Consider the following 144,179-nt stretch of genomic DNA (forward strand, 5'->3'; position numbering starts at 1 on the left):
ACAAACAGCGTGTGTGCGTGTGTGAGTGAGAGAACCACTTTGCCAGGGGGTGTTCTAGGATTTCAAGACGCAGGGCTTGCCACCCCACCCCCCCAACCCCCAGCAAAATACATAATTTTGGTGCATTTTTAGGACAGAGATTGAAATATTAGACCGTTGAAAGATTACAAAATATTTAGTTTGACATTTTTTCCCACCACTAGGGTAACAATGCAAATTAATATATTCAGTTATTTTATTTTCAGTAAACTATTTTTTAAAGACAAAAATAGAATATAGTATATGTAGGTAACTTGCTTTTCAACCTGCTACACCACCAGGGCTGATTACAGTAGCTGGGTCTTAGTCTTGATCATTTAAGACAGTGGTTCCGAACTCTGGTCCTCCAGTACCTCAACAGTCCACATTTTCATTGTATCCCTGGACAAGCAAAGCTGATTGTCAAACAACTCTCAACAAATTATCAGGCTCTCATTGACTTGAATTGGGTGTGCTTGTCCTGGGCTACAACAAAAATGTGTGCTTTTGAGGAACACAAGGACCGAACTTGGGAACCACTGACATACAGTACCAGTCAAAGGTTTGGACACACCTACTGATTCAAGGGTATTTCTTTATTTTCACAATTTGCCACATCATAGAATAATAGTGAAGACATCAAAACTATAAAACCATTTATACAATTAAAATAAACAGAAATGGAATTTCCTTTTGCATAAAAATGTGGTGCACAACTACCTTGGCCATTACATAAAATTGCTAGAGGCCCTCAGGAGAAAGATAATTGATACCCATGAGTCTGGGAGGGGTTACAAGAACATTTCCAACAATTATTTTATTTATTTAAATTTTATTTAACCTTTATTGAACCAGGTAAGCCGATTGAGAATACATTTTAATTTACAACGGCGACCTGGCCAAGCTAAAGCATAAAACGTGCTGGACAACATAATTAGATTAGATACATAAAATATAAACATACAAAATACAATAAAGAGTCTACATACAAAACAGATCGAATAAAGAGTCAATATACAGTTTGTGCAAGGTGCAAGTGACAATATACAAATACAGTAGAGAGTCTATATAAAATTAAAAATACATTCTTTCAATGTGTGATGGATCATCTACAAATGGAGTAAGTTCCAGACCGCTGGCAATGTACAGGGATCATACGGGCCAGAGGTCATACAGGACAAGGGTCAAACAGGACAGGGGTCAAACAGGATAGGGGTCAAACAGGACAGGGGTCAAACAGGACAGGGGTCAAACAGGACGGGGGTCAAACAGGACAGGGGTCAAACAGGACAGGGGTCAAATTCAGCACAACTGCAATCTGAAAGATCCTCATAGAAGTGTTTAAGAACCCCAGGGTAACATCAATGGATCTATAGGCCTCTTTTTGTGTTGAGTCAACTGTCAGAAAGAGACTACTCATACAGTACTTGGCCTACATCAGATGTCAGGAAGGTAGAAGCCTCTGCTCTTAAAAAGAATATCAAGAAACAGCTGACTGTTGCCAGACAACACCTGAGTGAAGACCAGCCTCTATGACCACTGACGTCGTTGCCCTGCGCTCTGGCCGTGATGCCCCGAAAATCAGTGTATGCCCTACGGCCACCATGGCCTTTGTGGCCCTGCTCCTGTCAAAATCTCATGGTCAGCAGTTGGTTTGTAAGTATGTTTGTAGTTTGCAACTGAGAACAATCACAAGAACACATGCAGGTAAGCAAGCTAGCTAGTTATAGATAAATAGATAGCTGACTTACTTAGTGCTTAACTGAATCGCATCTCTGTTTTGAAAGGTGCGTTCATGAGCAACGGGGAAAGTTCTGACCTCAGAGTGGGAGAATATACCTCAATGCTTTTTGAGAGCTCCGAGAAGTAACATTTGTGGAGAAAGAAAACAAAAATGACTCAAATAAGTCACTATATTTAGGTCCTACTCATTAGTGCTGGTGATTGTGATGTTAAAAGATACTTTGCGGTTTACTTTTGGGTAACTGAGGTAATGTTAGCCTTCTGGCTAGCTAGACTTAACATAACTTAACTGTCAATATATTTCTAGTATTAAAACATGATCATTTAACTTTTTATCTGGAAAAACCGAATCAGATATAATTAGCTATTATTCAAAGTGTGATATTAAAAAGGTGAATAATGTATGCTTTATTCTTTTCAGCAATTCAAGTTGTATTTTTGTAAGCTCCAAATTCCCTTATTTCACTCAATGGCCTTTTGGCTCTGGCATGTGGCCTTTGTGCCCTTAAAATTTTTGTGACACCGAAGGCCAAATGGCCTTAGAATTACGAAATTCCAAGCCTGGTAAAGACCACAACGTGCTCTGGACATATGAGTCAAAGTTTTCTGGCCACAATGCCAGACGCCATGTTTGCTGAAAATTCCACACTGCCTGAACAAAACAACCTCATTTGACCCATAAAGGAAGACTTGGCATCAAGGTTTGGGGCTTTACCGAACTGCTTCAACATAACACAGTTGACTGGAGCCCCATAAAACACGCACCACTGCAACCTCTACGCATCAGTTGGCTGGCCCTCATTACATATTCAGCGCTTAACTCACTGGTACCAACTCATTTAGAAGTCCTTGCTAGGTAAAGCCCCTCTATACCTAAGCTACGATTTACAAAAATAACTCAAACTTGAAACTCTTGTTCCCCTCACTGCCTTCAAAGCACGTCTGTCTGAGCTCTTGCCCGATTACTTTATGTGTTTACTCTCTTCTATCATTCACGTACTGTTTTGCACACCTTTACTCTATTTTCTCTGTTATTCCCCCCATTGCATAGTGGCACACATTTTACCTGCAATGCTGTCATATTTGTTTTATGCTATTTCGCACTATTCCATTTACTCAGGTATGCTTAAATACTCAAGTGTTATTCCCCCTACAATAACTGCTATGCAATCTTTGCATACTTGATTAATTTACCTTGCACAAACTGTATAGACTCTTTACTACATTCAGTTTTTCTATATAGACTCTATTGTATTTGTATTTTGTCATTGCCATACCACTTAGATATCATCTTGCACTAACAGTATTTTGACTCTTTATTCGATCTTTTTTATATGGAGACTCTTTATTGTATTTTGTATGTTTATATTTGATGTATCTAATGTAATTATGTTGTCCAGCACGTTTTATGCTTTATCTTGGCCAGTTCGCTGTTGCAAATTAGAATATATTCTCAATCAGCTTACCTGGTTAAATAAAGGTTTAATAAAAATTTAAAAAAGCATTAATGTAAATAATAGTGGGGGAAAAATCCTCCCCATTCATGTAAGAGACTGTTAGACAGTTAGAAGAAATGGCTACATGAATTAATTTCAGGTAAAGGGGCAACGCTAGCTGTTGACGCTACAGCTGTACTCATTTTTACTGCACTATGAAATTGCATTTCTCTAGATTTTTCTATGAATAAATGATTGCAAAGTATCATCTTTCAGGGTTAAATGAAATCAGTTGACATTTACCTGTCAGCAGTGGGGAAGGTTACATTAGCAGGGGAAGCCTGTGGACACATCAGATGTTGCTGGATCGTTTCTAAATGGCAGTTAACTAGCATCTTGCAAAGTGTTAGCAGCATCGCTATTTGTCTCTTTATAGCCACCGTCCGCTGGTCCGCTGGGCCTGAATTGGGGAAGTTCATTTCAGGTCTCCCCTGTCAGGTTCTCAGATGGGTCTCCCCTGTCAGGTTCTCGGACGGGTCTCTCCTGGTCTCCCCTGTCAGGTTCTCAGACGGGTCTCTCCTGGTCTCCCCTGTCAGGTTCTCAGACGGGTCTCTCCTGGTCTCCCCTGTCAGGTTCTCGGACGGGTCTCTCCTGGTCTCCCCTGTCAGGTTCTCAGACGGGTCTCTCCTGGTCTCCCCTGTCAGGTTCTCGGACGGGTCTCTCCTGGTCTCCCCTGTCAGGTTCTCGGACGGGTCTCTCCTGGTCTCCCCTGTCAGGTTCTCAGACGGGTCTCTCCTGGTCTCCCCTGTCAGGTTCTCAGACGGGTCTCTCCTGGTCTCCCCTGTCAGGTTCTCGGACGGGTCTCTCCTGGTCTCCCCTGTCAGGTTCTCAGACGGGTCTCTCCTGGTCTCCCCTGTCAGGTTCTCAGACGGGTCTCTCCTGGTCTCCCCTGTCAGGTTCTCAGACGGGTCTCTCCTGGTCTCCCCTGTCAGGTTCTCGGACGGGTCTCTCCTGGTCTCCCCTGTCAGGTTCTCAGACGGGTCTCTCCTGGTCTCCCCTGTCAGGTTCTCGGACGGGTCTCTCCTGGTCTCCCCTGTCAGGTTCTCAGATGGGTCTCTCCTGGTCTCCCCTGTCAGGTTCTTGGATGGGTTTCCCCTGGTCTCCCCTGTCAGGTTCTCGGACGGTTACATGAGAGGGCTGAGTTACCTCTAGTTGGCGATGCCCCAACAGTAAAAACATCCCTCACTGTATATAAAGGAGAAAGTCATGCACGCAATTTTGCAATGTCAACATAAAATAACAATTAAAACTGGACCATCAAAAGTACTGGAGCTGAAGCCCCTGAAGCCCGGGCCTCATGACGAGGGGTGAGACAGGGATGCAGCTTCTCTCAGGGCCGGGGGGTGAGACAGGGATGCAGCTTCTCTCAGGGCCGGGGGGTGAGACAGGGATGCAGCTTCTCTCAGGGCCGGGGGGTGAGACAGGGATGCAGCTTCTCTCAGGGCCGGGGGGTGAGACAGGGATGCAGCTTCTCTCAGGGCCGGGGGGTGAGACAGGGATGCAGCTTCTCTCAGGGCCGGGGGGTGAGACAGGGATGCAGCTTCTCTCAGGGCCGGGGGGTGAGACAGGGATGCAGCTTCCCTCAGGGCCGGGGGGTGAGACAGGGATGCAGCTTCTCTCCATTTAGTTTAAAATAATGAGTTGTAGAACTAGATATTTTTTGTTTTGGATCAAGTCTAGTTGCCTGCAGAGTGTAAAGCCTAAATATTTCAATTTCATTGAATGTATGTTTTTTTTAGGTTGACCCAAATGAGATTTGGTAACAAAATCTCAAAAAAAACAATAAAAAAAACTTTGCTGCAAGAAGTATGTTTTTATATCTTCTGTTCTCCATGCACACATTGATTGCATAATTAATACATGTCATTTTCCTAACCCAACCCAACATTTTATCGGTTGGATTTATCGCACCCTTTACAGAGATGCTTGTTTTAGTTGCTGTAGTTTCTTAAGCAGTTCACTACTCATTCAGTGTGTTGAGGGTGATAACGTGACATTAGTTGGCCACTCTCTGAGCTGGAGTCCAGTTGGCAATATTTAGAACCCAACTGCTCTAGCCTTTTGGGCCTCCTCTCCCCTATTAGTTGGGGTTTTTCCTAGTAGTGGACCACTTTTGCCTAGAACCAGGCCTTTTAGAACCGCATGTTCACTGTGAGTACCATGTATTTACATTATGTGAACAGTGTGAAGTAATTAATCACAAACTAGGTGAAAGCTACAGGATTGTTAATAGGTGAGTGCAACAACTATGTCTCTGTCAATAACAAACACACTCATGTGTGGTTGTCACTCACCTACATGTATAAATGCATGTTGGGATATATGCAAATTAAACCTTAAGGAATCAACACTAATAAATACACTTAAAAAGCTACAGGTTAAACCCAATTGATTGATTAACATTTGGGTTTACTGGTAAAATATAAGTGTGAATCATTACCTTCTTTTTTTTAGGTTTGATTATTATTTTCAGTGTAAATCAACACCTAACAAACTGCTAAGCTGTTTTCAAGTAATAAATGGTTCATCCACCTTGACAAACATCAGCTGTTATGTTCTTAAAACACCTACTGCCCCTGCCCACACCCACACGCAAAACTATCATGGACAGTGCTGAACAGCGATCCGCAGTAGGGACTGGGACGCACAACCCAGGACAAATATTAGCCTGTGAATCGCTGGTCAGCAAGACTTAAGGGGAGCAGATGTCTGAACGAATAAGGCTGCACCTTAGTTCCCTCTGCCATCACAAGCCTTATTAATACATGGCATTATATTTGTTGTCTTCTTTATTAATTACACTGAAATTGTGTGCCGGAGTAAGTGTTTATGTGGTCAGATGCATGGCCGTGCCTCCCTCAGGTTGTCCCAGGTCCAATGGGGTTCTGGTGGGTAACGTTCTCTCTTATGTAGGCCCCACAGCCTCCGTCCTCCATGGTGACACCAAGCAGGTGGATGAGAGAAATCATCTAAACAGTCATTCAGTCAGGCTTCACTGACATGTAGATGAACCAGGAGTGGGGAGAAAGATGGGAAGTCCCCAATGAGGAAATCCCCCCCACCGAATCACAAAAAGGCCTCATTATTTCTCAGTTAGTGGAGCGGTTCTTTGCAGACTAGGGCTAACGCAGAACCCACTTGTCCATGAGAGCATGCCTAAAGGGATTACATTTTATACCACAAAGAAAATGTGTGTTAACCTATTAGACAGGGAAGAGCTAATGAGTACTGCTCATTTCTGAATGTTTATTTGACTTTGACAATATAAACCTGTGTTTTCCATGTCAATGGAGGCCCTTTGAAATGATCTGCAAGACAGAGGGTCTATTCCCACCTAGCCTGGAAGGAAGCTGGTTTCGTGAGTCCTGTTAATGCTTCCTTCCTTCCTCCCATGAGCTTCATATGAGGTTTGTCTTCAGTCCCGGGTCAGGGTTGTTCTCCCTCTTTCTGTCTGAAAGGCACCTTGCGACAACGCTGGGTCATGGCAGTGGTCCAATAACGACTCTGGTTTCTCTTCTAGAACCCTGTGTGTAGCTAAAACACGCCACTGCACACTTTCTCGCTCCTACCATTTTGACACACACACCATGACACGCATTCTTCCGAACACATTTCACCACTTCCAGGCTGCATTATTTAACTCTTTACATAGGCTCTCACGAGATCTACTACAAGTGACTTGGTGGCAGCACGCGCAGACACGCCCACTCAGACACGCCCACTCAGACACGCCCACTCAGACACGCCCACTCAGACACGCCCACTCAGACACGCCCACTCAGACACGCCCACTCAGACACGCCCACTCAGACACGCCCACTCAGACACGCCCACTCAGACACGCGTTCAACTGTCTCCAGCTGAAGCATGTGGTGATGGAGGTGACGGTGTGGCTGATAATTCTTCCCCTGGGACCGGTAGAATTGGTGCCTTTTTTGTTTAGTTAACAAGTCAATCGTCTCCCTAGTTGGGGAGGTGTACTTACATTTCTGGAACACATTTCATTAATAAAAAATCTGGTTTACCAAATATGGAAACAAGGAGGAGTAGAATAATTCATATTAATTATTTTTTTATCTCACACAGACATCGTTGTACTTTTCTGTCTCCAAATATATTGACAAAGTTAAAAGACAAAGTGACAGCAGAATCAAACACCTCCTGTTTGTTTATAAGTAATAATAAGACATCCTCCTACTGTGATTGTAGGTCATTTGGGGCCTCCTACAAGTATGTGTAGGTGAAGTTTTCCTTGGGACATCAACTCACTCCGTATCCCTAATTTCCAACGCATTCGCAATAGCAGCTGGATTTTCGTGGACAGCAGAAAAATTCCCATCTGCTTTCAAATACAAAAAACAGAGTTGAACTTAAGGTGAAGCAATAATCATCCTCCACACGTGACCACAGACCAGCATGAACCCATTGAAATGTGGTATCATTCTCCGTCGGCGTGGCTGTGGGCTGGGTGTGGCTGTGGGCGTGGCTGTGGGCTGGGCATGGCTGTGGGCTCTGCATGGCTGTGGGCTGGGCGTGGCTGATTCAGGAACGATCCACATCCTCTTACGGATGCTCAGTCCTGTCACCCTGCCAATCACTGTGCGGCTCTAGATGTCAGCCAATGACACTGGGTCTATGGTCAGCCAATGACAGGGCGGTGACGGCGGATGACAGGCTGTCCCGCGGCAGCCACTAGATCAAAGAGACAGGCGGCTGTCTGAAAGAGTGAGTGTGAGAGAAACAACCAGCATAGGAATGTGTGTGAGTGTGTGTATACACTCACATATTTTAAGAGTGTGTGTTCAAATCTGCTTCTAGCAAAATGTGAAAACCACCTTTCACATTCCAGTCAAAAGCATCAATACAAAAATATATATATATATATATACATATATATATATGTATACAGTACATTCTCTTTTATAAATACAGAATAACAGTATATCAAAGTTAAACCTCTGGTCAGACCACAGTATTACATAGATAACACATGTAAACATAAAAATACAAAAAACGAAGAACCAACAAGAGTAGCAAAATCAGTAACACAGAAAATAACAAATATGATATAAAGTTTAAATGTTTAAATACCACAAGTAAAAGTTTGCTCTTAAATATCCCAGCAACCCCTGGGACAGACACCCCCTCCTCCACCATAGAACAAGGAGGCTTTACTGTTGACCAGAGATCGAGGAGCCACAAACACTGATCTCAGCATTGTACTGCGGAGGAATCTGCTAACACAACATTCAAACTAAAAGGAGCCTTAAAAATAACATTTTACATTTTAGTATTTCAGCAGACACTACCGTCCAGAAGGACTTACAGTGTAAACTGTCTCTCTCAGGGACAGAGCAACATATTTTTTAGATTGTTGGCTCAGGGATTCAGTCATCTTTTGATTAGTGGACAGATGTAGAAACCAGAAGGCTAGCAGACGCAATAAACACAAACTAATAGCCTGAACACATTTACCTGGGTACACGTCAATAGTATTAACTGTTGTCTTCTCTGAATAAGACCAGAACATTTTGCTTTCCCTGATCATGTTTTTTCAGATGGGAAAACGGAGGGTAAGGCCAACAGGCCCCTAAAGGCTGGACAGATGCTAGCCTGGTGCCATTAAGGGGTGTTGGCTCTTCATTCAGCAGTCTAACTCAGACTACGATTGAACAATTCTGGGCATCTCAATTTATTTTTAGAACCCCTGGTTTCAGAATTCAGGGAATCAGAAAATTCCTCCAACCAGGATTTTCAGAAAACCTGGGAATTTATAAAAAGATTCCAGATTTCTGCAAGTCTAGTTGGGAATAAAGCAGAGCAACCCTACCTGGGGCTAAAACAGAACAGGCCTACCTGGGGCTAAAGCAGAACAGGCCTAGCTGGGGCTAAAGCAGAACAACCCTACCTGGGGCTAAAGCAGAACAACCCTACCTGGGGCTAAAGCAGAACAGGCCTAGCTGGGGCTAAAGCAGAGCAACCCTACCTGGGGCTAAAGCAGAACAGGCCTAGCTGGCATGAAAGCAGAGCAACCTTAGCCTGGACTAAAGCAGAGCAAGCCTAGCTTGGACCAAAGCAGAGCAAATCTAGCTGGGATTAAAGCAGAGCAAGCCTAGCTTGGACTAAAACAGAGCAAGTCTAACTGGGACTAAAGCAGAGCAAATCTAGCTGGGACTAAAGCAGAGCAAATCTATCTGGGACTAAAGCACAACAAATTTAGCTGGGACTAAAGCAGAACAAGCCTAGCTGGGAATAAAGCAGAACAAGCCTAGCTGGGAATAAAGCAGAACAAGCCTAGCTGGGAATAAAGCAGAACAAGCCTAGCTGGGACTAAAGCAGAACAAGCCTTGTACCCAGGCTAATGTGTAGCATCAGGATGAAGGCTGTTCAAAGCTCCAGAGCTTCACTTGTTTTCGATGCAGTGTAAGTCAGATGTATGTGTGTTGGAGGATATTAAATAGTAAAGGATGTGGATTAATAATGGATCCTGACAGCTCATCTCCGGCATCTGCTTGGCTGGCTCAGTGTCCCCCCCACCCCCCACCCCCCCAGCTCACAGAAAGCCCCTTCATCGCTCCTTTTCTCCCTCCGTATCTATATAAATCTATTCATTTTTTATTATTTTTGTCTCTACGTCTCTCTCTCTCTCTCCTTCCATCCCTCTCAGTGCCTCTCTCTCCCTCTGTCTGTCTTTTTCTTAGGGTCCCCTGTCTTTCAGGGTCATGTCCGGGGAGAAGAAGAGGACATTGGTGTCATCGTCGTCATCGTCACTGATGAGGTCAGCCTGTGTGTATCGCACCGCCCCAGGACGGTACTCCCCGATACGCGTCCTGTCACACAGCCGAGACCGCAGCGCCAACTGGAATCACACACACAGAAACACACAGAGTTACACACACACACACACACACACACACACTTGGCAGAGCATAGCTGTGTGCTGACTGTAGTGCCAAAGGCAGTTGAGACGCGTGGTTAGAAAACAGATCAATATCACAGACAGTGCGAGACGGGGAGACGGGGACAGGAGGGGGAGGAGGGGGAGGCTTAAAGGGAGGGAAAGCAAAAAAGTATGAAATACGAAGGGGGAAAGAGAGACAGTAAGGTGAGAGAGAGAGAGCACGGTGAGAGCGAGACAGTAGGATGAGAGAGAGCGACAGCAGGGTGAAAGAGAGAGACAGTAGGGTGAGAGAGAGAGAGTAGGATGACAGAGAGCGACAGTAGGGTGGGAGTAAGACAGTAGGGTGGGAGTAAGACAGTAGGGTGAGAGAGAGCGACAGTATGGTAAGAGAGTGAGACAGTAGGTGGGAGTCAAACAGTAGGGTGAGAGAGTGAGACAGGAGGGTGAGAGAGTGAGACAGGAGGGTGAGGGAGTGAGACAATAGGGTGGGAGTGAGACAGTAGGGTGGGAGTGAGACAGTATGGTAAGAGAGTGAGACAGTAGGGTGGGAGTGAGACAGTATGGTGAGAGAGTGAGACAGTAGGGTGAGAGACAGTATGGTGAGAGAGTGAGACAGTAAGGTGAGAGACAGTATGGTGAGAGAGTGAGACAGGAGGGTGGGAGTGAGACAGTAGGGTGGGAGTGAAACAGTAGGGTGAGAGAGTGTGACAGTAGGGTGAGAGACAGTATGGTGAGAGAGTGAGACAGGAGGGTGGGAGTGAGACAGTAGGGTGGGAGACAGTATGGTGAGAGAGTGAGACAGGAGGGTGGGAGTGAGACAGTAGGGTGGGAGCGAGACAGGAGGGTGAGAGCGAGACAGGAGGTTGAGAGCGAGACAGGAGGGTGAGAGCGAGACAGTAGGGTGGGAGAGGGAAATTGTGGTTGAGGATGTTTCTATGTTGTCACGGATTCACCGGCCTCCACCCAATCTCACCTAATGTGTGTGGGAGTCGCATGTCATGATGAATAACAACCTCCTGTTAGTCATGAAAAACACACACACACAAACACACACACACACACAACTCCCTGTTACTCAAACACAGAACACATGTCTCTCTCACTCACAAATACTGACACACTCACACACTCCGCAGAAGACCACAACTCTGCTGACATTTAGGTTAAAGGTCACATCCTCCCACTCCCCCTACGTCTTCAGCAGAAGCCCTGTGCTTGTTAACCCCCCCATCTTGTGATCTAATCATATAAGCCTTGTGTGTGTGACCCTGGTGTTACATTGTATATGGGGTCCAGTAGTTCCCACTATTTTTTTTCCCAAACCTAACATTCTTCCACACAAGGTTGTTTTATGTGGTACACGCCGATAGATGCAGACCGGTATGTAGAGGGAGACCGGTATGTAGAGGGAGACCGGTATGTAGAGGGGGACCGGTAAGTAGAGGGGGACCGGTAAGTAGAGGGAGACAGGTATGTAGAGGGGGACCGGTAAGTAGAGGGGGACCGGTAAGTAGAGGGAGACAGGTATGTAGAGGGAGACAGGTATGTAGAGGGGGACCGGTAAGTAGAGGGAGACCGGTATGTAGAGGGAGACCGGTATGTAGAGGGAGAAAGGTATGTAGAGGGAGACCGGTATGTAGAGGGAGAAAGGTATGTAGAGGGAGACCGGTATGTAGAGGGAGAAAGGTATGTAGAGGGAGACCGGTATGTAGAGGGAGAAAGGTATGTAGAGGGGGACCGGTATGTAGAGGGGGACCGGTAAGTAGAGGGGGACCGGCAAGTAGAGGGAGACCGGTATGTAGAGGGAGAACAGTATGTAGAGGGAGACCGGTATGTAGAGGGAGAACAGTATGTAGAGGGAGACCGGCAGGCAGAGGGAGACCGGCAGGCAGAGGGAGACCGGCAGGTAGAGGGAGACCGGTAAGTAGAGGGAGACCGGGAGGCAGAAGGAGACCGGGAGGCAGAGGGAGACCGGGAGGCAGAGAGAGACCGGGAGGCAGAGGGAGACCGGGAGGCAGAGGGAGACCGGGAGGCAGAGGGAGACTGATAGGTTTATGTACATATTTGTTAAATGTCATCTAAATTAAAATGTTGTCCCGAAAACTCCTGTTAGTGTAAATAGGCCTTTACTGCTCTCATTCATTTCACAAACAGACGTTTTCCTCCACTTCACTTACACTTTAACGTCTGTAAAAACATGATATACTGACGTGAAAATGGGAGATCAGACTTTATAAGCACCTTGAAAGAGGACAGCATGATTATTTTACAACACACACAAACACACAGTGTGTAAATGGAAGGGAGAGGAGAAGAGGGAGAGCCTGGATGTGGGGGAATGAAAGGGAGAGAGTTCATTCTTATACCTGTATGCCAGTAGGACTCAGCTGGCTCCACGTTTCTCTGTCCAGCCCGAAGACGAAAGCATTGGCCAGGCCATGAAGAGGGGCGGAGAGGACGTGAAGCAGGGTGAGGGAGAAGAGAGGATCCTGGGGGTAGAATGCATTATGGAGCCTAGAGAGAAATAGGAGGAACAGAGGAGGGAGAGAGAGGAGGAACAGAGGAGAGAGGAGGAACAGAGGAGGGAGATAGAGGAGGAACAGAGGAGAGAGAGGAGGAACAGATTTACACACTGTAGACAATGCACAGAGGTCAGCGGTACAATATCCAAACAAACCACATAGAACATACACATCACCCCTCTGAGCCTGGGTCCTCTCTAGGTTTCTTCCTAAATTTTGCCATTCTTAGGGAGTTTTTACTAGCCACTGAAACACACACATCCCCTCCATCACGGACTCATAGAACACACACATCCCCTCCATCATGGACTCATAGAACACACACATCCCCTCCATCACGGACTCATAGAACACACACATCCCCTCCATCACGGACACATAGAACACACACATCCCCTCCATCACGGACACATAGAACACACACATCCCCTCCATCACGGACTCATAGAACACACACATCCCCTCCATCATGGACTCATAGAACACACGCATCACCTGCATCACTGACTCATAGAACACACACATCCCCTGTATCACGGACACATAGAACACACACATCCCCTGCATCACGGACTCATGGAACACACACATCCCCTGCATCACGGACTCATAGAACACACACATCACCTCCATCATGGACTCATAGAACACACACATCCCCTCCATCATGGACTCATAGAACACACGCATCACCTGCATCACGGACTCATAGAACACACACATCCCCTGTATCACGGACACATAGAACACACACATCCCCTCCATCACGGACTCATAGAAAACACACATCCCCTCCATCACGGACACATAGAACACACACATCCCCTCCATCACGGACTCATAGAACACACACATCCCCTCGATCACGGACTCATAGAACACACACATCCCCTCCATCACGGACTCATAGAACACACACATCCCCTCCATCACGGACTCATAGAACACACACATCCCCTCGATCACGGACTCATAGAACACACACATCCCCTGCATCACGGACTCATGGAACACACACATCCCCTGCATCACGGACTCATGGAACACACACATCCCCTGCATCACGGACTCATAGAACACACACATCACCTCCATCATGGACTCAGAACACACACATCCCCTCCATCATGGACTCCTGGCACAGAGGAATCATGTAACCACCTTATCTGCTTAATGGTAGCTAGCAAGATGGAGTTCACAGAGCTTATTTTAATTTGACATTTAAAGGTGGCTATTTTGCATCCCTTCTAGTTTTACCCTGAACACTTTGGTTAAAAATTGGGAAATTGTGTCACGTTTGCCTTGTGATTTGTTGGGAGCGTCTGCCTGAATAAGACCCACCCTGGATATCAGAACGTTTCTTATCAACGTTGCCAAATGATTCTGTCACTGACATCGTACCTAGTCACTGTTGCTAAGGGTGGAGTTTTTGAGAATACATGCAGAATGCTGACAACAACGTTACATATAGATCACAGTAAAAGAGACAGACAGAAGTTCAGGGGGGAGGAGGGGGGAGGAGGAGAGAGTAGTTCAGGGTAGAGGAGTTTACGGGGGGAGAGGAGTTCACGGGGGGAGAGGAGTTCACGGGGGGAGAGGAGTTCACGGGGGGAGAGGAGTTCAGGGGGGAGAGGAGTTCAGGGAGGAGAGGAGTTCAGGGGGGAGAGGAGTTCAGGGGGGAGAGGAGTTCAGGGGGGAGAGGAGTTCCCCGTGGCAGAATACCTGACTACTGTAATGGACCCAAAATGAAGACAGACCTTGGCTGTGTACAGACTCAGTGACCATGACCTGGCTGCGTACAGACTCAGTGACCATGACCTGGCTGTGTACAGACTCAGTGACCATGACCTGGCTGTGTACAGACTCAGTGACCATGACCTGGCTGTGTACAGACTCAGTGACCATGACCTGGCTGCGTACAGACTCAGTGACCATGACCTGGCTGTGTACAGACTCAGTGACCATGACCTGGCTGTGTACAGACTCAGTGACCATGACCTGGCTGTGTACAGACTCAGTGACCATGACCTGGCTGCGTACAGACTCAGTGACCATGACCTGGCTGCGTACAGACTCAGTGACCATGACCTGGCTGCATACAGACTCAGTGACCATGACCTGGCTGCGTACAGACTCAGTGACCATGACCTGGCTGCGTACAGACTCAGTGACCATGACCTGGCTGCGTACAGACTCAGTGACCATGACCTGGCTGTGTACAGACTCAGTGACCATGACCTGGCTGTGTACAGACTCAGTGACCATGACCTGGCTGTGTACAGACTCAGTGACCATGACCTGGCTGTGTACAGACTCAGTGACCATGACCTGGCTGAACGAGAAGACACACTGCCCACAAAATGAGGTGGAAACAGAGTTGGACTTCCTGACCTCCTGCCAAATATCCAATCACATCACAGACACACATTGTTCTCTGATCAGACAGACCCACAAATATTTCTAAATTAAATCAATCATTGAGAAACTCCCCATGGCTGTGTTTCATTAAACACAGCAATGTCCAATCACAGCAGCACGATTTGTGACCTGTTGCCATGAGGAAATGACAACCAGTGGAACACAACTAACATTGTGAACATCAATATTAGTGTCTAAATACATTTTTAATTGTCCTTCGTAATTATTTTCACATAAATGTACATATGATATATTACAGCCTATGATATAACATTCAAAATACCATCATCCTTTTTAAAACACATGTAATGTGTACTTCAACTGCAGATTTGTTCATTTTATTTTTGTGTTCACTTTTGTTAATTATTATAGCTTTTTAATTTTCCACTTGTTTTGGCAAATGCTTCCAATGCCAATAAACCCTCAAGAAGAAATGTAAGTGAGGCAGAAGGAGAACAATGGAGAGAGAATGCGAAGCATGACAGAGAGATAGAGCAACGCTAAGAAAACGGGATGACAGATAGAGCCACACAGAGAAAGCAGGGGATGACAGAGAGATAGAGCAACGCTAAGAAAACGGGATGACAGATAGAGCCACACAGAGAAAGCAGGGGATGACAGAGAGATAGAGCCACACAGAGAAAGCAGGGGATGACAGAAAGATAGAGCCACACAGAGAAAGCAGGGGATGATAGAGTCAGAGCCACACAGAGAAAGCAGGGGGTGGGTGATGGCAGTCTCACAGCAGGGGGACACCCTCCCTCTCTACACTTCCTGATTCAAAAGGGGCTTTATTGGCATTGCAAAATACGTTCACATCGCCAAAACTAAAGATTTCCAAATAGAGACACACGTTTTGTCCAGATGTGATAGAAAAGGAATGCTTGCATTATCGCGACTGTCACCAGACACACTTGGCGGAGACAGTTGTGATAATACAAGCAAGTCCTGTTTTGACTGCACAGCTCTCATCCATTTCTCCGCTCATATTTTCTTACTAAAAGTGTGCATCGACGTAGGCAATTTCAGTTTAGTATTATTTGAGAACGCTATGTAACTAGTTGGGCGAGGAACCCTCTGAATAATCTACCGCGGTATAATCCAATGAAAGATTAAGCGATCAAAAATATATGTAGCTTGTGATCACTTTGATTAAAAAAGATTATCATGTTCACTTGCAAATACTGTGTTGAAATAACACAACAACAACGCCAATGACCTATTACTTGACAAACAAACATCGGTAGAAATAACTGTAATCAACACCGGGCAGAGGATAACACAAGAGATTTGCCAGGTCATAGAGAAAGATATGATGCCAATAAATTGTTATTTGCGGTTAATGAATTAGGTGGAACTGGGATGTAGCATTCCATTACGAGGTACAGTCACCGGGAGCATAGAAAGGTGCTACTGGGATAAGTAACTTTCTGTGGAATATTCTACCACCGCTGGATGGAAACCCACCAGACTGATGTAAGGTCGCCTAAATGAAGATTCCCCGGCAATACATTTGCATCGCTGCGACCTCAGAACCATCCAAGCAGGTGTTTTTAGCTGCTGCACTAAACGTACCACAAATGCGCACGCGACTCGCCCCTGAACATTTTTGAAAATAAAAATCAGATCAGCTTGCCGTAGTTCAGTAATCCAAAGACACTTAATTTGAAATTGTTGTTTTTCCTGGACCGTTTGTTTATATTTGATATGGTTGTACAAACTATTCATGGTAGGCCAGTGGCGGAGCTTAGCTGTCTCTCCCATTGGTGCAAACCTTTGCCGCGGAGGCCCCCCCTACCACCACCACCACCATCACAAAAATCTTGCTACCTGATTTCCCAACTAAAAGATAGGCAGATAATACAAATATTTAATAATATTCTCCCAAAAATGTACGCACGTTTCACGTGCCATAATAGAAGTTTGTTATTAGACAACAACAAAACCTACCTGCAGTTAGAAAGCCTCACTGCTTGCTGCTTTTGCACCTGGATCATAACTGTAATCACTTTTTGCTATAAGCTGCGATGCTGCTCCTGTCATTGTAACGTCAGTCCTATCAATTTTCTCTTGCATCAGCTGCTCAAAAACTTTACTAAAAACGTTTCTCAAGGGCACATATCATTATATAAAATGTTCAGACATATCTACGTTCCATTTATAAGTTTTGTTACTTAATTTTCCACTGTTCAGATCCTTAGCAAAAATGTCCACGCTGATACACTAGCTTTTGTCACCCTGTGTGACAGGGCATAGTGATAGTGCCCAGGGGTTTACACCAGGCTACATCTGTATCACAGCCCGTCTAGGTGGCCACCAGGCTACATCTGTATCACAACCCGTCTAGGTGGCCACCAGGCTACATCTGTATCACAACCCGTCTAGGTGGCCACCAGGCTACATCTGTATCACAGCCCGTCTAGGTGGCCACCAGGCTACATCTGTATCACAGCCCGTCTAGGTGGCCACCAGGCTACATCTGTATCACAGCCCGTCTAGGTGGCCACCAGGCTACATCTGTATCACAGCCCGTCTAGGTGGCCACCAGGCTACATCTGTATCACAGCCCGTCTAGGTGGCCACCAGGCTACATCTGTATCACAGCCCGTCTAGGTGGCCACCAGGCTACATCTGTATCACAGCCCGTCTAGGTGGCCACCAGGCTACATCTGTATCACAACCCGTCTAGGTGGCCACCAGGCTACATCTGTATCACAGCCCGTCTAGGTGGCCACCAGGCTACATCTGTATCACAACCCGTCTAGGTGGCCACCAGGCTACATCTGTATCACAGCCCGTCTAGGTGGCCACCAGGCTACATCTGTATCACAGCCCGTCTAGGTGGCCACCAGGCTACATCTGTATCACAGCCCGTCTAGGTGGCCACCAGGCTACATCTGTATCACAGCCCGTCTAGGTGGCCACCAGGCTACATCTGTATCACAGCCCGTCTAGGTGGCCACCAGGCTACATCTGTATCACAACCCGTCTAGGTGGCCACCAGGCTACATCTGTATCACAGCCCGTCTAGGTGGCCACCAGGCTACATCTGTATCACAGCCCGTCTAGGTGGCCACCAGGCTACATCTGTATCACAGCCTGTCTAGGTGGCCACCAGGCTACATCTGTATCACAGCCCGTCTAGGTGGCCACCAGGCTACATCTGTATCACAACCCGTCTAGGTGGCCACCAGGCTACATCTGTATCACAGCCTGTCTAGGTGGCCACCAGGCTACATCTGTATCACAACCCGTCTAGGTGGCCACCAGGCTACATCTGTATCACAGCCCGTCTAGGTGGCCACCAGGCTACATCTGTATCACAGCCCGTCTAGGTGGCCACCAGGCTACATCTGTATCACAGCCCGTCTAGGTGGCCACCAGGCTACATCTGTATCACAGGCTGATCAGGAGTAACACACGGAGCCTGATATTCGTGGAGCTGAAAAAGTCTGCTGCATGCAACAGTCAAATGGACAGCAGCACCTCTAGACAAACAAACACACACACACACACCATACTTACACACACACACTCGTCATACTTCCACACACAGCCTTAGGAGTAAAGAGGGCAAGTGGAGGGCAAGAGAGGAATGTGTGTTTGTGTGTGTGTGTGTGTGTGTCGGGGGGGGGGTGTGTGTGGCAGAGGGGGGCCTTGTTCAGGTCATCTGTAAATCAGAGAAGTGTGACCTCAGTGTTCAGACACGACACAGAAACAGGAGACTGGTTCCATGGTGTGTGAGTGTTTGTAGAGGGGCTATTTCTAGCATCACATTTTTTCCCTTGCCGCCACACAGAAAAGCGATCGGCGTCCGGGAAACGAGAGCTGGCAGCCTGCAATCATCTGCCTGCCACACACACACACACACACACACAAAACCTCACAGTGCCGAGCAACAAGCGCCATGGCAACCGAACAGCCGCAATAAGAGGAAAAGAGCCTTTCCCTTCAGCATCAGAGAGGAGGAGGGGGGGATGAAAGGAAAGGGGCTAGTAGAAAGAAATTAGTGTCAGAGAAATGGAGGGAGACTGAGAGATAGGGAAAGAGAGGGAGGAGCGATCAAGAGAGAGAGAGAGGTGAAGAAAGTGTGTGTATAGGTGTGTGTTTGTGTGAGCACACAACAAAAAGGTGAGAATGTGTGTAAGAGACTAAAGGGAAAGACCACAGAGGGTGTCACAGAACAGAGAGAGGAAAGAAGAGAGAGAGAATGATGGAAAGAGACAGAGAGAAGATAGAGAAGGAGGGAGGGAGGGAGGGAGGTAGGGGAGGGAGAGGAGGGAGGGGAGGGGGGGGGGGAGAGGAGGGAGAGGGGGAGGGGGACAGACTATTTCTCCTGTATTAAATGTCTAATAAAAGATGAATGAGATGGTGGACAGGAGCACCTAGCCACAGGCAATGTCTAGCTGGTGTGTGTGGTCTGAAAAAGCCTGGCTGGTGTGTGTGGTATGAAAAAGCCTGGTTGGTGTGTGTGGTATAAAGGCTGGTTAGTGTGTGTGGTATAAAGCCTGACTGGTGTTTGTGGTATGAAAAAGCCTGGTTGGTGTGTGTGGTATAAAGCCTGGCTGGTGTTTGTGGTATGAAAAAGCCTGGTTGGTGTGTGTGGTATAAAGGCTGGTTAGTGTGTGTGGTATAAAGCCTGGCTGGTGTTTGTGGTATGAAGAAGCCTGGTTGCTGTGAGTGGTATAAAGGCTGGTTAGTGTATGTGGTATAAAGCCTGGTTGGTGTGTGTGGTATAAAGGCTGGTTAGTGTGTGTGGTATAAAGCCTGGCTGGTGTGTGTGTTATACAGGTGCTGGTCATAAAATTAGAATATCATCAAAAAGTTGATTTATTTCAGTAATTCCATTCAAAAGGTGAAACTTGTATAATGTATACATTCATTCCACACAGACTGATATATTTAAAGTGTTTATATCTTTTAATTTTGATGATTATAACTGACAACTAATGAAAACCCCAAATTCAGTATCTCAGAAAATTAGAATATTGTGGAAAGATTCAATATTGAAGACACCTGGTGCCACACTCTAATCAGCTAATTAACCCAAAACACCTGCAAAGGCCTTTAAATGGTCTCTCAGTCTAGTTCTGTAGGCAACACAATCATGGGTAAGACTGCTGACTTGACAGCTGTCCAAAAGACGACCATTGACACCTTGCACAAGGAGGGCAAGACACAAAAGGTTAGCTAAAGAGGCTGACTGTTCACAGAGCTCTGTGTCCAAGCACATTAATAGAGAGGCGAAGGGAAGGAAAAGATGTGGTAGAAAAAAGTGTGCAAGCAATAGGGATGACCGCACCCTGGAGAGGATTGTGAAACAAAACCCATTCAAAAATGTGGGGGAGATTCACAAAGCGTGGACTGCAGCTGGAGTCAGTGCTTCAAGAACCACCACGCACAGACGTATGCAAGACATGGGTTTCAGCTGTCGCATTCCTTGTGTCAAGCCACTCTTGAACAAGACACACCGTCAGAAGCGTCTCACCAGGGCTAAAGACAAAAAGGACTGGACTGCTGCTGAGTTATGTTCTCTGATGAACATTTTGCAGTTCCTTTGGAAATCAAGGTCCCAGAGTCTGGAGGAAGAGAGGAGAGGCACAGTGTAAAGTTTCCACAGTCAGTGATGGTTTGGGGTGCCATGTCATCTGCTGGTGTTGGTCCACTGTGTTTTCTGAGGTCCAAGGTAAATGCAGCCATCTACCAGGAAGTTTTAGAGCACTTCATGCTTCCTGCTGCTGACCAACTTTATGGAGATGCAGATTTCCTTTTCCAACAGGACTTGGCACCTGCACACAGTGCCAAAGCTACCAGTACCTGGTTTAAGGAACATGGTATCCCTGTTCTTAATTGGCCAGCAAACTCACCTGACATTAACCCTATAGAAAATCTATGGGGTATTGTGAAGAGGAAGATGCGATATGTCAGACCCAACAATGCAGAAGAGCTGAAGGCCACTATCAGAGCAACCTGGGCTCTCATAACACCTGATCAGTGCCACAGACTGATGGACTCCATGCCACGTCGCATTGCTGCAGTAATTCAGGCAAAAGGAGCCCCAACTAAGTATTGAGCTCTGTACATGCTCATACTTTTCATATTCATACTTTTCAGCAGGCCAACATTTCTATAAATCATTCTTTTGTATTGGTCTTACGTAATATTCTAATTTTCAGAGATACTGAATTTGGGATTTTCATTAGTTGTCATTTATAATCATCACAATAAAAAGAAACAAACATTTGAAATATATCAGTATGTGTGTAATGAATGAATATAATATACAAGTTTCACTTTTTGAATGGAATTACTGAAATAAATCAACTTTTTGATGATATTCTAATTTTATGACCAGCACCTGTAAAGCCTGGCTGGTGTGTGTGTGTGGTATACATCCTGGCTGGTGTGTGGGGTATAAAGCCTGGCTGGTGTGTGTGGTATAAAGCCCGGTTGGTGTGTGTGTTATGAAGCCTGGCTGGTGTGTGTGGTATAAAGCCTGGTTGGTGTGTGTGGTATAAAGCCTGGCCGGTGTGTGTGGTATAAAGCCTGGTTGGTGTGTGTGGTATAAAGCCTGGTTGGTGTGTGTGGTATAAAGCCTGGCTGGTGTGTGTGGTATAAAGCCTGGCTGGTGTGTGTGGTATAAAGCCTGGCTGGTGTGTGTGGTATAAAGCCTGGCTGGTGTGTGTGGTATAAAGCCTGGCTGGTGTGTGTGGTATAAAGCCTGGTTGGTGTGTGTGGTATAAAGCCTGGCTGGTGTGTGTGGTATAAAGCCTGGCTGGTGTGTGTGGTATAAAGCCTGGCTGGTGTGTGTGGTATAAAGCCTGGCTGGTGTGTGTGTGTTATGAAGCCAGGCTGGTGTGTGTGGTATAAAGCCTGGTTGGTGTGTGTGGTATAAAGCCTGGCTGGTGTGTGTGGTATAAAGCCTGGCTGGTGTGTGTGGTATAAAGCCTGGTTGGTGTGTGTGGTATAAAGCCTGGCTGGTGTGTGTGGTATAAAGCCTGGCTGGTGTGTGTGGTATAAAGCCTGGCTGGTGTGTGTGGTATAAAGCCTGGCTGGTGTGTGTGGTATAAAGCCTGGTTGGTGTGTGTGGTATAAAGCCTGGCTGGTGTGTGTGGTATAAAGCCTGGCTGGTGTGTGTGGTATAAAGCCTGGCTGGTGTGTGTGTGTTATGAAGCCAGGCTGGTGTGTGTGGTATAAAGCCTGGTTGGTGTGTGTGGTATAAAGCCTGGCTGGTGTGTGTGGTATAAAGCCTGGTTGGTGTGTGTGGTATAAAGCCTGGCTGGTGTGTGTGTTATGAAGCCAGGCTGGTGTGTGTGTTATGAAGCCAGGCTGGTGTGTGTGGTATAAAGCCTGGCTGGTGTGTGTGTTATGAAGCCAGGCTGGTGTGTGTGTTATGAAGCCTGGCTGGTGTGTGTGGTATAAAGCCAGGCTGGTGTGTGTGTTATGAAGCCTGGCTGGTGTGTGTGGTATAAAGCCTGGTTGGTGTGTGTGGTATAAAGCCTGGTTGGTGTGTGTGGTATAAAGCCTGGCTGGTGTGTGTGGTATAAAGCCTGGTTGGTGTGTGTGGTATAAAGCCTGGTTGGTGTGTGTGGTATAAAGCCTGGTTGGTGTGTGTGGTATAAAGCCTGGTTGGTGTGTGTGGTATAAAGCCTGGTTGGTGTGTGTGGTATAAAGCCAGGCTGGTGTGTGTGGTATAAAGCCTGGTTGGTGTGTGTGGTATAAAGCCTGGCTGGTGTGTGTGGTATAAAGCCTGGTTGGTGTGTGTGGTATAAAGCCTGGTTGGTGTGTGTGGTATAAAGCCTGGTTGGTGTGTGTGGTATAAAGCCTGGCTGGTGTGTGTGGTATAAAGCCTGGCTGGTGTGTGTGGTATAAAGCCTGGTTGGTGTGTGTGGTATAAAGCCTGGCTGGTGTGTGTGTTATGAAGCCAGGCTGGTGTGTGTGTTATGAAGCCAGGCTGGTGTGTGTGGTATAAAGCCTGGCTGGTGTGTGTGTTATGAAGCCAGGCTGGTGTGTGTGTTATGAAGCCTGGCTGGTGTGTGTGGTATAAAGCCTGGTTGGTGTGTGTGGTATAAAGCCTGGTTGGTGTGTGTGGTATAAAGCCTGGCTGGTGTGTGTGGTATAAAGCCTGGTTGGTGTGTGTGGTATAAAGCCTGGTTGGTGTGTGTGGTATAAAGCCTGGTTGGTGTGTGTGGTATAAAGCCTGGCTGGTGTGTGTGGTATAAAGCCTGGTTGGTGTGTGTGGTATAAAGCCTGGCTGGTGTGTGTGGTATAAAGCCTGGTTGGTGTGTGTGGTATAAAGCCTGGTTGGTGTGTGTGGTATAAAGCCTGGTTGGTGTGTGTGGTATAAAGCCTGGCTGGTGTGTGTGGTATAAAGCCTGGTTGGTGTGTGTGGTATAAAGCCTGGCTGGTGTGTGTGGTATAAAGCCTGGTTGGTGTGTGTGGTATAAAGCCTGGCTGGTGTGTGTGGTATAAAGCCTGGTTGGTGTGTGTGGTATAAAGCCTGGTTGGTGTGTGTGGTATAAAGCCTGGTTGGTGTATGTGGTATAAAGCCTGGCTGGTGTGTGTGGTATAAAGCCTGGTTGGTGTGTGTGGTATAAAGCCTGGTTGGTGTGTGTGGTATAAAGCCTGGCTGGTGTGTGTGGTATAAAGCCTGGTTGGTGTGTGTGGTATAAAGCCTGGCTGGTGTGTGTGGTATAAAGCCTGGTTGGTGTGTGTGGTATAAAGCCTGGCTGGTGTGTGTGGTATAAAGCCTGGTTGGTGTGTATGGTATAAAGCCTGGCTGGTGTGTGTGGTATAAAGCCTGGTTGGTGTGTGTGGTATAAAGCCTGGCTGGTGTGTGTGGTATAAAGCCAGGCTGGTGTGTGTGGTATAAAGCCAGGCTGGTGTGTGTGGTATAAAGCCTGGTTGGTGTGTGTGGTATAAAGCCTGGTTGGTGTGTGTGGTATAAAGCCTGGCTGGTGTGTGTGGTATAAAGCCTGGCTGGTGTGTGTGGTATAAAGCCTGGCTGGTGTGTGTGTTATGAAGCCAGGCTGGTGTGTGTGGTATAAAGCCTGGCTGGTGTGTGTGGTATAAAGCCTGGTTGGTGTGTGTGGTATAAAGCCTGGTTGGTGTGGTTTGGGATATATGAGCAATACCTCAGCACACAGAGGAGTGTGACTGTTTGTTTGCAGCCGGTCAAACACTGTCTCTCACCATCTGTGAGCCGATCGTCAATCATCAGAAGACACACAATGCTACCCATCGCCGTACTCTCTGCCTCCCTCCCTGCCTCCTCCCCCTTCTCTACAGTTCCCCCTCCCTCCCTTCTCTCTTCCCCTCCCTTCCTTATATCTTCCCCACATTATCTCCCCTTATATCATTTAATTCCCTCTCTCTTTAAAATGTATATATTTATATATGAAGCCGCCAACCAGGCATTATATTTGATATACAAATATTGCAACAATTTAAGAATAGTGATTCTTAATGTAAAATTGCAAAGAGTTTTGGGATTTCATCACCTACGGTTCATATTATCATTAAAGGATTCAGAGAATCCAGAGAAATCTCTGTATGCAAGGGACAAGGCCTATATATAAATATATAAACAAGGTCCAGAAACACTGCCACCTTCTCTGGGCCTGAGCTCATTTAAGATGGACTGAGGTGAAGTGGAAAACTGTCCTGTGGTTTGACGAATCAAAATGTGATTTTTTTTTGGGAATCATGGACGCCGCATCCTCCGGGCTAGAGAGGAAAGTGACCATCCAGCTTGTTATCAGCACACAGTTCAAACCCAGCATCCATAATGGTATGGGGGTGCAATAGTGCACATGGCATGGGTGACTTGCAAAACTGTAAAGGCACCATTAATGCTGAACAGTATATACAGGTTTTGGAGCAACATATGCTGCCACCAAGACAAAAAAATTTTCAGGGAAGGCCTTGCCTATTTCAGAAAGACAATGCCCAACCACATTCTGCAAGTAATACAACAGCATGGCTCTGTAGTATAAGAGTCAGGGTGCTAAAATGGCCTGCCTGCAGTCAAGACCTGTCACCCATTGAAAACATTTGGCACATTATGAAAGGAAAAATATGACTAAGGAGACCCTGAACTGCTGAGCAGCTGAAATCTGATATCAGGCAAGAATGGGAAAACAGTCCCATTCCACAGAGGATGTTCGGATAATGTAGGAAGTGACTGACATGTTTGATAAGAAAACAAATATTTACACATTGCTATATTAGCTGAACACTGTTCCTGGATTATTTGAAGGATGACTCTACAAAAACTGTTACATCCCAAACATTGTTGGATAACAGAACAGCAATATTCTCCTAAAGAACTCAACGTTGGTGTCATTTCTGCAGAACCATATGTATTTGTTGATTCTAGAACACATACCTGAATGATCCTTAAAAAGAAAGGATGTATTAGACTTTTTTGCCTTGGTATAGAAATGCTATGCATCAGTCAGTCTGGCTGAAGAGCCCAGGCTTAAGCCTACACATACAACTGAATCAGCAGTCTTTCAATGACAGGTCAATCAGGGAAGAAGTCCTTAACTTTTAGTAAATGGCAAACACACACTCCAAAACACTCACATCAAACAACATCCAAATAACCAACCATGGTTTGGATTCAGTCATGGCCACTTCACCTCCTAACAAGCAAGTTTGCCAAGGTCAAATCAGAGGTCAAACTAAGTAAATCAGTGAGTTCAGTTGTCCTTTAATTGCATGCATCCTGCATTGAGGTAACCAGAATTCCTCACACTGACCAGGGAGGCTAATACCAAACTTGGCAGAGCTGCAGGCTTTAAAGGCCCAGAAAGGTCAAAGTGACGGATGTGACGATATTCCAACCCCTCCACAAATTCGGTCTGTATCGCAGGTTGGCCGGTAGGAAACCATAAATCACCTTGAATCCCATTTGAACTATGAAAAAACACTCAGGAGAATCTGCAGCAATGTTGGAAGAAAAAAAAGGGTTTTGACAAAACACAAATGTAACATTTTGGCCAAAAGACAGAATGGTTACCCAACACAGAGAACCAGAAAACACCATCCCTACTGTGAAGCATGGTGGTGGCAGAATCATGTTATAGAACACCATCCCTACTGTGAAGCATGGTGGTGGCAGCATCATGTTATAGAACACCATCCCTACTGTGAAGCATGGTGGTGGCAGCATCATGTTATAGAACATCCCTACTGTGAAGCATGGTGGTGGCAGCATCATGTTATAGAACATCCCGACTGTGAAGCATGGTGGTGGCAGCATCATGTTATAGAACATCCCTACTGTGAAGCATGGTGGTGGCAGCATCATGTTATAGAACACCATCCCTACTGTGAAGCATGGTGGTGGCAGCATCATGTTATAGAACACCATCCCTACTGTGAAGCATGGTGGTGGCAGCATCATGTTATAGAACACCATCCCTACTGTGAAGCATGGTGGTGGCAGCATCATGTTATAGAACACCATCCCTACTGTGAAGCATGGTGGTGGCAGCATCATGTTATAGAACACCATCCCTACTGTGAAGCATGGTGGTGGCAGCATCATGTTATGGGGATGCTTATAATCGTCAGGGATAGAAGGGAAAATGAATGGGGATATTCAACCATCTCCACTTCACTAGGACATTCACGGCAACTCATAAGTCAGGCTGACCCATCCCCCAGTAACTCTCTCAGACTCATTCTACAGCATGCCATGCAGGTACATCTACAGTATCTCTCTCTGTTTTCTCCTCCCTCTCTCCCCATACCCCACCCTCCGCCAGTCTCTCTGTCTGTCTACCCCTTCTCTCCTTGCTCTTTTTCCAGTCTGTTCACACACACACACACACACCCACGCACACACACACACCCACACACACACACACACCCACACACACACACACACACACACACACCCACACACCCACTTTTCTATTCACTATCTCACTTAATCTCTGTCCCCTTCACTGTCTCTCTCTTCTCCTTTGCTCTCACACTCCATCTCCCTTTATCTCTCCCCTTCACTCCATCTCTCTTTATCTCTCCCCTTCACTCTCTCTCTCTAAGTGTTCATTCAATCTCTCTTTCTTTATCTCCTTTTTCCTGAGCCTTGTTGAAACATCCTGTCTAAACTCCTCCAAAGCCAAATGAGTTGGGAAGTAGTGTGTGTGCGTGTGCGTGCGTGTGCGTGCGTGCGCCTTTACGTTGCACCCTGAGACATAATCTCCTTTGATCAGGGTTCATGATTGGGTCAACACGCATGAAAACACACACACGCACGCACGCAGGCACACACACGCGAAGACACACACACACATGCTCACAGGATTAGTGTAACGAACGCTCACGAATGGAATAAAATACAAAGAGACATCCTGTTTCCTGGAACACGACACCGCTCAGTACTCAGAGCCAACAGCACAACGCATGCGGTCGCACACACGATGTGTGAATGACTGTAAGATTATCATGTGTTCATGACCAGAATTGGTTTGCCTGTACCTATTCTGAGTGTGCGCTGTACAGCCTGTGTGTATTTCTTTGTATGTGTGTCCCCCCCCCGCTGTGCTGCCTGTCTGTCAGTCTGCCTGTGTGTCCTTGTGTGTGTGGCTTTGTGTGTCCCTGCTGTGCTGCCTGTCTGCGTGTGTCTAGATCTCTGGAGTCCAAAGCAGCATTTACGGCCCTCTAACACAGCCAGAGTAATGAATATTTAAATGTGCCAGGGAGAGGCAGTGGTGAGGGGTGTTACAGTTAGTGTATCAATACATATTGGAGTGTTACAATGACATTATCATTATATTTTGGAGTGTTACAATGAGAGTATCAATGTATATTGGAGGGTTACAATGAGTATCTCAATAAATATTTAGGTGTTACAACAAATCAATATACAGCTCTGGAAAAAATTAAGAGAACACTGCATCTTTTTCTTTCCTTTCCAGAAAGTTGAAAAGGAAACTTTTGAGTGAGGAACAGAAGCGTTCAATTTGCAGTGGTCTCTCAATTTTAACCCTTCTGTTCCTCACTCCAAACCTTCCTTTTCGACTTTTTTGGAAAGGAAAGAAAAAGGTACAGTGGTCTCTTAATTTTTTCCAGAGCTGTATATTGGATTGTTACAATGAATATCAATATATATTGTAGCGTTACAATGAGTGTATCATTATACACTGGAGTGTTACAATCAGAGTATCAATATATATTGGAGTGTTACAATGACAGTATCAATATACACAGATCAGCCATAACATTATGACCACCTGCCTAATATTGTGGGGGTCCCCCATTTGCCGCCAATACAGCCCTGACCCGTCGAGGCCTGGACTCCACTAGACCTCTGAAGGTGTGCTGTGGTATCTGGCACCAAGACGTTAGCATCTGGCACCTGTAAGTTGTGAGGTGGGACCTCCATGGATCGGACCTGTTTGTCCAACACATCCCAGAGTCGCTCGATTGGGTTGAGATCTGGGGAATGTGGAGGCCAAGTCAACACCTTGAACTTGTTGTTGTGTTCCTCAAACGTGTCAAAGTAACATCCACATGAATGGTAGGACTCAAGGTTTCCCAGTAGAACATTGCCCAAAGCATCACACTGCCTCCGCCTGCTTGCCTCCTTCCCATAGTGCATCCTGGTGCCATGTGTTCTCCAGGTAAGTGATGCACACGCACCCAGCCATCCACGTGATGTAGGGTTGCACGTTATCGGAAATAACTGACATTGCGATATTTTGTTTTCTGCGATATATATTGTGATATGAAAAAATACAGGATTGTCTTCACCAGATGACTTGAAAAGCTCTATTTGAGAATAATTAATTATTCAAGAATAATTGTGGTGAATTTGTAGGGAAATGCATCTTCATGGAAAATGAAAATGAAAAAAATTACTTTTTACCTTTTGACTTATTTTGGGTAGTTTAATTTATTATATTAATTAATACACTGTTAAATTCACCATGGTTCCATTGTATTCATGTAATACTCATCTATCAATTCAGGCTAAAGTCAATGATCTAACATTGACCGGATCATAAAAACTCTTTGGTAACTGTGTTAATTGGTTCCATGTCTTTGGCGATGTGAAATGTTATTGAATCTGTGATTTCTCTCAGCCATTTGGGACCTTTCTCGTATGGTGTAACACTGGCAAAGGCATCCGAAACAGATTTTTGATTTGGATGGCATTGAGATGCTTTGCACTCGTCATATGAAGATTTGTGGTGCCGCCTTAAATAATCGAACAAACTGGTCGTGTTGCCTCATGTTGTGGCAACAATTACAAGGCACTCTCAACAAAGTACCTGTTTTCGGTCAACATCATCCTGTCTGTAGCCGAAATATTTCCATATAATGGACGATGTATTTCTTTTTGCAACCAAATTCTCAATTTTGGTATTTTTTTGCCTGTTCCTCGCTCATCATTTCGTCCCGCGCAAGCAGAGCCAGCATGTCCACCACGTGCAGCAACGAACTCTGTTTGAAATAATAATAATAATAATAAACTCTGTGTATCCAATAACCCATAAATCAGAGGAAATTACCTTATATCAGACAGATAGAATGCTAGTTTAACATTTAAAAAATATATATATTGTAGACTGATATATGTTTACCTTACTAAATCACACCTTCTGTGATGTAACTATTGCAGATGTGTACATCACAATGTCGATGCTGAAACAATATATCCTGCAGCCCTAATTAAAAAAATATGATTCATCAGACCAGGCCACCTTCTCCCATTCCTCTGTGGATCAGTTCTGATGCTCACGTGCCCATTGTAGGCATTAATATGGAGTTGCCCCCCCTTTCCATCCATAAAAGACACCACTCTTCTGGGAAGGCTTTCCACAAGACTTTGGAGTGTCTCTGTAAGAATTTGTGCCCATTCAGCCAAATGTGCATTTGTGAGGTCAGACACTGATGTTGGATGTGAAGGCCTGGCTCGCAATCACCGTTCCAGTTCATCCCAAAGGTGCTCAGTGGGGTTGAGGTCAGGGCTCTGTGCAGACCACTTGAGTTCCTCCACACCAACCTTGTTGAGCCATGACTTTATGGTACCCGCTTTGTGCACAGGGGCACAGTCATGCTGGAACAGGAAATGGTCTCCCCCAAACTGTTGCCCCCGAGTTGGAAGCACCTAACTGTCTAAAATGTCTTTGTATCCTGTAGCGTTTAGATGACCCAACACTGATAATAAGGGGACTAGCCCAAACCCTGAAACACAGCACCAGACCATTATCCCTCCTCCACCAAACTTTACAGTCAGTACTATGCATTCCGGTAGGTAGCATTTTCCTGGCATCCGCCACACCCAGATTAATCAGTCAGACTGCCAAATAGTGAAGCATGATTCATCACTCCAGAGAAGACGTTTCCACTGCTCCAGAGTCCAGTGCCGGCATGCTTTACAACATTGCAGCTCACGTTTGCATTGCGCATGGTGATGTGAGGCTTGCGTACAGCTGCTCGCCCATGGAAACCCATTTCGTGAAGCTCCTAACGCACCGTTCTGATGCTGCTTCCAGAGGCAGTTTGGAACTGTGGTGAGTGATGGAACAGATGATAAGTGATGTTTACACGCTATGAGCATCAGCATCATGTGAGTTTGTGTGGTCTACCACTTTGTGGCTGGGCTGTTGTGCTCCTAGATGCTCCCACTTCACAATTATATCACTTACAACTGACCGAGGCAGATCAAGTAGGGCAGACATTTCATAAACTGAACAGGTGGCATCCCATGACAGTGCCACGTTTAAAGTCACTGAGCTCTTCAGTACGACCCATTGTACTGCCAATGTTTGTCTATGGAGTTTTCATGGTTTTGTGCTGAATTTGATGCACCTGTGAGCAATGGGTGTGGCTGAAACACCTGAACTCAATAATTAGTAGGGGAGTCCACATCCTTTTGGTCATATAGTGTATAGAGTGCTACAGTACCAATGTACATGTTTGTATGTATTGTGTGTATAGGGCAGGGTCTCTGAAAGGAGGTGAATATAGTAGTGCCCAACAGTCATGTTATCACACACACTCACACATACATACGCACATAAACACATAAACCCTCGCACACACAGCTGAATGACAATATCAAGGGGAGTCAGTTGTTAAAGGATGCTAACAAGTTCAGAGTTTCACATCTGATTCAACTTGTCAACTAGTCATTAAGCCCTTGATTTGTGGATTAGGGTTGTTAGTTTCACTACAAAATAGCGCAGAGGTTTGAGAGCCACTCTAACACTGTCCACAGCTGGTCTGAATGATGAGAGAGAGCAACTGAGGAAAGAGTGAAAGGAGAACCCCCCTCTCCCCAGCGCTGCTCACTCCTTTTCATTCAGGGATGAATAATAACTGCAGCTCCCATACTTCTTCCTTCGTTTTTTAAAGCAAAGAAAGAAGATGGGGAAAGGCCTGCGCAGAAACTCATACATCCACCAACATGCGCGCACACACACTGTCAGTCTGAAGACATTTAGATATTGTGGAGAGGAATGTTACACACATCTAAATCATAACTGACCAACTACCTTCAGTGTTGGTTTGTCTCTTTAAATGAGGGGAAACACTGAAATCAGTTTGTCTGTCTCTCTGAGGGGAAACACTGAAGACAGTTGGTCTGTCTCTATGAGGGGAAACATTGTAGACAGTTGGTCTGTCCCTTTAAATGAGGGGAAACACGGAAATCAGTTTGTCTGTCTCTCTGAGGGGAAACATTGTAGACAGTTGGTCTGTCCCTTTAAAAGAGGGGAAACACTGAAAACAGTTGATCTGTCTCTCTGAGGGGAAACATTGTAGACAGTTGGTCTGTCCCTTTAAAAGAGGGGAAACACTGAAGACAGTTGATCTGTCTCTCTGAGGGGAAACATTGTAGACAGTTGGTCTGTCCCTTTAAATGAGGGGAAACACGGAAATCAGTTTGTCTGTCTCTCTGAGGGGAAACATTGTAGACAGTTGGTCTGTCCCTTTAAAAGAGGGGAAACACTGAAGACAGTTGGTCTGTCTCTTTAAATGAGGGGAAACACTGAAGACAGTTGGTCTGTCTCTATGAGGGGAAACAATGAAGACAATTGGTCTGTCTCTATAAGTTTGAGGAAACACTGAAGACAGTTGGTCTGTCTATCTGAGGGGAAACTGAAGACAGTTGGTCTGTCTCTCTGAGGGGAAACTCAAGACAGTTGGTCTGTCTCTCTGAGGGGAAACTCAAGACAGTTGGTCTGTCTCTCTGAGGGGAAACTCAAGACAGTTGGTCTGTCTCTCTGAGGGGAAACTCAAGACAGTTGGTCTGTCTCTCTGAGGGGAGACAGTTGGTCTGTCTATCTGAGGGGAAACACTGAAGACATAAAACTAACTCCCTAGGAGTTGAGCATGGGACTGTCAGTTCCTACCATCCAAGGAAGAAATCACCAGCAGAGGTTGGACTGGAAGGTGCAAACTGCTAGTTGTCCTCAAAAACAGGAAGGTCAGATTACTACATAACATACATAAAAGAGCCTGTTCTGAAATAAGATCTAGGGGACAAATGAGAAAAAGATTATCATGAAATAGAGTGATGGCAGCATGAAATTGTGAAGGAAAAATGACCTGGACATTATATAAATCTATACCATTACCGTTGGTATCCTAGTGTGGGGGTTGGGGGATAACTACACAGGATGGGGGGGTCTGTTTATACACAGGCTCTTTCTGTGTTTTCAACAACATAAAAAACTACTTGATGAAAATATGTTTCTCACACAGGTATTAATAATCAAGTACAACCCAAGGCCATAAAAATAAGTTACAGCAGCATAAATAAAGGGCCTGAACCAAAATGAATGGCATAAATTATTAGAAGAATTCACAGCTCAAACAGGCGGTGGGGTGGAGCCTAATCCCAAAATGGGATGTGCAACAAGCTCATATAGGTGTGATGGTTGGGTCTCCTTATACTTTTTGCCATATGGTGTATACTGATATTCTTTGATCTGACACCCAAAATGTATCTTTTGTGCATCCTGTTTTCACTGATCATCCTTGAGATTTTGCAACAACTTGACTGTAGTTCATCTGTGGTAAACTGACTGGATATGGTTCGGAGAGGCACATCTGTCTATATAAGGTCCCACAGTCAACAGTGCATGTAAGAGCAAAAACCAAGCCATGAGGTCGAAGGAAATGTCCATACAGCTCCGCAACAGAATTGTGTCAAGGCCCAGATCTGGGCAAGGAAACCAAAACTGTTCTGCAGCATTGAAGGCCCTCAAGAACACATCACTCCTAAATGGAAGATGTTTGAAACCAACAACACTCTTCATAGAGCTGGCCGCCCAGCCTGATGGAGCCATCGGGACCACTCTGATCTAAAGAGTTATTTTGTAGCATTCAAACAATCAGGCCTTGATGGTAGATGGGACGAACGGAAGCCATCTCAGTGAAAAGCACACAATAGCTTGGAGTTTGTCAAAGGCACTTTAAGAACTCTCAGATCATGAGTAACAAGATCCTCTGGTCTGATTAAACCAAGACTGAACTCTTCGATTTGAATAGCAAGCATCATGTCAGGAGTAAATCTGACACTGCTCATCATCTGGTCAAAACCATCCCTATGGTGAAGCATGGTGGTCACAACATTGTGCTGTAGGGATGTTTACAGAGGCAGGGACAGGGAGACTAGTCAGGACCAAGGGAAAGATGAACTGAGTAAAGTACAGACAGATCCTTCATTAAGGGCTGTTGTCCCCTTGGAAGGTTCTCCCTTAGAATACAGCCAAGACAATGCAGGTGTGGGTCCGGGGAAAGTCTGTAAATGTCTTTGAGTGGCCCAACCAGAGCCTGGACCAGAACCCCATCAAACATCTCTGGAGAAACCTGAAAATGGCAGTGTAGATACATTCCCATCCAACTGGTCAAAGCTTGAGAGGGTCTGCAGAAAACAATGGTTCTGATCCATTCCGTCTGTCCTGATCCATTCTGTTGTTATGAACACGGACTGCCAGACATAACATAATGTACACTGGATTTGTGCGGTCACCTTTTCTTATATTTTGGCTCACGTAGATACAGCTCCAGAAAAAATTAAGAGACCACTGCACCTTTTTCTTCCCTTTTTTCCGGAGCTGTATATATATATATGTATATATATATATATGTATGTATATGTATATGTGTATATATATGTATATGTGTATATATGTATATGTGTATATATGTATATGTGTATGTGTATATATATATATATATATGTATATGTGTATGTGTATATATATATATATGTATATGTGTATGTGTATATATATATATGTATATGTGTATATATATATATGTATATGTGTATATATATATGTATATGTGTATATGTATATATATGTATGTATATGTGTATATATATGTATGTATATGTATATATATGTATATGTATATATATATATGTATATGTATATGTGTATATATATATGTATATGTGTATATATATGTATGTATATGTATATATATATATGTATATGTGTATATATATATATGTATATGTGTATGTGTATATGTATATATATATATATATGTATATGTGTATGTGTATATATATATATGTATATGTATATGTATGTATATGTATATGTGTATGTGTATATATATATATGTATATGTATATGTGTATATATATATATATGTATATAAATTCCCAAATTCATAATCTATTCTAATCACACGCTGTCAAGTGTTTATTCAGCACCAACTGTCACAAATAGAACCAGGGGTTTGGAGGCACTTCTAGTTAATCATGGTTTTGGCTCAAACACACACACACACTCACCCTCACTCTCTCTCTCACAATCTCAAGGGAAACACCTGAAGTCAGTTGGTCAATCCAATTTGTTTTATAAAGCCATTTTTACATCAGCAGTTGTCACTAAGTGCTTTGACAAAACACCCAGCTCAGCAAGCAACAACATTGTTGATGCACAGTGGCTAGGTAAACTCCCTAAAAGGGAGATTAACTGATTGATTGAAGACAGATCTGTCTCAGGGGAAACACTGAAGAAAGTTGGTCTGTCTCTCTGAGGGGAAACACTTGAAGTGAGTTGGTCTGTCTCTCTGAAGGGAAACACTGAAGTGAGTTGGTCTGTCTCTCTGAAGGGAAACACTGAAGTGAGTTGGTCTGTCTCTCTGAAGGGAAACACTGAAGTGAGTTGGTCTGTCTCTCTGAGGGGAAACACTGTGATCCTCATGTTAACAGACATCAAGGAATGAAAGCAAAAGCCTAAAATCAAGACTAAACTACTTCAGTGTACGAGTAAGCAGAGAGGGGAGGAGGAGGGAGAGTGGGAGATGGTTGAGGTGAGGGGGGAGGGCAGAAGGGAGGGGGAAGAGTGGGGAGGAGAGGAAGGCTCTGGCCGCTGCCCTGGGCCATCTCTCTAAACCCTGTTTAGGAGGCTTTAAAGCTCAGAGAGAAATAATCCCCCACTCAGACACACACACACAAACACACACAGAGTTAAGACACCCAAACAGCCCAGATAAACCACAGAAAGCCAAGATGTACACGCTCACACTGAGTCTGAAACACACAAACACACCGACCCAGTACAGATAGAGACTAGACACACAGCTTTGAAATTTACACCCACACACTTGGAAACACACTAAGCGTGTACACTAACAAACGCACACACATTCTCAGACTCTCTAATCGGTGTAGCCCCTGTACAGTGGAGCATAGCGCCATCACCACTACATCACGATAAACACTTTACACACACCACCGCTCTGCAGAGGAAAGGGGGGGGGGGTGTTGATGTGGGACAGAAAAAGAGAGGGTAGGAGCTAATGAAGAAATAGGCGCCAGAAAGATAAACAGAGCAGGGAAGACATGAGGGAGAAAAGGGGGGGGGGGGGTTATTTATTTAATTCCCTATTTTCTTCCCTGGAAGGCAAAGAGAGGGAGGCGTGTGTCAAAAGACTGGATGAACAACAGATAGAGAAGGAGAGGAAATAGAGAAGAGGAACAGAGGAAGATGAGACACAGAGAGAGAGAGAGAGAGAGAGAGAGAGAGGGCAGAGGGCAGAGGGCAAAAGGCTCAGGGTCTGAGAGTAACTCAGGATGTAGTTTGTCATTTTCATCAGCTGACAGTGGGTGCAGAGGGGGGAGAGAAGGAGGGGGAGGAGAGAGGGAGGGGGAGGAGAGAGGGAGGGGCGTGGAGAAGAGGGGCGGCAGAGAGCTTTTGAGAAACATTGACCCTGTAATTGACCCATGTCTCCGTGGACATCACCGTGACAACACGCAGAGCTGCTGCAGCTAATCACTTAGTAACCCTGACCTGTCAATCACACAGTCTCCTGAGAGAAGTCATTTTTAACCAGTCAGAAAGTTAAGGAAATGAGGGAGGAGGGTGTTTATCAGCCTTATTTAACACACACCGTCCTCACAATACACACACACACACACACCAAAGTAATGAAACAAACTCCATCAGAAACTCCATCACAGTTAGCAGGACTAATAACCTACTCATTTGAGTGTTCAAACACCAGCAGGCGCACAGTTTGCCCAGAAAGCCAACGGCACAACGCTTGGTGCTCTTTGGAAACTGAATCTTTCAGAAGTCTATTTATAAAGGCAGAGAAAGGACTGTGTTGGGAGGGCCATGGAAAGGACTGTGTGTTGTGTTGGGAGGACCATGGAAAGGACTGTGTTGGTTTGGGAGGGCCATGGAAAGGACTGTGTGTTGTGTTGGGAGGACCATGTAAAGGACTGTGTGTTGTGTTGGGAGGACCATGTAAAGGACTGTGTGTTGTGTTGGGAGGACCATGGAAAGGACTGTGTTGGTTTGGGAGGGCCATGGAAAGGACTGTGTTGATTTGGGAGGGCCATGGAAAGGACTGTGTGTTGGGTTGGGAGGGCCATGGAAAGGACTGTGTGTTGGGTTGGGAGGGCCATGGAAAGGACTGTGTGTTGGGTTGGGAGGGCCATGGAAAGGACTGTGTGTTGGGTTGGGAGGGCCATGGAAAGGACTGTGTGTTGGGCTGGGAGGGCCATGGAAAGGACTGTGTGTTGGGCTGGGAGGACTATGAAAAGGACTGTGTGTTGGGATGGCCATGGAAAGTACTGTGTGTTGGGTTTGGAGGACTATGGAAAGGACTGTGTTGGGTTGGGAGGGCCATGGAAAGTCAATGTTGTGGCTGGACATCAGACAGGCAGAAACCAGACATGCTTCAAATTCTGAATTTGACACAATCTCTCCACAACCCACGTATGTGTGAAAATGTCTGTGCGTTCATCAAAATGTGTGATTGTGAGCGTGTGTGTGTTACCTGTTGATTAGGGGGAACAGAGATACCAGAAGATAAACGGATGGATACCACTTTAACGGTTTGATCTCCTCAGCCAAGGACACCTGGACAGACAGACAGAGAGAGGATTACACACACACACACACACACACACGAACACACAGACACACACGCACAATTTGAGGATTGATAAAAACGGTGAAATAAGGAGAGACAGAGGAGAGAGTGGGACAGGAAGCAACAGAGAGAAAGGGATGAGAGAAGGAAGAGGCAGAGAAAGAGGGAAAGAATGAGAGACAGGCAGATAGAAAAAGAGAAAGAGCCAACTTCCTGACCGACATCTAAAACTCCAACATGACATATTACAGCAACACCTGGCACCTCACAAACTGACAAACAAACATCTTTGTTGCTTCACCGCCGGTCATGAGCAAGGAAAAAGATAAACAGAAGACAAAAAATCAAACAGAAGCAATGTTATTTTGTCTTGCAATACTGTTGTAAAACTGTTCCTTTAATGATAACCATAGTTTTGTTTTGTGAACTGAGCTGAATAATGTTAAGTAAAGCTATTCAATGTGTATGAAAACTATATCAATACAAATGACTAAATATTATAATGATTTTATGAATTGGGAAATGTTGATATAAATGGGAGGGATTAGGCAGTCTTTTATTGAATTCCCGGTGGACGTTATGGTGAGGACTTCAGCGCCAGGGAGCTCAGCAGCCCAGAATCCATTTGCTGCGCTGAATTGACTTTTTCCTCCAAAACACGCAGGGAGTCAAGCCAGAATGTTGCTATCTTTCTCTCCCTCCATCTCTTTATTTCTCTCTCTTTCTTTTCTTTCAATTTACAAAAACACACACAACCCATTGCTCTTTATTTCTCTGCGTAGACAAAAAACACACCACACACCAGCATGATGCAGAGCCACGAGCCTTTAGTCTCTTCCAACCAGGCTGGAAATTAATTACTCAGTAGAAAGACCCGGAGGCCAGCTAGCGCTGACGCCTTTTAAACAATTCAAATCAAAATCACCAGAGCCCCCCAGTGGCATTTGATCTCGCCTGTGAGTACATCTCACTCTGTGTGTGTGTGTATGTGTCCTGTAGTTTGTGGAGAGTTTTGGAGTTACAATTTCAAAGCTCCCAAGGCCCTGTATAAGATGTGGGGTTCACCTGTTTGAACAGTGAGCATGCGAAAAAACACACGGGGAGGGACAGACAACACTTTGATCGCCTGAAATGTCAAAATACTTCTTTGCATTTTAAGGTCACATGTTTTCTCATCTGAATTTGTGCAAAAGTCAATGAGATAAAGTAACCATGTTTAATGTTTCGGGAAGAGCCATCTATGACTACCAAGCCACAGGGCGCAGTGAGAAGGCTGAAGGACAATTAGAAGGCCGAAGGACAACGAGAAGGCCGAAAAACAATGAGATGGCTGAAGGACAATGAGATGGCTGAAGGACAATGAGATGGCTGAAGGACAATGAGATGGCTGAAGGACGCTATACTTCACTGAACAAAACAGCTGATCTCTTGTTTTCCAGTTAAGACATGTTGCTTAAAGAACAAGAGGTGTGTGTTTATGTGAGGGATGGAAGGAAAGGAAGAGATAGAGCAATAGAGGATCATAGGAACATGTTGCAGTGGTGGATGAGTGAGCGTTCAAATCCTGAAATACTGTAAATGACATACTGTAAATTACAAACTGTAAATGGCATACTGTAAATCACAAACTGTAAATGTCATGCTGTAAATTACAAACTGTAAATGGCATACTGTAAATCACAAACTGTAAATGGTGTGCTGAAAATAACATACTGTAAATAAAATACTGTAATTGAAATACTGTAAATTACATACTGTAAAAGATATACTGTAAATCAAGTACTGCAAACCATGTACAGAAATTCAAAACTACTGTTATTTGCTCTTTGGGGTTTAAGTCCGGGTGTTTTGTAAAAGCCCTTGGTGACAACTGCTGATGTAAAAAGGGCTTTATAAATAAATGTGATTAAAAAACATTTTTGATTGATGTACTTTAAATGACAAATTGTAAATAAAGTGTTGTAAAGGCAGTTCAGTAAACCAAGTGTTATAATTGCAGTACTGTAAATCAAGTAATGTAAGTACTTTAAATGACATGCTGTAAATGCAGATGATTAGGCTCCCCAATAAGATGAATTAACTGGTTCAGGTTTTAAAATGAAACCCCAGGACTGAGTACAAGACTACACAGAGGATGTTTGTGGATTAAATTAATTTGGAATTTACAGTGTTGGTGAAAAACGTGGCCTCCGCTGTGAGAGCATTGTGTGTGTGTCTCTGTGTGTGTGTCTCTGTGTGTGTCTCTGTGTATGTCTCTGTGTGTGTGTGTGTGTGTCTCTGTGTGTGTGTGTGTGTGTGTGTCTGTGTGTGTGTGTGGTGTTTTTAATCACAGCTCTTCGGTGTCAGAGGCCTGGTGCTCTTCGGGAGCGGAAGGTAATGAAGCAGTAATTATGCGCAAGACTGAGGGTCTGACGGCCTCCGTTAATGACACACATTAACCACATTATCAGAGCTTTTCACCGTCTCTCTCTCTGCCTTCAACAGTGTCTCTCTCTCTCTGCCTTCAACCGTGTCTCTCTCTCTCTGCCTTCAACCGTGTCTCTCTCTCTCTGCCTTCAACCGTGTCTCTCTCTCTCTGCCTTCAACCGTCTCTCTCTCTCTCTGCCTTCAACCGTCTCTCTCTCTCTCTGCCTTCAACCGTCTCTCTCTCTCTCTGCCTTCAACCGTCTCTCTCTCTCTCTGCCTTCAACCGTCTCTCTCTCTCTCTGCCTTCAACCGTCTCTCTCTCTCTGCCTTCAACCGTCTCTCTCTCTCTGCCTTCAACCGTCTCTCTCTCTCTCTGCCTTCAACCGTCTCTCTCTCTCTGCCTTCAACCGTGTCTCTCTCTCTCTGCCTTCAACCGTGTCTCTCTCTCTCTGCCTTCAACCGTGTCTCTCTCTCTCTGCCTTCAACCGTGTCTCTCTCTCTCTGCCTTCAACCGTCTCTCTCTCTCTGCCTTCAACCGTCTCTCTCTCTCTCTGCCTTCAACCGTCTCTCTCTCTCTCTGCCTTCAACCGTCTCTCTCTCTCTCTCTGCCTTCAACCGTCTCTCTCTCTCTCTGCCTTCAACCGTCTCTCTCTCTCTCTGCCTTCAACCGTCTCTCTCTCTCTCTGCCTTCAACCGTCTCTCTCTCTCTCTGCCTTCAACCGTCTCTCTCTCTCTCTGCCTTCAACCGTCTCTCTCTCTCTCTGCTTTCAACCGTCTCTCTCTCTCTCTGCCTTCAACCGTTTCTCTCTCTCTGCCTTCAACCGTCTCTTTCTCTCTGCCTTCAACCGTTTCTCTCTCTCTGCCTTCAACCGTCTCTCTCTCTCTGCCTTCAACCGTGTCTCTCTCTCTGCCTTCAACCGTCTCTTTCTCTCTGCCTTCAACCGTTTCTCTCTCTCGGCCTTCAACTGTCTCTCTCTCCTAGACAGCATGAACCTCCCAATCCCAATCCCACAATGCATCAGGGAACAGAGCGTTAGTAAACATGAACAGAAGAACAAAAGAAGAAGAAAAGTACATTGCTGAATGGGTGACTACTCCTCTGTCTGCCCACAAAAATGCTAAAAATCTACTAAGTTAAAAAGAAACACGGAGACACAAAATCAAAAACACACAGGCATTCACATCCACACACGCCAGCCATGGCTGTGACAGTTGGCAGAGCTACTGCTGAACAGTAAACAAACACCCAGTACAGATAAAATACAAGCTTCCCAAAGTTTGCTTTCTGAGAATGATGTGTCTGTCAGTGTGTGTGTCTCTGTTTGTGTCTGGGTGACTTTCAATCTGATCTTTCAACTGCCTTGCGTCTCACAATGCTAACCTGAGTTTGGGGTGGTTTAGGGTTAAATTAGGGTTTAAGGGGTTAGGGATGGATTGGAAATACATTTTTATTCCAAATATAGTAAATAAGCTGCCTTTAGACAGCTTTGAAATCCAAGTCTCAGATAACCAGCGACCATAGAAGCCCAGTATGTGTACTCCCAGGGGGAGGAGGAGAACAGAGGAGAACAGAGGAAACACGCGCGTGTACTCCCAGGGGGAGGAGGAGAACAGAGGAGAACAGAGGAAACACACGCGTGTACTCCCAGGGGGAGGAGGAGAACAGAGGAGAACAGAGGAAACACACGCGTGTACTCCCAGGGGGAGGAGGAGAACAGAGGAGAACAGAGGAAACACACGCGTGTACTGCCAGGGGGAGGAGGAGAACAGAGGAAACACGCAGGGACACAGCAGGAGGCAGGTCCACACTGTGCTGCTTGGCAAAAAACACAAGGAGGGCAACACCTTCTGGCCCAACATGAAGGGTCTGACCTCACATAACGTTAAAACAGCCCCGTAGGCTACTCCAAAACAGCCCCGTAGGCTACTCCAAAACAGCCCCGTAGGCTACTCCAAAACAGCCCCGTAGGCTACGTCAAAGCAGCCCCGTAGGCTACGTCAAAGCAGCCCCGTAGGCTACGTCAAAGCAGCCCCGTAGGCTACTCCAAAACAGCCCCGGAGGCTGTGTCAAAACAGCCCCGGAGGCTGTGTCAAAACAGCCCCGGAGGCTGTGTCAAAACAGCCCCGGAGGCTGTGTCAAAACAGCCCCGTAGGCTGTGTCAAAACAGCCCCGTAGGCTGTGTCAAAACAGCCCCGTAGGCTATGTCAAAACAGCCCCGTAGGCTATGTCAAAGCAGCCCCGTAGGCTATGTCAAAACAGCCCCGTAGGCTGTGTCAAAACAGCCCCGTAGGCTGTGTCAAAACAGCCCCGTAGGCTACGTCAAAACAGCCCCGTAGGCTATGTCAAAACAGCCCCGTAGGCTATGTCAAAACAGCCCCGTAGGCTGTGTCAAAACAGCCCCGTAGGCTGTGTCAAAACAGCCCCGTAGGCTACGTCAAAACAGCCCCGTAGGCTATGTCAAAACAGCTCTCAGATAAGTCTCAGATAACCAGCGACCATAGAAGCCCAGTATGTGTACTCCCAGGGGGAGGAGGAGAACAGAGGAGAACAGAGGAAACACATGCGTGTACTGCCGGGGGGAGGAGGAGAACAGAGGAGAACAGAGGAAACACATGCGTGTACTGCCAGGGGGACGGAGGAGAACAGAGGAGAACAGAGGAAACGCGTAGGCTACGTCAAAGCAGCCCCGTAGGCTACGTCAAAGCAGCCCCGTAGGCTACGTCAAAGCAGCCCCGTAGGCTACGTCAAAGCAGCCCCGTAGGCTACGTCAAAACAGCCCCGGAGGCTGTGTCAAAACAGCCCCGGAGGCTGTGTCAAAACAGCCCCGTAGGCTACGTCAAAACAGCCCCGTAGGCTACGTCAAAACAGCCCCGTAGGCTACGTCAAAACAGCCCCGTAGGCTATGTCAAAACAGCCCCGTAGGCTATGTCAAAACAGCCCCGTAGGCTATGTCAAAACAGCCCCGTAGGCTGTGTCAAAACAGCCCCGTAGGCTGTGTCAAAACAGCCCCGTAGGCTGTGTCAAAACAGCCCCGTAGGCTACGTCAAAACAGCCCCGTAGGCTATGTCAAAACAGCTCTCAGATAAGTCTCAGATAACCAGCGACCATAGAAGCCCAGTATGTGTACTCCCAGGGGGAGGAGGAGAACAGAGGAGAACAGAGGAAACACATGCGTGTACTGCCGGGGGGAGGAGGAGAACAGAGGAGAACAGAGGAAACACATGCGTGTACTGCCAGGGGGACGGAGGAGAACAGAGGAGAACAGAGGAAACGCGTAGGCTACGTCAAAGCAGCCCCGTAGGCTACGTCAAAGCAGCCCCGTAGGCTACGTCAAAGCAGCCCCGTAGGCTACGTCAAAACAGCCCCGGAGGCTACGTCAAAACAGCCCCGGAGGCTGTGTCAAAACAGCCCCGGAGGCTGTGTCAAAACAGCCCCGTAGGCTACGTCAAAACAGCCCCGTAGGCTATGTCAAAACAGCCCCGTAGGCTATGTCAAAACAGCCCCGTAGGCTATGTCAAAACAGCCCCGTAGGCTGTGTCAAAACAGCCCCGTAGGCTGTGTCAAAACAGCCCCGTAGGCTACGTCAAAACAGCCCCGTAGGCTATGTCAAAACAGCTCTCAGATAAGTCTCAGATAACCAGCGACCATAGAAGCCCAGTATGTGTACTCCCAGGGGGAGGAGGAGAACAGAGGAGAACAGAGGAAACACATGCGTGTACTGCCGGGGGGAGGAGGAGAACAGAGGAGAACAGAGGAAACACATGCGTGTACTGCCAGGGGGACGGAGGAGAACAGAGGAGAACAGAGGAAACGCGTAGGCTACGTCAAAGCAGCCCCGTAGGCTACGTCAAAGCAGCCCCGTAGGCTACGTCAAAGCAGCCCCGTAGGCTACGTCAAAGCAGCCCCGTAGGCTACGTCAAAACAGCCCCGGAGGCTGTGTCAAAACAGCCCCGGAGGCTGTGTCAAAACAGCCCCGTAGGCTACGTCAAAACAGCCCCGTAGGCTACGTCAAAACAGCCCCGTAGGCTACGTCAAAACAGCCCCGTAGGCTATGTCAAAACAGCCCCGTAGGCTGTGTCAAAACAGCCCCGTAGGCTATGTCAAAACAGCCCCGTAGGCTGTGTCAAAACAGCCCCGTAGGCTGTGTCAAAACAGCCCCGTAGGCTGTGTCAAAACAGCCCCGTAGGCTACGTCAAAACAGCCCCGTAGGCTATGTCAAAACAGCTCTCAGATAAGTCTCAGATAACCAGCGACCATAGAAGCCCAGTATGTGTACTCCCAGGGGGAGGAGGAGAACAGAGGAGAACAGAGGAAACACATGCGTGTACTGCCGGGGGGAGGAGGAGAACAGAGGAGAACAGAGGAAACACATGCGTGTACTGCCAGGGGGACGGAGGAGAACAGAGGAGAACAGAGGAAACGCGTAGGCTACGTCAAAGCAGCCCCGTAGGCTACGTCAAAGCAGCCCCGTAGGCTACGTCAAAGCAGCCCCGTAGGCTACGTCAAAGCAGCCCCGTAGGCTACGTCAAAACAGCCCCGTAGGCTACGTCAAAACAGCCCCGGAGGCTGTGTCAAAACAGCCCCGTAGGCTGTGTCAAAACAGCCCCGTAGGCTGTGTCAAAACAGCCCCGTAGGCTGTGTCAAAACAGCCCCGTAGGCTATGTCAAAACAGCCCCGTAGGCTATGTCAAAACAGCCCCGTAGGCTATGTCAAAACAGCCCCGAAGGCTATGTCAAAACAGCCCCGAAGGCTATGTCAAAACAGCCCCGTAGGCTACTCCAAAACAGCCCAGAAGGTTACTTCAAAGTGGATGAAAATTCTCAAATTCAAGATACTAAACACTATGTAGTTAGGCTGGTGAATCTGAAGACAGTTGGGAAGAAAATGGTAACTTAAGCAAATAGCATAAAGATGGGTGGCTTAATTAAGTAGCTTCTCAAGACTTTAACATCCAATAAAAAAGTCTGATCCACAGCCATGACCTAAGAGAAAATAGAGCAAGAGAAATTGGAGATGGAGGGAGAGAGGAAAAAGGAGAGAGAGAAAAGACAAAGCGAGATGCACAGGGCAAGAGGGGAGTGAATGAAATCGCCACAGGCAGCACTTTCAGACACCCAGCCGGACTTCTGTGGTCCGGTTTCCACCTGCTGACAGACAGACAGGCATGCACACACACACGCACGCCCCCACGCACACTAACACTAAGAAACAGTGGGTAGCAGCGGGAGGGGGGGTGTTGTTTTAGAACATCACACAGACGTGCATAAACACTCATAAATATTCATGTCCATGAACCTGCTGTTTCTTTATTCATGGTGGGTGTGTGTGTGTGAGACAAAGACAGAGATCATATGATTAATTCACACTTTCAGTCACAGAGCAATTAGCACACTAGAGGGAGATGGTGCTACATAGACATACAGTACACACACACATACTGTACACACACACATACTGTACACACACACACACACTCTCCCATAAAAAAAACACACACAACCATAAACACAAATATGCAATCAAACACGCACTCACACACCCATAAATACACTCATACACACAGGCACATAAACATACACAAAGAAAAACAAGCACACACACCAGTGATTCAGGGTTATACCAGTTCAAGATGTAGTAATCACATCAGCCACTTAGGGGCGCCATTTCATAACCTTCACCCTGCCTGCCCTTTCAGACTTGGCTTCAAGCTTCTACTTATGTCACTATGGACATTGCCTCAAAACTCATGGCTAAGGGCAGTACAGGGATGTGATAGTATGAATTTGGGTCTCTACAGCTCAAGGATGGGAGAGTACAGGGATGGGAGAGTACAGGGATGGGAGAGTACAGGGACGGGGGAGTACAGGGACGGGGGAGTACAGGGACGGGAGAGTTCAGGGACGGGAGAGTTCAGGGACGGGAGAGTACAGAGACGGGAGAGTACAGAGACGGGAGAGTACAGGGACGGGAGAGTACAGGGACGGGAGAGTACAGGGACGGGAGAGTACAGGGACGGGAGAGTACAGGGATGGGAGAGTACAGGGACGGGAGAGTACAGGGACGGGAGAGTACAGGGACAGGAGAGTACAGGGACGGGAGAGTACAGAGACGGGAGAGTTCAGTGACGGGAGAGTACAGGGATGGGAGAGTACAGGGATGGGAGAGTTCAGGGACGGGAGAGTACAGGGACGGGAGAGTACAGGGACGGGAGAGTTCAGGGATGGGAGAGTTCAGGGACAGGGTTGGACAGGGATGGGAGAGTACAGAGACGTGAGAGAACAGGGACGGGAGAGTACAGGGACGGGAGAGTACAGGGACGGGAGAGTACAGGGACAGGAGAGTACAGGGACGGGAGAGTACAGGGACGGGAGAGTACAGGGACGGGAGAGTTCAGGGACTGGAGAGTACAGGGACGGGAGAGTTCAGGGACGGGAGAGTTCAGGGACGGGAGAGTACAGGGACAGGGTTGGACAGGGATGGGATAGAGATGGGAAAGGGCAGGGATAGGTGGAGACAGGGATTGGCTGGCATTTGCTGGGAGAGGGATGGACTGGGATTGGCCAGTATGATGTAGACATTGGTAGTTTGTAAGAGAGGTCCACCAGGTCCCCTGAGGGAAAGGAAGCTTCTGGGTGATGTCACAAGAGGGGGGGCGTAGTCTGGGAAAACATATTTTAATGATGAACTATGAAATATGAATAACATGCTATAACATTTTATTAAGTAACTACTTCAAGATTGTCAAATATATATAAAACTTGTTGACTTTGAAGACGAGTTTCTATGCGGCACGCAAAACCTTTTTTCCCCACAGGATTTCTCCAAATCATCAACTATTAAAAATCATAAATACTGCTTGGTGTCATAACGTCAAACTGCAGTGTAGGCTGCTACCTACATTTGCACTCAGTAAGCACAATTTATGCTGTTAGTTTCGTGTATATCCAAAATATTTGTATAATATGATAATAAATAAGCTTTCTTGTAAGTTATGTGGTTAGAGGTGTCATAATTCAAGAGAGAGGTCCTCCATGAGTTAGGTGACAAGCGCTATGTGGCGAATCGTGAGATTTCACAATATACCATACATCAGAAGAGGGTCAGATTTATCTCAAATACGATTGGTCCATTACCACGTCAATCAAGAATTCCCAGAAAAGATCCCCAGAGTTAAAGCCTTGGATTGGGATGCTAACACATTAGCAACAGACTTGTTGTCATTGTTGCCTCGTTTGAACGTGGTGGTGGGGGGCAACATCTGTACAGAACATGACTGCACTGTAACCCCACACACACACACACACACACACACACACACACACACATATAATTCTATATATACAGATATATATATACACAAAAAAGTGTTCAATTTGCAGTGGTCTCTTAATTTTAACCCTTCTGTTCCTCACTCAAAACCTTCCTTTAAGACTTTTTTGGACAGGAACGAAAAAAGTGCATTGGTCTCTAAATTTATTCCGGAGCTGTATATATAAACACACACACACACACACACAATTAGACACACAGACAGTCACACCTCCCAGAACAACACTGGATGTGTGAGGGTCAAACTGCATCCTAGTGTGTTAGAGATCTGACCTCAGCTAATCCCACACACATTTATCTCTATATTGTGTGTGTGTGTGTGTGCTTGTGTGTGTATGCGAGTCTGTGTGGGTGTGTGCGTGCGTGTGTGTATATTAGTCCAGGAGCATTACAGCAGTTGAGGGAACAGTAGTCTGTCAGTTTAAAAACCAATAAAAACCCAATAATGTGCAGTAATGAATGCTCGCCTTTCTCCTTTCTCTCTCAGGGTGGAACGTTCCGATCCAGGACTGCATCTGAGGAGGAAAAACAACACAGTCAGGAATGTGTACACACACCACACGATTACACACACACACATACCGCACGATTACACACACACACACCACACGATTACACACACACACACCACACGATTACACACACACACCGCACGATTACACACACACACATACCGCACGATTACACACACACACACCACACGATTACACACACACACCGCACGATTACACACACACACACACACCGCACGATTACACACACACACACCGCACGATTACACACACACACACCGCACGATTACACACACACACACACACTGCACGATTACACACACACACACCGCACGATTACACACACACACACTGCACGATTACACACACACACACCGCACGATTACACACACACACACCGCACGATTACACACACACACACTGCACGATTACACACACACACACCGCACGATTACACACACACACACACACTGCACGATTACACACACACACACCGCACGATTACACACACACACACTGCACGATTACACACACACACACCGCACGATTACACACACACACACCGCACGATTACACACACACACACACCGCACGATTACACACACACACACCGCACGATTACACACACACCGCACGATTACACACACACACACACCGCACGATTACACACACACACACACCGCACGATTACACACACACACACACTGCACGATTACACACACACACACTGCACGATTACACACACACACACACCACGCGATTACACACACACACACCGCACGATTACACACACACACGCCGCACGATTACACACACACATACCGCACGATTACACACACACACCGCACGATTACACACACACACCGCACGATTACACACACCGCATGATTACACACACACACACAGCACGATTACACACACACACACATACCGCACGATTACACACACACACACCGCACGATTACACACACACACATACCGCACGATTACACACACACACACCGCACGATTACACACACACACCACACGATTACACACACACACACCGCACGATTACACACACACACCGCACAATTACACACACACACACACCACACGATTACACACACACACACACCGCACGATTACACACACACACACACACCACACGATTACACACAGACACACCGCACGATTACACACAGACACACACCACACGATTACACACACAGACACACACCACACGATTACACACAGACACACCGCACGATTACACACAGACACACACCACACGATTACACACACACACACACACACACACCATACGATTACACACAGACACACCGCACGATTACACACAGACACACACCACACGATTACACACACACATACACACCACACGATTACACACACACACACCACACGATTACACACACACATACACACACCGCACGATTACACACACACACACACACACACACACGATTACACACACACAGACACACCACACGATTACACACACATATACACACACATCGCACGATTACACACACAGACACACCACACGATTACACACACACACACCACACGATTACACACACACATACACACACCGCACGATTACATACACACACACACCGTACGATTACACACACTGCACGATTACACACACACACACCGTACGATTACACACACACACCGTACGATTACACACACTGCACGATTACACACACACCGCACGATTACACACACCGCCATTACACACTCACTCACACACACACACACCGCACGATTACACACACATATTGCACCATTACATGCACACACACACACAATACAAAACACACACACCCACACCACACAAATACATAACAAAAAGCATGCATAACACACACCACATGAATATACACACTGCAAAAATACATACACACAATAAAAGTGCTAAACAAGCCTAATTTAATCTGCTATTAGTGAAAGCTGAGACAAATCCCCTCATGTGTGCGCACGCACACACACACACAAAGCTGAGAGGTACTCAGGGTATGTTTTAACAATAAAAAAACCAGGAGAGATCTATAAAGCAGCACTGAACCCAGCCGAGGAGCAGAACAACAGGAGCAGGGATGAAGAGAATGCAAAGAAAGACTAAATGGACAGATGGATAAAATGCTAAAGACAGATACAGGTGACCTGATGCACCAGACCTCAACAGAGGAGAGGAGAGCATTCCAACTCCTTTACTCCTCCCTACATTTCTCTCTCTGTATCTCTCACATTCAGTCATCAACAAAACCTCAATTAGTAATCAGCTGCTCCTCATGACAGACACAGAAGCAGGCAGTCATGTGCACGCACACGTGCACACACACACAAACCCACAGAGGTACACAAGGACAGAGACAGACAGACTAGGCAGAGACTGGCACATTCATTCTGTTCAACTATTTACCAACTCAGCGTTTCCATGGTTTCTGGATGACTATGGCCTCATCACTGTATGTTTATGTGTGCAGTAGAATCTGTTTGTATGTTCTACTGTGTGTGTCTCTGTGTGTGTCTGTGTACATGCTAGAGAGGAGAAAGAGAAAGAAAGAAAGACAGGAACAGAGACATTCAGAGAGAATGGTGGCAGACAGAGGAAGCCTATCTATCCACTGTAAACAAAGGTTGATTGTGTCCAACAGTCAAAATATCTGTCATCCAACTATGGTGTCTCTATGTTGTCAGGGCATCCTGTCCTCTGCATGAGAACTGGTAGATCCTATCCTGCATAAGGCCAAGGGCTTCCCTTACAATGGGGACAATTATTTAGGACATTTTATATATCCTGTTTAAAGCCAGACATGTCTAACACTCTCTCTCACTCTCTCTCTCTCACTCTCTCTCACTCTCTCTCACTCTCTCTCACTCTCTCTCACTCTCTCCCCGCCTCCGTCGCTAGTTCCCCTCTCTCAGCTGGCTGCCTCCTCATCCCTCGCGCTCCATTCCTTCTCTAAAGGGTTAGAAATCCTTTCAAGTGAGATCGCCTACAGCTGTGAGAAGATAAGACTTCAGCTCTTAATAAATATGAAAGAGAGGCTTGGACATACAGTCGGGAGGACAGAGAGACAGAGAGAAAGTGCAATGAGGAGGTGAAGGGTGTACACATTCATCTGTGAAGGAGTGAAGGGGAGCCAGTCAGTCAGTCAGTTTGCCAGCCAGCCAGTCAATCACTCAGACAGGCATATTATTCATGTGCTACAATATTTGAACTTTTCTAAACTATGCAGACCTGTTCTTAATATAGTATAACGGTTATTTTTACTTTTACCTCATTTTTCTTCCTTTCTAATTTCTGATGTCCAATTCATAATTATGGCCTTGCCTCATCGCAAAGAAACAACGTGAGAGTGGGAGAGTTGAATTTTGAGCATTACATCTGACAATGCAAATCGCCAAAGTATTGTAAAGCTGATGTAATATAACAACAATGTAATATAACAGTGATGTAATATAACAGTGATGTAATATAACGGCAATGTAATGTAAGATCAATGTAATGTAACGCTGTTGTAACATAACGTCGATGTAACATAATGTTGATGTAATGTAACGCCGACGTAATGTAACCCCCATGTAATGTAACCCCCATGTAATGCTTTAGGGAAGAGCAATAGTAGGAGTTTAAAATCAGTCACCCATTAGTGTAATTCATTTAATCTCTAGTAAAGATTAAAACGTGTTAAAACGTGCTAAAAAAGGCAATACAAGTATTCAAATCATTGGTCAAAATGTATCACTCTATAGTCTGGTTTTTATTCACACAACCTCCCGTCTGATTTTGGATTGGACAACCCACAGTCTGATTTTTGATTGGACAACCTACCATCTGATTTTTGATTGGACAACCCACCGTCTGATTTTTGATTGGACGCTATCCTGTGTTGTGTCTAGCTGTCCGTTTAATCGACGGCCCAGAATATAGTGAATGACAGTTTCACCCCCACTGGAGGCTTAAATCACACACACTCACATACACACACAAACCACATTAATTCACACTCACAAACACACACAAACCACATTAATTCACACTCACAAACACACACAAACCACATTAATTCACACTCACAAACACACACAAACCACATTAATTCCCACTCACAAACACACACAAACCACATTAATTCACACTCACAAACACACACAAACCACATTAATTCCCACTCACAAACACACAAACCACATTAATTCACACTCACAAACACACACAAACCACATTAATTCACACTCACAAACACACACAAACCACATTAATACCATAGGAGCCTCCAGCTTGGTGCTACAATGAGCAGCGGCACCCAGGATGTCCAACATACCAGATTTTAAGGGGGACTCACTCTCTCATTGGCCACGTAGATGATTCTGACGTAGCAGCAGGTCATGAGGAAGATGAGGGTGAAGAGCGGGATGTACCATCTGTGGGGGGACAGCAAGGGGGGAACACGTTATACACAGGATGACAACACACTGATGTGAATCTCCCACTGACATTTGTAACAGCTCTTTCAGGAGAATAAACCCCCAAAACTCAGGTCTGGACCATGAACCTAGTGCCACTGCTTTCTCACTGTTACCTTTAAATCAACAACCTATTTAGACCTGGAAAACCAGGTGGGTGCAATTAAATCAGATAGAAACAGATACCAACAGACTCCAGACCCAGTGACTCCAATTTAAAACCGCAGCCCTTGACACAAAGACTGGGAGTTTATTCATGTAGTCCACAGAAACTCCTGTCTACCTGTAACACACCAACAGTCAGAAGAACAGATGTATTTAACTCAGCAATACATTTACTATTCTAGACATACTTCAGACACCTCTGCACTTCAACCATAAGACACTGCGAGATGAGGAGTTGGTAGAAATGCAGACACGGAGGAAATACCCAGAGTTTTATGGCATCTCTGAGAAAGGGAAGAATCATAGAAGTACAACAAGGAATATGATGCCACAATGATGGGAGAAAAAGAAACAGAGATACAGAGAGAGACAGATAGTCAAAGAGAGATAAACAGAAAGAAAGATACAGAAAGAGGTGGATTTACAGCTTCAGAGGAATTTCACCCTCTTAGTGAATGATAAACCACAGCAATGCAGAAATGCATGGTATTTATGCTAAGATGAGAGACAAACAGGGAGAAAGAAACAGAGAGAGACAAAGACTGACAGATTTACAGCTTCAGAGGAATGTCACTCTCTCTCAGAATGAGAAATGACAGCTAGTACTTTTGTGACAGGGTGTCAAAAATACCAGCACCTAGCCGAGCCTTAACAAATATTAACACAACCAAACAATGACACAACCACAACCCTTCCCTCAGGGCCTGAGTCCCTAAACCAACAGACAGAACTGAACCGAACAGAGAGGGAGGGAAACAGAGCTGGTCTGTATGTTTTATTCAGCGGTGGTCATGGCAGCACACAGTTCTTCAGATCCACTCCTCTTCCTCAACCCAGAGGCTTGCATACACAATATGGGAATAACGCATGAGGTTTGTCCAGACTACACCAATATGGGAATAATGCCTGAGGTTTGTCCGGACTAAATCAATATGGGAATAATGCCTGAGGTTTGTCCGGACTAAATCAATATGGGAATAACGCATAAGGTTTGTCCGGACTACATCAATATGGGAATAACGCCTGAGGTTTGTCCGGACTACATCAATATGGGAATAACGCATGAGGTTTGTCCGGACTACATCAATATGGGAATAACGCATGAGGTTTGTCCGGACTACATCAATATGGGCATAACGCATGAGGTTTGTCCGGACTACATCAATATGGGAATAATGCCTGAGGTTTGTCCAGACTAGATCAATATGGGAATAATGCCTGAGGTTTGTCCGGACTACATCAAAATGGGAACAAGGCCTGAGGTTTGTCCAGACTACATCAATATGGGAACAAGGCCTGAGGTTTGTCCGGACTACATCAATATGGGAATAATGCCTGAGGTTTGTCCAGACTACATCAATATGGGAACAAGGCCTGAGGTTTGTCCGGACTACATCAAAATGGGAACAAGGCCTGAGGTTTGTCCGGACTACATCAATATGGGAACAAGGCCTGAGGTTTGTCCGGACTACATCAATATGGGAATAATGCCTGAGGTTTGTCCGGACTAAATCAATATGGGAATAACGCCTGAGGTTTGTCCGGACTACATCAATATGGGAATAACGCATGAGGTTTGTCCGGACTACATCAATATGGGAATAACGCATGAGGTTTGTCCGGACTACATCAATATGGGCATAACGCATGAGGTTTGTCCGGACTACATCAATATGGGAATAATGCCTGAGGTTTGTCCAGACTAGATCAATATGGGAATAACGCCTGAGGTTTGTCCGGACTACATCAAAATGGGAACAAGGCCTGAGGTTTGTCCAGACTACATCAATATGGGAACAAGGCCTGAGGTTTGTCCGGACTACATCAATATGGGAATAATGCCTGAGGTTTGTCCAGACTACATCAATATGGGAACAAGGCCTGAGGTTTGTCCGGACTACATCAAAATGGGAACAAGGCCTGAGGTTTGTCCGGACTACATCAATATGGGAACAAGGCCTGAGGTTTGTCCGGACTACATCAATATGGGAATAATGCCTGAGGTTTGTCCAGACTACATCAATATGGGAATAACGCCTGAGGTTTGTCCAGACTACATCAATATGGGAATAACGCCTGAGGTTTGTCCGGACTACATCAATATGGGAACAAGGCCTGAGGTTTATCCAGACTACATCAATTTACATGGAAAAACTCAAATCTAAAGGCTTTTTTGATAATTGCTCTAAGAAAATACATTCACACAACTCATGCAACATTCACACTACACTTCTATTCATTCAGCAACAACTACATTCATTTTACATTCACTTAAAAGACCAAGTGTGTGGAATCTGGGAGAGGTGAGCAGAGCTCATGTAGTGTCCGTGTGTGTGCCTGGCAGTGTGCGTTTGTGTGGGTGTTTGAGTGCTTGTTTGTGTGTGTATGTCAGGATAAGAGGGGCTCCATCCAGAGAGTGAGTGAGGCAAGACAAAGTGAAAACGTGCTCACCTCACCCCTGTGTGATTTAATAACCCGCTTTCCAGAATAAATGGCATCCAATTACCACCGCCTCCTGTTAACAATGGGGGCTGAGGGGGAGGAATGAGAGAGGCCTTTTAAAGGAGGGGGGGGTGACAACCGGCAGTTACAAAGTGCTCTAATTAACATGATAATGATCCGCCATTTGAGTCTGGTAGAGCTGTACATCTGAACCTCACCGACTCACCCAACCCCAGGGACCCAAGGACCCCAGGGAGGGAGTGGGGGAATGAGGACAGGGAACCCAGAAAGAGAAACAAAAGGGATAGACAGAAGAAAAGGATGAATATAGAGGGAGGGATAGTTGAAACCAGCATACAAGTCTACATGTACACACACATCTGTAATAGACTGACCTAACCCCAACCCCCACCCAAAATACATGTTCCTTATTACCTAACCCCAAAATCCATGTTCCTTATGACCTAACCCCAGCCCCCACCCAAAATCCATGTTCCTTATGACCTAACCCCAACCCTCATCCCAAAATCCATGTTCCTTATTACCTAACCCCAACCCCCACCCCAAAATACATGTTCCTTATAACCTAGACCCAACCCTCATCCAAAAATCCATGTTCCTTTTTATCCAGACCCATCCCTCACCCAAAAATGTATGTTCCTTATTACCTAGATCTAACCCCCACCTAAAAATCCATGTTCCTTATTACGTAACCCAGAAAAATGAAACAGAGGCTTATTCACACAGACCCAGAACCCCATAATGACCTGCTAGTTTACCTCTGACCTGAAAGACACTATCTCAAGCCAGAGGTGTCAGGGATCAATGATCTACATGTCTAACAACTCATATGGGCCAAACACAGAGGAGGGGATGGCCCAGAGAGCTGAAAGGAGGACAGGAACAGGCCGGAAACACCTCCTGAGAGGAGAGCAGAGGATGCAACGATGGATTGACAGTCTAAATCACTGGAGTAAGAAATGCATTAAGCATCTCTATTAAGCACTTATACTCAAATTCTACAAACCCCAACCCAAATGCACACACACAATATCAGAAATGCAATTCCTTTTTGAATGAGAGAAAGAGAGGGACAAAATGCCACCTCTCTCTCTCTCCGTCGCTTGCATATTTGCATGACCGAACACAAATGATGGCAGTCTCTGGTTAAGCGAATGTGTGTGTGTTGTGTGGCCGGTAAAGTGAATGTTTGTTTGTTGTGTGGCCGGTAAAGTGAATGTGTGTTTGTTGTGTGGCCGGTAAAGTAAATGTGTGTTTGTTGTGTGGCCGGTAAAGTGAATGTGTGACAGTCCATAAAGGAAACACTGAAACAACCCCGACAGAACATAAAGGAAACACTGAACTTCTAGAATTCCAAACCCTCCCCTGCCTCTCTCATCCCTCTCCCTTCCCCCTCCCTATTCCTCCCCTCCTTCTCCCCTTCTCCTCCCTTCTCCCTTCCCTCCTCCCTATTCCTCCCCTCCTCCTCCCCCTCCCTTCTCCCTTCCCTCCTCTCGTTGTTGAAGACCAGGCTTTGATGGCTGAGGGTTTCACTTACATCCCAAACCTCCAGGATACGTGGTCGTCTGTGATCCAGCTGGAGAGACAAAGAGTGAGAAAGAGAGTGTGAGAAAGTGAGAGAGAGTGAGAAAGAGAGTGAGAGAGTGGGAGAGAGAGAGAAAGAAGGGGGAGAAAGAGAGAAAATGGAAGGGAGAGAAGGAAAAACAGGATGGGAAAAAATGAGAGAGGGAGAAAATGGGAGGGAGAGTGGTAGGGAGTAAAGGAGGTATAGAGAGTGGGAGGGGGAGGAGTGGGAGGAGGGAGAGTGGGAGGGGGAAGAGTGGGAGGGAGAGGATTCTGTGACCATGGTGGAGGAAGGAGCACAGCTGTCTCTATTAATAAAGTCAGACTAAAAAGGGAAAGCAGCTCGGAGACTAGGGCTCTGTCCCGATTCCGATAAAAGCTTTTTGTTCATTCCGCATTTTCCTTTGTTCCTTGTCTTCTTTTATCTCAGTTCCCTCAAGACAATCAATCTAACAGAAATGGACAAATGAACTCAAAAGCAAGTTGGGACATTTTGTTCAGTCCTTTGATAACAACACTCAGGTCAAAGCGACAGAGACAGATTGACTATAGATGAATATGGGGGAGTATGTAGGATGTCATTAAACCCAAAAATAAAACCAAAGGCAAAGGAAAGGGCACTGAAGATAAAAACAACTCCAAATGCTTGGCCAGCATCTTAGAAACAGACAGAGGAAGGAACTCACCACCAGGCTCCAGCAGGTCCATAGTAACCATTTAACAAGGGCAGGGAGGCCATGACCAGGGGCACCCCCCAGGCCATCAGGTGGTACAGTCTAAGAGAGAAGAGCACACACTGATTAGCTATGGAAGAGACCACTAAAATACCAGGCATAGGGGTCTCCATGCCATGACACAAATTAATCCATTGAATGATGGAAATCTCTGCGGAGAGTATACAAGAATATCACATACACACTGAAAGCATAGACACACACACACAGACCTCTCTCTTATTGGCCCTCATTCTTTCCCATTCATCACAGAATGATTTCCACGCACTTCCAACCGTTCCTATGGAAATGCGGGGAAACCGTCTCCTAGTGACATCACACGGTCTTCTGGGGAGGATCAGGTGGGCGGAGCATAGAAGTGGAAGGAGTAGGTGATGAATCGAATAGTGACACAGTTGTAACGTAGGTACAGTGGATATAAAAAGTCTACACACCCCTGTTAAAATGCCAGGGTTTTGTGATGTAAAAGAATGAGACAAAGATAAATCATGTCAGAAATTTTTCCACTTTTAATGTGACCTATAATGTGAACAAATCAATTGAAAAACAAACTGAAATCTTCAAGGGTGAAAAATGAACAATAAAAACCTTACAATAACCTAGATGCATAAGTGTGCACACCCTCTTATATCTGGGGATGTGGCTGTGCTCAGAATTAACCAATCACATTCAAACTCATGTTAAATAGAAGTCATTACACACCTGTCATCATTTAATGTGACTAATTAATCACAAATAAAGTTCAGCTGTTCTAATAGGATTTTCCTGACATTTTCTTAGTTGCATCTCAGAGCAAAGCCATGGTCCACAGAGAGCTTCCTAAGCATCAGAGGGATCTCATTGTTGAAAGATATCAGTCAGAAGAAGTGTACAAAATAATTTCCAAAGCATTAGATATACCAAGGAACACAGTGAAGACAGTGATCATCAAGTGGAGAAAAAAATGGCATGACAGAGACATTACCAAGAACTGGACGTCCCTCCAAAAATTGATTTAAAGACGAGAAGAAAACTGGTCATGGAGGCTTCCAAGAGGCCTACAGCAACATTAAAGGAACTGCAGGAATTCCTGGCAAGTACTGGCTGTGTGCTACATGTGACAACAATCTCCCATATGAATGGGGTATGGGGTAAGGTGACAAGACAGAAGCCTTTTCTTACAAAGAAAAACATGCAAGCATGGCTGAAGTTTGCAAACACCAACATCAAGTCCCCCAAAAGCATGTGGGAAAATGTGTTATGGTCTGATGAAACCAAGGTTGAACTTTTTGGCCATAATTTCAAAAGGTATGTTTGGTGCAAAAACAACACTGCAAATCACCTAAAGAACACAATAACCACAGTGAAGCATGGTGGTGGCAGCATCATGCTTTGGGGCTGTTTTTCTTCAGCTGGAACCGGGGCCTTAGTCAGGGTGGAGGGAATTATGAACAGTTCCAAATTCCAGGCAATTTTGGCACAAAACCTTCCGGAGTCCATTAGAAAGCTGAAGATGAAGAGGAAGTTCACCTTTCAGCACGACAACAACCCAAAGCACACATCCAAATACACAAAAGCATGGCTTCACCAGAAGAAGATTAACGTTTTGGAATGGCCCAGCCAGAGTCCAGACCTGAATCCAATTGAACATCTGTGGGGTGATCTGAAGAGGTCTGTGCACAGGAGATGTCCTCGCAATCTGACAGATTTGGAGCTTTTGCAAAGAAGAGTGGGCAAATATTGCCACGTCAAGATGTGCCATGCTAATAGACTCCCATACGGTGGCTAGCTGTGAGTGAGGTGAACCTACTGTAATGTAGACTGTTTGCTAGCTAGCGAAATAACATTAGCTAACAAGCTAATATATATTTTGCAACTATCATTCATATATTGTCAGGAACACAGGGTTAGAACAAGTGTGAAAACTTGAACAGATCAAAAAGGTGAACCCAAATGCAGAAAACCAGATGACCGTTCTGTGCAATGTCTTCTAATCTTTTATTAGATGAATAGGAATGTCCAAACTTTCATAGGAAATATCCAAAATGTAAACATCTGAGTACTCCAGAAATTTCAAAGAGCAAAAGTCAATAAAGAAGAAAAAGGAACCATACCAGTTTCACAAAGTAGATATAAACTCCAGAAGAGGCACAGCAAAGAGATAGACCTAGACTTGGTCATGACACTGGAAACAATGAGCAAATTACTCAGAAGGGAGACTTAAATACACAAACAGGCAACAAGGCACAGGTGACAACAATAAGACATAATGACAGAGACAGAAAACCAACAAGAGATACAATGGGGGTCTCTAGTGACCAAAAATATGTCTAAAACCCTGCCATATATAACGTTAGCCTAACCACACCTTACCGGTTTTAGAAAAATACTATGATAGATATCTACCTCATTTATATGTTACAGGAGTCAATTAGCTAGAGGTAATGTCAACTAGGTAAATTGCTAGTTGTAACCGTAGCCTCTACACTGTAAAAAGTATGTTTTTTGACGGTACTTAACAGGTACATTTTACATCAAGATTGAAACAAAAAAGTATTTATATATTTCACTTTATGTGTAATGAATCTAGAATATATGAAGGTGTCAGTTTTTGATTTGAATTATGGGGAACTTTTCACAAATTAAAGTGTTTTGACAGAAAACTATTAAAATAATTAAAATGTTCAACCCATTATTAAAATTCTCTTTACAGGTATTAATGAGATTGATAAGCCTTACATGGACCCTATGGCTGCTAGCATTTGGTTTCCTCCCAAAAGGATCCTAAACGTGAATTTTCCTAAAGTACCTGTATGTGTCGAAGTTGGCTACCGCTGAAGGTTTAAGTCCCTCCTCCTCGTTTCGGAAGACTGGTACACAGAAAAGCGCGGCATTTTCAAAACTACACTGTAAGTTGTAACGTTTCAGTACAGCAACGTTCTGTTTAATTGACTCTTTTAAAAACCCCTTTCAAATGTAATCTTTAAAAAAATCTGACCAAGTTAAAGGTACACTTTACTCTAGATCTGATGACTGAGCATTTATTTTTTTTCCTACTGAAATGGTACAACAACATTACGTTAACTGCACTAGCTAGCTAACTGACTAGTAGTGTAAATTTGTAGCGCTAGCTTTTTTAGCTAGCTAAAGGTAGTTAGTTAGTTTGGTAATATGGTTTCCAAATATACAGATGATGTTTTTTATGTATTGACGCTGTTAACATGACCAATGTTTGAATTAACAAATTATTAATTGAAACATAACGTGATTTATGACATTGCTTCATTACAGTGAACAAAATTGCTTGTTAAGATTGTAATGTCATCTGCAACAGAAAATTGTGACACAGAAGCTTAGAGCCAAATGTGAATTCATTGATTGCTAGACATGTAATGAGCATGCTATTATGGGCCCAAGCATCCTCACTGTCAACAATCTTTATTGCTGACAGTGTGTATTCTGCTCTCTGCTGCTTTGGAGGCTTTCTAGAGGATGCTGGTATAACTGGGGTTTGATCAACTAAACATTTGGGTAAGTGGACATTATGGCCAAATAAAAAAAAAACTTAATCATATACTTCTCCACATTTGTTTCACATCTGCATCAGAACCATAATGCATAGCTCTTCTGCTTTGTAATCTAACCATTCAAAACCAAAGCAAATTTATTATTTTTATTTATATATATATATATTTATATTTGTTTATATATGTATATGTAATTTGTTCCAGAAAGCAGGAGCAATGGTCAAAAACCAAATCTTTTGAAACCAGTGTAGCTCTGCAAAAGTCTTTAACATGTCAGTAAGCTAAGTTTCATTATGTGGTAGCAGTTTATACACATTTTGGATATGATTATATTAAAATATAGGAAAACAGGATATTTATTCTTATTCTGTTACACTTCATTGGCAGGGGTTGGGGAGTATAAGTGAACAAAGCCCATTTAAAACTCATGTCCTACATAGCTTTTTTAATTTTCATTGGACAACTACATACATTAAAAGATTGACCAGAATGACTCAGGCTCATTTAAAGATTGATCAGAATGACTCCGGCTCATTTAAATATTTTCCTGTACTTTTACAGCTTTGAACTGGCGACTGTGCTGCCAGACTTTTTACCATATTTTTACCGGATTTTAAGTACATAATTGTACAGTAAATAAACATGAATGAATCTTTATCCTTTGTAAATCAGTGGCTAACATCCTCAATTCACTGCTTTTGCCATTCAATACCATTTAAATAGATGGGATGTTTTGATAGTATTAAAGTCAGTAACAATACAGTCCTAAATTTAAAAAAAGAAGGTTTCCTGATGTTGTCCTACAAAATTTCTGTTACTTGACAGTTTAAGTACATTAACCTAAAGTAATTAAACATGAATGAAACATTTTCCTTTGTAAATTCATGGCAAATGTCCTTATTTTAGCAATGATTTGTTATCTGTTAATGAGTTTCGTCTGTGTTTTAACAGGGCAAAAAAAAACTTTTCTTATAATAAGAGTTGTGTTGATAAAAATTGGGGGGGGGGGGGGGGACGACAACAGGCCATTTTCAAAAAAGTGGGGAGGACATGTCCCACTCATGTATAATGAAACCTAGGCCCCTGCACACACTTAAAGCCACATCTCAAAAGGTTTCGATATTTCCTCTGTCATGACTAGACTTGGCCCTGTGTGATAATTTCTGAATCACTTATCATCCCAAATGTTCCAGTAAACTCTGTTTCTGTTAACAAATATACTAATCCTCAGTTTATGGAAGCCACAGCTATCTCTCCAACAATAAGTGCTGAGTCAGTTGACTTGGATAATTTTAATGCTAAAATATTGAATGTCATGGATCGTGTTGCACCGGTAAAGGTAAAGAAAACTATGAGCAAACAGAAAAAAACATGGAGAACCACCATGATGGTAAGTGCCCTGAATAGAGAATGTAGGAAAGCAGAATGTAAGTGGAGGAAAACTAAACTTCAAATTCACTATGACATCTATAAACAAAGCCTTGGTAGCTTCAACAATGAGTTACACAGGGCCAGACAGCAACATTTATCGGGAATGATCAACCAGAATATCAACAATACCTGCAGTATTTTTGTGATTTGAGTATCATCGGCATAGCTGTGGTAGTTAATGTTGTTGTTTTGTAGAATTTGGCCCAGAGGTAGCATTTAGAGATTGAACAGAAGCGGTCCGATTACTGATCCCTGTGGAACTCCGCATGTCATAGCCACCCTATCAGATTCATGATTACCAATGGTGACAAAGTAACTACGGCCATCTAGATAAGATCTGAACCAATCAAGGACTGTCCCGGAGAGTCCTACCCAATTTGCCATCTAAAGTTGTTCTATGATCTACAGTGTCAAATGCAGCACTGAGATCTAATAGAACCAGAACTGTTATTTCATCAGAATCAGTATTCATTTAAAACTTTAATCAGGGCCGTTTCAGTACTGTGGTGAGGTCGGAAACCTGACTGAAATTGGTTTAAGATTTCAGTCAAATGTATCTAATAGACACTAATGAACCAGTGCCAATCAATAAATCAATAAACACTAGTGACCTAGTGCCAATAGTCAATTGTCCAGTTCTATTTGGTCCTTCAAATTAAAGCTGAGAGATTGACGCTCATATTCATTATTTACCTGTAACATTAATATATTTTTGTAAACAAACAAAAAAACAAAAAACTTGTGTCGGTGTCGAATAATTTCTGGACCTAACTGTATATACAAACCTGATGCCAAAAAAGTTGGGACACTGTACAGTTCTGTGAACAAAAACAGAATGCAATGATGTGGAAGTTTCAAATTTCAGTATTTTATTCAGAATACAACATAGATGACATATCAAATGTTTAAACTGAGAAAATGTATCACTTTAAGGGAAAATAAGTTGATTTTAAATTTCATGGCATCAACACATCTCAAAAAAGTTGGGACAAGGCCATGTTTACCACTGTGTGGCATCCCCTCTTCTTTTTATAACAGACTGCAAACGTCTGGGGACTGAGGAGACAAGTTGCTCAAGTTAATGAAAAGCATTCTTGTCTAATACAGGCTTCTAGTTGCTCAACTGTCTTAGGTCTTCTTTGTCGCACCTTCCTCTTTATGATGCGCCAAAGATCTGGACTGCAGGCTGGCCATTTCAGTACCCGGATCCGTCTTCTATGCAGCCATGACATTGTAATTGATGCAGTATGTGGTCTGGCATTGTCATGTTGGAAAATGCAAGGTCTTCCCTGAAAGAGACGATGTCTGGATGGGAGCATATGTTGTTCTAGAACTCAGATATAACTGTCAGTATTGATGGTGCCTTTCCAGATGTGTAGGCTTCCCATGCCACACGCACTCATGCAACCCCATACCATCAGAGATGCAGGCTTCTGAACTGAGCGCTGATAACAACTTGGGTTGTCCTTGTCCTCTTTAGTCCGGATGACATGGCGTCCCAGTTTTCCAAAATGAACTTTACATTTTGATTCATCTGACCAAAGAACACTTTTCCACTTTGCCACAGTTCATTTTAAATGATCCTTGGCCCAGAGAAAACACCTGCGCTTCTGGATCCTGTTTAGATACGGCTTCTTTTTTCACCTATAGAGTTTTAGCCGGCAACGGCGAATGGCACGGTGGATTGTGTTCACCGACAATGTTTTCTGGAAGGATTCCTGAGCCCATGTTGTGATTTCCATTACAGTATCATTCCTGTATGTGATGCAGTGCCATCTGAGGGCGCGAAGATCACGGGCATCCAGTATGGTTTTCCGGCCTTGACCCTTACGCACAGAGATTGTTCCAGATTCTCTGAATCTTTGGATGATATTATGCACTGATATTATGCACTGTAATATATGATGATAACTTCAAACTCTTTGCAATTTTTCTCTGAGAAACTCCTTTCTGATATTGCTCCACTATTTTTCGCCACAGCATTGGGGGAATTGGTGATCCTCTGCCTATCTTGACTTCTGAGAGACACTGCCACTCTGAGAGGCTCTTTTTATACCCAATCAGGAAGACAGATCGCATAGCCAACATACTGTAGATACGGATGTATGGAAAGACAGATAGTATAGATGTACAGGAAGACAGATAGTATAGATGTACAGGAAGACAGATAGTATAGATATAGATGTACAGGAAGACAGATAGTATAGATGTACAGGAAGACAGATAGTATAGATGTACAGGAAGACAGATAGTATAGATATAGATGTACAGGAAATGATGAGGATCGCAGCACAACATGGACTTAATGAGGCACAGCAGGACTTCTACCCTTGGGCTAACACACACACATACCAGTCTCCAGGTGGGGTTGTGGGGCGGTACTCACAATTCATAACGGCTGGTACTGGTCTCTCTGACCAGGTTCAGGTAGAGGTTCACTGTGATCAGGCACACCCAAGCCAAGGCACTCCAGTCTGGAGGACAGAGGATCAGTCATACTGACACCATAACACAGTGGGTGTGTGTGTGTGTGTGTGAGACTCTGCTGTGATGAATGAGGGCCCATTCTGAAGTAATATGAGGGAAACCTGTGGCTGATGGTGATGGATGAGGATTGGAACTGGCAGAAAGATAATGATGAAAAATGGACAGAGAGACAGAAAGAGAGAGGAGAGAGAAACAGGGAGATACAGAGAGAAGGAGAGAGACAAAGGAGAGAGTGAGCGAGAGAGACAAAGTGAAGGAGACAGATAGAGGGACATGAACTGAAGGGGCTATGGTAGAGACAGAGAGAAAGAGAGAGAAAAGAGGTTCACAGGGACTGGAGATGAGGTTGAATCTCTTTCCCTAAATCTGTCTCTAACCCACTACTGCTCCCCCAGAGTTGGAACTCAGATCACTGCAGTGTGTGTGTGTGTGTGTGTGTGTGTGTGTGTGTGTGTGATTACAGCATTATACAGGTTAGTACACATATTTTGTCACTTTGACTATTGAGTGTGTGCGTGTGTGTGTGTGGGTGGAGGGTTTGTAAGTGTGGAGAGGGTGTGTGTGTGGAGAGGGTGTGTGTGTGGAGAGGGTGTGTGTTGAGTGATGGCTTTAATCTCTGCCATTCATGACTACACAGACAGTTCTGGCAGAATATACACTACATCTTACATAATCACCAACCCATACTTGGTTTAGCACGTCATTGACAAGCACATTCAACTTTTAAATGAACCCTCCTGAACCTCTCTCCTCCTATATCACCTTTAACTGAACCCTCCTGAACCTCTCTCCTCCTATATCACCTTCAAATGAACCCTCCTGAACCAATCTCCTCCTATATCACCTTTATCTGAACCCTCCTGAACCTCTCTCCTCCTAGATCACCTTCAACTGAACCCTCCTGAACCTCTCTCCTCCTAGATCACCTTCAACTGAACCTTCCTGAAACTCTCTTCTCCTAGATCACCTTTAACTGAACCCCCCTGAACCTCTCTCCTCCTACATCACCTTTAACTGAACCCTCCTGAATCTCTCTCCTCCTATATCACTTTAAACTAAAACCCCCTGAACCTCTCTCCTCAGAGATCACCTTCAACTGAACCCTCCTGAACCTCTCTCCTCAGAGATCACCTTCAACTGAACCTTCCTGAACCTCTCTTCTCCTAGATCACCTTTAACTGAACCCCCCTGAACCTCTCTCCTCCTATATCACCTTTAACTGAATCCTCCTGAACCTCTCTCCTCCCACATCACCTTTAACTGAACCCCCCTGAACCTCTCTCCTCCTATATCACCTTTAACTGAACCCTCCTGAACCTCTCTCCTCCCACATCACCTTTAACTGAACCCCCTGAACCTCTCTCCTCCTATATCACCTTCAACTGAACCCTCCTGAACCTCTCTCCTCCTATATCACCTTTAACTGAACACTCCTGAACCTCTCTCCTCCTAGATCACCTTCAACTGAACCCTCCTGAACCTCTCTCCTCCTAGATCACCTTCAACTGAACCTTCCTGAAACTCTCTTCTCCTAGATCACCTTTAACTGAACCCCCCTGAACCTCTCTCCTCCTACATCACCTTTAACTGAACCCTCCTGAATCTCTCTCCTCCTATATCACTTTAAACTAAAACCCCCTGAACCTCTCTCCTCAGAGATCACCTTCAACTGAACCCTCCTGAACCTCTCTCCTCAGAGATCACCTTCAACTGAACCTTCCTGAACCTCTCTTCTCCTAGATCACCTTTAACTGAACCCCCCTGAACCTCTCTCCTCCTATATCACCTTTAACTGAATCCTCCTGAACCTCTCTCCTCCCACATCACCTTTAACTGAACCCCCCTGAACCTCTCTCCTCCTATATCACCTTTAACTGAACCCTCCTGAACCTCTCTCCTCCCACATCACCTTTAACTGAACCCCCTGAACCTCTCTCCTCCTATATCACCTTCAACTGAACCCTCCTGAACCTCTCTCCTCCTATATCACCTTTAACTGAACACTCCTGAACCTCTCTCCTCCTATATCACCTTCAAATGAACCCTCCTGAACCTCTCTCCTCCTAGATCACCTTCAACTGAACCCTCCTGAACCTCTCTCCTCCTAGATCACTTTCAACTGAACCCTCCTGAACCTCTCTCCTCCGATATCACCTTCAACTGAACCCTCCTGAACCTCTCTCCTCCTAGATCACTTTCAACTGAACCCTCCTGAACCTCTCTCCTCCTGGATCACTGAGGACAGTAACATCAGATGCTCCCAATGAAGAAGACGTGGCTTATGACGAAGATTTTGAATAGGGAAAGGCCAATCGCACAGAACACACAGGTGAACATTTTGAATTAGCCTGAATAGGTCAAGTATAGTTATAATCTCTGGCTCCTCTGTTGGTTCCTCCCTAGATTCTCACCCTTTTAGGGCATTTTTCCTAGCCACTGTGCATCCACTTCATGCTGCTGGCTCAATGGGGTTTCAGCCTGGGCATCTTCATAAGCAACAGCTGATGAAAATGGGCTTCATAAAATATATTTTTCTGAATTACACCACTCTCTCTGGCCATGTTCTCTTCCCCCTCTAAATTAACATTTCACTCTCAGTCCCTCCCTCTTTCTTCCTCTCACTCTCTTCCTCTCTCTATTCATGATGAAGAGCGGTGACATAAAGCTACTGACCCTGGTGATGTAGTACAATGCCCCTCTGTTAGTCAACCCTGCAGCCTGTCTGTGTGTGCGTGTATTTGTGTGTCTGTGTGTGTTGGAATGTGTCTGTCTGTGTCCCAATCTCCTCTGGATCTTTAGTCAGTAAGCAAGGGTGAAGCAGGGTTCAGAGCAGAGTACATTCTGCCTTCTTAGGGCTGAAAGCAGTGGCATAGGACCTTAGGTAAAGGGTTGGGGGACATGGAGCAGGTCTTCAGTAACTTAGCTCATTTAAAAGGTTGATGTTACCTGCTGACTGTTTTAAAATAACCTTGAAAGACCCTTAGATATTTACTAATGACATTTTACTAGAATGTCATTAGTAATTTATGACCAGGTTCAGAGGAAGCAGAATATAGCCTGAGTTAGAAGGTCAGTCCAGGAGTTAAGTAAAGAGTAACTAGGTCATGTAAGCTGTATGAGGGGTGTCTGTACGGTCATATGTAGAGAAAAGCTAAGGGGTAATGCATTTTAAAGAATAATGTATAATAAAGGGTAATGCATATTACGGGCTAATGTTTGATAAGGGTGTTGTATTTTAATGGCTATGCTACGGGGTAATCTACATTAAGGAGCAATGCATTCAAGGGGTAATGCATGTTAAGGGATAAGGTATTTTAAGGGGTTATGTATTTAAAAGGTATTGCATGTTAAGGGGTAGTGTATGTTAAGACAGGAATGACAGTGAATCTTACCAAAAAAAGTAAGCCACCAAGCCTGGAGGTTACAGAGACTGCTGTCTGGATGGGGATCACCCTGAGGAAGGAAAGGGGGAGTGAGGAGAGAAAGGGGGGAGAGATGGGGTTCATTTGGTCACTGTAGGTCTTTGTGTTCCTATTTTCCTATGTGTATGTGCAGTAGCAACTCACCATGACGTAGGCAACACTATCAAAGAAGGCCACTACTGTCAGACTGCAGATCATCTTCTGTAGACACAGAGACAGTAGGAGGGGCCACACCGATCACATGACCCACAACAAGAAGCTTCCACACAAACCTTTTAATATGTGACATAATGCTACATGCAGACAGCTACTTTATACAGACACCTAAATGAGGGTGTCACTCAGTCCTGCAAAAACCCTGTCCCTTAATTACCTTCTCATCATTTTTATTTTATTCAGTTTAATTGAATACAATTCGATTATTAGAATTCACAAAACAACCATCTGTAAACACAGAATTCACAAAAACAACATCTGTAAAATACAGGAGGCGAGTTGGGGCTAAAGAAGACTGTGGAGAATAGAGGAGGAAGGAGAGTTGGGGTAAAGGAGAACGGTGGGGAATAGAGGAGGAGGGAGAGTTGGAGAAAAAGGGGAACAGTGGGGAATAGAGGAGGAGGGAGAGTTGGGGTAAAGGAGAACGGTGGGGAATAGAGGAGGGGGAGAGTTGGGGTAAAGGAGAACAGTGGGGAATAGAGGAGGAGGGAGAGTTGGAGATAAAGGAGAACAGTGGGGAATAGAGGAGGAGGGAGAGTTGGAGATAAAGGAGAACAGTGGGGAATAGAGGAGGAGGGAGAGTTGGGGTAAAGGAGAACAGTGGGGAATAGAGGAGGAGGGAGAGTTGGAGATAAAGGAGAACGGTGGGGAATAGAGGAGGAGGGAGAGTTGGGGTAAAGGAGAACAGTTGGGTATAGAGGAGGAGGGAGAGTTGGGGATTTGGGGATAAAGGAGAACACATTATTAAATACAGACCATTAGGTAATTAAAGTCATAGTTGGTTCACTTGTACTTTTCAATTACCCTGTTATTCGTCATGCCAAATTGAACAGACTTGCTATGGTAAAGAATTTGGCATTCACATGCTCTCTGAAACTCACACACAGACATAAACACAATTACCTGGGCCAAGGAGTGATATCTACGCAGTAGCCAGATTATGAACAGCATAAAAAAGCTGAGGGAAGAAATGAGAGACAATAGCTAAAATGACACAATCCTAAACAGTTTCCTGCATTCTTTTAACATTCCTTCAGAATTTGGGCATAGCTTCTTCACCTTTTAACATTTCTTCAGAATTCGGGGCATAGCTTCACCTTTTAACATTCCTTCAGAATTCAGGCATAGCTTCTTCACCTTTTAACATTCCTTCAGAATTCAGGCATAGCTTCTTCACCTTTTAACATTCCTTCAGAATTCAGGCATAGCTTCACCTTTTAACATTCCTACAGAATTCAGGCATAGTTTCTTCACCTTTTAACATTCCTTAAGAATTCGGGCATAGCTTCTTCACCTTTTAACATTCCTTCAGAATTCAGGCATAGCTTATTCACCTTTTAAAATTCCTTCAGAATTCAGGCATAGCTTCTTCACCTTTTAACATTCCTTCAGTATTTGGGCATAGCTTCTTCACCTTTTAACATTCCTTCCGAATTCAGGCAAAGCTTCTTCAACTTTTAACAATCCTTCAGAATTCAGGCATAGCTTCTTCACCTTTTAACATTCCTTCAGTATTTGGGCATAGCTTCTTCACCTTTTAACATTCCTTCCGAATTCAGGCATAGCTTCTTCACCTTTTAACATTCCTTCCGAATTCAGGCAAAGCTTCTTCAACTTTTAACATTCCTTCAGAATTCGGGCATAGCTTCACCTTTTAAAATGTCTTCAGTATTCGGGCATAATCCATTTACATTTTTGGGGAGTGCCGTTCTCTTTCTACGCTACAGGAACAACATTCCTCCAGTATTCAGGCATAGCTTAACCGTGCAATAGGATTCAGAGAGGCTGCCAGGCTTACTATCAATGTCTGTCCTCTATATGACCTCTGTAGCAAAGAAAGAGAACAGCACTCCCCAAGAATTTAAATTGATTATTTTTCCAGTGCAATAACCTCCTACCCTTGACCCTTAAAAGGACCAGCCACCAACAATGTAAGGTTGGCAGACCTGTCAAGAAATGTTGACTGTTTGTTCATTGCTCTTGAAGAGATCATCTGAATGCACTATAGAAGTTCAATAAATGACTGAAGGTTATATGCCTCTTATCCAACACATTAAACACAGGGCGTGCAGGCTTTTGCACTAGTCCAGCACTAACAAACCTATTTCCATTAATCAAGCGCCCGATGACATGACATTGAATCAGGTGTGTAGGTGCTGGGACGGACCTGAGACTAACCCACAAACAATATAGATTTCCCCAGGTTGAAGAAGCAAAGCCAAGACATAAATCTGAGTATTATCCTAATTCAATCGGTTCCCAATACTAGACTAATTTAATTAATCATACTGAAATTAGTAATAAAGTAAGTGCTGGTTTAACTAGGCTAATACTCACCATCCTATTAGTGAGAAGGTCCCTGTGGCTCGCTTCACTCTTAGAATCACCACCTGCAGCGGGAAGACACAGTATTTAAGTTTCAGGAGGTGTTCACCTGGTATCTAATACAAGCTGCCTAGATGTTATTACAGGTTAATGAAAACACAAAGTTATTTAGGCTAATAAAAGTAGATAGAAAGTGAGCAAGAGTGTTGAAAATGTGTAACTTGCATAACAGCTAAGTATTGCCATCAAGGCTGTCGAGTTGCCCTTCGTTTGGTACAGAGACAATTCCACATAGAACAACCTGCAGTCAGCAGTTCACTGCTGCAAGTGACCTTCCATCCCAACAGGAAACAGAGGCACAGTGACCTCTCAAAGTGACTGATAATAAAGACACGGGCTGCTGGAATCCAAGGCACTGTTTACACTGTATTTACTAAATAATAAAAGCACACAGATTTCACAGGAAATGGTTTTGTTTGACAGTGGGATAAAGACGAGACCTGCAGCCTGACCTGTTACATTTCACATACAGTTGGCATTCCCTAATCTGTTTGCATTTGTGCAAAATTAGCCACGGCTGAGGTTGGCTCATTCTATTGCAAAGTTAGTACAGGAATTTAATTAAAACTCAAGTATTCCTTCTATATGGGTATGGCTTGGATCATCAGAGTTCCTTTTCAAATTTTAGGAATGCTTTTCATTTAGGGAATTGGTCTAATCCTATGCAGCCAGAAGAAAAGCAGCACTAAAATGGCATACCTACTCACTAGTGTTAGTCTGGATGAGACTGTTGAATGTTTTCAATGGAACCAGGGCAATTGGCTAAGCTAGGGTTTCTGAGGGCCCCAGGCTGGACAACATTACTGCAGCATTCCCATGCAAATTATGCCACGTATGTGATGACAACATGGAGTAAAGCAAGGTAGTTTACTTGAGAGGCTGTTTACATAGAGATAGCAAAACAGACTGTTTGAGACAGATTCACAAGCTCAATCTTAAACCACTACAGTTGATGGCAAGGCTGTCCCTCTGAATATGCCCGATACAGTTGAACACACACTTGCAACTGCCGTGAGAATAGCAGTGTGTGACCAGTGATTCTGCAGCTTTACCATCAAAACACCTTCGACGGACAGAAAGATACCACTGAAACTTATATACATCCTCACACATAGAAAAGTGAACGAAGCACTAGCTCTTTAGTACCTAAAGTCAGGTAATCTAATCATGTTAACTATTGAAAGGTGTCAAAATAGTAAACTAAGCTTTCTACTCGTCACAAGCAACATGACACGAAGTCAACGTAACCATTAAACTTGCCGAAACCAACTACATAGTTCGAGTATTAAGCTACCTAGACTACAACAACTATGGCATCAGCACCAATTTTATTACTGGTCACCAACTCGCGCACGGTCTACATTTTATTTTCTAAAATATGTCTGCACACTGGATCTGTCAACAGACAAGGTAACCACACTGCCAGTATCTTTGAGTTGATGTTAGCATGCTTATATGCTAGCAAGATGTATCTTATTGGTCAGTTTCCCATGCTCAATGAACACTGTTGTTATCTACGACGCTAGCTACTTACACATCGATAGTCATCAGAATCTGCATTAAAGAAAATACAGCGTCTACTGTCGTTATTTAATGGAGTTATAGTGTTACTATCCATTTCTTTTTAAATCGTTCTAACACTATTTTCATGGTTTGACGTGCATATCATGTAGTATTTGATCATGACATAAACTTCCTAGCTAGCTACAGTGTACGGCTAAGGACAAACAGAATGGAGAATGCAAACGCTAGAAGAGATCAGAAAGATCAATACACGTTCTTATTTAATTAAGCATATCAAAGGACATTATAACAATTCTACAGACCCTCACATTCGTTTTTTTATCCCTTTGATAGTGTTTTCTCAAGTGCATGGTCATTTTCACAAGTCTCAACAACTGATAAGGATGTTCATGTTTTTCTAATGGCTTCCTAATGCTGTTATCAGACAAATCGAAATTGTTGTCATTGTTACTGAGGTTATTTTTAAAACTAAAGATATACATGCTATTATCGAATACCAACAGAGCAGACAAGCTCTACCATTGGCCTGAAATTGGTCACAGTACCTTATCAAAATGAAAAAGAAAACTGACAGAGAACATAACCCATATTTCCAGTTAAACTGCATGCAACACTAGTGAATACTAGGTGAAGGAATTGTGGGGGTTGTGACTGGTGTGTAAAGGCATGTTATGTCTTCAGGCTTTGGCCACAGGTGTTAGAGGTGTTATTGTTGACATCTACACTTGAATTTGTACTATTCTTTTACAGTCATATTAACTGAGTTGGTGCTGTTCTCACGATAAAGATTTTCAAAGACCTGTGATTAATGTGGATTATGTCTTTCGTTATGCAATATACCTGTGTTGTTTAGCGTGTGAGTGTGTGTCTGTGTATGTGTGTGTGTGTGTGTGTGTGCGCGCGCACTAGAAATGTGCGTCCAAGACTTTATTCATATTTTTTAAACCCAAGCTGCACCCAGTGGCTTCTAACATGGCACATTCCCCGTGGCAACGATGAGGCAACACTGTGAAAACAGAAGATACAAATTCTCCCTCCACCTAGTAACTCCCAAACACCTCATCACATACAACGTTCATTACTATTATGCTTTCTTGGATCATCGACTATCGTATTTAAGCATTGAGGCACAAGGTGTGGTATATGACCAATATACCGCGGCTGAGAGCAGTTCTTAGGTATGAAGCGTTGTTCAGTGCCTGGACTCAGCACTTAGCCATGGTATATTGGCAATATACTAGAAACCCCAGAGATGCTTCATTGCTAGGATTAAAAAAAAATTCAGTACTAAAGAGCTATTTTGTTTGTACATTAATCTGTAACCACCCCAGACAGACGGGCAACAGGTATTTTCAATGGAAACATTTTGTTGCCAACGCCTAAAACTCAAGTGAAATTTCTCAGCTAAAGTAAGCACAAAGGTGTCAAGTAGATTACATGAATCGCTAACATTTTCATCAGAAAAAATTTTGCATGTATTTGTTCAATATTTAGCAGACCCTTTTACGCAGAGCAACTTACAGGAGTTATTAGGCTTAAGTTCAATGCTCAAGTAAACAAAAGATTTTCAACTTCTCAGCTCTGGGATTCAAATCAGTAACCTTTTGTTTTTATAACCCAGAACATTTCTGTCCCTTTCAGAAGAAAATAATACTTGGAGTTGAACATGATGAATCATTTTTCAGTGATAAGTGATAGCATAAAATTATGGAAATTTTTTGTGGGATTGAATCTCATTAAAAAGAGATTTCTTTCCCTTGAAATAAAAAAACAGATGAATACACATTATTGAAAAATGTACACAAAAGATAAAACAAAGGAACCTCTTAGAGTCAGTGTCTATTTGTTCCTAGAGTCAGTGTCTGTTTGTTCCTAGAGTCAGTGTCTGTTTGTTCCTACAGTCAGTGTCTGTTTGTTCCTAGAGTCAGTGTCTGTTTGTTCCTAGAGTCAGTGTCTGTTTGTTCCTACAGTCAGTGTCTGTTTGTTCCTAGAGTCAGTGTCTGTTTGTTCCTACAGTCAGTGTCTGTTTGTTCCTAGAGTCAGTGTCTGTTTGTTCCTAGAGTCAGTGTCTGTTTGTTCCTACAGTCAGTGTCTGTTTGTTCCTACAGTCAGTGTCTGTTTGTTCCTTCAGTCAGTGTCTGTTTGTTCCTAGAGTCAGTGTCAGTTTGTTCCTACAGTCAGTGTATGTTTGTTCCTAGAGTCAGTGTCTGTTTGTTCTTAGAGTCAGTGTCTGTTTGTTCCTACAGTCAGTGTCTGTTTGTTCCTAGAGTCAGTGTCTGTTTGGAAGCTCCTGCAGCCAGGATGTTGATGTCTACCCAGGGTGGGGCTGAGAGCAAATTCAAAAATATGAATTAAATGATAAAACCTTCAGTCTGGATCCAAAGCCTTGAGTGGCCAGTTATTACAGGATATAGCATTCAATATGAGCATTTTGAATGCATGTTTACCTAACCAAAGATTGGATTTGTATTATTACTGTAATCTAACATGTTCAGTTTGTTGAACCCTGTTACATAACATTTACATCATTTAGCAGACACTTTTATCCAGATTGACTTACTGTACCATCTTATGGTGACAACTATTAAATACTGTACTATTTCACAATTCCCACTTACACCTACATTGTACCAACATTGCTTTTAGCAAATATTATGTTACAAAAATGTTATTTGTCTACAGATTAGTTAGACAAGTTATGGAAATATATTAAACTGATTTAAATATATCCTTAACTAAATCATCATCTGGAAAAACATTTTTTACCATGACTTGGTGCCATCCTATATTTTTTCTCTACTTACACCATTTTTATTGGAACCAGTCCTATTGCTTTGTTTTTGGGCTTTACTTTTCTCTACGTTTTCTTCCAGATTTACAGGATTCCAGAGCCTTTGATGTTGTCAGGCAAAAACCATGCATAACATTCATTTCATGTATAATTTTTTTTATTTCTAGTATAAATAAAATATTTCACCTCTCCATAAATACTATGGCAATTACAACACACAAATGACATAATCTCTTGGAATCCTTCATTATTCTCTATGCAGAAGAAACATCAGTTGATTCCAGTTCATTGATCATATTGGGGCAGCACTGGGATCAAAGGCAAAATTCTTTCAAGCCTCCTCCATGAAGCTGAGCACATAATAAAGACACATTCATCACAACAGGGAGAATTACAAGATATCTACAAACTATTTGAAACATTGGCATCATTAGACATTCTAAATCGTATGCAGTTCACAATGTCGCCAAATGTCTGCGGTCATACACTTTTTCAACCTTGAAATATACAGCTCTCAAACACAGCGAGGTAGGCCTAACAGAGAATACATCAATATTAAATACAAGTATCCTTACGTACTATTGTCTGTGTTGAGCTGAAGGCACGTGGCGCCGTTGAACACGGTGAGTAAAATAGGACAGGATGCGTAAAACATCAGAGTGCAAAACAGGGTAGATGGAACCCGGGTATACCACATTGAAAGTCAACCACAACATTACTTTGGATCAACACAATATACCACAAAAGGTTAAATAATACCATACAGCGAGAAGAACATCTTTCTCTTTTTTTCTTTCGTTCGTTAATTCATTCGAAAATAATGTCATCAGTGATATTCAGTTCAGTTCAGGTCAATTCCTTCCTGCTAAATAATACACAATCGATCATCAGGGAATGAGGGTTCCTTCAGGTGCACTTTAGTAGCCTCCAATGCCGATCTCCTGCTTGTAGCGTTTGGTGAGGGTGTTGGCTTGTTGCGTCAGCTTGGACAGCACGCCGTGGAGCCCCGTCATGTGGAACTGAAACTGCTTCTGCAGGTTATCCTCGTCTTCCTCGGACGAAACCTCAGAATCCTCCTCCTCTGAATCCAATCTAGAGATGGGAGCCCGGCTCTCCTTGCGCTTCTCGGCTTCCCCCGCGCGCATCACTCCCCACTCTATTTCACAGCGGATGGACTTAAGCAGCTGATAGTAACTGTACATGTCACCGTCCTCGATGTCGCTGTTTCCCGAGCTTTTCGGGGCGGCCACCTCCCTCTCCTCTTCTAAGGGAACATCCCTCAGCAGACTAGGCACCATAACAGTCTGGTCCATGTTGTTGACTGCACCGATGAAGCGGTTCATGGAGTTGAACAGAGAGTTCTTCTGCAGGTGGGAATGGGATTCTGAGAGCTGCATCATCTTGGCAACTGTTGTTTGTTCTCCAACTAATAAACGAACGTTATAAATATAAATTGGAGCTTGATCGTTTCTCTCTTCGTTATACCCTGTAGCAATTTTCCTAATCGGCTTTGGAAAATAGGCTCGTCGTTTTGTAATGCTGCTGCTGAGATTGGTTGCTGGTAATTCGTGTCAGTGCAGCTTTGCGTGTTTAAAGCTGAGGTGAAGTTAATCAGTTGTTCCCTTGTATCTTCGTTCACCTTTTCCGTGTACTTTTTGTTGCTGTTCTGTCGCTGGTTCTACGTACGATTCTTTATAGAGCAGGTGGTTTCGTTTCCAAGGGCGTGTCCAGAACCTGTTTGTCAGGAGTTCTTTCTTGTTCTTTCTCTGTTGTTGTATCCGGCTCTAATGACCTATAATAGCACCCAGGCAGAAAAAAACCAGTTGGCACGGATTGTATGAGCAGGAGCGGCTTCCTTGTAGCGATATACCTGCACCAGTGCCCATAGGAAAGTTGTGTTTTGTTCAGTGCCCATTATCTTTTGAATGTATAGCAAACATAAGAAAACCTCAACATAGAAGTATTTCAAGTCTTTCTGTATGTTGGTGAAATTCAGACAGTTGCGCGCTAATGCTACTGAAACGAAAAAATGATTTATAGTGCACTTTTTCAAAGCATTTACAGACACAAGCACACAAACTAAAAAGAAAATAATAGTTTAGTCTAGCTTGAAATCATATTAAAAATAAATTCTAATTGGCAAATGTGTTCCAGCCTTGTAGACCATGCCAATTTTAAAAGGACCCATTACATATGGAACCATACATTTTCTCAGCATGAGCAATACAGGGCGAGGTCTGTGTACCGGGTTATGAATATTCATCTACAAAGCCATCAGCCCACTACCCGTATCTCCCATTGAAACCAATCGTATGTCTTGCTGACTTTCCGGGCGGCTGTTCTAGCTGTCTATTGACCAATCGGTGCGCTAGATTTCTGTTATATGCAAAGCAGAGGATCAACGCTGAGTTTTCTGAGTACAATTATGCAACTATTATGAAACCTCTTCATCCATCTCCTGGATAAGTGATTTTGCAAACGAGGCTTATCTGTCTTCCAAAACCTAGGCAGCCCAAAGTCTTTTAAGAGGATCTTAAAGAGGCAGTCTAGGACTTTTGCAAAATAAATACATTTTTAAAAACCCATTTTGAGCTGGATGTGTAATATGCCATTCATACTGTATGCACATAGTATATAAGTACACTCACAATCAGGCATAAGGTAGCCATGAAATTCCCCGTTTGAAGTCGTTTGGTTCATATGGAGCAAATCTTTTGGGGGCCCATTTTGGCTCAGTGTTGCCACTTTGGAATCCATGTTTAAATAATACCTCTCAGTCTTGCCTAACTGTAGTCTAACACAGTCAAAGTATTTTTTATTGACACCAAATAACACAGCGTTACTCTGAGAAGTGAAATTCTTATGACATGGCACAGGACATCTATGCATCTTTCTACATTGTTCTCTATCTTTCTTCACTCTTTATCTTTCTTCACTGTCCTCTATCTTTCTTCACTCTCCTCTATCTTTACCCACTGTCCTCCATCTTTCTACATTGTCCTCTATCATTCTTCACTGTCCTCTATCTTTCCACATTGTCCTCTATCTTTGTACATTGTCCTCTATCTTTCTACATTGTCCTCTATCGTTCTTCACTGTCCTTTATCTTTCTACATTGTTCTCTATCATTCTTCACTGTCCTCTATCTTTCCACATTGTCCTCTATCTTTCTACATTGTCCTCTATCTTTCTACATTGTCCTCTATCGTTTTTCACTGTCCTCTATCTTTCTACATTGTTCTCTATCATTCTTCACTGTCCTCTATCTTTCCACATTGTCCTCTATCTTTCTACATTGTCCTCTATCTTTCTACATTGTCCTCTATCTTTCTACATTGTCCTCTATCGTTCTTCACTGTCCTCTATCTTTCTACATTGTCCTCTATCTTTCTTCACTGTCCTCTATCTTTCTACATTGTCCTCTATCTTTCTTCACTGTCCTCTATATTTCCCCACTGTCCTCTATCTTTCTACATTGTTCTCTATCTTCACTGTCCTCTATCGTTCTTCACTGTCCTCTAACTTTCTTCTTTGTCCTCTATCTTTCTTCACTGCCATCTATCTTTCCCCACTGTCCTCTTTCTTCACTGTCATCTATCGTTCTTCACTGTCCTCTATCTTTCTACATTGTCCTCCATCTTTCCCCACTGTCCTCTTTCTTCACTGTCATCTATCTTTCCCCACTGTCCTCTATCTTTCTTCATTGTCCTCTATCTTTCTTCACTGTCCTCTATCTTTCCCCACTGTCCTCTATCTTTCTACATTGTTCTCTATCTTTCCCCACTGTCCTCTAACTTTCCACGTTGTCTTCTGTCTTTCTTCAATGTTCTCTATCTTTCCCCACAGTCTTCTAGTTTTCTTTACTGTCCTCTATCTTTCTGTGCTCTAACAATGACATACTCTTTATCTTCTATATCTATAAACTTCCCTGCCTTTGAATATGAATCACCTTTAATCACAAAATACATTTATAAATACATTTATAGGCACATTTCCAAATACATTTTAAAATGCACAGGCTTTTACTTAGTGTAATGGGACTGCTGTAGTGGAGGACAATAGTGGACACACACTAACACACTGTGCTCTCTGCTTAGGCTGCCATCACAGGGAGTCCCCAGAGACCATGCCTCCAGACAGAGAGGAGTCACTGACACTGTTGTGGTTGTCACCATAAACAGACTCCTGTGAGGAGAAGGTCTGGCTGGTACCAGGCCCAAATTCTTTACTAGCATTTTACTGAAAAATGCAGTAGTTGAGTGACTCGGTGTGAAAAACATGACAGAAGCAACGTGGTTACAGTCAATGCAAAGTAATCTTTTTATTTTAAAGCTATTATTTTTGTGTTTTATTTAGCCTTCATAAACAGTATACAGATTCAGTCTGAGATTTAGGTCTCTTTATATATACAGAGTCAGTCTGTGATCTAGGTCTCTTTATATACATGTATGAGTCAGACGAAGATTGAGGTCACTTTATATATATACAGATTAATATGGAGTAATATGTCACAGCCCTCCCGTGGGCTCACCACTCACAGGAGGGACCATAAGGGGCCGGTGCGAAGAGGATCGGGCGGCAGTCGAAGGCAGGGGCCTAGACAACCCGATCTCTGGACACAGAAACTAGCTCTAGGGACGTGGAATGTCACCTCGCTGGCGGGGAAGGAGCCTGAGCTAGTGCGTGAGGTTGAGAGGTTCCGATTAGAGGTAGTCGGGATCACCTCTACGCACGGCTTGGGCTCTGGAACCACACTCCTTGAGAGAGGATGGACTCTTCACCACTCTGGAGTTGCCCATGGTGAGAGGCGGCGGGCTGGTGTGGGTTTGCTTATAGCTCCCCAGCTCTGCCGCCATGTGTTGGAGTTTACCCCGGTGAACGAGAGGGTCGTTTCCCTGCGCCTACGGGTCGGGGATAGGTCTCTCACTGTTGTTTGTGCCTACGGGCCGAACGGCAGTGCAGAGTACCCGACCTTCTTGGAGTCTCTGGGAGGGGTGCTGGAAAGTGCTCCGACTGGGGACTCTATTGTTCTACTGGGGGACTTCAACGCCCACGTGGGCAACGACAGTGACACCTGGAGGGGCGTGATTGGGAGGAACGGCCCCCCTGATCTGAACCCGAGTGGTGTTCAGTTATTGGACTTCTGTGCTAGTCACAGTTTGTCCATAACGAACACCATGTTCAAGCATAAGGGTGTCCATCAGTGCACGTGGCACCAGGACACCCTAGGCCGCAGGTCGATGATCGACTTTGTTGTCGTCTCATCTGACCTGCGGCCGTATGTCTTGGACACTCGGGTGAAGAGAGGGGCGGAGCTGTCAACTGATCACCACCTGGTGGTGAGTTGGATCCGATGGCGGGGGAGAAAGCTGGACAGACTCGGCAGGCCCAAGCGAACTGTAAGGGTCTGCTGGGAACGTCTGGCCGAGTCTCCTGTCAGAGAGATCTTTAACTCCCACCTCCGGCAGAGCTTCGACTGGATCCCGAGGGAGGTTGGAGATATTGAGTCCGAGTGGACCATGTTCTCCACCGCCATTGTCGAAGCGGCCGCTCGGAGCTGTGGCCGTAAGGTCTCCGGTGCCTGTCGAGGCGGCAATCCCCGAACCCGGTGGTGGACACCGGAAGTAAGGGATGCTGTCAAGCTGAAGAAGGAGTCCTATCAGGCCTGGTTGGCTTGTGGGACTCCTGACGCAGCTGACGGGTACCGACAGGCCAAGCGGGCTGCAGCCCGGGTGGTTGTGGAGGCAAAAACTCGGGCCTGGGAGGAGTTCGGTGAGGCCATGGAGAAGGACTATCGGCTGGCCTCGAAGAGATTCTGGCAAACCATCCGGCGCCTCAGGAGAGGGAAACAGTGCCCTACCAACGCTGTTTACAGTAGAGGTGGGCAGCTGTTGACCTCAACTGAGGATGTCGTCGGGCGGTGGAAGGAATACTTCGAGGATCTCCTCAATCCCGCTGTCACTTCTTCCATTGAGGAAGCAGAGGATGAGGGCTCAGAGGTGGACTCGTCCATCACCCGGGCTGAAGTCACTGAGGTGGTCAAGAAACTCCTCGGTGGCAAGGCACCGGGGGTGGATGAGATCTGCCCTGAGTACCTCAAGTCTCTGGATGTTGTGGGGCTGTCTTGGTTGACACGCCTGTGCAACATCGCGTGGCGGTCGGGGACAGTGCCTCTGGGATGGCAGACCGGGGTGGTGGTCCCTCTTTTTAAGAAGGGGGACCGGAGGGTGTGTTCCAACTATAGGGGGATCACACTTCTCAGCCTCCCCGGGAAAGTCTATGCCAGGGTACTGGAGAGGAGAATACGGCCGATAGTAGAACCTCGGATTCAGGAGGAACAGTGTGGTTTTCGTCCGGGCCGTGGAACACTGGACCAGCTCTATACCCTCTACGGGGTGTTGGAGGGTTCATGGGAGTTTGCCCAACCAATCCACATGTGTTTTGTGGATTTGGAGAAGGCATTCGACTGTGTCCCTCGCGGCATCTTGTGGAGGGTGCTTGGGGAATATGGGGTCCTGGGTCCTTTGCTAAGGGCTGTCAGGTCCCTGTACAACCGAAGCAGGAGCTTGGTCCGCATTGCCGGCAGTAAGTCAGACTTGTTCCCAGTGCATGTTGGACTCCGGCAGGGCTGCCCTTTGTCACCGGTTCTGTTCGTAATTTTTATGGACAGAATTTCTAGGCGCAGCCAGGGGCCGGAGGGTGTCAGGTTTGGGGACCACACAATTTCGTCTCTGCTTTTTGCAGATGATGTTGTCGTGTTGGCCCCTTCTAACCAGGACCTTCAGCATGCGCTGGGACGGTTTGCAGCCGAGTGTGAAGCGGTGGGGATGAAAATCAGTACCTCCAAATCCGAGGCCATGGTCCTCAGTCGGAAAAGGGTGGCTTGCCCGCTTCAGGTTGGTGGAGAGTGCCTGCCTCAAGTGGAGGAGTTTAAGTATCTAGGGGTCTTGTTCACGAGTGAGGGAAGGATGGAACGGGAGATTGACAGACGGATCGGTGCAGCTTCTGCAGTAATGCAGTCGATGTATCGGTCTGTCGTGGTGAAGAAAGAGCTGAGCCGCAAGGCGAAGCTCTCGATTTACCAGTCAATCTACGTTCCTACTCTCACCTATGGTCATGAGCTTTGGGTCATGACCGAAAGGACAAGATCCCGGATACAGGCTGCCGAAATGAGCTTTCTCCGCAGGGTGGCCGGGCGATCCCTTAGAGATAGGGTGAGAAGCTCGGTCACCCGGGAGGAGCTCAGAGTAGAGCCCCTGCTCCTCCACATCGAGAGGGGTCAGCTGAGGTGGCTTGGGCATCTTTTTCGGATGCCTCCGGAACGCCTTCCTGGGAAGGTGTTCCGGTCCCGTCCCACCGGGAGGAGACCCCGGGGAAGACCTAGGACTCGCTGGAGGGACTATGTCTCCCGGCTGGCCTGGGAACGCCTCGGTGTCCCCCCGGAAGAGCTAGAGGAAGTGTCTGGGGAGAGGGAAGTCTGGGCATCCCTGCTTAGACTGCTGCCCCCGCGACCCGGCCCCGGATAAGCGGAAGAAGATGGTATAGATGGTATGGTAATATGTCACAGGACAGCGCTACAGATTAGGCCTTTATTATGTCACAGGACAGCGCTACAGATTAGGCCTTTATTATGTCACAGGACAGCGCTACAGATTAGGCCTTTATTATGTCATATGACAGCGCTACAGATTAGGCCTTTATTATGTCACAGGACAGGGCTACAGATTAGGCCTTAATTATGTCACAGGACAGCGCTACAGATTAGGCCTTTATTATGTCACAGGACAGCGCTACAGATTAGGCCTTTATTATGTCACAGGACAGCGCTACAGATTAGGCCTTTATTATGTCATAGGACAGCGCTACAGATTAGGCCTTTATTATGTCATAGGACAGCGCTACAGATTAGGCCTTTATTATGTCATAGGACAGCGCTACAGATTAGGCCTTTATTATGTCATAGGACAGCGCTACAGATTAGGCCTTTATTATGTCATAGGACAGCGCTACAGATTAGGCCTAAATTATGTCAGTCATTGATATGTCCTAGGCCTAAATGGTGTGTTCCTATAACAGATTAAGTCTTATTCTTGATGGAATTTCTTTGTGTACATCCATCCATCCATCATCTTCCGCTTATCCGGGGCCGGGTCGCGGGGGCAGCAGTCTAAGCAGGGATGCCCAGACTTCCCTCTCCCTAGTCACTTCCTCTAGCTCTTCCGGGGGGACACCGAGGCGTTCCCAGGCCAGCCGGGAGACATAGTCCCTCCAGGTCTTCCCCGGGGTCTCCTCCCGGTGGGACGGGACCGGAACACCTTCCCAGGAAGGCGTTCCGGAGGCATCCGAAACAGATGCCCAAGCCACCTCAGCTGACCCCTCTCGATGTGGAGGAGCAGCGGCTCTACTCTGAGCTCCTCCCGGGTGACCGAGCTTCTCACCCTATCTCTAAGGGATCGCCCGGCCACCCTGCGGAGAAAGCTGATTTCGGCCGCCTGTATCCGGGATCTTGTCCTTTCGGTCATGACCCAAAGCTCATGACCATAGGTGAGAGTAGGAACGTAGATTGACTGGTAAATCGAGAGCTTCGCTTTGCGGCTCAGCTCTTTCTTCACCACGACAGACCAATACATCGACTGCATTACTGCAGAAGCTGCACCGATCCGTCTGTCAATCTCCCGTTCCATCCTTCCCTCACTCGTGAACAAGACCCCTAGATACTTAAACTCCTCCACTTGAGGCAGGCACTCTCCACCAACCTGAAGTGGGCAAGCCACCCTTTTCCGACTGAGGACCATGGCCTCGGATTTGGAGGTACTGATTCTCATCCCCACCGCTTCACACTTGGCTGCAAACCGTCCCAGTGCATGCTGAAGGTCCTGGTTTGAAGGGGCCAACATGACAACATCCTCTGCAAAGAGCAGAGACAAAATTGTGTGGTCCCCAAACCTGACACTCTCCGGCCCCTGGCTGCGCCTAGAAATTCTGTCCATAAAAATTACGAACAGAACCGGCGACAAAGGGCAGCCCTGCCGGAGTCCAACATGCACTGGGAACAAGTCTGACTTACTTTCGGCAATGCAGACCAAGCTCCTGCTTCGGTTGTACAGGGACCTGACAGCCCTTAGCAAAGGACCCAGGACCCCATATTCCCGAAGCACCCTCCACAGGATGCCGCGAGGGACACAGTCGAATGCCTTCTCCAAATCCACAAAACACATGTGGATTGGTTGGGCAAACTCCCATGAACCCTCCAACACCCCGTAGAGGGTATAGAGCTGGTCCAGTATTCCACGGCTCGGACGAAAACCACACTGTTCCTCCTGAATCCGAGGTTCTACTATCGGCCGTATTCTCCTCTCCAGTACCCTGGCATAGACTTTCCTGGGGAGGCTGAGAAGTGTGATCCCCCTATAGTTGGAACACACCCTCCGGTCCCCCTTCTTAAAAAGAGGGACCACCACCCTGGTCTGCCATCCCAGAGGCACTGTCCCCGACCGCCACGCAATGTTGCACAGGCGTGTCAACCAAGACAGCCCCACAACATCCAGAGACTTGAGGTACTCAGGGCGGATCTCATCCACCCCCGGTGCCTTGCCACCGAGGAGTTTCTTGACCACCTCTGTGACTTCAGCCCGGGTGATGGACGAGTCCACCTCTGAGCCCTCATCCTCTGCTTCCTCAATGGAAGACAGGACGGCGGGATTGAGGAGATCCTCGAAGTACTCCTTCCACCGCCTGACGACATCCCCAGTTGAGGTCAACAGCTGCCCACCTCTACTGTAAACAGCGTTGGTAGGGCACTGTTTCCCTCTCCTGAGGCGCCGGACGGTTTGCCAGAATTTCTTCGAGGCCAGCCGATAGTCCTTCTCCATGGCCTCACCGAACTCCCTCCAAAGAACTGGACTCTTTGTGTACATGTACTGTAAATTGTACGTATATTATATGCTCACCACTCATATGGCATTCTTATATTATTAAATCACCACCCATTCTATATCAATGTATGTCCACTATGTGTGAACTGTGTACTGTCCCTTAATGTAATGTAACTCTAGCAGATCCATTACAGCAGTAACATTCTGAGTGTGTGCACGTTTACTTAGAGATTCTGATTCTGAATATTTATGACGTTTCAGCACTTCATTACTTTACTTAGAAATGAGTCATGAAGAAGTTTATCCTTTCTGATAGTAACCATTTCATAGAAATGTTTTGTCCTAAAAGAAACAAAAGTACAACTCTTGTCTCATACATACTCAGTACACACTGCAAGATGTAGGCAGGACACAGGGGGTTCTGGAATGCAGGTCTGCAGAGAAACTCAGTATGAATCAGCATTCTGAACATGTTGCTCAGCAAGAATGTATGGAATGCAAAAGCAGAAGACAAAACCTGCTTGGTTGGTCTCTCTTAACCTCCCTTCCACTCTTCCTGCCATTCAGATTATTCACAATATGCAAACACCCCCATTTTTTAAATTCTAGATTTTTCTTTCTCTCTCTCTCACTCTCTCAATAGACCTGTCTAGAGGCTTAATGTACTGGGATCTAATGTGTCCTTTGTCCTGACTTTGTCCACATTGATTCTGCCCACATTTTCTGACAGATGTAGAAGATTAAAGGATCCGTTGCAATGTGCTGCTACAAGTGTAAACAAGATAAAGCATTTCCAGTTTACAAGACTGGGTTCACATCAGGATGAATGATGCATGATGGGAGGCCAGTGTAAACGGGTCTACAGACTAGCAATACTTCAGTCCTGTTCAGTTTCCAAACCCAATCTAGTATGCCTTCATTCTTCTCTCTCTCCTCCTTTCTCTCTCTGGAATGTTTTGAATATCACAGACTTTTATGGTGTTGTTGCTTCCTGTTTAAAACCGTCCTCCTTTTTCGAGGCTTGGCTGATACTAGATCAAATAAGGTAAGCAAAATCACTCAGATAAATGGATTAGATCTTTTTCATCAGAACTGTCAATAAACTCAAGATGAGAAATGATTTGAGCGACATCCATTTATTAAGGGTGACATCCCATTGTTTCAGGGGACTGGGGTGTTGGGGGGGGGGGGGCTGCTGACTTGTTTAAACTAGTAATTTCATCTAAAAGTAAGTATCCATCTGTTTTGGTAATGCACATGTAATTGACCTAATCTCCAAATAATTTGGGACTGAGCAAAAAACACTCATAGCAAAAACGAACATCCTTGATAAGAGCACCGTAGCACTGGGTCTGTCTTGACATTCCTACGAACACAGAACATGTCTATATGTTTAATAGCATAAAAGGAAAAGAAAAAGGAAGCAGATTAAGGTCAAACTGCACACATGGTATGAATGTTTTCCTTACTAGTTGTTACAGTAGAAGATATTCATCAGTTACATGTGAGGGGTCCAGCCCTTTTGTATTACAGCTGATGTCAACCTCATACAGGATGACAGAAACACAGAGAGAGAGTTGGGGGGACAGCAGACAGAGACACAGAGAGAGTTGGTGGGACAGCAGACAGAGACAGGAGAGAGTTGGGCTCAGTGCCAGTAGCTGATGGCACCTCACGCTCCATTAACAGGCACAGTTCCTTGCTGATATGCAGGTAATTTGCGTAACGAAATGAGAATGTGTAGTTTTGCTGTCTCCCTGGGTAATGGCCTCATTGCTCTCCATCCCCACCTATGTATTAAATCATTTCAAAATCAAATCAAATAGTATAAAATGTGTGAAATACAACAGGTTTACAACCAAATGTTTCCTTACAAGCCTGATCCCAACATGCAGAGTTGAAGGAATGAACACACTTGGAGTGTTAATGACACAAAACCAAGGCCCAAGGTTGACCCAAAGCCTATGACCTATAAATTACCTATGGACTGTAAAGCCTTGCACATTTTCAAGTTAAGCATTTCATTACATTAATTTAAGACCAAAATGGAATTGGCCCCTAGCTTTGAAAATTTCTGTTGCGAAACAAACACTGCATTGATATTTTTCATACACTGTATCATTTTAATGAAGCTAGAATCTGCAAACATTACTGGAAGTTAGAATCCTAGCTGCTTTTTATGCTAACTTGCCTTGTAACAAAGTTGAAGATAAAGGATAATTTACATTTTTATAAACATAATGTTTGATGTTTCTTTTGTCTGAAATTGTCTATGGACAAAGAGAAACTGAATTCTATGGTTTCCTTTCAACTTCTATTGCAGACTTTTGCTAATTTTAGCCACAGCTAGCTCAATGGTTTCATTCGTTTGTCAATTAAAGGGCTTAATGTACTATAGAGTCATTAAATGAGTGGGCAAATTTTGGAGGGATGTCCAGTTCTTGGTAATATTTCTGTTGTGCCATATCTTCTCTGCTTGATGATGTGTTCCATGGTATATCTAATGCTTTGGACATTATTTTGTAGCCTTCTCCTGACTGATATCTTTTAACAATGAGATCCTTCTGATGCTTTAGAAGCTCTCTGCAGACCATGGCTTTTGCTCTGAGATGCAACTAAGAAAACGTCAGGAAAATCCTAGGACAGCTGAACTTTATTTGTGATTAATCAGAGTCACTTTAAATGATGGCAGGTGTGTAATGATTTCTATTTAACATGAGTTTAATGTGATTAGTCAATTCTGAACACAGCCACATCCCCAGTTATAAGAGGGTGTACACTTATGCATCCAGGTTTCTTGTATGCATAAGTTATTTTCATTTTTCCCTCTCGAATATTTCGGTTTATTTTTCAATTGAATTGTTCAAATTATAGGTCATATTAAAAGTGGAAAAGGTTCTGACATGATTTATCTTTGTCTCAATGTTTTACATCACAAAAACCTGGCATTTTCACAGGGGTGTGTAGACTTTTTATATCCACTGTATGTACATAGATTACATAAAACATGACAACTAACAGAACCCTAAAATGACAACTGCCCAAAAACAATAAAAAATAATACATACATGGAAAACATTCAGAATATAGTGAAGAAACTCGAATATAAATGAAGTGAAACAAGCATTCAGGGTAACATGACAACTACAATCTGCAACCATCATCCCACTAAGAGCCCACTGTGGTAAAATTCATGAACAAAGCACTTAAGGTGGCCTTTGTTTCAATTCGGCAGCTAATCTGAAAAGATGTTGCTGGCATTGTGAACTACTATATCTGACAGGTTGTTAATGTAGTTCCAACTAGATTACTCTGCACAGACAACCAAAATAAGTACAAAAGGGTAAGAGAGAGACATTGATATTTCTCACTCCAAACTAGCATTTTTTTAAGGATTGAAAAAAAGTGTGTACCATTTTTCATTTTATTACTAATTAATATTTATTACCCACTTGCCTTTGCAATGTAAAGAAATGTTTCCCATGCCAATTAAACCCCTTAAGTTGAAACTGAAATTGGATTGAAATGTCTCTCTCTAGAGCAATTATTTATTGTAAAATCAGTCAGAGAATAATCTGGTTGGTGTTAATTCCTAGTCTGGTTTCGGGAGATCTACATGTCTGTATGTATAGGTCAAACAACATACATGTAACGTTGTGTGTCTACTGATGCTTAAGTGCCATCTTGTGGTTTGTCAACAAATACGTTGTGAAGACTCTCAGAATCAGGAAGGGAATAAGCCAGAATTCTGGAATACTTCAACCAAAGTCCAAATATCTGTGGTCTACATGCTTAAATATATTACATGCTAAATAAAATACATTTTAAAAGTTTCCAAAACACTACAGATCCACTTTGAGAAAGGCAGGAAAATTAGAATGTATGAATTAAAGAACTTATTAATGAGAATATGGAGTTATTTTATTATATGAAACATGGGAACATTCAATTACAAATATTTGTTTGAATTATTGTATATTACTTGTTTTCATTTAATAAAAACAAATAATTGTTTATTTGTTTCTCCAAAATTATATATTTCATCCTCATTCTCATAGAAAGAAGTAGTAGAGCTAGGATAGGTTTTACACAGTAACATTTCAAAGTTGAAATATATAATTATATAAGAACTGTGTGATGTATAAGAACTATAGGCTTGTGATTTCAGTATTTAATTACTATTTGATTAATATATAGTATTTGATTAATATTAATATATCAGTATACAAAAATTTACATTTGACATTTTATTAATTTAGCAGATTCTCTGATCCAGAACGACTTATATGGCAGCGTATTCTAGTTGAGGAATAAAAACACTCTGATAACCGTATTATTTTACACACATATGAAAGTATCCCACTCTCTGGGTTCCACTGTGTTACCTGGGAAACCCTACAACCTCATCAGTTCAGTATGTATGTATGCACATGCCAGTACCCTTAATCCTTTCTGGTGAAAAAATATAATGTTTCTAGTTGATTCTTTCTTTATCTGTCTGTCTGTCTATCTACCGACCTCTGTGTAACCACTCCACTGCAGTGCATGAGGGGCGTTAACAACAGGGGAGAATGTAATGATAGTCATTTTCTGTTGGATCCCCACCAGCAAACATGCAGAGTCAGTGAAAGGATAGATCCCACACAGAGATACACACACAGAGATACACACACAGAGATATACACACAGAGACATCCACACAGAGACATACACTCACCTAAAGAATTATTAGGAACACCATACTAATACTGTGTTTGACCCCCTTTCGCCTTCAGAACTGCCTTAATGTTACATGGCATTGATTCAACAAGGTGCTGAAAGCATTCTTTAGAAATGTCGGCCCATATAGATAGGATAGCATCTTGCAGTTGATGGAGATTTGTGGGATGCACATCCAGGGCACGAAACTCCCGTTCCACCACATCCCAAAGATGCTCTATTGGGTTGAGATCTGGTGACTGTGGGGGCCATTTCAGTACAGTGAACTCATTGTCATGTTCAAGAAACCAATTTGAAATTATTCGAGCTTTGTGACATGGTGCATTATCCTGCTGGAAGTAGCCATCAGAGGATGGGTACATGGTGGTCATAAAGGGATGGACATGGTCAGAAACAATGCTCAGGTAGGCCGTGGCATTTAAACGATGCCCAATTGGCACTAAGGGGCCTAAAGTGTGCCAAGAAAACATCCCCCACACCATAACACCACCACCACCAGCCTGCACAGTGGTAAGATGAGTGGTACCCGGTGGGGTCTTCTGCTGTTGTAGCCCATCCGCCTCAAGGTTGTACGTGTTGTGGCTTCACAAATGCTTTGCTGCATACCTTGGTTGTTACGAGTGGTTATTTCAGTCAAAGTTGCTATTCTATCAGCTTGAATGAGTCGGCTCATTCTCCTCTGACCTCTAGCATCAACAAGGCATTTTTGCCCACAGGACTGCTCCTACTGGATGTTTTTCCCTTTTCACACCATTCTTTGTAAACCTTAGAAATGGTTGTGCGTGAAAATCCCAGTAACTGAGCAGATTGTGAAATACTCAGACCGGCCCGTCTGGCACCAACAACCACGCCACACTCAAAATTGCTTAAATCATCTTTCTTTCCCTTTCTGACATTCAGTTTGGAGTTCAGGAGATTGTCTTGACTCTGACCACACCCCTAAATGCATTGAAGCAACTGCCATGTGATTGGTTGATTAGATAATTGCATTAATGAGAAATTGAACAGGTGTTCCTAATAATCCTTTAGGTGAGTGTACATACAGAGATATACACACAGAGATATACACAGATAGTACACAGAGATATACTGTGATGGCAATTCCATGTATCGACACTCTTAAAGGAGTAAGAAACAGAGACAAAGTTCTCTTGGCACATTCTAACAGTTTTATTAACTACTATGCAAATATGAGAGACGCGTCAAACGCTTACAGACATAATCATCTGAGGAGTCTCTAACTCCATACATGAACAATCCGTATTTATTACATAGAAAAAGGGGGGTTGTTGCCCATCGGTCTCATGTCAATCAAACACACACCCTTTGTTCTATCACATGTCCTGGGCTTGACACAAGGGACATGGTGTCTTCCCTCATGTGGTTAACTTTCTCAACCCTTAAGGGAAACTTAAAGCATCTAGACAACCTACAGGTCGGCAGATGATTAAGCCAACAACCTACTGGTGCCGGTCAGAGGATGCCCCCCTAGGACAAACACTCGATCCCCCTCTCCTACATCCCTAAGGAACAGAAAGGACTGACATCCTTCTTTGTCTAGGCAGGAGGACATGGCCCAAATACCTAATAATCCTCTGATATTATACAGACGTGTGTCACAATCAAAGTAAAGATTTACATACCAGCCAATAGAAAGACAGACATTTCTCAAATGTACCTTAGTTCAAAATGTCCATAACACTACACACAGAGACATACACACAGAAACACACACAGAGATATACACACAGAAACACACACAGAGATATACACACAGAAACACACACAGAGATATACACACAGAAACACACACAGAGATATACACACAGAAACCCACACAGCGATATACACACAGAGATATAAACACAGAAACACGATCAGAAATAGCACATAGAAACCCATACAGAGATACACACAGAGAAAACCAAAGAAACACACACAGTTACAAGCATAGATAATATCCAGATACACCGGACAACATTTCTTTTAATTCTAAAATTAAAAGCAACGTCGTAGTTGAAAATTAAACGCATGTGGAACACTGAACCCGCTTAGTGAAACGCATGCAGAACACCAAACCACCAAACCCATTGGAGCAAGACATGTAGAACACCAAACCCCTTGGAGCAATGCATGTAGAACACCAAACCACCAAACTCCTCAGAGCAACACATGCAGAACACCAAACCCCTTGGAGCAACACATGCAGAACACCAAACCCCTTGGAGCAACGCATGTAGAACACCAAACCACCAAACCCTTCAGAGCAATGCATGTGAAACACCAAACCCCTTGGAGCAACACATGCAGAACACCAAACCACCAAACACCTCGGAGCAATTCATGCAGAAACACCAAATGACCAAACCCCTTGGAGAATTGCATGCGAAACACCAAACCCACAGGTGCCAAGTCCTGCAGCCCAAACATACCATCGCTGACAGCTTCATTGACAAAGCCATGCTTTGAGGATAAGGACAAAAAATATATTAGAGAGAAGAAAAGATACCTCCAACCACAGAATGACACACTAGAGACATAGTAGTGACGTTTTTATGATCCTTTATTATACAGAGATCACTGATGGTTACAATATCAACAACAGAGCACCACGGACATGCTAAACCAGCTGGTGCCAAGAGATTCAAAGGATGACTAATATACAGAACGTTTTCATTAATACTGCAACTGTGGATGTAAATAAGTATTGACTGGTCGGTTCGGTTCTGCTCTGTGTTAGTTTAGATCTAGTGATCGAGGTCTACTGAATTAGAGGAAATGTCTCTTGGTCTGGTGGAGGTCAGGAAGCCCAGTGCTGGATGCAAAACAGGTAGGCGAACAGTAGCACCTATAATATATTTTCAGGAATTTTTAATGCTTTATTAGACAGGGAAATCGGAAAAGGAGGAGGAGAATTGTTTCATTGTATTTAAAGTTCAGATAAATGTTTTAATGTATTCAATGCATGAATCACATCTGTCAGCATCATGACCTTTCTACACTATCGCAGATATCCATGGCTGATCTACCCATGACTTCACCAGTCAGACTGACAGGGTTCGAGATTCTGTTGATCATCATGACTTTTAGACACGGTCATTCATTCTAAACATAATGCTAGGAAACAGACAGACTGAGCGTTGCATCATACTGATCCAAAGCTCACATCAAGAAGAGCTGCATCTCAAGCGAGTAATTATCCACACTGTCCAGCTACACTGAAGTGTTACCAGACCAGGTTCCAGGGCTTTTGCCCAGGATGTTTTTGGTCATCCCCCATTGTGTGATGATGATTGGGCTGTGATCTGGCGAGGTCATTGTGGACTAGACCGATATCAGGACGTCAGCCTCTATAGATGCCTCCGCCCATGTGAAACCACCTCTCACTCACACGCATGAACAACAGGCACACACACGTGTGCACATAGCGGACATGCAACATGTTTAAATATAAACAATAATTAAATAAAACAATGTGTTGCACTAAAACATCTATACAATCAATAAATAATACTATTTATCAGTACCCGTCTATGCCCACGTATTAAAACAAATTACAAATAAACCCAAACAGCTCAGGATTCCGAACAAAGACACTACCTTATCAAGTGTTATAATAATGCATTAGTAATTATTATACAGCTCTTGGATGTTGTCCAAGAGTAAGACGACCTACACATCCAAATTCATATTACAAATCATTGTTAGCCAACGTCAAAGAAATGAATCAGAGATATCATCCACATACAGTAGCAGTGAGAAGCAGAGATGCACATGAAAGGTTAGCTGTACATGCTCCCTCACCGTTATATCAACACACAGTCAGTCTGAAGTTTAGGTGTTTACAGTAGGGAGCCGCAACCACATTAAAACAGTATGTCGGCCATCTTTTGCCAAGGTTCGGGCTTGTGTGGAGCCAGCCTGACCAGGAGGGGGCGCAGTAAGAGGACAGGGTGGGTTTTAGTGACTGCTAAAAAAGCAGCAGAACACGTATTTGGATAATCTTAAAACCATAAACTACCAATTAAATTGTTATAACTTTGGCCAGAGAACGTAAACGCAAAGAAAGACAGCATATGTACAACTCCATTAAGAGAATTGTGCTTCTCGGGGGAACTTCGTACCTTTTAACAGGTGAATGGAAATGCTCAGGACTGTTTGGATTCTTGGGTCAATTATATATTCTCAGTTCTGATAGATAAAACTGTTCTTTAATATGTAACAGTGATGTAGCTTTCTGATGATTCCAACACAGTGATTGGCAGGAAACACAGCTGCTAAATGATGATTAAATGGTGAAAGAGGTGGATCCCACCTCACCCTTTATCAATTAACTAACGACTCCTCATATTTAGGGAAATGGTTTGTCTGGATTCATGGCCAGGATCAGCTAGGCCAAAGCATCTTACAACACAAGGAAAGAAGCAGTAGTGGACATTTGTGATCTGTAACTTTTACATCTATGAGTTTCGTTCAACAAGGTGTTTCTACTGGTATTTCTGTGGCTCAGAATATTCAATATGTAATATAATGTACATTTATATATTCTATGATGGATTTTATATGCTATCAGGTGGTTGAGAGGGATGGTGGGGGAGCTATTTAAAATTCATTAACTGTATTAATACATGGTGTGAAACGTTTGAATTGAATTAATTACAGCAGGAGGTGAATAAAAGGCTGAATGATAAGATGATCCCAGTGCTCATAATGTCTACCAGCAGAGTCACTTGGCGGAGTTCACAGTCCTGACAGAATGCTTTCATGGTACAGCAGCAAGTTAAGGAATGCTTCATCTTTACAAATAAGTTAAGTTAAAATAACATTAGAGAGAATGAGGGAGATAGAGAAAGACAGAGATAGGAAGATGGAGAGAGATGGAAGCGTGATGAGAGAAAGAGTGAGAGATGAGAGAGTTTAAGAGATGTGGTGAGCTTGTGTTGAGGGGATCTTCTGTTCCAATCTACCAAGGTGCTGTTTGACATCTCTTCTCTCTCTAAAAACAAAACATCCACCACACAAGCCATTAGACAGACATAAACATTAAGGTACAGTATGTATCATGAGTGAAATATATGTATCACATATGTACAGTATGTATCATGAATTTAAATTATGTATCGTGTGCAGAGTATATATTATACAAATCCTATTCTAAAAAAGTTGGGACACTGTACAAATTGTGATCAAAAAAGGAATGGAATAATTTACAAATCTCATAAACTTATATTGAATTCACAATAGAATATAGATAACATATCGAATGTTGAAAGTGAGACATTTTGTAATGTCATGCCAAATATTGGCTCATTTCAGATTTCATGAGAGCTACACATTCCAAAAAAGTTGGGACAGGTAATAAGAGGCTGGAAAAGTTAAATGTACAGATAGGAACAGCTGGAGGACCAATTCGCAACTTATTATGTCAATTGGCAACATGATTGGGTATAAAAAGAGCCTCTCAGAGTGGCAGTGTCTCTCAGAAGTCAAGATGGGCAGAGGATCACCAATTCCCCCAATGCTGCAGCGAAAAATAGTGGAGCAATACCAGAAAGGAGTTTCTCAGTGAAAAATTGCAAAGAGTTTGAAGTTATCATCATCTACAGCGCATAACATCATCCAAAGATTCAGAGAATCTGGAGCAAGGGTCAAGGCCAGAAAACCATACTGGATGCCCGTGATCTTCGCGCCCTCAGATGGCACTGCATCACATACAGGAATGAAACTGTAATGGAAATCACAACATGGGCTCAGGAATCCTTCCAGAAAACATTGTCGGTGAACACAATCCACCGTGCCATTCGCCGTTGCCGGCTAAAATATAGGTGAAAAAAGAAGCCGTATCTAAACAGGATCCAGAAGCGCAGGTGTTTTCTCTGGGCCAAGGATCATTTAAAATGAACTGTGGCAAAGTGGAAAAGTGTTCTTTGGTCAGATGAATCAAAATGTAAAGTTCATTTTGGAAAACTGGGACGCCATGTCATCCGGACTAAAGAGGACAAGGACAACCCAAGTTGTTATCAGCGCTCAGTTCAGAAGCCTGCATCTCTGATGGTATGGGGTTGCATGAGTGCGTGTGGCATGGGCATCCTACACATCTGGAAAGGCACCATCAATACTGACAGTTATATCCGAGTTCTAGAACAACATATGCTCCCATCCAGACGTTGTCTCTTTCAGGGAAGACCTTGCATTTTCCAACATGACAATGCCAGACCACATACTGCATCAATTACAATTTCATGGCTGCATAGAAGAAGGATCCGGGTACTGAAATGGCCAGCCTGCAGTCCAGATCTTTGGCGCATCATAAAGAGGAAGGTGCGACAAAGAAGACCTAAGACAGTTGAGCAACTAGAAGCCTGTATTAGACAAGAATGGGACAACATTCCTATTCATAAACTTGAGCAACTTGTCTCCTCAGTCCCCAGACGTTTGCAGTCTGTTATAAAAAGAAGAGGGGATGCCACACAGTGGTAAACATGGTCTTGTCCCAACTCTTTTGAGATGTGCTGATGCCATGAAATTTAAAATCAACATATTTTTCCCTTAAAGTGATACATTTTCTCAGTTTAAACATTTGATATGTCATCTATGTTGTATTCTGAATACAATACTGAAATTTGAAACATCCACATCATTGCATTCTGTTTTTATTCACAATTGCACAGTGTCCCAACTTTTTTGGAATCGGGTTTGTATATGTACCGTATGTATCATGTAAGTACCATATGTATCATGTATGTACCATATGTATCATGTATGTATCATGTATGTATCATGTATGTACTGTATATATCGTATGTACCGTATGTACCGTATGTACCGTATGTATCATGTATGTATCATGTATGTATCATGTATGTACCGTATGTACCGTATGTACCGTATGTATCATGTATGTATCATGTATGTATCATGTATGTACCGTATGTACCGTGTGTATCATGTATGTACCGTATGTACCGTATGTATCATGTTTGTACTGTATGTATCATGTATGTATCATGTATGTACCGTATGTATCATGTATGTATCATGTATGTACCGTATGTACCGTATGTATCATGTACAGCTCCAGAAAAAATTGAGAGACCCACCTTTTTCTTTCCTTTCCAAAAAAGTTGAAAAGGAAAGTTTTGAGTGAGGAACAGAAGCATTAAATTTGCAGTGGTCTAGACAAAGGATGTATATGCTTAAACAAGGAGACGGGACCTAGACACTGACCTATCAACTCGTTAACCCCACTACAACCCCGGGAGAGATCTGCAAAGACGCGCTGTTTCTAGCCTATTCACATGGAAAAAAGGACGTTGGGTGTTAGGCCTTCTGGATCGTTTGTTCATCAGTTCATCTGGTTGCATTTTCACTGTCCATTAAGTGTAATTGTTCTTTTTGTAAGCTTTAATTTGATTTGTGAATAGGCTAGAAACAGCGCGTCTTTGCAGATCTCTCCCGGGGTTGTAGTGGGGTTAACGAGTTGATAGGTCAGTGCCTAGGTCCCGTCTCCTTGTTTAAGCATATGCATCCTTTGTCTAGACCACTGCAAATTGAATGCTTCTGTTCCTCACTCAAAACTTTCCTTTTCAACTTTTTTGGAAAGGAAAGAAAAAGGTGCGTCTCTCAATTTTTTCTGGAGCTGTACATGATACATTCGGTACATACATGATATATACTGTATATACATGATAGTGTATTTACATATATATACACATGATAGTGTATGTATATACATGACAGTGTATGTAACTTGGGTGTTTTTGTGTGTGTAAGCTATCCTTGTTGGTTGAACTTTACCCAGGATAGTGAGTTTGATCCCAAGATCAATCAAACATGGATGACTGTATGTCACACTGTGTGTGTGTGTGTGTATTTCTGTGAGTAACCACTCGCCTGCTCTCTCAGCTACACCATCTCATACTGATTGGCTGTAATGATTCTGGATAGACAGCAGGCCAGTAACATGCCAATCAACTGAGAGAGAGAAATAGAGACAGAAAGATATATAGAAAAAGAGTGGATGTATCTACACAATCAAAACTGAAATGCACTATTACAATATTATTATTGAGGGTTGAGGAAACAGAACATACCACCAATCAGAAAATATCAAACCTGGTTTTAAAGCCTCACTAGAACATACCACCAATCAGAAAATATCAAACCTGGTTTTAAAGCCTCACTAGAACATACCACCAATCAGAATAAATCAAACCTGGTTTTCAAGCCTCACTAGAACATACCACCAATCAGAATAAATCAAACCTGGTTTTAAAGCCTCACTAGAACATACCATCAATCAAAATATATCAAACCTGGTTTTCAAGCCTCACTAGAACATACCACCAATCAGAATAAATCAAACCTGGTTTTAAAGCCTCACTAGAACATACCATCAATCAAAATATATCAAACCTGGTTTTCAAGCCTCAATAGAACATACCATCAATCAAAATATATCAAACCTGGTTTTCAAGCCTCACTAGAACATAACATCAATCAGAAAATATCAAACCTGGTTTTCTAGCCTCACTAGAACATATCATCAATCAGAATAAATCAAACCTGTTTTCAAGCCTGACTATATACAGTAAATCAAACATATCATTTAATGTACAGTACACCATGGGAAACTGTGGTCAGTGATCAAAACCATAGAAAAAATGAACAGACTCAGTGAACACAGACTTGCCCTTGAAAATGGTATACAGATAAAAACCTGATTAAAGATTAAAAACCTGACTCCCAGTAGAGGAACGGCTGTTCAACCATCAAAACAGATCCTGAATCAGAGCTGCAATTTCTGACAAAATTACAAAATAAATATACTTATTCTCTTAAGAAGAACAAGCACCCAATCCATGGAAGGGAGAACACAGAAACATTGTACCTCAGTCAAGGCACTGATATGACCAAACAACAGTTACCTGTGAGAAGGCGATGCCAAACGTTACCCCTGCAATGATGGCCATGTTTGTCTCCAGGAAGGAAGTGACCAGTTCATAACAGCCCTGAAGCACAGCAGAAGGGTTAGTGTGCAACACTTTGGAAGGATCAATGTGTAACACACACAGACACACACCTGCTGGTTGATCTTGGTGTGGTTTATTGTGGTGTTACGCAGGTCCTTCAGACTGCAGTCAGAGGAGTTGGAACAGCAGCTGGGAGGAAAGCCATTGGCAGGGTAGTAGACACTGCCCAACCAGCTGGTATAGTTGTACACCCCACAGCAACGCAGCTAAAGACACACACACACACAGACTATTGATTACATGTTAATGTGTTGTTATATTGGGTTGGTTTTGTTATTGTTTTGACTTACACTGATTTGGACATTGTCCACAGCCAGGCTCTTCTCATCCTCAGCATCATAGTTCAACACAGCATCAGTATACGTTCTTAGGAAGGTGCCCTTTATCTGTAAACACAAAGAGACGCGTGAGATGAGATGCATTTCTACTGGCTGCTGGGGCCAGGTGATCTGTGGGTAATGCTCTCCAGATACTGAAACACTGACCTCATGTCGAAAAACAAAGCCAGAGATTCCAGCAACCAACTCAGCCAGGAACACGAGAGATAAGAACATGGCATACTGCAGAAGGAGAGAGAGAGATGGATGGGAGGGAGGAGAAGAGATGGGTGGGAGGGAAGAGAAGAGATGGGTGGGAGGGAGGAGAAGGAGAGATGGTTGGGAGGGAGGAGAAGGAGAGATTGGTGGGAGGGAGGAGAAGGAGAGATGGGTGGGAGGGAGGAGAAGGAGAGATTGGAGGATGGGAAAACAAGCTATATGCATAAATGGACTCCCACCCAAGCAAACACTCTTTCTCTCTCTCACACACACTCAAACTGTGCTCTGGTATGTGAGCATTTCTCTGTGTCTGTGCATGTGTGTTTGTATGCATGTGTGTGTGTGTGTGTCTGCACCCTCTTCTCTGTCCCCTCACCAGTTTGAGCATCCATGGGCTCCCCCTGCAGGTGGCAAAGCATCCAAACAGGCCGAAGACGATAATGATGGTCCCAGTACCAATGAGGACATACGGAGCATTAGTGGTGTTCTCAGCAATCAGCGAGATATACGGCCCCAGCATGAACTTTCCCCATACTCCTACAGCCAACAGAATCGCCCCAGTGATCTGAAGGGGAGAAGAAACAAGGGAGGGGAAGGAGAACAAGGGGTGGGGAAAGGGGGAGTGGTTAGTTAGAACACAGAGGATTAAAAAGAGGGGTTAGTTAGAAGAGACACAAGAGAGGATACAGATGTTGATATATTAGCTGTACTATTCAGCCATCACTCATGGTCATACTGATGGTCATACTGATTGATGGTGGTACTGATGGTCATACTGATGGTCATACTGATTGATGGTGGTACTGATGGTCATACTGATGGTCATACTGATTGATGGTGGTACTGATGGTCATACTGATTGATGGTGGTACTGATGGTCATACTGATTGATGGTGGTATTGATGGTCATACTGATGGTCACACTGATTGATGGTGGTACTAATGGTAATACTGATGGGGCACTGATGGTAATACTGATGGGGCACTGATGGTAATACTGATGGGGCACTGATGGTCATACTGATGGGGCACTGATGGTCATACTGATGGTGGTACTGGTGGTGGTACTTGTAGTGACTATCCTAGCCTAAATGTCCATTAGCCACTTCGTTAATTGGTTATGGTGATGCTTGTCTTATTACGCGCATTAAATCAATTCAAGCCATGATTTAGTTTGATATTTAATGTAATTTCATAAAGTTTTAACAAATGACTTTGATATTGTTACCGTAGTGCTGAGTGATGGTTCAGAGAGAAAATAATCCTGTAGTGTTAGCTGTAAAGTATCATGGTGATAGCGGTAAGAAACCATAAACTAACCAAGAACAAGTTAAACTTCCCACACCTGTCCACCTAGTGCCCTGGAAGAGTGACATCCCAAAACAACTAGGCAACTGGTACTGATGGTCATACTGATGGTGTTACTGATGGTCAAACTAATGGAGTACTGATGGTGGTAATGATGGTCATACTGATGGTGGTACTGACGGTTATACTGATGGGGTACTTCTGGTGGTGCTGATGGTATGGTGATACTGATGGTATGCATTCCATCATTCCACCTCTCCAATCAGGATCTGATTTTACCAGCAACCTGAGCTGAATGAAATTCTCTACCAGGTAGAACAGAAAAATCAGTAGTCCCCATGGGGCTCACCCAGTCTGGGTTCCCAGGCTAGGAGTTTAACCCCTGCCATAGAGAACCTCCCCATGGGGTTCACCCAGTCCGGGTTCCCAAGCTAGGAGTTTAACCCCTGCCATAGAGAACCTCCCCATGGGGTTCACCCAGTCCGGGTTCCCAAGCTAGGAGTTTAACCCCTGCCATAGAGAACCTCCCCATGGGGCTCACCCAGTCCGGGTTCCCAAGCTAGGAGTTTAACCCCTGCCATAGAGAACCTCCCCATGGGGCTCACCCACCCTCCTCTTCTTTGGTCATCCTAGACACAGATGGAAGGTCAGCGTAGAGTGAAACTGATAGCATGTTTAAATGTAGATGTGAAAAGATCACAGCAGTTTCTGAGGTGTGATAACAGATCGAAGAGTGCAGTATGCGAGAAATAGAGGCAGACAGAGATAGAGACAGACAGAGACAGACAAAGAGGAAGGAATGGGGAATGTTTTTATTTTTCTGTGAAACACGATACAACACACACACACACACACACACACACGCTCATTATCACACACACACACAAGCTCATTATCACACAAACACACACACACGCTCATTATCACACACACACACACACACACACACAGCGAACAAAAAAGACCCTTTGATTCGAGCTGCTTCCTCCTGTTGCACTGTTTGTTGCATTTCTAATCAAGGCGCCTCATAAAGGAGTGTGTTGTTTGAGCCAACTATATGCCCCTGTGTCCCAAAAGAGGGGCTGCCCCCTTTTGGGATGGGGGACAGAATGGGTGCCGATCTGTTGATGACACCCCACCAGCCTGGTGTCAACTCGCAAGAGGTTCCTCTCTGCCTGACGCTGGAACTGGTTCTGCCACAGAGCCAAGCCTCGGGCATGCTCAGTGCCATGCAGGGCCCAGAAGCGGTCTAAATTAATTGACACAGGGCCCCTAAATGTCCTGAAGAGACACATGGCCCCTAATAAACGTCCTGAGGAGACACAGGGCCCCTAAATGTCCTGAAGAGTCACAGGGCCACTAATCAACGTACTGAAGAGACAAAGGGCCCCAAAATGTCCTAAAGAGACACAGGCCCCCTAAGTCAATATCCTGAAGAGACACAGGGCCCCTAAATGTCCTGAAGAGACACAGGGCCCCTAAATGTCCTGAAGAGACACGGCCCCTAAGTCAATATGCTGAAGAGACACAGGGCCCCTAAATGTCCTGAAGAGACACAGGGCCCCTAAGTCCATGACTCAAAGGACAGCTTTCTAGGACACCATGTGTTGGAATATCATGGCATACTGACTTATTTGCTGGCCTTAACTAGTTTACTCAGGTGTGTTAGTGCTGGGCTTTAACAAATACGTGCAAATGTCTGGGATGAAAAAAAACATGGAAAATAACAGAGACAGGAACCACTTGACAGATTACAGTTACAGTGTCTCTATGGTAACAGACATCAACGTAACTCTGAGGTGCTTCATTATCCTAGCGGAGCTCCTCCTCTTTCACACTCCAGTCCTGTCTGAAAACAAACTGTCTAAATATTAAGTGTTTTTTACAAATTAAAATACTGAGAGGCCCCACAAATCTTTGAAACCCACCAAATGATCAAACTTGACATTTTAACCAACATTCAATTATATTTTCTGTTTTAACTGGAAGAATTCTTTTTTCTCATCCAATTATATGACGACAAAACAGTCCGGGGGGCTATTTCTAGTAGCAAGTGAAAACTAAACCCTACATTTAGGATTACAGCTCAGGTCTCTCTTTGTAGCAAACTGTAGCTTAATGTAAATGCTTCAGGGTCTCTCCACCAAATTACTCCCTTTGATATTTGAAGAATTTATGAGCCAATCTAAGATTTTAAAAGAGTGTTAAACGGCTACCCTTTTCCCTCCTTGTTCCCAAAAGAGAAATCCAGATTTTTTTTTAGAACCATTAACATATGCCAGTCGTTAGCACGCCCATCTTCCACCTGTACTGTGCAAACTGCAATCCAAAGAACTTGTTGGAAGAGATAAGCTATCATGACAAGCTGACGACAGTGAAACCCAGGAACCAAACCATCTGAGGAATTTCAAACCACCACCAACAACAAGGGCCTCTCTGAACTCAGCCTCCCGTCAATTACATCAGTCCCATGACCCTAAAAATAAAATGTTGAAATTTAAGTTCTGTTTGAAACCCTCCATGGCCAATGCCTTTAAAAGGGTTCCTTAAAAAATGTATAGGTTCTCCAAAAGTTCTAATTTGAAAAACATCTAAAGATCCTCTAGGAACTTTTTCCAGATTGGTTCTGGCCCTGTTGGGAGTGAGACAGATGGCACTTCCAGTCCAGTCCAGTGCTGCTTCCTGCCGGGTGTGGAACATAATACCAACACTTATAGCTCTGGACACTCCAAGGCTGCACTAAATATAAACAGGTTGCTATGACAGCCGGACTGAGAGGGACAAACACAGCGTTTGACTACCTGCCTTAAAGTAAATGCTGATCCAAGGTCAGATACTAGATATGTCTTTGGGTGTTCAGGTTAGGACTGGGAACAGGGAAAACTGATGCCGCACCCTTTTCTCAAGGCCTTGTCTGTCAGAGATACCTCTCAGGTGGGAGCAGCAGGTGACACTTTGAGATGTGCATCAGAGGACACATGTTTACCTGTCGCACAGCTACTGGGTAGAGAGGGCCATGATCGCAAATTGGACAATCATGAAATTAAGAGGGGAAATGACGAGAGAACAATTGGACTGATTAAATAAACAATAAAGGTCTAAGGTCTGGATCCTTCCTAGTCTCAGAAACACTATTTCAACCCTGACCCCTGTTAATCCATCAGATGTAGAAGTAAACACCTACAATAATATAACCGCATTTTATTTTCGCTAGTTTATTTAAATAAATTCTTCATTTCTCCTTTGGTTTGGGGTTTTCTGTGCTCCACCGGCATACTTTAGTTTGCTCATTTTACTTAAATGACATCAAGCTAATTAGCTAAGCTTGTTGGTCACCGAAAATTGCAGCAGTTAGGTGGCCGTGAATCGTGGTGAATCTACCAGAAAACGTTTGTGTCTGTTGCTGCCTAAAGATGTTGCAGCCCCCCAACAACCCACAGATGCATTGATTGGACTAAGCAATTTTAGATAGACCATGATATGCTAATCATAGTTCCTATGCATTGGCTTACATTAATATCTATCAAAAAAGCAACATAGATTGCAGTTCAAGTAACAGGACCTTCTCCAAAGGACGTCAGCAAGGTGTACCTTAAGGTACTAGAAACAATAGTTAATGTAAGATGGAAACAAGGACATGCATGGTGTTTGTGCAAGTTCTCCCACTTAAAAAGATGAGAGAGGCCTCTCATTTTCATCATAGGTACACTTCAACTATGAGAGACAAAATGAGGAAAGAAAATCCAGAAAATCACATTGTAGGATTTTTTATGAATTCACTGGTAAATTCCTCTGGTAAAATAAGTATTTGGTCACCTACAAACAAGCAAGATTTCTGGCTCTCACAGACCTGTAACTTCTTCTTTAAGAGGCTCCTCTGTCCTCCACTCGTTACCTGTATTAATAGCACCTGTTTTAACTTGTTATCAGTATAAAATACACCTGTCCACAACCTCAAACAGTCACACTCCAAACTCCACTATGGCCAAGACCAAAGAGCTGTCAAAGGCCACCAGAAACAAAATAGACCTGCACCAGGCTGGGATGACAAGCAGCTTGGTGTGAAGAAATCACACTGTGGGAGCAATTATAAGAAAATGGAAGACATACAAGACCACTGATAATATCCTTCGATCCGGGGCTCCACGCAAGATCTCACCCCGTGGGGTCAAAATGATCACAAGAACGTTGAGCAAAAATCCCAGAACCACACGGGGGACCTAGTGAATGACCTGCAGAGAGCTGGGACCACAGTAACAAAGGCTACCATCAGTAACACACTACGCCGCCAGGGACTCAAATCCTGCAGTGCCAGACGTGTCCTCCTGCTTAAGCCAGTACATGTCCAGGCCCGTCTCAGGTTTGCTAGAGAGCATTTGGATGGTCCAGAAGAGGATTGGGAGAATGCCATATGGTCAGATGAAACCAAAATAGAACTTTCTGGTAAAAACTCAACTCGTCGTGTTTGGAGGAGAAAGAATGCTGAGTTGCATCCAAAGAACACCATACCTACTGTGAAGCATGGGGGTGGAAACATCATGCATTGGGGCTTTTTTCTGCAAAGGGACCAGGACGACTGATCTGTGTAAAGGAAAGAATGAATGGTGCCATGTATCGTGAGATTTTGAGTGAAAACCTCCTTCCATCAGCAAGGGCATTGAAGATGAAACGTGGCTGGGTCTTTCAGCATGACAATGATCCCAAACACACCTGAAGGTCCTGGAGTGGCCTAGCCAGTTACCAGATCTCAACCCCATAGAAAATCTTTGGAGGGAGTTGAAAGTCTGTGTTGCCCAGCGACAGCCCCAAAACATCACTGCTCTAGAGGAGATCTGCATGGAGGAATGGGTCAAAATACCAGCAACAGTGTGTGAAAACCTTGTGAAGACACAGAAAACATTTGACCTCTGTCATTGCAAACAAAGGGTATTTAACAAAGTATTGAGATTAACTTTATGAATACTTATTTTCCACCATAATTTACCAATAAATTCATAAAACATCCTACAATGTGATATTCTGAAACAAAATTGAAACAACATTTGTCCTTGGCATTTAAACCATTACCCATCCATACCCAGCAGTGGACAGTCGCAATGCAGCGTACTGTAATAAATAGAACAAGGTAGGTAGTGCAATTAGCACAGTTATGATAACAGCAGCAAAACACACATTTCAATAAATGAACAATATCTTTTCAATCTTGCAAATAAACCCCAATGTTACATGCAGAAGGAGGGGCGTGACAGTCACAGGAGAGGTGGCACAAATGCAGGTTTATTGCTGAACCAAACACTCGTACACCGCGTAAAACAAAAGGTACTGCACAACACAGATAAACCCAAATAATAACGCACAACCAAACAGTAGAGAGCAAAATCTTTTCGTGTTATAAGCATTATTTGTTTCGTGTTAAAAGAAAATAAATGTATGAGATTACATAGCATTTTGTAGGGGACCAGAATATTAGTTCATGTTAACTTATTTTTCATATTAAGTGTTTCGTGTTAAAGTTACAACTACTTTCCAAGGAATTCAGTAGGCTACTTACAGCAAAACATGACTTAGCAAAACCCTTGTTGGCAATCAGAGAGGTCAGATGTTTCTTGTAGTTGGCCACCAGGTTTGCACACATCTCAGGAGGGATTTTGTCCCACTCCTCTTTGCAGATCTTCTCCAAGTCATTCAGGTTTCGAGGCTGACATTTGGCAATTCGAACCTTCAGCTCCCTCTACAGATTCTCTATGGGATTAAGTTCTGGAGACTGGCTAGGCTCCTCCAGGACCTTAATGTGCTTCTTCTTGAGCCACTCCTTTGTTGCCTTGGCCGTGTGTTTTGAGTCATTGTAATGCTGGAATACCAACCCATTTTCAATGCCCTTGCTGAGGGAAGGAGGTTCTCAACCAAGATTTGACGCTACATGTCCCTGTCCATTGTCCCTTTGATGCAGTGAAGTTGTCCTGTCCCCTTAGCAGAAAACACCCCCAAAACATAATGTTTCCACCTCCATGTTTGATGGTGGGGATGGTGTTCTTGGAGTCATAGGCAGCATTCCTCCTCCTCCAAACACGCAAGTTGAGTTGATGCCAAAGAACTTGATTTTGGTCTCATCTGACCATAACACTTTCACCCAGTTCTCCTCTGAATCATTCAGATGTTCATTGGCAAACTTCAGACGGGCCTGTACATGTGCTTTCTTGAGCAGGGAGACCTTACAGGCGCTGCAGGATTTAGGTCCTTCAAGGTGTAGTGTGTTACCAATTGTTTTCTTGGAGACTATGTTCCCAGCTGCTTTGAGATCATTGACAAGATCCTCCTGTGTAGTTCTGGGCTGATTCCTCACTGTTCTCAAGATCATTGCAACTCTACAAGGTGAGATCTTGCATGGAGACCCAGACCGAGGGAGATTGACAGTTCTTTTGTGTTACTTCCATTTGCCAATAATCGCACCAACTGTTGTCAACTTCTCAACAAGCTGCTTGGCGATGGTCTTGTATCCCATACCAGCCTTGTGTAGGTCTACAATCTTGTCCCTGACATCCTTGGACAGCTCTTTAGTCTTGGCCATGGTGGAGAGTTTGGAATCTGATTGATTGATTGCTTCTGTGGACAGGTGTCTTTTATACAGGTAAAAAGATGAGATTAGGAGCACTCCCTTTAAGAGTGTGCTCCTAATCTCAGCTCATTACCTGTATAAAAGACATCTGGGAGCCAGAAATCTTTCTGATTGAGACGGGTCAAATACTTATTTCACTCATTAAAATGCAAATCAATTTAGAACATGTTTTTCTGGATTTTGTTTGTGTTATTCTCTCTCTCACTGTTCAAACAAACCTACCATTAAAATTATAGACTGATCATTTTTATGTCAGTGGGCAAACTTACAAAATCAAATAATCTTTTCCCTCAATGTACTTACATTTGTTGTCCCACTGTGGTAGTGCTAGTGCTAGTTCAAATCCCATCTGACAAACTGCCTTTGTCTTATCTTCGTTTTATTTATATGAATTAAACAAAGATAATTCATATAAATTAAATGAACATTTAACAAGCGTTCCCATAGAGTTGAACTCTTCAGTATATTGAATGCGTACAAATCACTATGCCTGTGAATGTTCCTACGCACGTATCACACAATTGGGAAGCTTCAACTATTGTCAATTGTGCCCGCTATACTAGGCGTGTTTCCGTTCAACAACAAGTGCCTGATTATTGTGTACAATGAATGAAGCCACGTATGGTGGCAACAACTGCTTGCATGCCAATATTAAACGAAAAGGTGAACTGAAATGTGACATTCACTGTTGTGAGAGGGTTGTCAGGAATATCCAAATAATGTAAATCGAATACCTACCCAACGAACGAATATAAGAATATTCGGTTCCAGACCAAATTTTTCTTGAACATAGTTAAGTTATAGCTAGCTTTAAATATTCTGATGGGGCTATACAGTTAGCATCTTCAGAATAGCTCGAACGGTGGAAGGCGGTAACGTGTGTTGTGAGGCAGAGAACCGAGAATTCGTGCCCAGTGTGGAGTCAGTGGAGAAGAATAAACCTGGTAGCAACTGCACGTCAACGTCGGCTTTATATGCTAATAAGATATGGTACAATATACATCATGTTAACCAATGGCGGGAACGGAGACTATGTAGTTGCCCTGGCATCACCCTTTGGAGGGTCCCCACACACCGAAACATCTTACCTAAACAAATATGTTAAAACGCAACTCAGTAGTTTATTTAAAACGTCTATGTTATATTTAACCCTCTTTAGCAGTTGGCACCACATTGCTACTGGACAGATACAAAAATGTTAGGCTACATGAAAGCTACTGATTTGCCTGCATCAACAGCCTCCCTGATCTGATCAGTCTGATACTACTTACGACGCGGCTGCGCGCTACAGCCTACGCATGCCATCAGAGACAATTTCGAAATACAGAGCAAAATATCAAGACGGTCCTCACGCCGACCGTGACAATGTCAATGTGCGCAATAAACACAGTGGAGGATGTCGCATTTCACGTGATTTTGTACGTTACGAAATTCATAACCAAAGTGCATGGTACAATAATCTATAAACATTATTCCACTGATTTGCCCATCGATATGGAAAAACAACAGCACCTCATAGATGGCACATAGGCATGCACTTGACATATTTTCTAAACGGGTACTCAGCAAACGGGCACGTCAAGATGCATCTTAAACATGATTTCTGTACACAACAACAACTATATCGACAAACAGTTTGCGTTGGGGTGATGATAAACCGAGTGTACTTACCCAAAACACAAAGGAGTAAACGATGAGGAGGGTTTTGAGAAAGGTTATCACTGGTTTGGTCTCCATTCTGCCCAATGCCATACCACTGTAACTGAAACGGAGGTTTCTGCATCTGCAAACGTTGCGCTACCACGACTCTCCGCTGGAGGACATTCAGCACAGCGCAGCCGCTAATAGCTGCTCAAGCGGAAATTGGCGATGGTCAAATGTTTTGTCTGTAATGATAAGGATGATTTTTTCTGACACGGCTAATATATTCATAGATTTGCGATGTGTTTTGGTGCAGAGAAAACAACCACAAGAAACATTTTTACTGGATGATTTACTATATGCTAAGACATTGCACAATATATTGGTCTACTGAACATCTGTATTGTAACAATGGAAAAAAAGGTTGGGCAACAGCCTTTAAAAAATACAGTTAGCAGAGGTAGGCCTACTCAGTAAAACAATAGAACATATTTTCAGCCATCCTGCCTATTTTGGCAGTGACTTAAGTATGGGTATAGCTTATTTATATATATGTGTGTGTGTGTGTGGCTGATCATGTGTAAATGAACTGTTACACTTATATAATCGCTTTACTATAGTTTTATAGCAAAGCTTACTTGCGGAAGTAGTGGGCTTATTTCAGTCTAACCTTTTCACCTGGGCTCGCATGACACCCTGTGGTCGATGGTGTTATTGCAACATATTTTACTAAAGTTTTAGGACTATGGCCAGATAATCGGAAATGGTACGGAACACGACGTAGTGTATAATAATTGGTGTCATTCGTTCGGGTCTGTGTGTAGAAACATCATTTCAGATAGTACATTTTATCGTAAAAGTACGTTTAGTGTAAAAGACGATTAGATATTAAAAAGGTAACGTATGCTATTTTTTCCAATACAACACTATCTGTAAATCGACCCGCCCAAGCCCATTTTGCCCGCACATTGTCATTAAAAATTGCCCAATTTATCATGAACCCTCCCCATCTGGCAACACTGCTGACCCCGCGAATGGCATTGGGCTAAAGACTGTAGTGTAGAAATCAGTGCTTTGTTTTGATTGGTCAATCTGACAACAAAACTAAAGCCATCAGCACAACTACACACTAACAGAGAAAACGGACACATTAACTGACAAAACATTCTTCCTTGCTTCCTTTTAGTTTTTTCAAGGGATCTTAGCAAATTTTTTAGTTGTTTTCAGCAAATACATTTTCTTCAGGAAATGTTAGTGAACACTTCTCATTGGCAGAGATAATCCATCCACCTCACAGGTGTGGCATATCAAGATGCTGATTAGACAGCATGATTATTGCACAGGTGTGCCTTAGGCTGGCCACAATAAAAGGCACTCTAAAATGTGCAGTTTCACTATATTGAGGAGGTCCAGGGGGTCTGAAATCCAGTCAGTATCTGGTGTGACCACTATTTGCCTCACGCAGTGCAACTCATCTCCTTCGCATAGAGTTGATCAGTTTGTTTATTGTGGCCTGTGGAATGTTGGTCCACTCCTCTTCAATGGCTGTGCGAAGTTGCTGGATATTGGCAGGACCTGGAACACTCTGTCGTATACGCAAATCCAGAGCATCCCAAACATGCTCAATGGGTGACATGTCCAGTGAGTATGCTGGCCATGCAAGAACTGGGAGGTTTTCAGCTTCCATGAATTGTGTACAGATCCTTGCAACATGGGGCCGTGCATTATCATGCTGCAACATGAGGTGATGGTCGTGGATGAATGGCACAACAATGGGCCTCAGGATCTCGTCACGGTATTTCTGTGCATTCAAAATGCCATCAATAAAATGCACCTGTGTTCGTTGTCCATAACACATGCCTGCCCATACCATAACCCCACCGCCACCATGGGCCATTCGACCCGCAACGTTGACATTAGCAAACCGCTCACCCACACAACGCCATACACACTGTCTGCCATCTGCCCTGTACAGTGAAAACCGGGATTCATCCATGAAGAGAACACCTCTCCAAAGTGCCAGACGCCATCGAATGTGAGCATTTGCCCACTCAAGTCGGTTACGATGAACTGCAGTCAGGTCGAGACCCCGATGAAGATGACGAGCATGCAGATGAGCTTCCCCTGAGACGGTTTCTGACAGTTTGTGCAGAAATTCTTTGGTTATGCAAACCAATTGTTGCAGCAGCTGTCCGGGTGGCTGGTCTCAGACGATCTTGGAGGTGAAGATGCTGGTTGTGAGGCCGGTTGGATGTACTGCCAAATTCTCTGAAACGCCTCTGGACGCCCTTGTGGGTTCTATTACAGGCTCAAAATGGCCAGAAAAATCACTTTCTTCTGAAACTTGTCTGTCTATCCTTGTTCTGAGAAATTAAGGATATTTCATATGATTTTGCCAAGAAAGGGAAGATCTCATTCAACGATGTGTACTACTCCCTTCACAGAACAGCGCAAACTGTCTCTAACCAGAATAGAAAGAGGAGTGGGAGGCCCCAGTGCACAACTGAGCAAGAGGACAAATATATTAGTGTCTAGTTTGAGAAACAGAAGGCTCACAGTTCCTCAACTGGCAGCTTCATTAAATAGTACCCACAAAAAGTTTTTTACAGCGGTTCAGCATACTGAAGGCCTATTGGACAGTTTCATAAAGGGGTTCATAAAGGGGTTCAGCATACTGAAGACCTATTGGACAGTTTCATAAAGGGGTTCAGCATACTGAAGACCTATTGGACAGTTTCATAAAGGGGTTCAGGATACTGAAGGCCTATTTGACAGTTTCATAAAGGGGTTCAGGATACTGAAGGCCTATTTGACAGTTTCATAAAGGGGTTCAGCATACTGAAGGCCTATTGGACAGTTTCATAAAGGGGTTCAGCATACTGAAGACCTATTGGACAGTTTCATAAAGGGGTTCAGCATACTGAAGACCTATTGGACAGTTTCATAAAGGGGTTCAGCATACTGAAGGCCTATTTGACAGTTTCATAAAGGGGATCAACATACTGAAGACCTATTTGACAGTTTCATAAAGGGGTTCAGCATACTGAAGGCCTATTGGACAGTTTCATAAAGGGGTTCAGCATACTGAAGACCTATTGGACAGTTTCATAAAGGGGTTCAGCATACTGAAGACCTATTGGACAGTTTCATAAAGGGGTTCAGCATACTGAAGGCCTATTTGACAGTTTCATAAAGGGGTTCAGCATACTGAAGGAGGGAGGGAGTCCACACAGGAAATCCTCTGTCTGGCTGCGGATAAACACTCTCTGAAATACAGAAAGTTCCAATTGGCTGCCCGATTACATTTTGAAGTAGGGGCAGGTCAAAACCCCCTCTGTCTTGTACTTGTATAAAATGTACCTGTCATTTGCCTTGGTTTGCCATACAGATATGATTAGTATTAAGTCTTGTTGCACTCCGATAGAATATTAACTTGTTCATAATGATTATTATTTGTGTAGACTGCAGAATTTTCATATCCATAGAAAATGGTTTCAGAATAAATTCCCTTTTTTTGCCAATTCAAGCTCAAGTTATTGATCAAGATCATTGAGGAAGGAATAGACCGGCTGTACTGTAGACAGACCACATGGGAATAGCAGGTACTGTAAGCTTCATTGTTGATTAGGACATAGGACACTCTGTCTTGTATTGTTTAATCTAAAGTTTGGTTATATATTACTTTTTCAACACAATTGTTAGCACATGCAAAACTGGTCCAATTAACAAAATAGACAAAATAATTTGTTAAAGTTCCAGAAGGAATACAATTTATGCCAACTCAACTCATAAACCACCTTTTTTCACACACATTTTCCTGTTTTCACACACATTTCAGTTTCATTCAAACTTTTTTGAAAAAACCACACAAAAACTTGTCACCTTGCCATCATATTCAAATTCTAATGATAGCAAATCTAATACTGTCAAAAAGCAGCTGTCGAGGTACAAACACTCACAAGCCTACTTAGTCAACAAGAAATCATTGGACCGACGGATGACAACATCAGAGAGTGAGGAAGAGGAAAGGGAAGAACTTTTGATGAAGTTATGATATTGTACCTGAACATGTTCTTGTACATGGTATAACTTCCACTCAGCATGGTTCCATGGGTAGTATCATTCTATTGAAAGCTTTTGTCACCTAATGCCAAAGTTATAGATTACAGATATTGTGGTTTGCAGAATAATGTTACATTATGTGTGAGAAGTCCGGGTTTTAAACAATATGGTGAATTTTGAGATATGGGTTTATAGTTTTGGGAAAATATAGTACACTATCAGGAAATGTGAAAACTGTAAATGTTCCTTGTGTCACATCAACTGTGTTCTGATTCCTGAGCTCCGTTCCTCACATCGCCTGGTTGCTATGTGCTTTTGTTCCTCATGTTCCTCACATCACCTGGTTGCTATGTGCTTTAAGGTTCCCAGATGGCGCCATTGTACAATGTTCCATTACTATCCTAACTGAAGACGCTGTAACACTATGACTTATGGGTAGATTTGTATGGTAATACAAATTCTGTAATTAAAACATCAGCCGGTCAAACATGTCCTTGGTGAAGAAATATATTTGTGTCTGTTTTTAACAACATGGATAGTTCAGCAGAAAACACAGCAGTCACACTGAAACCAGTGCTGAAGCAGATTGGTTGTTCTGTTGATTATAATGTTTTAGCTGCAATAGCCTTGGTAACCTTTATACATTGAGGACTGAACCTTTGTTCAACTGAACCTTTGTGAACAAAGGTTCAGTTCATAATGACATTAGGTGAACTGGATATTTGCAAGTCCATCTGCTCCATTAAATGAGTGTAATGCAATATATTCTTTAACTGCAATTCTGCATCCGCATGCTTCCGATTTAGATTAGGATCAATAAATTAGCTCTGTCTGAAAATGGGACTCAAAGTCCAGTGAGCTGGCGTGAGGCTGTCTGCCCAGCGTACTACAATCGGAAAAGCTCTGAGGGGCCTTGTGTGCCCAGACAAAGCATGGGAATAGAGTGAGGAATGCTGGGAATGTTAATGAGCTGGATGGAAGTGCGTCAGCCCGGGCTTATTATGATGATGACGTAATGACCTCACTGCCGAGAGACACCACCTGCCTGACCATCCAATGAGCCGTGTTTCACTCCCCAGAGTTCCCTCCTTCTCACGTCTGCCTTTGCTCCCTGTTCTGAATGAATTGGACAGGTGAAAGCAATAGGGCAGGAGCTCCAGTGCTTCAGGCCCATGCCTACTATATCAAGTCATCTCAGCTCAGCAAAAGGGAAATGAACTTTAGCAGGAGGGAGGCAGGAATCTGACAACCTTCTGAATTGAAATACAGCCACTGAGTCCCACACCTCAAGTATTAGCTGATGTATGCTTAATTTCTTATGTTAGAACTTCAACCATTATCACAGACTAACCTTATAACATAACAAAGCTAACATTCTCAGATTTTTTATTTTGACTTATCATTGCCAGATTTAAGGGACCTGCAGCCCAAATTGGCCCCGTTCTGGGTCCAGATCAGATTGACCCTGTTCTGGGTCCAGATCAGATTATGCTCCAACTGCTGTTGTTTGTAATGATGGATAGAGTCTGTTAAAGGTCCAACTGTTGAGTAACTCTGTGCATTCGTATTTTACGTCTCACGCATTTCACATTCATCCAGGGGAAGTTAAACATCTACACTGCAAAAAATGACTGTCAAAAAATAAGCAAATATATTTAAGGATATATTTGCTTGAAATAAGGTAAATAAAGCCAAATTACACAAGGTAAGAATTGAAACAAGCACACAACCACAAACACTTAGGCATCTGAAAATGGCAGTTGTCTTGAAAATGGTGTTTAGCAATTCAAACTATATTCAATAGAAAATAGTACAAAGACAACATATAAAATGTTGAAACTGAGACATTTTATTATTTCTTGAAAAAAAAATATGCCCACTTTGAATTTGATGCCAACAACGTTTCATAAACATTGAGACAGAGGCAGCAAAAGATTAGAAAAGTTGTGTAATTATTTACATCTATATAATTAGATTATTTGGCAACAGGTCAGTAACATGATTGGGTACAAAAAGAGCATCCCAGAGAAGATGAGACTTTCAGAAGTAAAGATCCGGAGGGGTTCACCACTCTGTGAAAAACTGCGTGGGCAAATAGTGCAACAATTTAATAATAACATTTCTCAACGTAAAATTGCATAGATTTTGGGGATCTCGTCATCTACAGTACATAATATCATTAAAAGATTCAGAGAATCTGGTTAAATCTCTGTATGCAAGCGACAAGGTCGAAAAGCAATATAGGATGGATATGATCTTAGGGCCTTAAGGCAGCACTGCATTAAAAAAAGACATGATTCTGCTGTGGAAATTTTTGCATGGGCTCAGGACTACTTCCAAAAACCATTGTCTGTGAACACAGTACATCACTGCATCCACAAATGCATGGGTGACTTGCACATCTGTGAAGGCACAATTAACTTGAATTTGATAAAATAATGAAAGAAGGATTGTCAGCTGCTAGCAATGTGAAAGCTTCTCAGTACAGTTTAGTAATGAATTTAGCAGGTAAACCACTGTCAGTACCATCATAACACATCAGCTCAATCAAGGCTGAACAGTCGAGGGGACTACAACCCTGCAGTAAAAATCTATGCAATTTAAAATTTCTGTTTTTACTGTTGGAAATATTCACAATTGAACAAACAAAAAAAGTATTAAAGAGATTATAAGGTAAGGTACCTTTTTTTAATAAAGTGGCACAAATATCTAAACATTTTAATATATTTGCTTTGTCATTATGGGGTATTGTGCCTAGATATATATAATAAATTAAAAACAAAACATAATCTGAAACACAAAACAAAGTGAACTCTCAGTACTATCCAAAGGCACTACATTTATTTTATCAGTAAGATCAGTATCCCCCCAAAAACTGTCCATGTGAACTTTTTGTACATAGCTATAGTATGTCTGACTGTAACAAATACTGTAAATAAAGAAACTGTGGAAACATTGATATGTCAAGTTTGAATTAACCTAAAGAAATAAATAATTAGTGATTGACAGGTAGAGTAGGGGAACAAGAAAGAGACTGAACAGAGTGGAAGAAGAAGAAGAAAAAAAAGAGAGAGAGAGATTGGAGAGAGGAACGAGTCAGACAGGGATATAAGGGAGATCTGGTCTGATCTACTTTAAGAGCATTACATCTCCTGCAGTCAGCCATCACATCTGAGAGATTACCATAAACTATGGAGGCCATGTGAACCTGGACACACACACACAAGCAGAGTGACCCTGAACACACACACACACACACACACACACACACACAAGCAGAGTGACCCTGAACACACACACACACACAAGCAGAGTGACCCTGAACACACACACACACACACACACACAAGCAGAGTGACCCTGAACACACACACACACACACAAGCAGAGTGACCCTGAACACACACACACACACACACACACACACACACACACACACACAAGCAGAGTGACCCTGAACACAAACACACACACACACAAGCAGAGTGACCCTGAACACAAACACACACAAGCAGAGTGACCCTGAACACAAACACACACAAGCAGAGTGACCCTGAACACAAACACACACACAAGCAGAGTGACCCTGAACACACACACACACACAAGCAGAGTGACCCTGAACACACACAAAAGCAGAGTGACCCTGAACACACACAAAAGCAGAGTGACCCTGAAGACACACACACACACAATGTCACACTAGACACACACAAACAGATGCATGGTGACCCTAAAAAATATACACACTTAGGATTCCCATAATCGTTTTCTGGGTGAGTACCTGAAATTAGTCGGACATGATATCACTCAAAAAAGATGAGAGACTGACAGATAGGTAGATAGGTAGGTAGGTAGAGAGATAGGTAGATAGATAGATAGATAGATATGTAGATAGGTAGATAGATAGATAGGTAGGTAGATAGATAGATAGATAGATAGATAGATAGATAGATAGATAGATAGAGAAGTGGATAGAAAAAGTGATTAAAGAAGATACAATTTAAAGTGATGAAGATTAGGATGGAAGTGATCAGAAGAAGAAAGGATTATAAAAAGAGGCGAGGAAGAAGACTGACAGTGTGAGATGTGAGGTGTTAATGTCCACATGAGCTCTCATTTAAATGTTTTAGAGAAATTATCAGATGTATCAGATGTGAGAGGAGGCTCATTACTCTACATCAGAGGAGGCAGGTGCCCGAGACACAACTCATACCAACCAGGCTGCTGAAGACAGCACTCATACCAACCAGGCTGCTGAAGACAGCACTCATACCAACCAGGCTGCTGAAGACAGCACTCATACCAACCAGGCTGCTGAAGACAGCACTCATACCAACCAGGCTGCTGAAGACAGCACTCATACCAACCAGGCTGCTGAAGACAGCACTCAAACCAACCAGGCTGCTGAAGACAGCACTCAAACCAACCAGGCTGCTGAAGACAGCACTCAAACCAACCAGGCTGCTGAAGACAGCACTCAAACCAACCAGGCTGCTGAAGACAGCACTCAAACCAACCAGGCTGCTGAAGACAGCACTCAAACCAACCAGGCTGCTGAAGACAGCACTCATACCAACCAGGCTGCTGAAGACAGCACTCATACCAACCAGGCTGCTGAAGACAGCACTCAAACCAACCAGGCTGCTGAAGACAGCACTCAAACCAACCAGGCTGCTGAAGACAGCACTCATACCAACCAGGCTGCTGAAGACAGCACTCATACCAACCAGGCTGCTGAAGACAGCACTCATACCAACCAGGCTGCTGAAGACAGCACTCAAACCAACCAGGCTGCTGAAGACAGCACTCAAACCAACCAGGCTGCTGAAGACAGCACTCAAACCAACCAGGCTGCTGAAGACAGCACTCAAACCAACCAGGCTGCTGAAGACAGCACTCATACCAACCAGGATGATGAAGACAGCACTCAAACCAACCAGGCTGCTGAAGACAGCACTCAAACCAACCAGGCTGTTGAAGACAGCACTCATACCAACCAGGCTGCTGAAGACAGCACTCATACCAACCAGGCTGCTGAAGACAGCACTCATACCAACCAGGCTGCTGAAGACAACACGCATACCATTTTACACATTTGGGACACTGTGTAAAATGCAAATATAAACAGAATGCAATGATGCAATGAATGCAATCATTAATCCCTATATTTAATTGAAAATGGTACAAAGACAAAATATCCAATGTTGAACCTGAGAGATGTTATTGTTTTTGGAAAAATATATTCCCATTTTGAATTTGATGCAACACGTTTTAAAAACTTTGGGACATGGGCATGTTTACCACTGTGTTGCATCACCTCTTCAGTTTAACAACACTCTGTAAGTGTTTTGGAACTGAGGAGAAAAATAGTGGTAGTTTTGACAGTGAAATGTTTTCCCATTCTTGTTTGTTATTGGATTTCAGCTGCTGAACAGTTTGGGGTCTCCTTTGTTGTATTTTTCATTTCATAACGCGCCAAATGTTTTCAGTGGGGGACAGGTCTGTACTGCAGGCACCTGGACTCTTTTACTATGGAGTCATGCTGTTGTAATACAGAATGTGGTTTGGCATTGTCTTGCTGAAATAAGCAAGGCCTTCCATTTTCTGGATTGCAGCATCTTACAACCCTGTTTCCAGAAAATGTGGAATGCTGCATAAAATGCTAATAAAAACAGAATGCACTAATGTGCAAATAATTTTTTCCCATATTTCTTTGAAAATAGAACACAGCAACATACCGAACTTGAAATTGAGAAATGTTATTGTTTTTGGAAAAATATATTCCCATTTTGAATATGATGGCAGCAACACATTTCAAAAAAGTTGGGACAGAGGCATGTTTACCACTGTGTTGCATCATTTCTTCATTTAACCATACTCTGTAAGCGTTTGGGAACTGAAGAGAACAACTGCGGTATTTTTGAAAGTAAGAATGTTTTCCATTCTTGCTTGATATAGGATTTCAGCTCCTCAACAGTTCAGGGTCTCCTTTGTCGTAGTTTTTGCTTTATAATGCGACAAATGTTTTCAATGGGTGACAGGTCTGGACTGCAGGCAGGCCAGTTTAGCACCCAGACTCTTTTACTACAGACCCATGCTGTTGTAATTCATGTAGAATGTGGTTCATGAAATGAGCAAGGCCTTCCTTGAAAAAGATGTCATCTGGATGGAAGCATATGTTGCTCGAAAACCTGTATACTGTATATTGTTCAGCATTAATGGGGCATTCACAGATGTGCAAGTCACCCATGCCGTGTGCACTAATACACCAACATACCATCGCAGATGCTGGCTTATGAACTGTGTGCTGATAACAAAATGGATGGTCCCTCTCCTCTTTAGTTCCGGAGGGCGCGGCGTCCATGATTCCTAAAAAGAATATACAATTTTGATTTGTCACCATCATCAAGTTCACAGACGACACCACGGTGGTAGGCCTGATCAGTGACAAAGACGAGTCAGCCTACAGGGAGGAGGTCAAGTACCTGGTGCGCTAATAACAACCTGGACTTCAATGCAAAGAAAACCAAGGAGCTCATTATGGATTACAGGAAGTCTAAAAAGACTGCAGCCTCGCCCCAGATCTCATCGATGGCACTGAGGTGGAGCGTGTCCAGCTTCAAAATCCTGGTTGTCTCCTGGTCCCTCAACACCTCAGCCTTGGTCACGGCAGCGCCTGTACTTCTTGAGGAGGCTGAAGAAGACCCATCTGTATTCCAAGATCCTTGTGAACTTCTACCGCTGCACAGTCGAGAGCATTCTGACTAACTGCGCCACATTGTGGTTTAGCGGTTGCTCCGTAGTCGACCGGAGGGCCCTGCCATGATGCAGACCTCCAGCGCAGCGCACAGCATTCCCAGGGACCCTTCACACCCACGCCACAAACTGTTTGCCCTCCTCGTATCAGGCAGTTTTTTTGTTTCCACACCAGCAGGTTCAGTAACAGTTTCTCTGCCCCACCAGTCCTCACACCGCCCAACCTCCGGGAAGGCCCCCACCGGCCCTACCAGCGTCGTTTCCCAACACCCAGGAGCTGGCACCGGGCAGGGCTGGGGCACCTGGATCACCCTGCCCGTCAGCGTAGGTGGCCAGGACTCGTCCTCCCACCCCTCCGGGTATGGCAGCCGCGCCACAGGGCCCACCGACTGCACCCACAGCACCCCCCCAAAGAATTCTTGGGGCTGACTCATCTATGTTTAATAGAAAAGAAAAGACTCAAACAAAACAAAAAGCAACCAGTGACGTGGGTTATCAAATACACAAACAAAACCAAAATGAACCACACTGGCAAAGCAAAACAAGGAACTTAAATAGGGTCCCCAATTGGAGGCAACGACTGACACCTGCCTCCAATTGGGGAGACCAAAAAGGATTGGAGGTGGCTAGATGTGCCACCTCTTGTCCTGTCCTGGCTATGCCCCGAGCCCAGCGCAGAGATGGCTAGGGGCATAGCCAGGACGTGACAGACTGTCTCTGCCTTACAAAGTCTGATAAGATTTCCAGTTGTCTACAGGTACGTGTCATTGCTGCTATTCCTGTATTTCATTTTCACATGCCGACTTGCACCTTAAACTTGCCCTCATTGCACATTTAGGACTGCCATTGTACTTTTGTTACATACACACCTACCTCGGGAACCTCATTGCTGCTATCCCTGCATTTCAGTTGCACATGCTACCTTACTCCTTCAATTTGCAACTATTTATCCAACTTGTACATACATTATACTTAATACTTGTAAATTTTTCCTCCTGTATTTGCACTTCTGGTTAGACGCAAACTACATTTCGTTGTACTGTTCAATGACAAAGTTGACTCTAATCCATACCTGCCAACACTCCTGTTTTTCCCGGGTTTCTCCCGTTTTTTAGCCCTATCTCCCGGACCTCTCCCAGTTTGTTATTTCTCCCGGGAAACCGTAATTTGCATGGCCCAAACTCCTTTATAAATAATTGGACCAATATGTTTGTCTAATGTTGACCAGTTGCCAGATCTTGTATGAAAAGCATCCTATTCACACAATCCACACACCATACAATTTTCAATACATTTGTCACCTCAACCTGGCAACCTATAACCCAGTTGCGCAGTTGATCTCTGCGCAAGCTTCGCAGAAAGTTCAGACCCGAAAGCGAGCGATAATAATGGCAGGTGAAGGCGGTGTTCCCGCTCCTATCCTGCAAAATTAACCACACCAGTTTGGCTTCAAAGTACCCTGTCCAAGAGGGCACTAAGAGCAGCTAAATCTACCACAAAGTGAGCACAGATTCATGTTACTGGTTGGTTTGAGTGCATGTTCAAAAAACATACTGTCATACTGATCAAAGAAAGACAGTTATTGATTCTCAAGGAATAATGAAAAATTATTATATGTGTTAAATGTGTTTGTACTAATGTTAAAAACTGCCGTGCAGTGGTTATGTGATGTTGTTGTAATAAAATTACAAATGAAAAATATTAAGAAATTAAGTTATGTTTTCATTTATTGGTATTAACACCACAGTGTTAAATGTGTTTGTACTAGTGTTAAAAACTGCAGTGCAGTGTTTCTTTGACACAAATACAAAAAAAAAATATAATAAATATTAATAAATGAAGTTGTGTTATCATTGATATTGCCCCCCCCCACAAATCTCCCGGATTTTGAAAACCTATATGTTGGCAGGTAAATAAATAAATAACCATTTGGCAAAGGGCATGAAAAAGGTTTCCAACCTCTGGGATAGGATGTATGGAGAAAAAGAGCATGAGTGAAGTGAGAATCTGAAATAGAGGGCAATTCATCAATGTTATGTCAGAGTGAAACCCAATCGATCATTGAGCCATTTAGAGAAAATCACTAGCCCATTTTCCCTGACCCAAGTCCTCTGGTGAACCATTAAATGAACTGATGCGTTTTAGGCAGTTTGTAATGTTGCAAATAGACAGTTTTTGTTGTTTGTAATGTTGAACACTGGCAGTGTTTCTGTTGTTTGTAATGTTGCATATACAGTGGGGCACCAATTGTGTAAGTTCTCCCACTTAAAAAGATGAGAGAGGCCTGTAATTTTCATCATAGGTACACTTCAACTATGAGAAAAATTACTCCAGAAAATCACATTGTAGGATTTCTAATGAATTTATTGGTAATATCCTCGGTAAAATAAGTATTTGGTCACCTACAAACAAGCAAGATTTTTGGCTCTCACAGACCTGTAACTTCTTCTTTAAGAGGCTCCTCTGTCCTCCACTCGTTACTTGTATTAATGGCACCTGTTTTAACTTGTTATCAGTATAAAAGACACCTGTCCACAACCTCAAACAGTCACACTCCAAACTCCACTATGGCCAAGACCAAAGAGCTGTCAAAGGACCCCAGAAACAAAATTGTAGACCTGCACCAGGCTGGGAAGACTGAATCTGCAATAGGTAAGCAGCTTGGTGTGAAGAAATCAACTGTGGGGGCAATTATAAGAAAATGGAAGACATAAAAGACCACTGATAATCTCCCTCGATACGGGGCTCCACGCAAGATCTCACCCCGTGGGGTCAAAATGATCACAAGAACGGTGAGCAAAAATCCCAGAACCACACGGGGGGACCTAGTGAATGACCTGCAGAGAGCTGGGACCAAAGTAACAAAGGCTATCCTCAGTAACACACTACGCCGCCAGGGACTCAAATCCTGCAGTGCCAGACGTGTCCTCCTGCTTAAGCCAGTACATGTCCAGGCCCGTCTCAGGTTTGCTAGAGAGCATTTGGATGGTCCAGAAGAGGATTGGGAGAATGTCAGATGAAACCAAAATAGAACTTTCTGGTAAAAACTCAACTCGTCGTGTTTGGAGGAGAAAGAATGCTGAGTTGCATCCAAAGAACACCATACCTACTGTGAAGCATGGGGGTGGAAACATCATGCTTTGGGGCTTTTTTTCTGCAAAGGGACCAGGATGACTGATCTGTGTAAAAGAAAGAATGAATGGGGTCATGTATCGTGAGATTTTGAGTGAAAACCTCCTTCCATCAGAAAGGGCATTGAAGATGAAACATGGCTGGGTCTTTCAGCATGACAATGATCCCAAACACACCGCCCGGGCAACGAAGGAGTAGCTTCGTAAGAAGCATTTCAAGGTCCTGGAGATGCCTAGCCAGTTACCAGATCTCAACCCCATAGAAAATCTTTGGAGGGAGTTGAAAGTCTGTGTTGCCCAGCGACAGCCCCAAAACATCACTGCTCTAGAGGAGGTCTGCATGGAGGAATGGGTCAAAATACCAGCAACAGTGTGTGAAAACCTGACTAAATACTTTTTGCCCCACTGTATACTGTATTTTAGTTGTTTGTTATGTTGGATATTGGCAGTGTTTCTGTTGTTTGTAATGATGGATATAGGCTGTATTTTAGTTGTTTGTTATGTTGCATATATTCTGTATTTTAGTTGTTTGTAATGTTGGATATTGGCATTGTTTCTGTTGTTTGTAATTATGGATATAGGCTGTATTTTAGTTGTTTGTTATGTTGCATATATTCTGTACTTTAGTTTGTAATGTTGGATATTGGCAATGTTTCTGTTGTTTGAAATGATGGATATAGGCTGTATTTCTGTTGTTTGTAATGTTGGATATATACTGTATTTCTGTGGTTTGTAATGTTGGATATAGGCTGTATTTCTCTTGTTTGTAATGTTGGATATAGGCTGTATTTCTGTTGTTTGTAATGTTGGATATAGGCTGTATTTGAATTGTTTGTAATGATGGATATAGGCTGTATTTCTGTTGCTCATGGAGCATGGGTGCGTTCATGAGTCGTGGAGCATGGCGTGCTTTCATGAGCAGTGGAGCGTGGGGTGCGTTCAGGAGTCATGTAGCATGGGGTGCGTTCAGGAGTCATGTAGCATGGGGTGCGTTCATGAGTCGTGGAGCATGGGGTGCGTTCATGAGTCGTGGAGCGTGGTGAGCGTTCATGAGTCGTGGAGCGTGGTGAGCGTTCATGAGTCGTGGAGCGTGGTGAGCGTTCATGAGTCGTGGAGCGTGGTGAGCGTTCATGAGTCGTGGAGCGTGGTAAGCGTTCATGAGTCGTGGAGCGTGGTGAGCGTTCATGAGTCGATGAGTGTGGGGTGCGTTCAGGAGCCGGAGGAGGGCGTCACACAGAGCTGCCGCATAGTCATAGCTGCCAGCCAATCAGAGCTGCCCTCCAGTCATAGCTGCCCGCCCATTGGATTTTCACAGCAGGTGAAAGTGTTGCGTCAGCTTCCACTGCCATTTGACCAGAATGTGCTTTGCACTAAACTCACCAGTGACTTCAAAAACACCATGGACTCAGTTAGGCTACCAGAAACCCAATCAACATTTAGCTTGCAACATCAGTGGAGATAATTCAGAGAAAATAATTACATGTATAAATAGAAAGTGATGTGATGACTGCTCAACTGAGATATGTATGTATTGTTGAAGGTTTACTATAAATAATGTATGATATAAACAAAAGAAGACTGAAAAATAATGAAATTACAGTTTTAAAAAAATGCAAAATATAACAGAATATAATACTGGTCCACTTATTGGATATAGTTACTGTATAAATAAATAATAAATAACATGAAGCTACAGTAGAAAATTAATTAAAATGATGGAGAACAACTGCAGTAATGTGTTCCATTACACAAATTACTCTAAAAGCAATTAAAATGTTATTTTAGCATCAATTAATTTTATTGAAATGTTTTATAAGACTGTGTTATGTTTGTGGATTACAGAAAAATAAAGATAATGTCTGTTAAGTAACCTTTTTCAAATATGTCCCGCTAAAATATATAGTTGAATAGCTCAGTCTTACATCTGCACATAGTCTGAAGAGCAAAACGCCTAAGTACGTAATAACTCAGAGCCTCTTTCCAGAGCCACATGTCAACGCACTGTGAAGTCATTCCCTGAGGTGTGTTAGTGGGAGGAGATTGTCAGTCCGTTTTCTCTTACGCAGTCACTGTTTCTTGTGTTTTGTCTCTCTGTTTGATTAGCTTATCTCAGCAATGCACCTGCAGGAGAGAGAATTCTCTCACTTCACTGGGGCATGAAAATTATGGTTCTTCTTTCTCTCTCTCTCCTTCTCTCACACTTTCTCACTCTCAGTTTATCTCTCACTCACTCACACTCTCTCTCAATCTCTCAGTTTCTCTCAATCTCTCTCTCTTACTCTCTCAGTTTCTCTCACTCTCTCTCTCTCTCTGAGTTTCTTTTAATCTCTCACTCTCTCTCTCAGTTTCACTGACTCTCTCACTCTCTATCTCTTTCTCTCTCTCAGTTTCTCTCACTCTCTCACTCTCTCTCGCTCTCTCTCTCTTACTCTCTCAGTTTCTCCCACTCTCTCAGTTTCTCTCACTCTCTCACTCTCTCTCTCACTCTATCACTCTCTCTCTCACTCTCAGTTTCTCTCACTCTCTCACTTTCTCTCACTCTCTCTATGTTCTCTCTCTCTCACTCTCCCTTTCCTGTGCAGCACAAACACCCATCTTTGTGCTGCTTAGAATATTAAATGACACAGTAACACACATACGCACATCATGAATCCTGAGGGGGCACAAATACGTCAGCAACTTTCCTGGTGAACAAAAGCTAATCTTAGGGGGAGGTAATGAGGGGACAGAGTGGTGAAAGAGTGATGAAGGGAAACAAATGGACAGATGGAAATGAACAGTGACTGATGGTTTTGACAAACAGCTGCTGGTTGGCCATGAGTGAAACAGAAAACACATACAATCTGTCTTAGTGTGTGTGTGGCACTCCATGCATGGGTTAGTGTATGTTAGTTATATCTTGTAATTTATTTGATTGTCTGTCTATAAACTCCATGGAATCTGACTCTTGGATGCTACTACTGTGTTATTTATTTTACATTATGTCCTCGTCCATTCCTCTGTATAGGAATGTATGTGCAGCATGGAATTAAAGGTGTGTATTCCTCGACTGCAGTGTCTTTTAAAACATTATAAGAGGTCAGACTCAATGGCTCAGCAGCTATGGAAGACAGGGGGGGTGGCGGGGATCAGCCTGCCGGGATGCAGTCAGACAGAGAGCAGGAGACAGGGATCAGCCTGCCGGGATGCAGTCAGACAGAGAGCAGGAGACAGGGATCAGCCTGCCGGGATGCAGTCAGACAGAGAGCAGGAGACAGGGATCAGCCTGCCGGGATGCAGTCAGACAGAGAGCAGGAGACAGGGATCAGCCTGCCGGGATGCAGTCAGAGCGGTTAGGGAGGGGGAGCAGGAAGGTGACATTAGGAAGCTCTGACGACAGCAACACCACCAGCATCTCAGTCTCCTTCCCTCCCCACACTCCTGCCTTTAATCTTTATACATGTTCTTTCATTTTATCTTTCTCTGTCTATCTCTCTCTCATATACACACACACACACACACACACACACACAGACACACACACACACACAGACTGACTGGCAGTGGTCATTCTAAAAGGTCTCCATAGACGTTCAGCTGGGTTACAGTATAGTAGAACTGTAAAGCCCTCCTCTGCGTTACAGTATAGTAGAAATGTAAAGCCCTCCTCTGCGTTCAGCTGGGTTACAGTATAGTAGAAATGTAAAGCCCTCCTCTGCGTTACAGTATAGTAGAAATGTAAAGCCCTCCTCTGCGTTCAGCTGGGTTACAGTATAGTAGAAATGTAAAGCCCTCCTCTGCGTTACAGTATAGTAGAAATGTAAAGCCCTCCTCTGCGTTACAGTATAGTAGAAATGTAAAGCCCTCCTCTACGTTCAGCTGGGTTACAGCATAGCAGAAATGTAAAGTCCTCCTCTGCATTCAGCTGGGTTAAATAATTGAGGTTACTCTATTTTCATACACATTTCCTTTTCAGGTCAATTTTCATTATTCTATTATGGATGTTACAACAGGCGGTTCACAACTGAGAAAATGAGCAAGCATTTCACTGATATGTCATTTAATTTTATTTCAAATGAACTAAGAGGGATTGCTATGTTAAGAAACACTTGTTATTCACTTCCACTGTTAGAGCTCATGACATTCAGGCCTGGTTACCTATGTACCATGACCAATGTACCATGACCTTCCCATGATCTATGTACCATGACCAATGTACCATGACCTTCCCATGATCTATGTACCATGACCAATGTACCATGACCTTCCCATGATCTATGTACCATGACCAATGTACCATGACCAATGTACCATAACCAATGTACCATGACCTTCCCATGATCTATGTACCATGACCAATGTACCATGACCTTCCCATGATCTATGTACCATGACCTATGTACCATGACCAATGTACCATGACCAAAGTACCATGATCTATGTACCATGACCAATGTACCATGACCTTCCCATGATCTATGTACCATGACCAAAGTACCATGATCTATGTACCATGACCAATGTACCATGACCTTCCCATGATCTATGTACCATGACCAATGTACCATGACCTATGTCCCAGAGACAGTTATTTTTTTCTGCTATGGGCGGTTCTTCAGACTCATTTAGTGACATAGGAACAGAGCTAAATTGCAGTATTTCTGAATTGCTAAAACACTAAAATCCATTTGAATAACCAAAGTTGCAAGTGTACAAACCACTTTATTGATTGAATCACACAGTTTGCAGAACTTTAAACGCTTCTCATGTGGTTAGACACAACTAGCAAATCAGAATCACTCTTTGTGCAAAACTGTAAACATGTTGTCATTCACAAAGCACATGTAGCATTGTGGTGCACTTCAACTCAAAATGGCACAACACAGCCCCCAAAAGTGAAACACAAGCAACACACTGTTGTCATCGGTAACACACAAGCACTCAAAATTTAACACACCTGTTTCAAATCAGTAATGTGTTGCACCTAATCAGTAATCAGGGTATAAAGCCATGTCAAATCCAAATGGCATGTGTGATTTTCAAAATGGAGGGCAGGAGAGAAGGAGGAGGAGGAAGAGGAGGAGGAGGAGGAGGAGACGGTGGAGAAGGAAGAGACAGAGGAAGAGGAGGAAGAGACAGAGGAGGAGGAGGAGGAAGAACAAGAGCCATCATTTCCAATGAATTTAGAGCAACAATCATACACCATGTTATAAGCAGGTTCTCTGTGGCCTCCATTGTCAGGACATTCAGAGAAGACAACAGGTAAGTGTACTATCATTTGTGATCCCTCAAATTTACAGTACAGTATGTACAGTCATGGAACGTCTCAGTAAATTACTGTGACATATCTCTAAAAATTGGCCCTTTTCTTGCAGTGATATACTTGTATAATAGTATTTTATGTATTGTACATATTTGGTGACATTTCAATGCATTAGGCCTGTCTGTACAATTCTAACAAGAGGTTTTATTTGCTAGAATTGAAAGACTGCCACATGCCGGTGGAAGGAGAGGTACGTTCTCACAACAGCAGGAGACCATTATTGTCAATATGGTCCTTCAAAATAATCTCATTCGTCTGCGTGAAATACAACAGCGAGTTGAGGAAGACACTGTGAATTTTGAAGGAATCAACAGTGTGAGTCTCTCCACAATTGACCGTGCCCTGAAACGCAACCTGAAAAGTCTCAAACAAGCCTGCAGAGTACCATTTGAGAGAAATTCTGAAAGGGTAAAAGAGCTACGATATCAATATGTACAAGTAATCATGTCCAGAGATTATACAGCACTATTGAGTTACTGTACATCTTTACTGTGTTGAATGTAATGCAGCACATGTATACAGAGGCATGAAGCCTGGAATGCTGTGTCATTTATGTTACTTCAATGTTTCAACTGGATTCCATGGAGAGGCCTCATGAGTGCATCTTCTTGGATGAAGCTGGCTTCAGTCTCACCAAGAGGAGAAGGAGAGGCTGCAACATTATAGGTCAACGTGCCATTGTAGAGTTGCCAGGGCAGCGTGGTGGCAACGTGACCATTTGTGCTGCCATCAGCAGCTACGGGGTTATTCACCGCCATGTGACTGTAGGGCCTTACAACACTGCCCATCTTATGACGCTTCTGTATGCTCTACAGGAAGTACTACTGAGACGTGAACAGAGAGGTGATGAGCAGGCAGAGCATCCCATGTATGTGGTAATCTGGGACAATGTGAACTTTCACAATGGTCCTAGCATTCATGAGTGGTTTGAAAATATCCCACGTTTTATAAATATGTGCCTCCCACCATACTCGCCCTTCCTTAATCCCATTGAATAATTTTTTTCTGCATGGAGGTGGAAGGTCTATGACAGAAATCCTTATGCACAGGAAAATCTCATTCAGTCAATGGATGCAGCATGTGACAACATTGGAGTGGAAGCGATTCAAGGTTGGACTCGGCATGCTAAAGGATTCTTTCCCCGTTGTTTAGCAAGGGACAGGATTGCCTGTCACGTTGATGAGGTCCTGTGGCCTGATGTCAGAATGGGAAAGAAAGGTGATTTAAGCAATTTGGAGCGTGGCATGGTTGTTGGTGCCAGACGGGCCGGTCTGAGTATTTCACAATCTGCTCAGCTACTGGGATTTTCACGCACAACCATTTCTAGGGTTTACAAAGAATGGTGTGAAAAGTGAAAAACATCCAGTATGCGGCAGTCCTGTGGGCAAAAATGCCTTGTTGATGCTAGAGGTCAGAGGAGAATGGGCCGACTGATTCAAGAGCAGCTTTGACTGAAATAACCACTAGTTACAACCGAGGTATGCAGCAAAGCATTTGTGAAGCCACAACACGCACAAATAGGAAAGAGAGGCTACAATTTGCACGAGCTCACCAAAATTGTACAGTTGAAGACTGGAAAAATTTTGCCTGATCTGATGAGTCTCGATTTCTGTTGAGACATTCAGATGGTAGAGTCAGAATTTGGCGTAAACAGAATGAGAACATGGATCCATCATGCCTTGTTACCACTGTGCAGGCTGGTGGTGGTGGTGTAATGGTGTGGGGGATGTTTTCTTGCCACACTTTAGTGCCAATTGGGCATCGTTTAAGTGCCACGGCCTACCTGAGCATTGTTTCTGACCATGTCCATCCCTTTATGACCACCATGTACCCATCTTCTGATGGCTACTTTCAGCAGGATAATGCACCATGTCACAAAGCTCAAATCATTTCCAATTGGTTTCTTGAACATGACAATGAGTTCACTGTACTGAAATGGCCCCCACAGTCACCAGATCTCAACCCAATAGAGCATCAATTCAGAAATATTGTAACATAAAACTATTGTCATCTGGGAAAACCTGAAGATTTGTCTTCAAGTGATATCCTTACAGTCTGTGGTGACGGCTGACAATACAGCCCTACCCCTGGTGTAGGGATCTGTCCCTCTTCCCAACCTGCCATTAACTGGGACTGCTACAGTGTCAATTTCAATAAGAAATACTGTCAAATTAACCATTTGAAAACATACAGGAGGATTGGAGGGCTCTCATTAAGCTCTCTACTGTTCTAGCAGGAACACATTTTAATTTTAAAACCAGATATTAAAGTGGAAGCAAGTTCTCTGCCTTTCTGGAATCTCTCACCTCCAAAAGTCCTATCTTATAATAAAATGAAACAATACAGAAATACTACTGGGGATAGGGTTGGTTCCTATTTCATCGTGATAGGTTACACCAAACTGATTAGTTAATATACAACAGTATATGACCCAAACATCAATAATTCCACCCTTTTCAGTAAGTTACTGCTACCAGATTTCTCTCTGATTCCAGTAAATTCCTGAATGTTGACATGAAAATTCATGTGGGGGGTGATATGATTACAATTGGATTGCATCCATCCATCCATCCATCTTCTTCCGCTTATCCGGGGCCGGGTCGTGGGGGCAGCAGTCTAAGCAGAGATGCCCAGACTTCCCTCTCCCTAGACACTTCATCCAGCTCTTCCGGACACCGAGGCGTTCCCAGGCCAGCCGGGAGACATAGTCCCTCCAGCGTGTCCTAGGTCTTCCCCGGGGTCTCCTCCCGGAGGCACGGGCCCGGAACACCTTCCCGGGAAGGCGTTCAGGAGGCATCCGGAACAGTTGCCCAAGCCACCTCAGCTGACCCCTCTCGATGTGGAGGAGCAGTGGCTCTACTCTGAGCTCCTCCCAGGTGACCGAGCTTTTCACCCTATCTCTAAGGGATCGCCCAGCCACCCTGTGGAGAAAGCTCATTTCGGCCACCTGTATCCGGGATCTTGTCCTATCGGTCATGACCCAAAGCTCATGACCATAGGTGAGAGTAGGAACGTAGATTGACCGGTAAATCGAGAGCTTCACCTTGCGGCTTAGCTCTTTCTTCACCACGACAGACCGATACATCGACTGCATTACTGCAGAAGCTGCACCGATCCGTCTGTCAATCTCCCGTTCCATCCTTTCCTCACTCGTGAACAAGACCCCTAGATACTTAAACACCTCCACTTGAAGCAGGCACTCTCCACCAACTGGAAGTGGGCAAGCCACCCTTTTCCGACTGAGGACCATGCCCTCGGATTTGGAGGTACTGATTTTCATCCCCACCGCTTCACACTCGGCTGCAAACCGTCCCAGTGCATGCTGAAGGTCCTGGCTTGAAGGGGCCAACACGACAACATCATCTGCAAAGAGCAGAGACGAAATTGTGTGGTCCCCAAACCTGACACCCTCCGGCCCCTGGCTGCGCCTAGAAATTCTGTCCATAAAAATTATAAACAGAACCGGCGAAAAAGGGCAGCCCTGTTGGAGTCCAACATGCACTGGGAACATGTCTGGCTTACTGCCGGCAATGCAAACCAAGCTCCTGCTTTGGTCGTACAGGGACCTGACAGCCCTTAGCAAAGGACCCAGGACCCCATATTCCCGAAGCACCCTCCACAGGATGCCGCGAGGGACACAGTCGAATGCCTTCTCCAAATCCACAAAACACATGTGGATTGGTTGGGCAAACTCCCATGAACCCTCCAGCACCCCGTAGAGGGTATAGAGCTGGTCCAGTGTTCCACGGCCCGGACGAAAACCACACTGTTCCTCCTGAATCCGGGGTTCTACTATCGGCCGTATTCTCCTCTCCAGTACCCTGGCATAGACTTTCCCGGGGAGGCTGAGAAGTGTGATCCCCCTGTAGTTGGAACACACCCTCCGGTCCCCCTTCTTAAAAAGATTGGATTGCCTCAACTGAAATTGGTAATTCCTTTCTTTATACAACAAAAATACATTTTTAGTTTAGCGACAAACCACACAAAAACTGTTTAGACAGCTGCATAAAATCCAGGGTAACAGATAATCCACAGTGTCAAATCTGAACAGGAAATACCCTCTTCGCCCAAGGACATTGATGATACACTTAACGGTTCCTACATCTGAAGTTGTTTTAATTCCTCTCCCTGAACAAAGAGGATTCAGATTTGCTGAAATCTCTTTTGTAGAAAATAAAGATACAATGAAAACCATAAAATGCGGCAAGAGCACCAGTCTGGATGGTTTCTGAATTGTATGTAAAAATGTTATGTTTATTCAATCAAATTATTTCTTGAACACAGATCAAAACATATTAGCAAAGGCCTTGGCCATTCTGATTGGCTTCCTCTTCTCGTTTCTTCTATGTGGGACACGACACCTGAAGGAAAACACGAAAAGCTGAAGGTATCTGATTGCACTAAAAGGGAAAGGAGGCAAGGACAGGAAGTGTTGATACTGATAAGGAAGCACACTAACCCCAGTTCATATTCATTTGATAGTTAAGTCAGTGCTAGATAGAAAAGCTATTTAGAAGTCACTTTCCTAACCTTCGGTATGCGGAACATGTGGAACAGTAACATTATGTTTCCCAAATCCATTGTGAATATGAATGTATAGAGAACACAGGACACCAATCAAATACATTGACTACAGTGAGTCTAAAATTTCGATGTCCCAGATCAGGATGCTGTCTGAGTTCGTCACACTCAGGTTTGAATTAGCTTCGGTGCAAAGCCAGGATACGTTTACTCCTTGCCAACCATGTTGCTAAGGGAAATGAGAGATTGACCTTAGATCTTTGTTAAGGGGAAGGCAAGTATCCATGTTTGTGTCTATGTTTGTCAAGTTTTACCAAGTTTGTCAGGTTTTACTATGTTTGTTAGGTTTTACTGTTTGACAGGTAGATTACATTTGTTAGAGTTTGTCTGACCCAGAACGCAGAGAAATCACACTGACCACGTAAGGTAGGTTCAAAAGGTTTTAATGGAGAAACAGGGTGCTCAGAGAGTGCTATGTAGGCAGGATCAGGGCTGGGAAACTCCTGGCTGGTCCGAAGCTGGAGGAGAGCTGACGGCGAAGAGTCCGAGTGGTTCCTGGACACGAGGTGAACAGGTGGAGAGGAGTGTACTGATGGTGTTCGTAGGTGGAGGCGAAGGCTGGGTGGTGAGGCTGGAAGCTAGTAGGCGCAGCAGAGGAAGCAGCAGGTCTGAGCGGGAACAGGAGAGAAACACAGGGTAAGTACAAACTCAGGGAACAAAGGCAAACTAGGGTGCACGAGAACACACAGAAGATACTAGCGAACAACTAGAACTGAGAGCCAAGTACCACATGGGTAGTAGATAACGAACTGGCGCCGAAGAGGTGATCAGCCCGGGTTTAAATATTGCTGAAGTGAATCATGTGGATGAGCTGCAGCTGAGAAGATTGGCTGTGCAGTGAAGACTCTGCCACGCCCCTCTACCCACTGAACACACCCCCAGCACTCCAGGTGGAAAAACACAAACAAACAGGGACCGAACCACCGGACTCAGGGCGGAGGGGGAGCAACCCATAACAACATTGACCTATTTCTCTCTTTCTTCTTATCACTCACAGGGTAGCTGATATTGTGAGAGAAAGAAAGAGAGGGAGCCAGCACATGTAGTGAAGGAAATAGATATGATGGAGTGAAACAAGGCAGAGCTAGAAATGTCTAAGTCATTTACCTTTTGGTTCTGCCCCCCCTTGGAAATTGCTCCCATAACTCTGGCATTTCAAGCATCATGCTCAACCAAATGGACCCAGAGAGAATTGAAATCTCCATGACGTCATCTTTTTCTGTCTTTAGACTCCCAGGTTTTTCCTCTCACACCTCATGGCTTGTAAATGCCCCTCAGTCTACGTGCTGGCGCTGAATGCCAAGCAGTAAGCAGAGTCCCTGTACACTCACAAAAAAAATTGTCCCAGTGAAAGCAATGAAAAAAAACTGTTCAAAAGATGACAGACTGGTACTTTCCCATCCTAATGCTCCTATTGGCTGCTGTGAAGACAACCTCTGTAACCAGAGCAGGCCCAAGCCTTCATCATCCCATCCCAAATATTACATTACATGGACGCAGATTAAGACTAGTCCCGGGCTAAGAAAAGAGTTGTCCATTACACAGTACATATCCCTGAGGGACTAACATGTACCTAGGGGTGTTGACGCGTGGTGTAGTCAAGCTGATGCTGGCAGAATCAGAATCAGAAAGGGTTTTATTGCCAAGTAAGTTCCACAACAAACAAGGAATTTGTTCTGGCCGTTGGTGCAGCAATTAATACAAAAGGAATAAGGAAGTAAAAACAAATAAGAGCATAAAAATAGACTGTGCATTCATAATTTACTAAATATAACAAAAAAAGTATATATTAGGTGCAAGATCTTGTCCAGTGAGGGTTGTTTATGTATGTGGGGAGAGGTTATAGACCTGTCCAGTTAAGGGTTGTGTGTGTGTATGTGGGGAGGGGTTATTGTTAGAGTACGTCTGACCCAGAACGCAGAGAAATCACACAGACCACGTAAGGTAGGTTCAAAAAAGGTTTTAATGGAGAACCAGGGTACTCCGAGAATACTGTGTAGGGAGGTCCGAAGCTGGGGGAGAGCTGACGGTGAAGGCTGGGTGGTGAGGCCAGGAGCTAGTAGGCGCAGCAGAGGAAGCAGCAGGTCTGAGCAGGTAACAGGAGAGAAACACAGGGTAAGTACAAACTCAGGGAACAAAGGCAAAATAGAGCACACGAGAATACACGGACGATAATAGCAAGTAGCAGGTAACTAGAACTGAGAGCCAAGCACCACATGGGTAGTAGATAACGAACTGGCGCCGAAGAGGTGATCAGCCCGGGTTTAAATATTGCTGGAGTGAATCATGTGAATGAGTTGCAGCTGCGAAGATTGGCTCTGCAGTGAAGACTCTGCCACGCCCCTTGCCCTACTGAACACACCCCCAGCACTCCAGGTGAAAAAACAAACAGGGAACGAACCACCCGACTCAGGGCGGAGGGGAAGCAACCCGTAACAGTTATAGATTTGTCCAGTTGAGGGTTGTGTGTGTGTGTGTGTATGTGGGGAGGGTTTATAGATTTGTTCAGTTGAGGGTTGTGTGTGTATGTGGGGAGGGGTTATAGATTTGTCCAGTTGAGGGTTGTGTATGTGGGGAGGGGTTATAGATTTGTCCAGTTGAGGGTTGTGTATGTGGGGAGGGGCTATAGTCAGTTTGGTTCCGGGGTCATGTTCATGAAGCCTACTGCTGTAGCAAAGAAACTGTTCTTGTGGTGAGAGATTTTGGTCCTGATAGACCTCAGCGTTCTGTCAGAGGGGAGAGCTCTGAATAGTCAATTTCCAGGGTGAGTGGGATCAGCCTCAATCATTGCTGCTCGCCTCTGTATGTAGGCTTTATGAATGCAGGCTTTATGAACACAGGCTTTATGAACACAGGCTTTATGAACGTGTGTGGCATGTGTGGAACGCTTGACTCCTGTTATACAGTGGTATGCTTAAGTATTCAAAGTCTTATGCACTTTCTCTAGTGTTATTATCTTTCTCTAGTGTTATTATCTTTCTCTAGTGTTATTATCTTTCCCTAGTGTTACTATCTTTCCCTAGTGTTATTATCTTTCTCTAGTGTTATTATCTCTCCCTAGTGTTATTATCTTTCCCTAGAATTATTATCTTTCTCTAGTGATATTATCTTTCCCTAGTGTTATTATCTTTCCCTAGTGTTATTATCTTTCTCTAGTGTTATTATCTTTCTCTAGTGTTATTATCTTTTTCTGGTATTATTATCTTTCTCTAGTGTTATTATCTTTCAATAGTGTTATTATCTGAAACTGAAAAAAATAGTTTTTCTGTCACTGATCTTCACAAATAATTACTGTATATATACTGTATATAATACCTGTATAGATTTTTTTTTATTAACTATACCACTATACCATAATTGGATGAAGAGAGTCCTGTAAAAGATTTGTCAGGGTCACACTATAGAAAATTCCAAACGTTGAACTTTGCTGATATGAAACATAGTGAAACTCAAATAGAGAAGACTGGTTTCATAAAATTCTTTTTTTAAAAACCTTTTGTTAAAGAGAGTAGGGAATAGGGAAACATATAAAGTGTATTACCTTTTACACTTCTCATTTAAATATTGTTTTTAGTGAGTGGGTGTGTTTATCAATCTATAGACGTGTGTGCATTTGTTGCAGATATTGTGCAGTGAACACTCTCTTTCACTTTCTATCTCTCTCACACACACAGCTCCTCTGAATGCCCCCTCCAGCTCTGACGGTTGGTTGCTTCTGTTTGTGCTGACTGAGAGGTGGCACAGAACACAGCCGCTGTCTGTTGTAAATGAAACACAACCGCTCTGCTTGTGTGTCCACGCCACAACCTCACCCACGGTCCTGCTAATGGGCTAACACGCCTCTTTTACACAACACATACTACATCTGAAATAATGAAAACACCAAACAATGTATGAATATAAAACAGACAACATTTGTTTTAATATAAAACAAAACAGCTACAATCCTTCTTGGAATGCTGTCATAAAAATACTGAACTGTGTGTAGTGGGATATTGCACCATTTACTCAAGAAGAAAAGCCTGTAGTTCCTTGAGGGACAGAAGAGGTGAAAATGTACTTTGCATTCTAAATTTTGTTTGGACCTGGTAACTGAGGAGACCGGTTTACTTCATCCTGGTGTTAAAAAAACACTTTTGAATTTGAATTTAGCAGTGTGTATGGGGGCATTATACAATATTACAATCATGCAGAACAATCATCGGACCCAATGACTGCAAAGAAATACCATTACAGATCCCCCACCATGTTAAACAGATGACTGCCTATACCATTACAGATCCCTTATTATGTTTAACAGATGACTGCCCATACCCTTACAGATCCCCCACCATGTTTAACAGATTGACTGCCCATACCGATACAGATCCCCCACTATGTTTACCAGATGACTGCCCATACCATTACAGATCCCTCACTATGTTTAACAGATGACTGCCCATACGATTACAGATCCCCCACTATGTTAAACAGATGACTGCCCATACGATTACAGATCCCTCACCATGTTAAACAGATGACTGCCCATACCAATACAGATCCCCCACTATGTTAAACAGATGACTACCCTTACCATTACTGATCCCCCACCATGTTTAACAGATGACTGCCCATACCATTACAGATCCCCCATTATGTTAAACAGATGACTGCCCATACCAATACAGATCCCTCACTATGTTTACCAGATGACTGCCCATATCATTACAGATCCCCCACATTGTTAAACAGATGACTGCCCACTCCATTACAGATCCCCCACTATGTTTAACAAATGACTGCCCATACGATTACAGATCCCTCACTATGTTTAACAGATGACTGTCCATACGATTACAGATCCCCCACTACGTTAAACAGATGACTGCCCATACCATTACAGATCCCCCACTATGTTAAACAGATGACTGCCCATACCATTACAGATCCCTCACTATGTTTAACAGATGACTGCCCATACCAATACAGATCCCTCACTATGTTTAACAGATGACTGCCCATATCATTACAGATCCCTCACTATGTTAAACAGATGACTGCCCATACCATTACAGATCCCCCACTATGTTAAACAGATGACTGCCCATAGCATTACAGATCCCCCACTATGTTTAACCTTTTCACGCGTGAGTTTCAAATATTCAAATAACGGCCCCCGGGTAGGGCCACAGTGTCGCCGGACCCCCCCTGTCTCAGTTCCAAGGTGTTACGCTGCTATATTATTGTGTAGGGGGATATGAGAAATGCACTTTCTAACTTTTCTCAGTCTCCTCCAGTTTTAATTGTAGGAGGAGATGAGGTCCTGGTCCACACCTGCGGAGTACCTGGTTTGGGGGGCCCGTTGCTGTCCCTGTCCTTGTCCACCTGGTCATACTTTTGACCTAGTCTAGAATCAAATATACTCTGGATTTAGCCCAGATAAATGTATTTATTATTCTAATTGGACTCTTAATATCTCACCCGGCACATCCAGAAGAGGACTGGTCACGCCTCTGAGCCTGGGTCCTCTCTAGGTTTCTTCCTAAAATATCGGCCTTCTTAGGGAGTTTTTCCGAGCCACTGAAATCCAACACTACTGTTGTTTGCTCCTTGGGGTTTAAGGCTGGGTGTCTCTGTAAAGCACTTTGTGACAACTGCTGTTGTAAAAAGGGATTTATAAATAAATTTGATTGATTTGATTGATTGATTGATTGATGTTAATCTTCTAAACCTTTGCAGGGTCATGTTAATCTTTTCAACTATTGCAGGGTCATGCTAATCTTCTCATCCTTCATTTTATCTAGACGTTTGCTGTCACTTCACCACATATTTAATCCCTTTACTAACGTTGAATATTGACGCAAGTTCAGTAGAGTCAGTGTAGGTGGTCAGACAGGTCAAGTGTTCAGTAGAGTCAGTGTAGGTGGTCAGACAGATCAGGTGTACAGTCGAGTCAGTGTAGGTGGTCAGACAGATCAGGTGTTCAGTAGAGTCAGTGTAGGTGGTCAGACAGGTCAGGTGTTCAGTAGAGTCAGTGTACGTGGTCAGACAGGTCAAGTGTTCAGTAGAGTCAGTGTAGGTGGTCAGACAGGTCAGGTGTTCAGTAGAGTCATTGTAGGTGGTCAGACAGGTCAGGTGTTCAGTAGAGTCAGTGTAGTGTTTCTGCACTGGGAAGTCTGTGTTAGTGACTGTAAAGTCTTATGGTCACCTGTCAAGTTGTTCCAGGTGAAGTCTGAGAAGTCCTTGGCATGTAAATGAAATGTTTATAGATCAGACATTAAATCCTTCCATTATTAATCCAACTGTTACACATTCTGGAGCTCTTAGGGGATTGTGTGTTGTTGCCTAATTGTCTAAATGCCTGTATGTTATTGCCTGAATGTTTATCTCTATATATGGTATGATGTACACACACACACACACAGATACACGAGCAGACACACAGAGCAATGTAGTGAGTGAAGATCTTTAGGAAAATGCAAATTAAGGGGATTGTTCCCAAAACTGTTAAAAACGCATTCAAAACAGAACGATGGCAACTGTTACCAGATTGAAACATGAAGAATGTGTTTACAGTTTTTCCCGATTGCTTACAAGCATCGAACAATATAGAAGTTACAGTAACAAAACTCTTCTGCATTTCTGATTCATTCTTGTTCCATATACATTAGTACAGTCAATAAAGTGAGATGTTTTTCTAATTCTATAATCAAATACTTATTTATGTGAAAAATCATAAAAAAAACATACAAGATGAAAGTTTGTCATTTCTGTAATGCTCCCTGTTGTTAGTGTTTTTTAGGTCAGTATGTTATGAGTGACAGTGCGTGTTTCTGAGTGAGAATTGTTGCCAGTGTTTTGGTGGAACAAGCTTAATGAGAGATGCATGAAGTGTTTTGGTGGTTTTAGTGAGTTTTGGAGGTGAGATTAACTGTTGCATGTTAGAAATGCAGAGTCTGTGAAGAGTTTTGTTATTGTGGTTTCAGTATTCACCAATGCTTGTTAGCAATCAGGAAAAACTGTATAACTTCCTCTATAACTAGAAATGTTCTGCATTTTTTCACATCTCTACTTGAAGGGCAAATTATTCATATCGTGCAGCCATACAGCTGCCACAGATCATTGAGCAGATGGAAGAGAAAGCAAGTAGACCACCAAACAAGCGCCTTGAATCCAAGTCAAGAGAGTGACTCACATTGCATGACATGTTTATAACGGCGCATAGAAATAGAGTGGCTCCCAGGTCGAAGTCCTCGCCACTACTTTTCACTGACACGGAAGACAGACACCACAATATATACTGAAGACACTGAAAGCCCAACAATCTTCCTGCTTGACACCTATCACCTAGAAATGCATTCTTATTTATAATTAAATGTTGTTTTTTTGTGTTCTGCACAGTAATGAAAGGCTTGTCTGTGGCTGACTGAATACGGTATTTGTAGTTTGTGGATTGTTGATTTTTACTGTATGAATCCACTCAGTAAGTCTTAGACAAGGAGTATCAAGCCCCAGTGAGGTTTTTATGAGACAGTGATGATTGTGTTCCAAAAGGCAGTAGCTTTAAGGAACCCAAACCCTATACCAAACCATAACCCTTAGTTTAACTAGGCAAAAATTAAAGCCCATTCTTAACCTCCAAATTGACATATTTATGGACAAATGCTGAAACTCACATCATTCTACTAGATGTTGTTGGCCGTTTCAATGCTCTTATCCAACATTCCTCTCTTCCCCAATCCTCTCCAATAAACAGAAATATGTGGTTGGAGGGTTTGTCCAACTCCTATGATAGTTTATGATAGTTTATCATGATACTATGATCAATAGTGTTGTGCATTATATCAAAATCCTTCGTACAAAACTCCAAACTGATCATTCTTGTAAACCATTAAACCTGGGATTCAAAAACAAATGATTTTGTACATTAGTTGTACTAAGTACATTAGTTAGGTCCTCAAAACTTAACGTAGGGAAATTCTTTCAGTTCCAAACATTTAGTGCCAGACTAAACAATGTGATACACCTGTTTCAAAATGACTCTTCAAAGTGCTGAAGATCATTTGTGATTAACCCTAACCCCATTCTATCATGCACTGTGGGAAAGCTCTTGGCATAAAGGATTCAAATGGGACATTGGTCACCAGTTATGTCATGACATGGCTCATCCATGAGCTGTAGGAGGGTGACGTGCTCATGGGGATGGTGGTCATAGACCTTCCACCTCCATAATGAAAAGGAGATTATGGGACAGGTCAAGGGTCAGGAATCATTGGCCCAAAACCATTCCTGAATCACCTCTGAATGGTGGAATCTAACATTGTTCCCCACAATTTCATTTAGGAACTCAATGAGGTGTGCAGCCACAACATTGAAAGACCCAGGAAGTGTTTTATGTCGTACCTCCATATCTTCAGATATGGCTCCACACAGGAATGTGTTTCCCCCAGGTTGTCCAGGCACATTGACAGGTGCTCATTGGCCAATTATATTTTACCGACACTGTTGAGTTTTGACTCTGTAGAACCATTATTTATCAACAAACATGTACTTGTGATGCTTCACTGCAGTTCAGTTTGTAGTTTTGACCCTGTTCAGGGGCTCTCTGATTTATTCCTCTGCCTTGCTGTCGGTCCTGCTCCATTTTGAAAGACATTGCAGTGTTCACATGTTTTATGTGGTTATATAGTTACCAGTTGTGGTTAATACTATCAATGGCAATTCTGTCCTGATAATGATTGTATTGTACATTGCCAATGGAGTCGTCTGTTTTTGCTCAGACTACAGCAAGGTTGTTGGTTTGAATACTGCAGAGGTTAAACACAAGTATAAGGCCTTAGAGTGGGGATTCTGTACTTGTCAATCTGAACATAGTAAGCAAAACAATGTAAAATACATACAGAATATTCACCAATCTTTTGATTTTCTCTTGTGTTTTTTGTACTAAAAGTGGTGAAATGTGACCACATACTTGTGTGAATAGGACCAAACCCTCTAACACACATGTAATAGGTCAAAACGAAACAATTGTTATTGGTTGTTCGGCCTCAGACAGGATTTTGCAGATAGATAGATGCTGTATGCTGTGAGGCTCCCGGCTCCTTCGTTTCTTGGCTCTCATGTCTCGTGGTTCTCCAGACCTCAGGGGCTGATTATTGCACTGATCTGAGTGGATGACATGAGAGGTGAGAGTAGGAGAGGGATGAAGGGAGATGAGGACAGGAAAAGAGAATTAGAAAGGGGATGAGGATGAGGATGAGACAGCGGTGAGGAGTGGGGCGAGGGTCTGTGGAGTACATAATCTTACGATCACCATGGAACTGCAGTTGGATTAGAGGCCAGAGAGTGAGGTCTGTATTAGATGTTGGATTACAGTTGGATTAGAGGCCAGAGAGTGAGGGTTCTATTAGATGTTGGATTACAGTTGGATTAAAGGTCAGAGAGTTAGGGCTGTATTAGATGTTGGATTACAGTTGGATTAGAGGCCAGAGAGTGAGGTCTGTATTAGATGTTGGATTACAGTTGGATTAGAGGCCAGAGAGTGAGGTCTGTATTAGATGTTGGATTACAGTTGGATTGGAGGCCTGAGAGTGAGGGTTCTATTAGATGTTGGATTACAGTTGGATTAGAGGCCAGAGAGTGAGGTCTGTATTAGATGTTGGATTACAGTTGGATTGGAGGCCTGAGAGTGAGGGTTCTATTAGATGTTGGATTACAGTTGGATTAGAGGCCAGAGAGTGAGGTCTGTATTAGATGTTGGATTACAGTTGGATTAGAGGCCAGAGAGTGAGGTCTGTATTAGATGTTGGATTACAGTTGGATTGGAGGCCTGAGAGTGAGGGTTCTATTAGATGTTGGATTACAGTTGGATTAAAGGTCAGAGAGTTAGGGCTGTATTAGATGTAGGAGTGAGGGCTCTATTAGATGTTGGATTACAATTGGATTGGAGGCCTCAGAGTGAGGGTTCTATTAGATGTTGGATTACAGTTGGATTAGAGGTCAGAGAGTGAGGGCTGTACTAGATGTTGGAGTACAGTTGGATTAGAGGCCAGAGAGTTAGGGCTGTATTAGATGTTGGATTAGAGGACAGACAGTGAGGGCTGTACTAGATGTTGGAGTACAGTTGATTAGAGGCCAGAGAGTGAGGGCTGTACTAGATGTTGGATTACAGTTGATTAGAGGCCAGAGAGTGAGGGCTGTACTAGATGTTGGATTACAGTTGATTAGAGGCCAGAGAGTGAGGGCTGTACTAGATGTTGGAGGACAGTTGGATTAGTGGACTGACAGAGAGGGCTGTATTAGATGTTGATAATGAATGACCGTGAATGTGGGTGGATGGAGGGGAGTCGGCTCAGATCTCAGAACTCCATGTTGTCTTGGAACTGAAGGAAACTGAAGGATTTGTTCATTCCTATCACCCCTCTTCACTTCACAGTCATGGTAACACAAACAGTAAACAAAGACATGAACACACACAGGTCTGGATACCATGCATATCTCTCACCATCACCCCTGTGTCTGCATGTGTTTGGTGTGGGTGTGTGTGTGCATGAGTGTGTGTGTGTGCGGTTGGGGTTATGTGTGTGTGTGGGTATGTGTCCGTGTGTGTGTATATGTGTGTAGGTATGCGTGTGTGTGGGTATGCTGTGTAAGTGGGTGTGTGTGTGTTGGTATGTGTGTGTGTGTGGGTATGTGTGTGTGTGTCGGTATGTGTGTCTGGGTGTGTGTGTGGGTATGCTGCGTGTGTGTTTGTGTTCTTCTTTGGTGTGTGATCCAGGACGTACTGGTGACTGAACTATCCTCACCAACCCAGGAACATTATGTAGCTTTATCCCTGTGACCCAGACCTGGCAACCCAACAAAGGATCCAAACCTGGCAACCCAACAAAGGAACACTAGTAGTCTTTTCATCAACAGAGAGAAACAGAGACAGAGAGATAAAAAAAAGAGAAAGAAACAGAGAGACTGAGGGACGGATAGAGATGGACAGAGGGAGAGACAGAGTGACAGAGAAAGAGAGATAGAGACTGAGATAGAGATTTTTGGCACTTGTATAAGGACTTATATGTTTATATTACGAGAGAGACAAAACTCTAGATAGACGTATCTTTGTTTGCATAATCATTTGCATATGGATTTACACTGACATGTTCAACACAGGACTGAATGTCAACGGGGGGGAAATCGATTGATATTGATACTACAAAATAATACTACAAAATAATGTAGCGTTTCAAGACTTCTTCAATACATCTGGGATAATGTGGCATAATGTAAACAAGTTCTTAGACGTCTGGGATAATGTAACATAATGTATAGAAGCTATTAGACAGTTGAGCCAAACAATAGCCCACATTCACAGGTGGTGGTCAGAGAAGCCTGGTTGGGTCTCATTACATTGTGTTTCCTAGCATGCAGAACAAAACAAAGACTGTGTTGTCAGGGAAGCCAGAGAGAGGTGCTAATTTTGGAAGTAGGCTGTTCCATTAATTTCTCCTTTTTGTTGAACCTTGTTCAAACTCAGAGCCTCTAGAGGAAGATTGGACAGCCGTGGATATGGGTGCAAGCTGGAAGTACTAATAGTTTGATGGTCTCCTCCATGTTTACAGGCTGGCAGTGTGTGAGCTCCAGATTGCAGGTATGCAGTTGTTTAGACACTCTGGTAGTCAGCAGAGATGTCAGGTGAAGGAGGCGTGTTTGGAGAAGGAGGTACTGTCTGGAGTAGGAGGTTCTGTTTAGAGATGGCGGTGCTGCT

The 144,179-nt window shown here is 43.8% G+C and overlaps 3 protein-coding genes and 1 long non-coding RNA gene across 5 annotated transcripts; all 4 read right to left on the reverse strand.

The window, feature by feature from the left end:
- Positions 1 to 3,691: 3,691 nt before the first annotated feature.
- Positions 3,692 to 6,193, reverse strand: LOC117592821 (processed variable antigen-like). Its single transcript, XM_034286785.1, has 2 exons — positions 6,178 to 6,193; positions 3,692 to 4,362 (listed from the first exon to the last, which is right to left on the reverse strand). The coding sequence occupies exons 1-2, from the start codon at positions 6,191 to 6,193 to the stop codon at positions 3,692 to 3,694; spliced, it is 687 nt and encodes a 228-aa protein (XP_034142676.1).
- Positions 6,194 to 9,848: 3,655 nt separating this feature from the next.
- On the reverse strand, positions 9,849 to 72,303 carry si:dkey-100n23.5. 2 transcript variants are annotated; one of them, XR_003777186.2, is made up of 14 exons: positions 72,103 to 72,303; positions 70,521 to 70,573; positions 69,087 to 69,141; positions 68,112 to 68,168; positions 67,938 to 67,998; positions 64,445 to 64,532; positions 57,074 to 57,163; positions 56,362 to 56,400; positions 52,076 to 52,154; positions 47,673 to 47,720; positions 37,374 to 37,456; positions 12,525 to 12,672; positions 11,132 to 11,174; positions 9,993 to 10,116 (listed from the first exon to the last, which is right to left on the reverse strand). It is a non-coding gene; the product is annotated as a cyclic AMP receptor-like protein A (long non-coding RNA). The 2 variants fall into 2 exon arrangements; XR_003777185.2 differs by lacking the exon at positions 11,132 to 11,174 and having other exon boundaries at positions 9,849 to 10,116.
- A 2,719-nt stretch (positions 72,304 to 75,022) lies between these two features.
- mid1ip1a (MID1 interacting protein 1a) lies at positions 75,023 to 76,822 on the reverse strand. Its single transcript, XM_010899417.5, has one exon. It carries the CDS (start codon positions 76,281 to 76,283, stop codon positions 75,801 to 75,803), a length of 483 nt encoding a protein of 160 aa, XP_010897719.1. The 5' UTR covers positions 76,284 to 76,822; the 3' UTR covers positions 75,023 to 75,800.
- A 15,200-nt stretch (positions 76,823 to 92,022) lies between these two features.
- LOC105027340 (tetraspanin-7) lies at positions 92,023 to 108,774 on the reverse strand. The gene is made up of 8 exons (XM_010899416.4): positions 108,641 to 108,774; positions 99,422 to 99,610; positions 98,995 to 99,069; positions 98,800 to 98,895; positions 98,560 to 98,715; positions 98,405 to 98,488; positions 97,371 to 97,451; positions 92,023 to 94,473 (listed from the first exon to the last, which is right to left on the reverse strand). The coding sequence occupies exons 1-7, from the start codon at positions 108,719 to 108,721 to the stop codon at positions 97,383 to 97,385; spliced, it is 750 nt and encodes a 249-aa protein (XP_010897718.1). The 5' UTR covers positions 108,722 to 108,774; the 3' UTR covers positions 92,023 to 94,473; positions 97,371 to 97,382.
- Between the last annotated feature and the right edge of the window lie 35,405 nt (positions 108,775 to 144,179).

This window comes from Esox lucius, chromosome 16 (assembly GCF_011004845.1).
Source record: "Esox lucius isolate fEsoLuc1 chromosome 16, fEsoLuc1.pri, whole genome shotgun sequence".
In the NCBI taxonomy this organism is placed as follows: Eukaryota; Metazoa; Chordata; class Actinopteri; order Esociformes; family Esocidae; genus Esox; species Esox lucius.

Excerpts from the sequence above, each read along its gene's own strand:
- mid1ip1a (XM_010899417.5), bottom strand. The coding sequence starts at position 76,283 with ATGATGCAGCTCTCAGAATCCCATTCCCACCTGCAGAAGAACTCTCTG.
- LOC105027340 (XM_010899416.4), bottom strand. The coding sequence starts at position 108,721 with ATGGCATTGGGCAGAATGGAGACCAAACCAGTGATAACCTTTCTCAAA. Across the intron at positions 98,716-98,799 it reads TGGACAATGTCCAAATCAGT|CTGCGTTGCTGTGGGGTGTA; the intron begins GTAAGTCAAAAC and ends GTGTGTCTTTAG. Across the intron at positions 98,489-98,559 it reads ACACCAAGATCAACCAGCAG|GGCTGTTATGAACTGGTCAC; the intron begins GTGTGTGTCTGT and ends GCTGTGCTTCAG.